Source organism: Helianthus annuus, chromosome 10, assembly GCF_002127325.2.
Source record: "Helianthus annuus cultivar XRQ/B chromosome 10, HanXRQr2.0-SUNRISE, whole genome shotgun sequence".
Taxonomy (NCBI): Eukaryota; Viridiplantae; Streptophyta; class Magnoliopsida; order Asterales; family Asteraceae; genus Helianthus; species Helianthus annuus.
The window spans coordinates 49,701,556-49,845,734 of record NC_035442.2 but is presented as its reverse complement, the minus strand read 5'-3'; positions in this window follow the sequence as shown (position 1 = coordinate 49,845,734).

Below are 144,179 nucleotides of genomic sequence, written 5' to 3'. Positions count from 1 at the left end.
CTTGTCGAGATCTCCCGGTTGCGAGTCGCAATCAACGCGTATCAAATCCGGTTGCGAGTCGTAACCACTGCTGCTAAGTCGGAACCGCCAGTTGCGAGTCGTAACCTCTGGTTGCGACTCGTAACCAAAACGTGATGAACCGAGACCTCGGTTGCGAGTCGCGATCTCGGTTGCGAGTCGCAACCACCCTTGTCTCGACTGGGCTAATTTGGTGTTATTGGACTCTGACTGATTGGGCTTCTGTTGACTGGGCTGCATGTTTGTCACTACTGATTATATGTTAGGGCTGGCCCAATAACCCAACTGTTTGTGTATTCGCATGTTATACGTGTTTGCTATATGTGTTTGCTATACGTGTTCGCTAAGTGTTACTTGTACCCGACTTGACCCATATTTGGTAACCATGTTAGGACGTGGTGACCAACATACTTGACCGGGTAAAATATCTACCGAGCAACCCAAGGTGAGTTCACAACTTAAAAGCATGCGTCCCGGTGGTTTGGGACACGAGACTAGAACAACCCTATCCCCTTGTAAAGGGGATACCATTTACATTCCTTCCCTAGTTACTGGGAACAAACTTACTTTCTCTTCCCTTGTATTGGGAAACCTTTTAGTTAATTACTGTTTATACGGAATGCAACCAAACGGCACTAAACGCAACTCTATCACTCAAGTCCCTACTACATAATACCGATTAGTCGCCGGGGCCAGGCGAACGGGTTATTAGTTGATAGCGCTATTTAGGTTTTACCAACCTCACACCGTGCCATGGTATGGGATCGGTCGTGAACTAATGTACTCAGGCATCCGTCAATGATGATAGAACATTGACATCGGGGCATCCTGCGGAAACGCAAACGGTTACCTAGTGTTCGGTATTGGAAAAACAGTTTAGTCGCTAACTTTTGGGGTAGCTCCCCATGGCATGTATAAACAGATAAATTAACTGGTGAAACAAGTTTTTGGTAATTAAAACTGGACAACTAGTGAACTCACTCAGCATTATTGTTGACCCCCTTACTGCATGCTTTGCAGGTGGCCAGTGACTGGAGCAGCTGCTTGGGATGTGTAGTGGTCGTCTGCCCGTGTGTTGGGCATTTATCATGCTTACCTTATGAACATTGTTTAAAACTGTTTACTTATGCTTCCGCTACGTATTACTGTTGAACTTGAAACCTTAACTCTGAACTTGATATTTGCTAATCTTATGGTTAGTAAGTATTACTTTTTGTTATCAACTTAATTAGTCAGTATAATTGGTGGCTGGATCCTGGTCAGTCACGCCCTCGAAGCGGGTGTTATCCGCAGGTGGATTTTGGGGGTGTGACAAGTATAGTGTTGGTAAGATACCGAGGTCGTCCAAGGACACAAGAGCTTTTAATACCGGTTTATCCTCAACGTCTAATCAAATCAAAAGGTTTAGAAAAAAAAGTTTTAAACTAGAAAAATAAAACTATCTAAAATGCTGAAAAATAAAATAAAATAAAAACAGATAGACAAGATGAATCACTTGGATCCGACTCGTGTGTAGTGTAACCTTTGATTATTTCCGCACTTTTGCACTTTTTAAGAGATTATCTTAGTTATTGTAGTAGGCCCCTCTTTTGAAGGTGACGTTACCCTCAACCCAGTAGTTTGTGTCAGCAAGGATACAATCCTAAAGGGTTGGATTATTGAAAGATAATTAATTAAGTTATTAATGCATAATGTGGTAGGCCCCTCTTTTGTAGATGACGTTACCCTCGGCTAAGTAGTCTGAGTCAACAGGGATACAGTCCTAAGTAGCCGGGTTAAAGTTTTAATAGTAGCTTACATATGAGGGGATCAAAGAGTTTGGACCCCCGCCATCCAATACCGGTGGGTATTGAAGGAGGTCCTACTAAATTTGACCCAGGTCCTTGCAGGATCTATACACTGAACAAGGCAAGACTCTTACCAAACCATTCCCTTAACCCCCGACCAGGTAGCCAACATATCTCCATATAGACCGTGGAGATATGAATGGTGAAGATCTTTTATTTTATATAGACAGTAAAATAATGCCAAGACACCACGGACAAATGATAAGGAAGAATCACCTTCAACATAAGTAACTAGTTATTAAAGTCATTAATACATAACCAAATAAAAAGTGCGAAAAGATTAAAAATAAAAAGTATTACACTAGACACTTGTCTTCACCAAGTGATGTAAGAGACTTAGGCAAACATGGCCTTTGATTTTCAAGAACTCTTACGATCAATCTTGGATCCCGAGACTACTCACACACTCTATGATGGATGATGGATGATGTTAGTGGATGATGGTGTTGTGGTGGTGGTGGAGTGTGGAGTGTGGGTGAAGTGTGAGAGAGGTGAGGTGCCAAGGGATGGTTTGCAAATGAGCCAAGCACCCCTATTTATAACCTGAACAGCAGCTCGGGCACGGCCCCGTGTCCATTGGGCACGGCCCCGTGTCCATCCTCCTTCTCTTTCTTCATTAATTGCAGTTTGTCTGCATTAGTTGACCACGCCCCCGTGTCCGCTGGGCACGACCCCGTGTGCAGAAGCCTATCTGTACTATCAAGATTTCCTCAGATTCTGCGAATCTTAGAGTTGACCACGGCCCCGTATCCGCTGGGCATGCCCCCGTGGTGGGTGATAGAAGCTTCTACAACTTTTTCTTTTCTGTAGACACTTGGGCACGCCCCCGTGCTCACTGAGCATGGGGCGTGTTCAGCCTTCTGTTCTCTTGTTTTTGCTTGGGAAGATGCTGTCGGGAGGTCGGGCATGCCACATTTGTTCCTTTTCTTTTATTTATGTTGGATTTAGCTGCCTTTTTGCTTCTTTTGTTCATTTGAGCTTATTTAATCCTAAAAATACAACAGGAAGACATTCCAACATTAGTACTAAAAAAGGGTTAGTTTTATGCCACATTTGATGTAATTTATATGTTGCATTTTGTGCACATCAAATACCCCCACATTTAAATCTTTGCTTGTCCTTAAGCAAAACTCTTAATAATGTGGCTTTACACTCCCAAATGGAATGGGTAGAAGAGAAGGTTTTTGGGCTTGTCATAGAGTGTCGGGATTTCCAATATTCTATATTAAGTTTTATTTTTATTTATTTACAATCCTATTTGTCATGATTTATTTAAAACATTACATAAGATAAATTACTTATTAGGGCATAACATGCCTTTTTAAAATTCCATTTATATACAAGTTCACATACCTCACGGGGGATCACTCAACACTCGGCCGAAGATATATTTTAGTGAATAACTCGAGAGCGGCATGGAACTTACTCCTACAATAAGCTTGCCAAGCAATCAATCCTCCTCCTTTTTAACTATACACCTTTGTAAATATCAAGAGGACTTTTAGGTGAAGGGTTAGGCTTGGGTGAAATGTAGGTGGTTGGGTTAGTGGTTAGTAAAAGGGCGAAAGGCGTAAAAAGCGTCAGTTTTCGTAAGACTTTTTATTTTTTTAAACTTTTTATTTTGATGAAGCACTTTTTCAAACAAAGTTCTTTTTGATAAACTTGTTTGTTTATTTCTTTTGGCTTCATCATCATCATTTTTTTTTTGATAAGGACGTCATAAGAAAAACCGAGATTTGTTACTAAAATAAAGGGTTTAAAACGAAAAAGGGTTTTGGTGGGTAAAAGGGTGTTTGTTTTGGGTTAAGAAATGAAAAGGTTTAGGCTCAAAGGGGTTAACTAGGGGGATTTTGGGTAGGTGGTAAAAAAAAGAAAAAATAATGGTGTAGAAATAAAAAGGGTTAGTCCTAATGCCTCCATCATTTATTTACTCGGGTTTAAGTTGGTAAGGACAGGGAATGTATCGTCGTGGCAAGTTCTAGAGTCGTAAGAACCAAGCGGCTATTCACACAAGAAACGAAAAATGAGCATTTAGTTTAAAGATATGAATTTGTATGCTCAATAAAGGCTCAAAACTCACTTTTTGTGGGAATGGGTTTTTATGTGATCAAGTATATATAATCAAATTTTAACTAAACTTGTCATGTCGTTTCATAATTTTCTTATGTTGGTTCTTTTTATCACGACGCTATCGGTTGTAAATTTGTAAAAATATAACCTTTTTAGAACTTGAAATTCCCAAATTAAACCTAGAGAAGTAAAAAAATGAAATTTTTTTGAAAAAATTTGGGGTGATTAGCGGTTCCAATAGAGTTTTGTGTAAGGCTTGTAATTAGGACTTGCAAGATTCAAGGTTTTAGCATCCCCCCACACTTAAATTACACATTGTCCTCAATGTGTCCCAAAAATAAGTTTTTAGGTTGATTGAATGTGTAAAAAGGTGTGAAAAAGCAAAAATTTATGTTACTGGGTGTCTGGACACGGCCCCGTGGTGTCCGGGCACGGCCCCGTGTTCAGATTGCCAGTAACAGAAATTAGTAAAAAGAAACAGAAGCCTGGGCACGGGGGCGTGTTCAGCGAGCACGCCCCGTGTCCAGTTACCTGAACTGGGCGTTTTCTGCAGATGGTTAGGCACGGGGCGTGTTGGGTGAGCACGGCCCCGTGCTGAACTTGCTGTAATGAAGAAAAATTTGTCGGGTGGCCCTGTTTTTGTGCATGAGGTGCTGGTTCAAGTTTCCCTTGGTATCCTTCACCATCACGAGTGTGTTTTACCCATTACAACATCATCCAAACACCAAATTAATTAAAACCATCGTTCCATTTAATAGAGAAAATTACATAATATTCCTAATAAGTTAAAATTCTAGATAATAGGTCAAAAGAAACACAAGAAGTCTAAACCAAGAAGTTCTAGCCTAAAGTTTATTTTATTAGCAAAATTTCCGAAAAGATAATTCTCTCGGTTGGATGCGGCTCGAAGAACTTCTCCCTTCGGACATGGGTCCCTCACACGTTGGCGAGCCATTCATCTATCTCCCTTGGGAGAAGAAAGGTGAGCTCATTGGCATCGGTTTGAGGGAGTGCAACCTCCACCGGAACTTCTTGTAGATCTTCAAGAGGAGGCTCCGCTGGAATGTCATCCCATCCGGTAGGATTGTTGACTCCAAGTGCTAGGTTCCAATTAAGGGAGGATTGGTTCCATGGGAGGTGTCACAAGAATGTTCATCCCCTGGTGCAAGAGGTTGATTTCTTGAAAACTGTTTTCCAACCCCACCATAAGATAATCTATACGGTCTATGAGGACCTCCTCTACCGATGTCATCTCATCAAGAGCCTCACGTAATGCCATCACGTAGCGTACGAGACTTGCTTCAATTGAAGACCTTCTTTCCCTTCGACTGTTTCTGGAGTGCGCAGAAGAGGTTCCACTATTTTGGCTTGACATTCTACGAAAATAAACGGAAAAGAGTTCATTTTAATGAAACAGTAACCTCGGACACGGCCGCGTGCTCAATGAGCACGGCCCCGTGTTCACCTTTCTACAAATTTTTGGAACAAGGAATCTTGGAGTTTTAAATTATTTTTCCAACTTTTAAAGCATTTTTGAGCAGAAATAACTTAAAACAATGTTGCAAAACTTATTTTTAACAAGATTCCTTGAACAAAAACCTAACAAACATCACAATAAAGCTTGGAATCATGGTGATCTCAAGCTCTAATGGAGGTGTTGATGTCACACCCCTTTCTAAGGCGGAAGCACGAGGTGTGATCTTGAAAGGTTCTCATTGCATATGAAAGGTAAACATACTACATGCTCGTAAAAATAACTCCAAATGCCAATAACATTACGTAATTAAAAACATAGATTAAGTGTTTTCATCACAAGACAACATATTGTCTGAAAAGTTTACAACTTTATTTAAAAGATGAGCATAAAGGTTTTGGTCCTTATATCACTACACGGAGTGGGACATAACAACCAAACCCAACAAAATGGCATAGGAGTCTTGACACACATAGCTAACAACATAAACAACATCCAAGAGCAAGAGTAAGACCGCGCTCACATCCACTTTAGTTACCTGAAATACGTGTGAGTTTTTGGAAAAACGTCAACATAATGTTGGTGTGAATTCATGCAGTTTTTGTATTGAACGTTTGTATACTTGAATGAAAACATGGTATGTAATTTGTATGAAACAAGTATTTCTTTAAATGTAAGGAAATCGAGATCGCTAATGGTTTGTAAGGCCAATAACATGTGACACGACATAGGAAGCATCCAAACCATAGGCATTTTTAACTGTCGAATCCATGACTGTCGATTCATGACTGAAGACACAAAAGCACTGCTTGGTACTAGTATCACCAAGAGTGTGGCTGCCTGAAACCCATTAGATCTAACCTTTTGTTCCGCGGTCTTGGTATGTAACTGATTAATGGTGCTTATGGCACCCTATTCGTGACATGATCTAAAGTATCATTCCTTAGTTGTTGTATCCAACATACCATAACACATGTATTTTCCCCAAGTTTAAAAAACATGTAAAAGTTTAAAAGTGGGGACATGAACTCACAACTTTGCGTTTCCTGTGCCGTTAACTTCACTGGGTTTGCTTATATAGCGTCGTGACCTATACGTGTTTTATTAACGTTAGTCACTAGACTTGTATCGCACAATTACAAGTCACCATCTTTTATGTATGTGTTCTTTGTTGTTAAAAATAATTTATATTTTTAACTATGTATCTTACTTATATTATTTTCTCAAAAATGAATATAAGTATCTGGTATTTTCACCCGAGTTATATATTTTCGTCTAAGAAGACATTTTAAGTTCGTAACTTGTCCAAGTTACATAATCTTCTAAGAAATACATTTTCAAAAATATATGTTCTTGAATTTGTCTAAGCATGTTTTATGCGTATTTTTGTATTTCTACTCTTTGGGAATATTTAGTATATTTTCAAGTCCTAATACACTATTACATACAATACATATTACATACACTTAGCACAAAATTTGGTGACCAATAAATATATATATATATTTCTCAAAAATATACATACTTAGTATCAATTTTTATTTTGTTCTTAACTTGGAATTTTACACAAAAATTAGGGAACCTTGGTAAGTATTTTTAGGTGAATTTTTAGGGAACAAGTTTCACCAAAAACTTATATTTTTCTAAGTGTCAAAATTTTATAGAAATTTTGACATGGTTTCCCCTAAAAATGGAGGTTTCTCATGTTTTCAAAACATGTGTTTATTTTCTTTTAAAATCATCACAAACAATCATCAACTCATTCAACACTTACCGAGTGTCAAAATCAAGTAAATTACACTACATCATGAACTTGAAGTTTTTGTAAAAACTTGTAGTAACTTACCATGTTGTTTAGTAGGTTTAGTTACCCTTAAAAACATATTTATTTGTTTCTAAATCACATTCTTGCAAGATTTAGTCATTTACAACTTGTAAGATGATTTTTCTAAAAATATTTCTTTTGTATTTTTCTTGTGACAAACATGTTTCTAGTCTTGTTTAAACATTAAAAATATGATTAGTTTACTTAGAAACAGTGACTTTGTAAGTCTTATAAATTAACTTGGTTTCTTGAGAAAATTATTTTTGTAATCATCTATTTACAAGATTTGTATTTTTTTTAAATCATCTTTACATATGAAAACCAATTTCATCATTCAAGTTCATGAAGACATAAAGCATGATGATCTTGGTCTTTCACAAGATCACCACCTTAACTTACTAGATCATGTGTTTAATCACAATCTAGTAGGTTTCTTATGATGTCTAACATCACTAATACAAACCATCAATCATCAAGAAGCAAATCAACACAATCAACATGTATTCTTATATTATTAAGCTTATGTTAAAGTATCATGATCATGTTCTTTAGTGTTCTTCAAGATTAACAATGTATATCATCTTTTAACCAACAATATATGAAGTAATAAGAGATCATGAGGGCCTCACCACTAGCACAAGGCTAGGGAAGAACACTAGAAGTTGTAAATGACAAAAGTGTTGGATAAAAGCAATCGGGAGAGGTCCTTCAAGATCCACATGCTCCACACTTTCTTAAACACCTTCTAGCACCTTGTGATAACTTGGGATTGGATGATCAAAGTTGAATGAAGGTGGTGGTGTGGATGGTAGTTTCGGCCGAGAATGGGGAGCAAGGGAAGGGAGAAAGTGGTGGGTGTTTAGTGTGTGAGAGAATGAGGATGATGAAGTGCTCTTATAACCATCTAACTTCTTTATCCAATGTATAATGTGTTACCAAAGTACAAGGCAAAATCTATAGTGAATCAAAATGTATCAATGGAAGATTATGCAAGATCAAGAAGGATCTTGGTGGGGGCCACCCCATGAACGTCCACTTTAAAGGGTGTTGGTACATCCGTCTGTCGACTTCGTCTTTTATCGAGTCTTGTATAGAACTAGATAGATTAGGGCTCGGAAATCAAGAAAATGGAAATTAGTGGTGATTTCGCTTGAAATGACACCAAGTCATGTTCAAGCGAAATCATAATCATTCTGATTCCGCTCGAATGGTCATGTGTTGATTTCGCTTGAGTTTGTCATGATAATTCCGCTTGAGACGTGTTCAAGCGGAATCTCATCATCTATAAATAGGTGTGTTCAAGCGGAATCACATAGAAGTTCTTCCGGTTTGCAACGAAGTGCTGCCGAAGTGTTGTCATCCTGTAAAACAACTTTATATCAACAAAATCGACAGTTTAAAGTGATTTGCATGCTGAATTGACCTCAGTTTGTCTAATTCCGCCGTTCAAACTGAGTAAAACTCTTCTGATCGACTCGTTCGGGTCTGAAAACCATCCTACAAGTGGTATCAGAGCTTAGGAAGAAGAGTTCTTACCAATTTAGCTGAAAAATCTGATTTCTACACCTTCTTTTTCAAAATTCAAAACTTTTCATGGTTAAAATTGGCTCATTTTCACACATAATACGCGTAATCATGTTTTAACAAAGCCTTGAAAGTTTCAGGCCTATAATCGATCTAAAACCGACATTTTTCTTGTTTCCGCTTGAAAATCAGCGAGAGAATGATGACATCAGCAGCATTTCAAGCAAAATCAGTTTGTTGATTCCGCTTGAAAATCATATTCCGCTTGAAATTTTGGTTTGATTTCGCTTGAAACAACATATTCCGCTTGAAATTGTGTTTCCGCTTGAGTGGTTCCGCTTGAATCAACCTGATTCCGCTTCAAAGCTGATTCCGCTTGGATAGTCATTGTGATTTCGCTTCAAAGTTCTTATTCCACTCCAAAGTGCTATTTCGCTCTAAAGTGATTCCGCTTCAAAACAGTATTTCGCTTGAAATTGTATTGTTAGTGGTTTCGCTTGAACTAGACTGTTTGAAAAAATTCTTGAAAACCGAAAATGGAGAACGAGTTTTATAATGCCTTTGCTGGTCCAATGAATATTACTTAAAGTACATTGCTTGAAAATGAGACGGGGACATCACAAAAACCGCCTAAGCTTTTGGATATTGATGATTATAATGGTTGGTCCGAACGTTTTGGTAACTGGGTTGAAGCTTATCATTTGGATGCTTGGGAACATACTGAAGTTCAATATCAAAGACCAATAAAGAACAATAATCAGATAATGCCAATTAGAGAAATGAGTGCTGAAGAGAAAAAGAAGTATAGAGATGAGAAATTGATGGTGAGTCTGTTACAGCAAATGATTAAAGAGGACATATTGGTTCTTCTTCAACATGATGGAAGTGCATATTCGATTTGGAATGAATTAGAAGCAAAATTTATGGGAAGTGATGATATGCTCAAGAACAAAATGTCACTTATGAAGAAAGAATTTGATCTTTTCCGTGGTTTGAAATCAGAAAACACCAAGCAGATTATTGAAAGATATTGTAACTTGGTGAAAAATATGACAAAATTAGGCATCAAAAAGGATACAGATGAGTTGATTGAGAAACTAGCTGATGCGTTACCACATGATATTTGGGGAACGTATCTGATGTTGTTGAGGAACAACAGAAAGGAATATAAAAAGTTAACACTGGGTGAGTTTATTAAACATCTTGAAGCTCAAGAGATGGAGCAAAGAAAGATTGCTAGGATGAAGAACTATGATGGAGAACAAGACATCAGCTTGTATTTCAAAAGTGGTGTTAGTGATAAGACAAATTTTTCTCCGAAGGTTGAAACTGCTTTTAATGCAAAAGGTTCTTCTGAAACTTCATCTCAGGGATCAAGCAACAATTCATGATTTTCTTCGTTTCCAACTTTTGATCCACATTTTTCTACAACAAAGAATGGCAAAGTTCTTCAATACAACATTGCATTAAAACTTGAAAATGATCAGAATTATACTGAGGAAGTTGCTAAAAGTCACATGTCTTTGTTGGTGACTGTGCTTGAATCCTATGGAGGTTTAGTTGCAGGGAGGATCGGGAATCCAATGCTCACGAAAGAGGATTACGATCAAATTGATGCCGAGGAAATGGAATTGATGGATATAAAATGGTGTATGGCTAGTGTGTTGAGACGTGCTGAAAAATTTAAACAAATAACAGGCAGAGATGATTTTCGTGATGCACATGTTTCAACTTTAGGTTTTGATAAGTCTAAAGTCACTTGTTTTCGTTGCAGGGAAAAGGGGCATTTCAAGAGAGAGTGCACAAATCGCGAAGCAAGTGGAGCTCAAAATCCTTTCGGAAACGACTACTATAAAAAGGCGATTTATCATCAAGTTACACAACAGCCTCATCAACAACAACAGGCACAAACAGCACATGGTAGAAAAGAAATTGAAGATTCAAAGAGAGCATGTCTGGTTAATCAGGGCAAGGAAAGTGAATTCAGTTGGGATAAATACATTCCAAAAGATAGTAAAGTATGTTTGGCAGATCAAGAAGATGGAAAATTGCCAGAAGGTTTCAGTTGGGACAATTATTGCCCAGACAAAGAATTCATGGCCAAAGAGATGATTAATGCTAAAGCTTTTGTTGCTAATGCTTCTGATGAATATTGGGCAGAAAAATACAGAAAAATTGCTAAAGCTGAAGAAGATAAATGGAAGAAATATGAAGAAGAAGAAGAAGAAGAAGAAGAACAGGAACAAGCTGAAGCTGAGAAAAAGAAAAATGCTAAAGAAGAAGTTCAAGGAAGAATAGTCAAAGAAGTTCCAGAATTTGAAATCAAAACAGATGCAGATACAGTCGAAGTTCCTGAAAAGTGTATGAATTGTGATTTTCTGATAAAGCAAAACAATGAATTGCTCCACAACATAAAAAGGTTGAAAGAATCATATGATACCTTGAATAGAGAAATGAATAAGTATAACGAGTCAAGTAGTGAATAAGCTGTAGCAATGAATACACTCAAAGGAGCATACATGAGGCCGCTTGACAATGTTAACTACTACACAGAGAAGTGTGCTGAGCTTGAATTGAAGTTGGCAACACAAAGAATTGAAACTGAAAGAGTTAACAATTTATTGAAAAGTTACTCATGTTCTACTTTTTTTGTTGACATGATTTACCCAATTGTGGAAAGATTAAAGACGTTTAAGGAAGAGAAGACTTCGGAAGAGAAGAAGTCCGAGACAAAAGAAGATGATGAAGTAAAAATTTCTGGTAAGAAATCAAGTGTTGTCTACAATAGATGTCCAACCCCGGTTGAAAATGGATATTCTCCTCAAAATCCAAATTCTGAAAGAGTCAAAAAGGCAACAAATTTACAGTGGGAGTTTGGGTCGTCAGATAATTTGCCAGAAAATATTGATGTTACGTTCACATCGTCCGACACTGATCATGAATCCAAGTTGATAAAAAGTGTGGTCGATCAGGTGTTGGATAAAGATGACATTGAGGAGTCGAAAACGGAGTCCAAATCCGAGTCAAAGTCTGAGTCCGAAATGTCAAAGTCAACAATCAAAAAGGACAAACTAGTTTATGATAAAGATTTTTTTGCTATCAAAATCTAATTTGAATGACGAACCGGTCAAAGTATCATATACTTTGAAAGATTCTGACAAATTATATTCTGATGAGATTTTTCCAATAAGAAGTGTTAAAATTGAAATGATTCAAAAGGTTTTCAAAATCACAGAAATTAATATTTCTAAAATAAAAGATTTAAATCTTTCTGGAAAACCTAAACAATACACTTCAAGAGTTCAACAAAGAATAAACATGAAAATGGGTTACAATTTTGGTTATAGTTTTCAAAAGAAACCAAACCATAATGGTAATTTCAAAAAGAAAGGTCTTGGATTTAATCAACCGAAAAATTATAAAAATGGAAAAATTTATAAACCAAAAACTGTGTTTGTTTCAGGAAAATCTTCAGAAGCTGGGAAAGAGCAAGCATTCAGTAAGCAGATAAATCAAGAATTCCTTGCCAAGAAGTAAGAGGAAATGAAAAAGAGTGTTGCTCAAAAGAAGATTGAAACAAGAACCTGTTTTCAGTGCAAAACTGCTGGTCATGTTGCTGGGAATTGTTCGAAAACATTCAAACTAAAACAAGAAATTTCTGAGAAACTTAAAGATAAAGATTGTTGAGAAAACTGAATCACCAACGAACAGACTTAAAGTTTTTGAAAATTCAACTTTTGAAGTTGGTGAATGTTTGAAAAATGTTTTCAAAAAGAAGGAAAAACTTAACAACCAACAATGGGTTGTTAAGAAATCAAGAGAAAATTCTGGTGATGAATCTGATTCCATAAAATCAGAGGAGCCGCATGTTGTTGTCAAAGAAGAGAAGAAAGTTCTGCCAGTGGATGATGTGAATTTTCAACCACTGAAAGCTGAAAATTTGAAATCTAAAATTGGGAAAATTGAAATTTCAAACCAATTCTTTTCTAAAAAGAAAGAATTGGATGTTGAAAAAGCCTTTAACACTGCAGTGAAAAGTATTTTTGGAAAAATGATTGACGGGAAGGCTAAAGGGGTAAAAGATTTTTATCAATCAAAAAGGAAAGACGGAACCCCAAATGAGACTGAACAAGTTACACCCAAGGCTGGTCAGGCTTGGGTGGATATATTCTTCGTTAAATAGAAACTTGACTTGCCGGAGCTCCCAAGTTGGTAATCGCGGAGCATGAATCGGCATCTTTCTAAAAATGTTTTTTAAAAAAATTAAAATTGAGAAGTGTGACTTGCCGGAACTCCCAGGTTGGTAAGTGTGGAGTAGGGATCGGCATCTTGAGAATTCAACCAACAAGTGGTAATTGGTTGAAAAGCATTTTTGCTAGTGGTTATTCAAGGTCATTAATTTGAACTTGATTTAACTATCATCATAAAAAGGAAAGAAACAATGTGATGATCTTACCCCATTTCCTACAAATGGTAAAATCAACAAAACTAATTTTCCGGAAAAACCATTTTGATTAAAACAAACTTAAGTGTTTTGAAATCATAATGGGAAAATAGTTTGTTGTAAGGGGAGTTCTGATTGTTTATGCTAAGTGGATGGAGAATTGAGGCGATTCGATATCAGTTGTCATGTTCTTGTACAGTTTGTTTTAAATTTTTCTTTAAATGTGTTTTGAATTTTAGGGGGAGTAAAATTTTAAAAATTTCCGAAAATCCAAAAACATTAAAAAATTTGAAAAAGCCAAAAACATGATAAAATGATAAATGAGTTTTTATTGCTTAAAAGAGGAAATGATAGTACATCAGTGGACTATCACAACACGCTAAAGAAATGTAAAGTAAAAAATGTGATAAACAATCTCACTGTAGATGTGCCAGTAGATTTTTGCACATTTAGTAGATTGTGACGAGATATATACATAAAATTCAAACTTGCTTATCTCGTGGGGAACATTTCTTGGATATATGGGTAACCCCCGAAATCTTGTTTGAAAGGTCCCTCTTTCTGAGATACTAGGTCTTTATACTTAGTGATATCTGGGGTATTATCCCGGGACTTCTGCTGAATGGAAATTCTAACCTAGTCCCCGTATAATACTTTCTGCAAATGCTTGAAACATAGTACAACCCTCAGCTTAAAAAATGATGAAACATTGAAAAATGCTAATCATGAGCTGTTGATGAAAAGATCCTCTAAAGGGGACACACCTAAAGTCGAGCCGTCATCTCTCTGCTGAACGGAAGTTCTGACCTGAGCTCTCACGGTTTCGCATCTAACCCCTTTACAGATATCATCTAGGTATACTCACCTGTAATACTGAGTATTGGGATCTGGATACGGGAGTATATTCAAGTGATGGAACACGCGAATAAGTTTAAATTCTTAAGACATTAATCTCGTATCTCGGATCAGTTGAAATTTGTGTGAAAATTTAAGTGGACCAGTATACTGACAATCTAGGTGAATTGTTTAGAACTTAAAATGAAATCAAGCTTAACGGTGTTAGTGATTTGTCTCAAAAACTGATATGATCCTCTTGCACAAACTCACAAAAAAATATTGTTTGTAAATATTTCATTACTGCATTTCTTAAAAATTAAAATTCAAAAAGATTTTCGACAACTGATGTTGAAAAGTTGATTTTCAAAATTCTAAGTGCTAAACTTGATGAACAGGTTTGGGAGAGAGTGTATGTAGAAGTTATTTTTACAAGTGGTTTTCAGAGAATAAATCATTTTGAATGTTTCTTGTAAATGGATTCTAAATTTCAATCTTTAAATTTTGAGAAACTTATGTGTTTGGTAGAGTCTGTGCAGGAAATGACAGGTTACAATACCTGAAGATGGTGAATTCCAGAATGCGATCCCAGCACATTGAGAGGGGGAGTCTGAAGGTATCAAGAGAGAATTTTGAAGATGCAGAAAGCCAGATCGAGATTCTGAAGAATAGAAGAAAGAAGATAGAGATTGAACGAGGATGCTTACAATGGAGAACACTTCAAAGAGAAGCCAGAAGACTGATAAAGACTGAAGGTTTTACAACTGAAGACTCGACATTGAAGACTCCGTCAACATCCGAGGGGGAGTTTGTTGGTACATCCGTCTGTCGACTTCGTCTTGTATCGAGTCTTGTATAGAACTAGAAAGATTAGGGCTCGGAAATCAAGAAAATGGAAATTAGTGGTGATTTCGCTTGAAATGACACCAAGTGATGTTCAAGCGAAATCATAATCATTCTGATTCCGCTCGAATGGTCATGTGTTGATTTCGCTTGAGTTTGTTATGATAATTCCGCTTGAGACGTGTTCAAGCGGAATCTCATCATCTATAAATAGGTGTGTTCAAGCGGAATCACATAGAAGTTCTTCCGGTTTGCAACGAAGTGTTGCCGAAGTGTTGTCATCCTGTAAAACAACTTTATATCAATAAAATCGATAGTTTAAAGTGATTTGCATGCTGAATTGACCTCAGTTTGTTTGTTTCCGCCATTCAAACTGAGTAAAACTCTTCTGATCGACTCGTTTGGGTCTAAAAACGATCCTACAAAGGGGAAGGGGGTAAAGTGTAAGTTTGATGGTAAGTTATGCATATTAGTTAGATTTCAAGTGTAATGTTTAGGTGTTATGCATATATGGTGTTATATAGTATGTTAGGGTGTTCGGGGATCATAACTAGCTCAGAAATAAATAAACAATGCTTCCAGTATAATTTTGGTGTTTCGGGTAGTGTCCGGTTGTTCGGTTAGATACCGGTTTGTTAAAATGCTAAATTGCAACGTTTAGTGTCCTTTATGTACCCTTTTATGACACTTTCAATTCCCGACACTTAGGAAAGCATTCAGGACTAATTAGTCATATTTTTACATGTTACTAACTTGTTACAATGCTGAATTTTGCTGAAATATATGAAATTCAGCATTTAAAGTGTGTTTCGGGTGCTTTTAAGTGCGTATTTTAGCTTCCGGAAAGTCTATATGTTAACCCTTGTATACATTCTTCGGTTTTAATGTATTTTAGACGTTGTACCTACTCCTAGGCCCCAATTCTATTATCTGACTGCTTTGTGCAGAATTGCTGACACAATGTGTCTTACCGGTGAGTTTACTAGTCTTTCTGACGCAACGCTAATAGTAATGCATAAGGCAATATTTGAGGTATAAAACGTGCATGAATTCACAAGTATAGCATGTAATCAGACAATGTTGACGTTTAAGCACATAATTGCAGATATTAAATAATAATTAAATTGTACGAAAATTACCGGTTCTGTGCCAGTTGTCACAGTCCCCCCCCCCCCCCCCCCCCCCCCCCCCCCGCCCCCCGTTAAAAGAATTTCGTCCCGAAATTCAGGACGAGCTAACTCTCGTAGGAGTTTTCTTGAACAGGTGGGGGTACTTCTCTTTAAACTGGTCTTCACGTTTGTCACACCCCCAAAATCCACTCGCGGAGTATCACCGCTTGGAGGTGTGACTGACCAAGATCAAGCCACCAATCATATTGAACATAGCATATTATTAAAAATAGTTTATGAAATCCAACACAATACAATTGGTGTCCAAACAAAACATAGTTTAAGTAGCAGAAGCATAATATGAAAACCCAACATAAGTATTAAGTTCAAAATGTCATAATGTTTTTAACATGGCATCCACTGTCCATGTCCCACAACGACTGCGCCTCCCAGTGCAAGCTCCATGAGTACCTAGCGTCTTGCAAGGCATGTAACAGAGAGTCAACAACAAAGTTGAGCGAGTTCACAGTTGATGGTTCAGTTAAAGAGTTCGTTTCAGAAATTGTAAGTTCGTTTCATAACCATGCGTTACCCAGTATCTTTGTTTCCAAACCTTTACAATAATAAGTGGGGGCTACCCATGTTGTATGTACTAGACTAGTTGTATCTATAGGTGTCCTTCCCAATCCGAGGACAACGGTAAATATGAGTTTACGTAGGTCTTACGTAAGTGCCCTTCCCTAACCGAGGATAGTACGTAGCGAGTACGTAGGTTTAGCGCTGGTGTCTTTCCCAAGCCGAGGACGGTGTTAAGTAGTCTAGTAGTGATGAAAGTACGGGTAGTCATACATTTCCATTCCCAACCCACCGAGAATCCCATGACTTGGAAGTGTGAACTTACCTTGGTTTGCTCGGCTTGATTAACTACTTGGTTCCAATTAATCAGTTCGGGCCTATGGTATGCAGGTGTACGTAATCAGTTTATATTCACGAAGTTCACATATAAGTACAATCACAGTGAGTATTGAACCAGTGAGCACCAATTAACACAAAGCACGTATTCAAGTTCATGCAAGTCATGCTTATCATTTAACAACAGTTAACTAACCCAGTTAACCTCTAACAGAAATAAACTTAGCTACTGTGTAGATTACTAACTCGACGAAACACCCTTGTTTCGTCGTGAATCCCCTTCGACGAAACACCTTTGTTTCGTCGTGATTACCCTCGACGAAACACCTTTGTTTCGTCGTGATTACCGTCGACGAAACACCCTATGTTTCGTCGTGAACACCCTCGGCGAAACACCCTATGTTTCGTCGTGAACACCCTCGGCGAAACACCCTATGTTTCGTCGTGCCAGTTTTGTTATGATAAGTGTTTCGTCCAACAAGTCAGTTACGTCATGTTATCAGTTACGCAGAAAACCCTAATCATCTACAGTCGTTTCACAATGATCATCAATCATCATCATACGGCAAATCATACAACAATCGTTCAACAATATACATATAACCTGTGACAACTCGAATTTCCAAGATTGCTATTTCGCATTTATTGCACGTTCATTTATTGTTTAGTTGTTTATTTGCACAATTGATTGCTATGGAATTGTATACGCTTGGATGCAATGAACTGTATTGAGTGATTGTGTAGGGTTGTTTGTTAAATATTGAAAGATTTAACAAATATGTGAACTTGGTGGTGAAACTGTGAAATTGTTGTGAGATGGTGTGCTTGTGTAAAATATAATAATTCAGGGTGCATAGAGTAATTAGTGAAAATTTAATTATACTTAACCCTAATCCTTCACTAAACCACACACAAAAATCCAAGCACGTAGTTCACATTCTCTAGCAATCATCACCAAATCATTGGCAAGACATTCATCACTTTTGTTTCCACATTCTCTCTAGAATCATCCAAGGTAAATTGTTAATTATTGATTGTTGTTTTTATTCTTGATTGTGTGTTTCATGAAAACCCTAGTTCATCATATGCTATTCTTTGTTAATTGATTCTGATTTACTGTGAAAGAATGTTAATGATTGTGTAATCATTGCTAGATGATTAAGATCCTTGATTTAGATGATTGTTTTGTCAAACTATTGAAGATTTAATTGATTCTGCATTGAGAAGTATGATTTAGGGTTTTGGATCGTAGAAACCAAGAAACTGTTGAATGTATGAAACGTAACTGATTTGATTCTTTTGATTCTGTGCAATGATTGGAATTCACGTATTGTTTATTGTCAGAGTTTCGTAACCCTAATGTAAGAGTCTGAGCTTTGTGAATGAATGATGTAGTCTGAGTTTTAAGCATGTTTTTCCTATCCTGTCCGACCTTTACATAAGAAATCAGGTCCGAACTTTATGAAGAACATAAAGAGAGTCCGACTTTTATTTACACATGTTATAGTCCGACTGTAATGTACATGTTGTCCGAATTTTTGAAAGTAAAGGGATCAAGTCCGAGTTTTATTGGAAAGACAAAGATTTCCGACTTTTGAATGGTAAATAAAGGGTTCGATCTTTATGATGGCTATGTATCCGAGTTTCTAGTGTTGTAGGTCCGAGTTTCATGCTTTAACTACATGTCCGACCTTTGTGGTACTCAAGGGGGTCCGACTTTTGTTAACATATATGCTGTCCGACTTTTATGAAGCCCATGTCCCCTAGTCCGAGTTTCATGATGGGAGGTTTGGTCCGAGCTTTTTATGTGGGGGAGGGGATGTCCGAATTACAAAGGGGCAAGCCCTTTGTCCGACCTCTAAGGGGGGTGCCCCACTGTCCGAGTTTTAGGGGTGTTTCCCCTTGTCCGACTTTGTGTAATGATCAAAAGGAAGCCCTGAGTTGTGTGTTACATATTATTGGATCTGATAAGAGGCGTATGTCCTTTGCTAGCCACTAACACCGTTAAACCTGTTAAGTTTAATAACGCTGCTAAATGTACTAAGTATCCTAACGGTGACAATTAGATTAACATCCCCGTTAGACTAAACTGTGAAATCAATGACGCGACTCATGAATTATGTGAATACGATTAACTGTTTACGTGATGTATGATTCTGTATATGATCGTATGATACTGAATGCAACTGTATGATCCTGCATGTATGAATCATTCTGTGTGATATCATCCGGTACACAATAAGCACACAAAACACAGTTACTTGATTATCAATGACTTGCAAACCCTAATTTGATGCAAACACTTACATCGTATCATGCGCAACATATCCTAGGTCGTGTGTAACGGACTTAGACATTTGATAAACCCTAGAGCATAGCATACCGAGCAAACCAAGGTGAGTTCACACTCTTACTAAGGCATGGGATTCACAGGGCTTGGGAATGGGATTGAAGGAATAAGGTTGAATAGAATCGTACATACACTGTTACTAGACTACCATACCATCGTCCTCGGTTGTGCAGGACACATATATAAAACCTACGTATATTTTTATTGCTCACTGTCCTCAGGTTGCGAAGGACACTCACGTAAATCCTACGTGAACTTATACTCACTACTGCCTCGGTTGTGTCAGGCACTTACGTAAAACCTACATAAACCCCCGCGTACCCCTATCCTCGGTTGTGAAGGATACTTACGTAAAACCTACGTAAACTTGTACGTATTACTGTTCTTGGGATATGAAGAACACTTATGGTTACGAATAGTCTAGTGGTTATACAACACGGGAAGCCCCCATCAATAGAACGTACTATCTGCCCAGTAGAGCCACATGTTACAAACGAACTTACTATTACGCACTTACTTTCTGTGAACTCGCTCAACTAGTTGTTGATCCTCTGTTACATGCCTTGCAGGTCGTTAGATACATGGAGCTTGCACTGGGAGGAGCTGGTCGTTGTGGGCTTGGATCGTGATTGTCTTGTTAAACACTTATGACATTTGATACTTTATTATGATGGGTTTTATTTATACGCTTCCGCTAAACAATGATAACTTACTTATGTTTTGGAACACCTTTCATATGGATTTGGTTTGGTTTAACAGCAATTACTTTTACTATATATATTGTTCTATATGATTGGTGGCTTGATCCTGGTCAGTCACGCTCCCAAGCGGTGATACTCCACAGGTGGATTTTGGGGGTGTGACAGATTGGTATCAGAGCCATTGGTTATAGAGAACTTGGTTTTAATATGGGAAAACGTTTTTATTAAAACCAGACTATAACCAGAACAGTGCTCTCAACGATCCACAACGACGCTTCGCTCCACGTGCAAGACTCAACATCCTAGGTAATAAGGTTTATGTTTATTGCCTACATGCTAGAATTGCATAGAACTTTGCTCGTAGTATGCTTAGATTTCATTGCTCACTACTTGTTATTGCTTGAGAACACCTGTGTGCTTACACTCTTCTGTAATCGCACTATTCGCGAACCTTTCTCACCTATGTTGCCTTTGATGTGAAGATCAATGGCCGGACGTATTAACATGACTCAAGCCCAGTTGACGGCTCTTATCAATGAACAAGTTACTGCGGTACTTGCAGCTGCAAACGCAGGAGGTATACCCTGCAGTCGTAACTCGTCCTAGGATCTTTAGATCCTACGTTCCTAATCAACTCTTATGTTTAACCTCATTCTGTTCTTACACATTAGGTCAACACGTTCAGCAACCTGTGTGTACCTTCAAGAACTTCATGGATTGTCGTCCTAGCACGTTCAGTGGCACGGAGGGAGCGGTTAGACTCCTCCACTGCTTTGAAAAGCTCGAGTCGGTGTTCGAGATGTGTGAATGCCCTGAGGCTCGCAGGGTGAAATATGCCACTGGTACTTTAGAGGGGATCGCTCTAACTTGGTGGAACGCACAAGTGTAGATCTTAGGGTTGGCAGCTGCTAACGCCACCCCTTGGAATGATTTCAAGGAATTGATCAAAAGGGAATACTGCACTCGGGAAGACATTCATAAGCTGGAAGATGAACTTTATCATTTGAAAATGACTGGGTCAGAAATTGAAGCTTATACCAAAAGGTCAAATGAGCTGGCCGTGCTATGTCCAACTATGGTGGACCCTCCAATCAAGCGCATCGAGTTCTATCTCAAAGGTTTGGCGCCAGAAATTCAGAGCCATGTAACATCGGCTAATCTTGACAACATTCAGGCTATTCAACGCCTTGCGCATCGCCTCACAGATCAGGCAGTGGATCAGAACCGGCTGCCTAAACGTGTCAGCACTACTGCTACCGCTACCACTGCTACTACACTTGCTACTCCCAGTGACAACAAGAGAAAATGGGATGGGGATTCCAGCAAGGGATCAGCTTCAGTTCAGTCACAGGTTCAGCAGCGAAAGACTGACAGTTATCAGAGTCCCAGTCAGCACTCCTCAGGCAGCCACAGGCAGGGTGGATATCGAGGGAACCTCCCAAAGTGTAACAACTGCAACAGACACCACAGTGGCCAGTGTAACAATGGTCGCTGTCAAAGATGCCTCAAGATGGGTCATGAGGCCAAGGATTGTAGAAGCCCTCGGCCTGCGAACCAGAATCAGCCGCAGCCACAAGCACAGCAGAATCAGCAACAGGGCAACAAGGGATGTTTTCATTGTGGTGCAGAAGGTCACTTCAAAAGGCACTGTCCTCAGCTAAACAGGAACCATAACAACAACAATAACAATAACAACAATCAGAGAATTGGCAACAACAACAACAACGGTGGGAACAACAACGGCAACGAAGCAAGGGGTCGTGCATTTGTGTTGGGGCAGGGTGATGCCAGAAATGATCCCAACGTAGTCATGGGTAAGTTTCTTCTTGATGACTTTTATGTTACAGTATTATTTGATTCGGGTGCGGATACAAGTTACGTGTCATTGAAAGTTAGCCAAATGTTAAAACGTGCACCAACTCCCTTAAACACCAAACATGTCGTAGAGTTAGCTAACGGAAAAAGTCTAGAAGCAACACAAATAATTCAGGGTTGTAATCTTATCCTCGCTGGTCAAGCTTTCTCCATCGACCTTATTCCTATAGTTCTGGGTAGTTTCGATATCGTCATCGGCATGGATTGGTTGTCCAAGCAGCAAGCAGAGATTTTATGTAAGGAGAAGATCATTCGTATTCCCCTCACTGGTAAAGAACCTCTCGAAGTTCAAGGCGACAAGAGTGGTGCTGTGGCTGGCATCATCTCTTTCTTGAAGGCTCAGAAATGTTTACGAAAGGGTCATACAGCTATCTTGGCACTAGTTACTGATGCAGCTTCGAAAGAGAAAAGGATAGAGGATATTCCAGTTGTACGCGAATTTCCTCAAGTGTTTCCTGAAGGTTTACCTGGTTTACCGCCTCATCGACAGGTCGAGTTTCAAGTCGAGCTAGCTCTAGGAGCAGGACCTATAGCTCGCGCACCGTATCGTTTAGCTCCAACTGAACTGGAAGAACTGTCTAAGCAACTACAAGAGCTCTTGGATAAGGGCTTCATTCGTCCAAGCTCTTCGCCTTGGGGAGTTCCAGTATTATTCGTGAAAAAGAAGGATGGCACTTTCAGGATGTGCATAGACTACCGCGAACTGAACAAGGTCACAGTGAAGAACCGTTATCCTCTTCCTCGTATTGACGACTTATTCGACCAGTTGCAAGGGTCGAGTTACTATTCCAAGATTGATCTAAGGTCAGGGTATCATCAGCTGAGAGTCCGGGATGAGGACGTCTCCAAGACAGCATTCAGAACTCGCTACGGTCACTACGAGTTTCTAGTCATGCCATTTGGGCTTACGAACGCGCCTGCAGTTTTCATGGATCTTATGAACAGGGTGTGCAAACCCTATCTAGACAAGTTCGTCATTGTTTTCATCGACGACATCCTGATCTACTCCAAGAGTCAGGAGGAACACGAGTAGCACTTACGACTTATTTTGGAACTTCTTCGAAAGGAACAACTGTACGCCAAGTTTTCAAAATTCGACTTCTGGCTTCGTGAAGTCAACTTCTTAGGCCATGTGGTGAACAGGGATGGGATTCATGTCGATCCATCCAAGGTAGATTCGATCAGGAACTGGCCTGCACCGCATACACCAACGGAAATACGCCAATTCTTGGGTTTGGCGGGGTACTACAGACGATTCATTAAAGACTTTTCGAAGATCGCACAGCCGCTTACGCTACTAACACAGAAAGGGGTCACCTACCGTTGGGGAGATTCCCAGGAAACCGCTTTCCAGTACCTAAAGGATAGGCTTTGCAGCGCACCTATTCTCTCATTGCCAGAGGGCACGGATGATTTTGTGGTCTATTGTGACGCGTCGATACAGGGACTTGGTTGTGTATTGATGCAGCAGGATAAGGTTATTGCTTACACTTCTCGTCAACTCAAGGTTCACGAACGGAACTACACGACGCACGATTTAGAGCTGGGAGTTGTTGTTTTTGCACTTAAGATATGGCGACACTACCTGTACGGTACCAAGTGCACAATTTACACCGATCACAGGAGTCTCGAGCATATCTTCAAGCAGAAGGAATTGAATATGCCTCAGCGAAGATGGGTTGAACTTTTAAACGATTACGAATGCGCTATTAAGTATCATCCAGGCAAAGCCAATGTTGTGGCTGACGCTCTCAGTCGAAAGGACACTCTACCTAGACGCGTACGAGCCTTGCAGCTCACTATTCAGTCCAGTCTTCCTGCACAAATACGAACTGCTCAGATGGAAGCATTAAAGCCTGAAAACGTTAAAGCTGAAGCTTTACGTGGCTCAAGGCGACGATTAGAACAAAAGGAAGACGGCGCCTACTATGTAACAGGACGTATTTGAGTTCCACTATATGGTGGTTTACGAGAACTTGTGATGGATGAAGCTCATAAGTCTCGCTACTCGGTACATCCAGGTTCGGATAAAATGTATCACGACATCAGAACTACATATTGGTGGCCTAGCATGAAGGCCCACATAGCAACTTACGTCGGCAAATGTTTGACGTGTGCAAAAGTCAAAGTGGAGTATCAGAAACCAGCGGGCCTACTTCAGCATCCCAAGATACCGCAATGGAAATGGGAAGAAATTTCCATGGATTTTGTTACAGGCCTACCCAGATCCCAGCGTGGGAATGATACTATATGGGTGATCGTGGATCGACTCACCAAGTCTGCACACTTCCTGGCTATTAAGGAAACGGATAAGTTCTCCACTCTCGTAGACGTTTATCTTAAAGAAGTTGTTTCGAGGCACGGGGTGCCCACCTCCATCATTTTGGATCGGGATGCACGATTCACGTCAGAGCTATGGCAAGCGATGCACAAATCTTTTGGCTCACGATTAGACATGAGCACAGCATATCATCCTCAGACGGATGGGCAGTCTGAGCGAACGATCCAGACTCTTGAAGACATGCTTCGGGCATGTGTTATTGATTTCGGCAACGGCTGGGAAAAGCATCTCCCTTTGGTGGAGTTTTCGTATAATAACAGTTATCACACCAGCATACAAGCCGCTCCATTCGAGGCATTGTACGGACGTAAATGCCGGTCACCTCTCTGTTGGGAAAAGGTGGGGGATAGTCGGATCACGGGTCCAGAGATTGTAGTGGACGCCACGGAAAAGATTGCACAGATACGACAACGCATGGCGGCAGCACGCGACCGTCAGAAAGCCTACGCGGACAAGCGTAGGAAGCCTTTGGAATTTCAGGTCGGGGACCGGGTTTTACTTAAAGTCTCACCCTGGAAGGGTGTGGTTCGCTTTGGCAAATGGGGCAAACTAAATCCGCGGTATGTCGGACCGTTCGAGATCATCGAGAAAATAGGCAAAGTGGCCTACAAGCTAAACCTACCAGCTGAACTCGGTGCAGTTCACAATGTATTTCACGTGTCGAATCTGATGAAGTGCCTGTCAGATGAGACCCTCATAGTTCCTTTTAAGGAACTCGCTATCGACGAGCGGTTGCAGTTCGTCGAGGAGCCAGTTTAAATCACGGACCGGGATGTTAAGGTCCTCAAAAACAAGAGAATCCCTCTTGTTCGAGTTCGTTGTAACTCCAAACGTGGCCCAGAGTACACCTGGGAACGCGAAGACCAGATGACAGAAAAGTACCCCCAATTATTCGGAACCAATGCAACCACTACTGAGACTGAAGCTACTACTGCGGAATTTCGGGACGAAATTCCAAATCAACGGGGGGATGATGTGACACCCCAGGAAAAACCAGTGAACAAAACAGCTTACCTAGCTTCCTCAGTGAGTGCGTACCAAATTTCGGGACGAAATTTCTTTTAAGTTGGGGATAATGTGACAACTCGAATTTCCAAGATTGCTATTTCGCATTTTTTGCACGTTCATTTATTGTTTAGTTGTTTATTTGCACAATTGATTGCTATGGAATTGTATACGCTTGGATGCAATGAACTGTATTGTGTGATTGTGCAGGGTTGTTTGTTAAATATTGAAAGATTTAACAAATATGTGAACTTGGTGGTGAAACTGTGAAATTGTTGTGAGATGGTGTGCTTGTGTAAAATATAATAATTCAGGGTGCATAGAGTAATTAGTGAAAATTTAATTATACTTAAACCTAATCCTTCACTAAACCACACACAAAAATCCAAGCACGTAGTTCACATTCTCTGGCAATCATCACCAAATCATTGGCAAGACATTCATCACTTTTGTTTCCACATTCTCTCTAGAATCATCCAAGGTAAATTGTTAATGATTGATTGTTGTTTTTATTCTTGATTGTGTGTTTCATGAAAACCCTAGTTCATCATATGCTATTCTTTGTTAATTGATTCTGATTTACTGTGAAAGAATGTTAATGATTGTGTAATCATTGCTAGATGATTAAGATCCTTGATTTAGATGATTGTTTTGTCAAACTATTGAAGATTTAATTGATTCTGCATTGAGAAGTATGAATTAGGGTTTTGGATCGTAGAAACCAAGAAACTGTTGAATGTATGAAACGTAACTGATTTGATTCTTTTGATTCTGTGCAATGATTTGAATTCACGTATTGTTTATTGTCAGAGTTTCGTAACCCTAATGTAAGAGTCTGAGCTTTGTGAATGAATGATGTAGTCTGAGTTTTAAGCATGTTTTTCCTGTCCTGTCCGACCTTTACATAAGAAATCAGATCCGAACTTTATGAAGAACATAAAGAGAGTCCGACTTTTATTTACACATGTTATAGTCCGACTGTAATGTACATGTTGTCTGATTTTTTGAAAGTAAAGGGATCAAGTCCGAGTTTTATTGGAAAAACAAAGATGTCCGACTTTTGAATGGTAAATAAAGGGTTCGATCTTTATGATGGCTATGTATCCGAGTTTCTAGTGTTGTAGGTCCGAGTTTCATGCTTTAACTACATGTCTGACCTTTGTGGTACTCAAGGGGGTCCGACTTTTGTTAACATATATGCTGTCCGACTTTTATGAAGCCCATGTCCCCTAGTCCGAGTTTCATGATGGGAGGTTTGGTCCGAGCTTTTTATGTGGGGGAGGGGATGTCCGAATTACAAAGGGGCAAGCCCTTTGTCCGACCTCTAAGGGGGGGAGCCCCACTGTCCGAGTTTTAGGGGTGTTTCCCCTTGTTCGACTTTGTGTAATGATCAAAAGGAAGCCCTGAGTTGTGTGTTACATATTATTGGATCTGATAAGAGGCGTATGTCCTTTGCTAGCCACTAACACCGTTAAACCTGTTAAGTTTAATAACGCTGCTAAATGTACTAAGTATCTTAACGGTGACAATTAGATTAACATCCCCGTTAGACTAAACTATGAAATCAATGACGTGACTCATGAATTATGTGAATACGGTTAACTGTTTACGTGATGTATGATTCTGTATATGATCGTATGATACTGAATGCAACTGTATGATCCTGCATGTATGAATCATTCTGTGTGATATCATCCGGTACACAATAAGCACACAAAACACAGTTACTTGATTATCAATGACTTGCAAACCCTAATTTGATGCAAACACTTACATCGTATCATGCGCAACATATCCTAGGTCGTGTGTAACGGACTTAGACATTTGATAAACCCTAGAGCATAGCATACCGAGCAAACCAAGGTGAGTTCACACTCTTACTAAGGCATGGGATTCCCAGGGCTTGGGAATGGGATTGAAGGAATAAGGTTGAATAGAATCGTACATACACTGTTACTAGACTACCATACCATCGTCCTCGGTTGTGCAGGACACATACGTAAAACCTACGTATATTTGTATTGCTCACTGTCCTCAGGTTGCGAAGGACACTCACGTAAAACCTACGTGAACTTATACTCACTACTGCCTCGGTTGTGTCAGGCACTTACGTAAAACCTACGTAAACCCCCGCGTACCCCTATCCTCGGTTGTGAAGGATACTTACGTAAAACCTACGTAAACTTGTACGTATTACTGTTCTCGGGAGTGGTTATACAACACGGGAAGCCCCCATCAATAGAACGTACTATCGGCCCAGTAGAGCCACATGTTACAAACGAACTTACTATTACGCACTTACTTTCTGTGAACTCGCTCAACTAGTTGTTGATCCTCTATTACATGCCTTGCAGGTCGTTAGATACATGGAGCTTGCACTGGGAGGAGCTGGTCGTTGTGGGCTTGGATCGTGATTGTCTTGTTAAACACTTATGACATTTGATACTTTATTATGATGGGTTTTATTTATACGCTTCCGCTAAACAATGATAACTTACTTATGTTTTGGAAGGAGCTGGTCGTTGGTGGCTTGATCCTGATCAGTCACGCTCCCAAGCGGTGATACTCCACAGGTGGATTTTGGGGGTGTGACATAACCCATACCCTATGCATAACAAATTGCTAAACCCTCATACGATCTACACGATTACTACATGCATACAATTGATAATCTTTTAAATATATAGGTTCCTTATTAGCAAGAATCACCATAAGGTTGAGATCCAAATATTATGAACAGATTCTATTTCTAACATTCGATAAACATCAGCAATCCATTGACCATACATAAGATTCATGAAACCTCGATCATTAATCAGACTCAACATCAAATCAAGAATTTAAACCTTATATAACAGCAGTTAACAATGATTCCAATTACGCAGTTAGTGATGACACAATCGGCAAATCACACAAGGGTTAAACACTAACCAAAATAGGAGAGTTAATGGATCGATCGGTCGGTTAGGAAAGGGCTTCGAAGACACACCGTCGCCGTTAACAGGGAGAGAGAGCTCAAGGGTTTCTTATTTGTTCAAAGTGTGATGAATGAAATGGTGATACCCAATAAAAACATATGCGTAACGTACTGGGCCCTTACTGGGCTTCGGAAAAACTATGGGCCGGCGAAACACCCGTTTCGTCGGGGTGCCTGTGACGAAACAACTCCAGTTTCGTTGATGGGGGGTTATGGCGAAACACTTGTGTTTCGTCGGACATGTTCAAGGTTTAACTAGTTTAAGTTTTCAAGCAGAATACATGATAAACACCTTAATCACATTAAATATATAAGCATATCAAACAACTTCTCAATACATAATCCAACGTGTAAAATTACAAAGCAAACAAGGCTACGGGCAATAAATGCGAATGTGAAATCTTGGAAACTCGACCTGTCACATTATCCCCAACTTGAAAGAAATTTCATCCCAAAATTTAGCATGCGGTTACTGAGGAAGCTAGTTGTGTTGTGTAGTTTACTGGTTTTCCTGGGGTGTCACAACGTTCCCACGTGTACTCGGGTACGTGCTTAGGGTTCCAACGTACTTTAACAAGTTTGACACTACTCCTCCGGTTCTTGTTGAATTTCCAGTCTGTAACCTCAACGGGTTGTTCTGTAAATCGGAGTGTGTGACAACTCGTATTTCAGAACCTATCCTTGTGTTTAATGTAACGTATGCGAACTTTGTGTGACTATGTGATATAATGGTTTTAATGAATAATTATAAATTGTATGTTACGTATTTTGTGTGATTGTATTATTAGTAAGAATATTGAATAATTCTTGGTCGCGCAACACTAGCCAGTCGCACATCTCTTGAGCTGTACACTATGTCTTTACCCACACGGCCCACTATGATTGAACTCGAGACAAGAGGCAGCCCATACAAGGGTTCGGCCCAACATCCCATCTTTTGTGTATACGTAAAAACATGGTCATATACCACAATTCTTGCCATATTGCAAACCCTAAAACTTATTTCCCCTCACTTGATGCGCGACGGCAGTGGACACCCCCCCCCCTCGAAGCAGCCTCTTTACGCATCAATGTGGTGGTTAGTGATTATCTTTATTTGTTAACTTTATTGATACATAATCGAGATAGTGTATATGTTTAAAAGTAAGGATTAATTGTGTATATACATGATCGAGTATTATAATCTGATGATACACTCGATTTTCCCTATGCTTGTCCATGTTTGATCTGATGATAGAATGATGAGGATTTAGAGTGATAGGGCTGTTATGCTCAAAGGTATTAGTATTAAATTGATGATTGACTTACAACCCACTACAAGGAAATAGGTCCTATAAGATCATATGATTTGATATAATTGTCTGCTACAAACTTTTATGTGCATGTGTTGTGAAGTTCAATGTTGACAACTCATCATTCATGATTTCGATTTCCATGTGTAGATGTCAGACTTTTATGTGAATGCATTTAGCATGTCGGTCACCAATATAAAATTCATGTATGTTGCCATGCGATGTGTTGTGGATGGTGTGATGATTTTGTATGCATGTTGATCACATTTGTAGGGTGTTGAAAGATTACATATCACTGTCATGATTGATCGAATTACTGTTGAAGTCATGGATAATTGTTTGTGATGTTGTTGTTGGATGATGAACCCCACGAAAACACTTGGGGATTTCGGCCCAGGTGTTTTCGCCAACAAGTGTTTTCGGCCCAATGATTATTTTCGGCTCAACTGTTAATCTCTTAAGTTGTTAGATCTGTTACAATGTTAACCTTGTTAAGCTACGTATATATATATATATATATATATATATATATATATATATATATATATATATATATATATATATATATATATATAACCCTGTTAAGTATGTAACTACGTTTAAACTATTAACTGGGTTAAGTCATTAACTCAGTTAACCTAATTAACTTGGTTAGCTGATAAACTTGGTTATGTTGTAAACTTAGTTTAGTATGTGACTCTGTTGGTTATTACTTCACTAGTGGTTAACCTAGTTAAATATAATTAACACTGTTAAGCCAGCTAACACTGTGAAGTCTGTTATTTCCTGTTATGGATGATTCGGTTATGCATAATTAACTCCGTTAAGTGTGTTAACTTTGTATAGTACATTAACTAAGTTATGTTAATTATGTTAACTCTGTTATGCATGTGAGCTATGCAAAGTGTAATGATCCAGTTAAATGCAATAACCTCGTTATACCCATTTAGCACCATTAGTCAAGTATGAATAAACTGTGAATGACAAGTATGCGAAACAAGAGTTGCATGAACTTGATTAACTGTTTACATGACACAAGATGCTAACTGCCAAGCACCCTCTGTGATGTTACTGTGATACTTGTTTCATGCGAAACATTACGAACATGAACTGATTTAGTATACGTGCACTATAGGGCGCGATTGATCTCTTGTGAGCACTTAACTCAGCATACCGAGCAAACCAAGGTGAGTTCACACAGCCAAGGCATGGGGTTCCCGGGTGGGAATGGGATTGGATGAATTATTGTGTATACTCAGATGGTAGAACCTAACGATAAGATACGACTAGACTAGTAACACTTACTGAACTGATCTTCGCACACCTACCAAGGGTTGGCCGCGATATTATGACTGACTTCGCACACCTGCCTTTGGAAGGCCGCGAACTAAACTTACTAACATCTTCGCACACCTGCCTGGGAGGCCGCGATACAATTAAACCTAGTCTAGAATACTCAGGATGAACATCCCCTAATATCTTCGCATACCTGCCTGGGAGGCCGCGATGGGATCTAATACGATACATGACATAACGAACGAACACACTACTACTCACTCTATACTATTACTGAACTGTTAACTGTGAACTCGCTCAACTAGTTGTTGACTCGTTGCTGCATGCCTTGCAGGACCTTAGGTACTTATGGAGCTTGCACAGGGAGGAGCAGGTCGTTGTGGAGCATGGATCGTGGATATTTTGTTAAACTTTATAACACTTAAACTTATTACATACTTTGGGTTTCATGATTATGCTTCCGCTACTTAAACTATGTTTGGTTGGAACATCAATTGTATTGAATTGGGTTTTACAAACTACTTTGATTATTATACATACTATGATCAATATGATTGGTGGCTTGATCCTGGTCAGTCACGCTCCCAAGCGGTGATACTCCGCGTGTGGATTTTGGGGGTGTGACAGATTGGTATCAGAGCCATTGGTTATAGAGAACTTGGTTTTAATATGGGAAAACGTTTTTATTAAAACCAGACTATAACCAGAACAGTGCTCTCAACGATCCACAACGACGCTTTGCTCCACGTGCAAGACTCAACACCCTAGGTAATAAGGTTTACGTTTATTACCTGCTTGCTAGAATTTCATAGAACTTTGCTCGTAGTATGCTTAGATACACATGAATACCTATGTGCTTACACTCTTCTGTCATCGCACTACTCGCGAACCATGCACACTTATGCTACCTTTACTATAAAGATCATGTCCGGACGTGTGAACATGACACAAGCCCAGTTGGCGGCTCTCATTAACGAACAAGTTGCTGCGGCGCTTGCAGCCGCACAAGCAGGAGGTATAACCTGCCATTCCAAACCTATCCCAGGATGTTAGATCCTACTCTCGTGACCCAACTCTCGCGCTTAACCTTGACCTATCTTTCTCGCGCAATGGGTCAGAACGCACAGCAACCTGTCTGCACACTCAAGAACTTCATGGACTGTCGTCCAAGCACATTCAGTGGCACAGAAGGAGCAGTGGGACTACTCCATTGGTTTGGGAAGCTCGAGTCGGTATTCGAGATGTGTGAATGCCCTGAGACTCGCAGGGTCAAGTACGCCACTGTTACGTTGGAAGGAATCGCGCTAACCTGGTGGAACACGCAAGTTCAGATATTAGGGCTGGCAGCTGCTAACGCCACCCCTTGGAACGAATTCAAAGAATGCATTAAAAGGGAGTACTGCACGCGTGATGACATCCACAAGTTGGAAGTGGAGCTTTACCATTTGAAAGTGACGGGGTCAGGAAATTGATGCTTATACGAAACGGTCGAACGAACTGGCCATCTTGTGTCCAACCATGGTGGACCCTCCAAGCAAGCGTATCGAATTGTACCTCAAGGGTCTAGCCTCAGAGATTCAGAGCCATGCTACATCGGCTAACCTCGACAATATCCAAGACATTCAGTGTCTTGCTCATCGCCTCACGGATCGGGCAGTGGAACGGAACAGGCTGCCTAGTTGTATCAGCGCTATTACTACCGCTACCACTTCTGCTACTCCCGCTACTCCTAATTACAACAAGCGGAAATGGGATGGGTATTTCAGCAAGGGTTCCACTACCATTCAGTCTCAAGCACAGCAGCAGCGCAAGAATAGTGATCACCAGAGCCCGAGTCAACCAACTTCTGGTGGTCAGGGGCAGGGTGGATATCGGGGAATTCACCCACTGTGTAACAAATGCAACAGACACCACAATGATTAGTGCAACGAGGGACGTTGCCGGAGGTGTCTCAAGATGGGCCATGAAGCTAAGGATTCAGGAGCCCACGGCCTGCAAATCAGAATCGCCAGCAGCAACAGGAAGCAGAAATCCTATGCAAAGAAAAGATTGTTCGCATTCCTCGTTCTGGCCAAGAACCTCTTGAAGTTCAAGGCGACAAGAGTGGTGCTGTGGTTGGCATCATCTCTTTCTTAAAGGTGCAGAAATGTATACGAAATGGATATACTGCAATTCTGGCACTTATCACTGACGCATCAGCAAAGGAAAAGAAGCTGGAGGATATTCCAGTTGTACGTGACTTTCCTCAGGTGTTTCCTGAAGATTTACCCGGTTTACCGCCTCACCACCAAGTCGAATTCCAGATTGAGTTAGCTCCTGGAGCAGTACCCATAGCTCGAGCACCGTATCGTTTAGCTCCAACTGAACTGGAAGAACTGTCAAAGCAGTTACAAGAGCTCTTGGAAAAGGGCTTTATTCTTCCAAGCTCATCGCCTTGGGGAGCTCCAGTACTTTTCGTGAAAAAGAAGGATGACACTTTCAGGATGTGCATTGATTACCGTGAACTGAACAAGGTAACGGTGAAGAACCGTTATCCTCTTCTGCGTATAGATGACTTATTCGACCAGTTGCAGGGGTCGAGTTACTACTCCAAGATAGACTTGAGGTCAGGGTATCATCAGCTGAGAGTCCGGGATGAGGACGTCTCCAAAACCGCTTTCAGAACTCGTTACGGTCACTACGAGTTTCTTGTCATGCCATTTGGGCTAACGAACGCGCTTGCCGTATTTATGGATCTGATGAACAGGGTGTGCAAGCCGTACTTAGACAAGTTTGTGATTGTTTTCATCGACGACATTTTGATTTACTCCAAGAGTCAAGAGGAGCCCGAGCAGCACCTGCGATTGATTTTGGAACTCCTTCGAAAGGAACAACTGTACGCAAAGTTTTCAAAATGCGACTTCTGGCTTCGTGAAGTCCACTTCTTAGGCCATGTGGTAAACAGGGATGGGATTCATGTTGATCCATCCAAAGTAGATTCGATCAGGAACTGGCCTGCACCGCGTACACCAACGGAAATACGCCAATTCTTGGGTTTGGCGGGTTACTACAGACGGTTTATCAAAGACTTCTCCAAGATCGCACAGCCGCTCACACTACTGACACAGAAAGGTGTCACCTACCGCTGGGGAGAGTCCCAGGAAACCGTTTTTCAGTACCTAAAGGATAGGCTTTGCAGCGCACCTATTCTCTCACTGCCAGAGGGCACGGAAGATTTTGTGGTTTATTGTGACGCATCAATACAGGGACTTGGGTGTGTGTTGATGCAACAAGAAAAAGTTATTGCCTACGCTTCTCGTCAACTCAAAGTTCATGAACGGAACTACACGACGCACGATTTAGAGCTGGGAGCTGTTGTTTTCGCGCTTAAGATATGGCGACACTACCTGTACGGTACCAAGTGCACTATCTACACTGATCACAGGAGTCTCGAGCATATATTCAAGCAGAAAGAACTGAATATGTGACAACGACGATGGGTCGAACTGCTGAATGACTACGAATGCTCGATCAGGTACCACCCAGGCAAAGCCAATGTTGTGGCTGACGCCCTCAGTCGAAAGGACACCGCACCTAAGCGTGTGCGAGCTCTACAACTCACTATACAGTCTAGTCTTCCTTCTCAGATACGAGATGCTTAGGTAGAAGCATTGAAACCAGAAAACGTCAGGGCTGAAGCTCTACGCGGCTCAAGGCAACGCTTAGAACAGAAGGAAGATGGTTCTTACTACGTCACAGGACGCATTTGGGTCCCACTTTATGGCAGCCTACGAGTGCTTGTGATGGATGAAGCACACAAGTCTCGCTACTCGGTACATCCTGGTTCGGATAAAATGTACCATGATTTCAAAACTACATATTGGTGGCCTAGCATGAAAGCTCACATAGCAACTTACGTTAGCAAGTGTTTGACTTGTGCGAGAGTCAAAGCGGAATACCAGAAACCTTCAGGTCCACTTCAACAACCAGAGATACCACAATGGAAATGGGAGCAAATTTCCATGGATTTTGTTACTGGCCTACCTAGATCTCAGCGTGGAAACGATACTATTTGGGTGATTGTGGATCGACTCACAAAGTCTGCTCACTTCTTGGCTATCAAGGAAACGGATAAGTTCTCCACACTAGCAGACATATATCCTAAGGAAGTTGTCTCGAGGCACGGAGTGCCAACCTCTATTATCTCCGATCGTGACGCACGTTTTACCTCAGAACTGTGGCAAGCAATGCACAAATCTTTTGGCTCTCGTTTAGACATGAGCACAGCTTATCACCCTCAGACGGATGGGCAGTCTGAGCGCACTATTCAAAACCCTGGAAGACATGCTTCGGGCGTGTGTTACTGATTTCGGTAACGGCTGGGAAAAGCACCTCCCTTTGGTGGAGTTCTCATACAATAACAGTTATCACACCAGCATACAAGCCGCTCCATTCGAGGCATTGTACGGGCGTAAATGCCGGTCACCTCTCTGTTGGGCAGAGGTGGGGGATAGTCAGATCACGGGTCCAGAGATTGTAGTGGACGCCACGGAAAAGATTGCACAGATACGACAACGCATGGCGGCAGCACGCGACCGTCAGAAAGCCTACGCGGACAAGCGTAGGAAGCCTTTGGAATTTCAGGTCGGGGACCGGGTTTTACTTAAAGTCTCACCCTGGAAGGGTGTGGTTCGTTTTGGCAAACGGGGCAAACTGAATCCGCGGTATGTCGGACCGTTCGAGATCATTGAGAAAATAGGCAAAGTGGCCTACAAGCTAAACTTACCAGCTGAACTCAGTACAGTTCACAACGTCTTTCACGTGTCGAATCTGAAGAAGTGTCTGTCAGATGAGACCCTCATAGTTCCTTTGAAGGAGCTCACTATCGACGAGCAGTTGCGATTCGTCGAGGAACCAGTTGAACTCACGGACCGGGATGTTAAGGTCCTCAAGCACACCAGAATACCTCTAGTTCGAGTTCGTTGGAACTCCCGTCGTGGCCCAGAGTTCACCTGGGAACGCGAAGATCAAATGAAACTCAAATATCCCCAGTTATTCGAAAACAGTGCAACCACTACTGAGGTCGAAGCTACTAAAGAATTTCGGGATGAAATTCCAAATCAACGGGGGGATGATGTGACACCCCAAGAAAACCAGTAAACTACATAACACAATTAGCTTCCTCAGTAACCTCACACTAAATTTCGAGACGAAATTTCTTTCAAGTTGGGGATAATGTGACAACTCGTATTTCAGAACCTATCCTTGTGTTTAATGTAACGTATGCGAACTTTGTGTGACTATGTGATATAATGGTTTTAATGAATAATTATAAATTGTATGTTACGTATTTTGTGTGATTGTATTACTAGTAAGAATATTGAATAATTCTTGGTCGCGCAACACTAGCCAGTCGCACATCTCTTGAGCTGTACACTATGTCTTTACCCACACGGCCCACTATGATTGAACTCGAGACAAGAGGCAGCCCATACAAGGGTTCGGCCCAACATCCCATCTTTTGTGTATACGTAAAAACATGGTCATATACCACAATTCTTGCCATATTGCAAACCCTAAAACTTATTTCCCCTCACTTGATGCGCGACGGCAGTGGACACCCCCCCCCTCGAAGCAGCCTCTTTACGCATCAATGTGGTGGTTAGTGATTATCTTTATTTGTTAACTTTATTGATACATAATCGAGATAGTGTATATGTTTAAAAGTAAGGATTAATTGTGTATATACATGATCGAGTATTATAATCTGATGATACACTCGATTTTCCCTATGCTTGTCCATGTTTGATCTGATGATAGAGTGATGAGGATTTAGAGTGATAGGGTTGTTATGCTCAAAGGTATTAGTATTAAATTGATGATTGACTTACAACCCACTACAAGGAAATAGGTCCTATAAGATCATATGATTTGATATAATTGTCTGCTACAAACTTTTATGTGCATGTGTTGTGAAGTTCAATGTTAACAACTCATCATTCATGATTTCGATTTCCATGTGTAGATGTCAGACTTTTATGTGAACGCATTTAGCATGTCGGTCACCAATATAAAATTCATGTATGTTGCCATGCGATGTGTTGTGGATGGTGTGATGATTTTGTATGCATGTTGATCACATTTGTAGGGTGTTGAAAGATTACATATCACTGTCATGATTGATCGAATTACTGTTGAAGTCATGGATAATTGTTTGTGATGTTGTTGTTGGATGATGAACCCCACGAAACAAGAGTTGCATGATTGATCGGCCCAGGTGTTTTCGCCAACAAGTGTTTTCGGCCCAATGATTATTTTCGGCTCAACTGTTAATCTCTTAAGTTGTTAGATCTGTTACAATGTTAACCTTGTTAAGCTACGTATATATATATATATATATATATATATATATATATATATATATATATATATATATAACCCTGTTAAGTATGTAACTACGTTTAAACTATTAACTGGGTTAAGTCATTAACTCAGTTAACCTAATTAACTTGGTTAGCTGATAAACTTGGTTATGTTGTAAACTTAGTTTAGTATGTGACTCTGTTGGTTATTACTTCACTAGTGGTTAACCTAGTTAAATATAATTAACACTGTTAAGCCAGCTAACACTGTGAAGTCTGTTATTTCCTGTTATGGATGATTCGGTTATGCATAATTAACTCCGTTAAGTGTGTTAACTTTGTATAGTACATTAACTAAGTTATGTTAATTATGTTAACTCTGTTATGCATGTGAGCTATGCAAAGTGTAATGATCCAGTTAAATGCAATAACCTCGTTAAACCCATTTAGCACCATTAGTCAAGTATGAATAAACTGTGAATGACAAGTATGCGAAACAAGAGTTGCATGAACTTGATTAACTGTTTACATGACACAAGATGCTAACTGCCAAGCACCCTCTGTGATGTTACTGTGATACTTGTTTCATGCGAAACATTACGAACATGAACTGATTTAGTATACGTGCACTATAGGGCGCGATTGATCTCTTGTGAGCACTTAACTCAGCATACCGAGCAAACCAAGGTGAGTTCACACAGCCAAGGCATGGGGTTCCCGGGTGGGAATGGGATTGGATGAATTATTGTGTATACTCAGATGGTAGAACCTAACGATAAGATACGACTAGACTAGTAACACTTACTGAACTGATCTTCGCACACCTACCAAGGGTTGGCCGCGATATTATGACTGACTTCGCACACCTGCCTTTGGAAGGCCGCGAACTAAACTTACTAACATCTTCACACACCTGCCTGGGAGGCCGCGATACAATTAAACCTAGTCTAGAATACTCGGGATGAACATCCCCTAATATCTTCGCATACCTGCCTGGGAGGCTGCGATGGGATCTAATACGATACATGACATAACGAACGAACACACTACTACTCACTCTATACTATTACTGAACTGTTAACTGTGAACTCGCTCAACTAGTTGTTGACTCGTTGCTGCATGCCTTGCAGGACCTTAGGTACTTATGGAGCTTGCACAGGGAGGAGCAGGTCGTTGTGGAGCATGGATCGTGGATATTTTGTTAAACTTTATAACACTTAAACTTATTACATACTTTGGGTTTCATGATTATGCTTCCGCTACTTAAACTATGTTTGGTTGGAACATCAATTGTATTGAATTGGGTTTTACAACTACTTTGATTATTATACATACTATGATCAATATGATTGGTGGCTTGATCCTGGTCAGTCACGCTCCCAAGCGGTGATACTCCGCGTGTGGATTTTGGGGGTGTGACAGAGTGTGTCGTCGATATGCACTTCATCCGCAGGGATGATCACTGTTTCTTGGGTTGGACTCTTCTTGAGGTTAGACATATGAAACGTATCATGTACTCTGTTAAGTTCTTCCGGTAATTCCAACTTGTACGCCACAGTACCAATTCTTTCCAAGATCTTGAATGGTCTGATGTATCGTGGATTCAGCTTTCCACGTTTTCCGAATCTTACTACGCCCTTCCAAGGTGAGACCTTCAACAAAACTTTGTCTCCCACCTCGAACTCTAAGGGTTTTCGTCTTCGATCAGTGTAGCTCGTTTGTCGATCTCGAGCCGCCTTAATGCGCTCTCGGATCTGCATGATTTTTTCGGTTGTCTCTTGAACAAGTTTGAGACCAACCATACGTTTGTCTCCTGCGTCTGCCCAACATAATGGCGAGCGGCATTTGTGGCCATACAGAGCTTCGAACGGTGCGACTTTTATACTTGTATGGTAGCTGTTATTATAGGAAAACTCAACTAAAGGTAGGTGAGTATCCCAGCTGCCGCCTAGATCCATAACACATGCACGAAGCATATCTTCTAGCGTTTGTATGGTCCATTCGCTCTGGCCGTCTGTTTGCGGATGGAAGGCCGTGCTTAGATCTAGCTGAGATCCAAAGGCCTCCTGGAAGGATTTCCAGACCCTTGAGACAAAACGTCCATCTCTGTCTGAAATAATTGAGATAGGCACTCCATGACGTGCCACGATTTCTTTCAAGTATAGCTCAGCAAGCTTTCCAGTGCTATCCTTCTCTCGGATCGGTAGGAAATGCGCAGACTTCATTAACCGATCGACTATCACCCATATCATATCATGCCCTCTAGGGGTCTGGTTAATTTTGTTATGAAGTCCAGTGAGATTTGTTCCCACTTCCACATGGGTATCTCGGGTTGTTGCAGCAGTCCGGACGGTTTCTGATATTCAGCCTTAACCTTAGCACACGTTAGGCACCTTCCAACGTAAATAACAACATCGCTTTTAAGCCTCGGCCACCAATAAAATTACTTCAAGTCTTGATACATCTTGTCCGACCCTGGGTGGATCGAGTATCTCGACTTGTGGGCTTCATCAAAGATGATCTCTCGAATACCGCCATAGAGCGGAACCCAAATACGTCCCTTAAAGTATAAGGTTCCCTCTTTGTTTGGCGCCAAATTCTTCAGCATACCCCGAAGGTATTCAGCTCTACGATTTTCTCCCTTAAGGGCTTCTTGTTGTGCGTCATGAATGCGTGCAGTGAGGTTCGTCCGAATAGTCATTTCCAATGCTCGAACCCTTAGGGTCTTAACCCTTTCTTTTCGACTTAGCGCGTCTGCTACAACGTTTGCCTTTCCAGGATGGTACTTAATCTCACAGTCATAATCGTTTAGCAGCTCGACCCATCGTCGCTGACGCATATTTAACTCCTTCTGATCAAATATGTGTTGTAGGCTTTTGTGATCTGTGAAGATTGTACATCGAGTACCATATAAATAGTGTCGCCAGATCTTCAAAGCGAATACCACTGCGCCTAGCTCTAGGTCGTGAGTGGTATAGTTCCTTTCATGCACTTTCAGCTGCCTTGAAGCGTAAGCGATGACCTTTTGGCGTTGCATGAGAACACAACCCAAACCTTGACGCTAAGCGTCGCAGTATACCAGGAAGTCTTCAGTGCCTTCGGGTAAGGATAGTATCGATGCATCGCATAGCTTATTTTTTAGCAGTTGGAAGGCTTCTTCCTGCTTATTACCCCAGTCGTACTTCTTGTCTTTCTGCGTAAGGGTAGTCAGCGGTTGAGCTATCTTGGAGAAATTCTCGATAAATTGTCAGTAATAGCCCGCTAAGCCCAAAAATTTTCGAACTTCAGTTGGAGTTTTGGGGGCTTCCCAATTCTTTATTGCTTCTATCTTGGTTGGGTCCACATGAATGCCCTTCTAGTTCACAACATGACCAAGGAACTATACATCGCTAATCCAGAATTCGCAGTTTGATAACTTTGCATAAAGTTTCTCTTTCTTCTATAGTTCCAAAATGGTCCTGAGGTGTTGCTCGTGCTCTTCTTTCGTTCGCGAGTAGATAGGATATCATCGATAAATACAATCATGAATTTATCGAGATATGGTTTACAAACGCGGTTCATCAGATCCATAAATACCGCTGGTGTGTTCGTCAATCCGAATGGCATCACAAGGAATTCGTAATGCCCATAACGTGTTCGGAATGCAGTCTTTGGTACGCTTTCCTCTTGAATCCTTAACTGATGGTATCCATGTCACACCCCCAAAATCCACCAGCGGAGTATCACCGCGGGAGGCGTGACGGACCAGGATCAAGCCACCAATAATATTGAACAATATAGTAAAGTAACAAAAATACAACCACACAATATAATTGGTGTTCAAAAACAAGTTAACCAAGTTCAAGTTATCAGCGGAAGCATAAAGTGTAAAACCAAATCATAAGTTATAAATTCATAATGTTTAACATGGCACACGACGGTACATGTCCCACAACGACCCCTCCTTCTCAAGCAAGCTCCATCTAACAACAAAGTTGAGCGAGTTCACAGTTGGTTGTCCATTTTAATGTTGTTCCAGAATCCATAAGTTCTTTCAAAAACCATGAGTTAACCGCGGTATGTCGGACCGTTCGAGATCATCGAGAAAATAGGCAAAGTGGCCTACAAGCTAAACCTACCAGCTGAACTCGGTGCAGTTCACAATGTATTTCACGTGTCGAATCTGATGAAGTGCCTGTCAGATGAGACCCTCATAGTTCCGTTTAAGGAACTCGCTATCGACGAGCGGTTGCAGTTCGTCGAGGAGCCAGTTGAAATCACGGACCGGGATGTTAAGGTCCTCAAAAACAAGAGAATCCCTCTTGTTCGAGTTTGTTGGAACTCCAAACGTGGCCCAGAGTACACCTGGGAACGCGAAGACCAGATGACAGAAAAGTACCCCCAATTATTCGGAACCAATGCAACCACTACTGAGACTGAAGCTACTACTGCGGAATTTCGGGACGAAATTCCAAATCAACGGGGGGATGATGTGACACCCCAGGAAAAACCAGTGAACAAAACAACTTACCTAGCTTCCTCAGTGAGTGCGTACCAAATTTCGGGACGAAATTTCTTTTAAGTTGGGGATAATGTGACAACTCGAATTTCCAAGATTGCTATTTCGCATTTATTGCACGTTCATTTATTGTTTAGTTGTTTATTTGCACAATTGATTGCGATGGAATTGTATACGCTTGGATGCAATGAACTGTATTGTGTGATTGTGCAGGGTTGTTTGTTAAATATTGAAAGATTTAACAAATATGTGAACTTGGTGGTGAAACTGTGAAATTGTTGTGAGATGGTGTGCTTGTGCAAAATATAATAATTCAGGGTGCATAGAGTAATTAGTGAAAATTTAATTATACTTAACCCTAATCCTTCACTAAACCACACACAAAAATCCAAGCACGTAGTTCACATTCTCTGGAAATCATCACCAAATCATTGGCAAGACATTCATCACTTTTGTTTCCACATTCTCTCTAGAATCATCCAAGGTAAATTGTTAATGATTGATTGTTGTTTTTATTCTTGATTGTGTGTTTCACGAAAACCCTAGTTCATCATATGCTATTCTTTGTTAATTGATTCTGATTTACTGTGAAAGAATGTTAATGATTGTGTAATCATTGCTAGATGATTAAGATCCTTGATTTAGATGATTGTTTTGTCAAACTATTGAAGATTTAATTGATTCTGCATTGAGAAGTATGATTTAGGGTTTTGGATCGTAGAAACCAAGAAACTGTTGAATGTATGAAACGTAACTTATTTGATTCTTTTGATTATGTGCAATGATTGGAATTCACGTATTGTTTATTGTTAGAGTTTCGTAACCCTAATGTAAGAGTCTGAGCTTTGTGAATGAATGATGTAGTCTGAGTTTTAAGCATGTTTTTCCTGTCCTGTCCGACCTTTACATAAGAAATCAGGTCCGAACTTTATGAAGAACATAAAGAGAGTCCGACTTTTATTTACACATGTTATAGTCCGACTGTAATGTACATGTTGTCCGATTTTTTGAAAGTAAAGGGATCAAGTCCGAGTTTTATTGGAAAAACAAAGATGTCCGACTTTTGAATGGTAAATAAAGGGTTCGATCTTTATGATGGCTATGTATCCGAGTTTCTAGTGTTGTAGGTCCGAGTTTCATGCTTTAACTACATGTCCGACCTTTGTGGTACTCAAGGGGGTCCGACTTTTGTTAACATATATGTTGTCCGACTTTTATGAAGCCCATGTCCCCTAGTCCGAGTTTCATGATGGGAGGTTTGGTCCGAGCTTTTTATGTGGGGGAGGGGATGTCCGAATTACAAAGGGGCAAGCCCTTTGTCCGACCTCTAAGGGGGGGAGCCCCACTGTCCGAGTTTTAGGGGTGTTTCCCCTTGTCCGACTTTGTGTAATGATCAAAAGGAAGCCCTGAGTTGTGTGTTACATATTATTGGATCTGATAAGAGGCGTATGTCCTTTGCTAGCCACTAACACCGTTAAACCTGTTAAGTTTAATAACCCTGCTAAATGTACAAAGTATCTTAACGGTGACAATTAGATTAACATCCCCGTTAGATTAAACTGTGAAATCAATGACGCGACTCATGAATTATGTGAATACGGTTAACTGTTTACGTGATGTATGATTCTGTATATGATCGTATGATACTGAATGCAACTGTATGATCCTGCATGTATGAATCATTCTGTGTGATATCATCCGGTACACAATAAGCACACAAAACACAGTTACATGATTATCAATGACTTGCAAACCCTAATTTGATGCAAACACTTACATCGTATTATGCGCAACATATCCTAGGTCGTGTGTAACGGACTTAGACATTTGATAAACCCTAGAGCATAGGATACCCAGCAAACCAAGGTGAGGTCACACTCTTACTAAGGCATGGGATTCCCAGGGCTTGGGAATGGGATTGAAGGAATAAGGTTGAATAGAATCGTACATACACTGTTACTAGACTACCATACCATCGTCCTCGGTTGTGCAGGACACATACGTAAAACCTACGTATATTTGTATTGCTCACTGTCCTCAGGTTGCGAAGGACACTCACGTAAAACCTACGTGAACTTATACTCACTACTGCCTCGGTTGTGTCAGGCACTTACGTAAAACCTACGTAAACCCCCGCGTACCCCTATCCTCGGTTGTGAAGGATACTTACGTAAAACCTACGTAAACTTGTACGTATTACTGTTCTCGGGAGTGGTTATACAACACGGGAAGCCCCCATTAATAGAACGTACTATCGGCCCAGTAGAGCCACATGTTACAAACGAACTTACTATTACGCACTTACTTTCTGTGAACTCGCTCAACTAGTTGTTGATCCTCTGTTACATGCCTTGCAGGTCGTTAGATACATGGAGCTTGCACTGGGAGGAGCTGGTCGTTGTGGGCTTGGATCGTGATTGTCTTGTTAAACACTTATGACATTTGATACTTTATTATGATGGGTTTTATTTATACGCTTTCGCTAAACAATGATAACTTACTTATGTTTTGGAACACGTTTCATATGGATTTGGTTTGGTTTAACGGCAATTACTTTTACTATATATATTGTTCTATATGATTGGTGGCTTGATCCTGGTCAGTCACGCTCCCAAGCGGTGATACTCCATAGGTGGATTTTGGGGGTGTGACATAACCCATACCCTATGCATAACAGTTTGCTTAACCCTCATACGATCTACACGATTACTACATGCATACAATTGATAATCTTTTAAATCTATAGGTTCCTTATTAGCAAGAATCACCATAAGGTTGAGAACCAAATATTATGAACAGATTCTATTTCTAACATTCGATAAACATCAGCAATCCATTGACCATACATAAGATTCATGAAACCTCGATCATTAATCAGACTCAACATCAAATCAAGAATTTAAACCTTATATAACAGCAGTTAACAATGATTCCAGTTAAGCAGTTAGTGATGACACAATCGGCAAATCACACAAGGGTTAAACACTAACCAAAATAGGAGAGTTAATGGATCGATCGGTCGGTTAGGAAAGGGCTTCAAAGACACACCGTCGCCGTTAACAGGGAGAGAGAGCTCTAGGGTTTCTTATTTGTTCAAAGTGTGATGAATGAAATGGTGATACCCAATAAAAACATATGCGTAATGTACTGGGCCCTTACTGGGCTTCGGAAAAACTATGGGCCGGCGAAACACCCGTTTCGTCGGGGTGCCTGTGACGAAACAACTCCAGTTTCGTCGATGGGGGGTTATGGCGAAACACTTGTGTTTCGTCGGACATGTTCAAGGTTTAACTAGTTTAAGTTTTCAAGCAGAATACATGATAAACACCTTAATCACATTAAATATATAAGCATATCAAACAACTTCTCAATACATAATCCAACGTGTAAAATTACAAAGCAAACAAGGCTACGGGCAATAAATGCGAATGTGAAATCTTGGAAACTCGAGCTGTCACATTATCCCCAACTTGAAAGAAATTTCGTCTCGAAATTTAGCATGCGGTTACTGAGGAAGCTAGTTGTGTTGTGTAGTTTACTGGTTTTCCTGGGGTGTCACAACGTTCCCACGTGTACTCGGGTCCGTGCTTAGAGTTCCAACGTACTTTAACAAGTTTGACACTACTCCTCCGGTTCTTGTTGACTTTCCAGTCTGTAACCTCAACGGGTTGTTCTGTAAATCGGAGTGTGTCGTCGATATGCACTTCATCCGCATGGATGATCACTGTTTCTTGGGTTGGACTCTTCTTGAGGTTGGACATATGAAACGTATCATGTACTCTGTTAAGTTCTTCCGGTAATTCCAACTTGTACGCCACAGTACCAATTCTTTCCAAGATCTTGAATGGTCTGATGTATCGTGGATTCAGCTTTCCACGTTTTCCGAATCTTACTACGTCCTTCCAAGGTGAGACCTTCAACAAAACTTTGTCTCCCACCTCGAACTCTAAGGGTTTTCGTCTTCGATCAGTGTAGCTCGTTTGTCGATCTCGAGCCGCCTTAATGCGCTCTCGGATCTGCATGATTTTGTCGGTTGTCTCTTGAACAAGTTTGAGACCAACCATACGTTTGTCTCCTGCGTCTGCCCAACATAATGGCGAGCGGCATTTGTGGCCATACAGAGCTTCGAACGGTGCGACTTTTATACTTGTATGGTAGCTGTTATTATAGGAAAACTCAACTAAAGGTAGGTGAGTATCCCAGCTGCCGCCTAGATCCATAACACATGCACGAAGCATATCTTCTAGCGTTTGTATGGTCCATTCGCTCTGGCCGTCTGTTTGCGGATGGAAGGCCGTGCTTAGATCTAGCTGAGATCCAAGGGCCTCCTGGAAGGATTGCCAGACCCTTGAGACAAAACGTCCATCTCTGTCTGAAATAATTGAGATAGGCACTCCATGACGTGCCACGATTTCTTTCAAGTATAGCTCAGCAAGCTTTCCAGTGCTATCCTTCTCTCGGATCGGTAGGAAATGCGCAGACTTCGTTAACCGATCAACTATCACCCATATCATATCTTGCCCTCTAGGGGTCTGGTTAATTTTTTTATGAAGTCCAGTGAGATTTGTTCCCACTTCCACATGGGTATCTCGGGTTGTTTCAGCAGTCCGGACAGTTTCTGATATTCAGCCTTAACCTTAGCACACGTTAGGCATCTTCCAACGTAAATAACAACATCGCTTTTAAGCCTCGACCACCAATATAATTCCTTCAAGTCTTGATACATCTTGTCCGATCCTGGGTGGATCGAGTATCTCGACTTGTGGGCTTCATCAAAGATGATCTCTCGAATACCGCCATAGAGCGGAACCCAAATACGTCCCTTAAAGTATAAGGTTCCCTCTTTGTTTGGCGCCAAATTCTTCAGCATACCCCGAAGGTATTCAGCTCTACGATTTTCTCCCTTAAGGGCTTCTTGTTGTGCGTCATGAATGCGTGCAGTGAGGTTCGTCCGAATAGTCATTTCCAATGCTCGAACCCTTAGGGTCTTAACCCTTTCTTTTCGACTTAGCGCGTCTGCTACAACGTTTGCCTTTCCAGGATGGTACTTAATCTCACAGTCATAATCGTTTAGCAGCTCGACCCATCGTCGCTGACGCATATTTAACTCCTTCTGATCAAATATGTGTTGTAGGCTTTTGTGATCTGTGAAGATTGTACATCGAGTACCATATAAATAGTGTCGCCAGATCTTCAAAGCGAATACCACTGCGCCTAGCTCTAGGTCGTGAGTGGTATAGTTCCTTTCATGCACTTTCAGCTGCCTTGAAGCGTAAGCGATGACCTTTTGGTGTTGCATGAGAACGCAACCCAAACCTTGACACTAAGCGTTGCAGTATACCAGGAAGTCTTCAGTGCCTTCGGGTAAGGATAGTATCGATGCACCGCATAGCTTATTTTTGAGCAGTTGGAAGGCTTCTTCCTACTTATTACCCCAGTCGTACTTCTTGTCTTTCTGCGTAATGGTAGTCAGCGGTTGAGCTATCTTGGAGAAATTCTCGATAAATTGTCAGTAATAGCCCGCTAAGCCCAAAAATTTTCGAACTTCAGTTGGAGTTTTGGGGGCTTCCCAATTCTTTATTGCTTCTATCTTGGTTGGGTCCACATGAATGCCCTTCTCGTTCACAACATGACCAAGGAACTATACATCGCGAATCCAGAATTCATAGTTTTTGAACTTTGCATAAAGTTTCTCTTTCTTCTATAGTTCCAAAATGGTCCTGAGGTGTTGCTCGTGCTCTTCTTTCGTTCGCGAGTAGATAGGATATCATCGATAAATACAATCATGAATTTATCGAGATATGGTTTACAAACGCGGTTCATCAGATCCATAAATACCGCTGGTGTGTTCGTCAATCCGAATGGCATCACAACGAATTCGTAATGCCCATAACGTGTTCGGAATGCAGTCTTTGGTACGCTTTCCTCTTGAATCCTTAACTGATGGTATCCATGTCACACCCCCAAAATCCACCAGCGGAGTATCACCGCGGGAGGCGTGACGGACCAGGATCAAGCCACCAATAATATTGAACAATATAGTAAAGTAACAAAAATCCAACCACACAATATAATTGGTGTTCAAAAACAAGTTAACCAAGTTCAAGTTATCAGCGGAAGCATAAAGTGTAAAACCAAATCATAAGTTATAAATTCATAAAGTTTAACATGGCACACGACGGTACATGTCCCACAACGACCCCTCCTTCTCAAGCAAGCTCCATCTAACAACAAAGTTGAGCGAGTTCACAGTTGGTTGTCCATTTTAATGTTGTTCCAGAATCCATAAGTTCTTTCAAAAACCATGAGTTAACCGCGGTATGTCGGACCGTTCGAGATCATCGAGAAAATAGGCAAAGTGGCCTACAAGCTAACCTACCAGCTGAACTCGGTGCAGTTCACAATGTATTTCACGTGTCGAATCTGATGAAATGCCTGTCAGATGAGACCCTCATAGTTCCTTTTAAGGAACTCGCTATCGACGAGCGGTTGCAGTTCGTCGAGGAGCCAGTTGAAATCACGGACCGGGATGTTAAGGTCCTCAAAAACAAGAGAATCCCTCTTGTTCGAGTTCGTTGGAACTCCAAACGTGGCCCAGAGTACACCTGGGAACGCGAAGACCAGATGACAGAAAAGTACCCCCAATTATTCGGAACCAATGCAACCACTACTGAGACTGAAGCTACTACTGCGGAATTTCGGGACGAAATTCCAAATCAACGGGGGGATGATGTGACACCCCAGGAAAAACCAGTGAACAAAACAGCTTACCTAGCTTCCTCAGTGAGTGCGTACCAAATTTCGGGACGAAATTTCTTTTAAGTTGGGGATAATGTGACAACTCGAATTTCCAAGATTGATATTTCGCATTTATTGCACGTTCATTTATTGTTTAGTTGTTTATTTGCACAATTGATTGCTATGGAATTGTATACGCTTGGATGCAATGAACTGTATTGTGTGATTGTGCAGGGTTGTTTGTTAAATATTGAAAGATTTAACAAATATGTGAACTTGGTGGTGAAACTGTGAAATTGTTGTGAGATGGTGTGCTTCTGCAAAATATAATAATTCAGGGTGCATAGAGTAATTAGTGAAAATTTAATTATACTTAACCCTAATCCTTCACTAAACCACACACAAAAATCCAAGCACGTAGTTCACATTCTCTGGCAATCATCACCAAATCATTGGCAAGACATTCATCACTTTTGTTTCCACATTCTCTCTAGAATCATCCAAGGTAAATTGTTAATGATTGATTGTTGTTTTTATTCTTGATTGTGTGTTTCATGAAAACCCTAGTTCATCATATGCTATTCTTTGTTAATTGATTCTGATTTACTGTGAAAGAATGTTAATGATTGTGTAATCATTGCTAGATGATTAAGATCCTTGATTTAGATGATTGTTTTGTCAAACTATTGAAGATTTAATTGATTCTGCATTGAGAAGTATGATTTAGGGTTTTGGATCGTAGAAACCAAGAAACTGTTGAATGTATGAAACGTAACTTATTTGATTCTTTTGATTCTGTGTAATGATTGGAATTCACATATTGTTTATTGTCAGAGTTTCGTAACCCTAATGTAAGAGTCTGAGCTTTGTGAATGAATGATGTAGTCTGAGTTTTAAGCATGTTTTTCCTGTCCTGTCCGACCTTTACATAAGAAATCAGGTCCGAACTTTATGAAGAACATAAAGAGAGTCCGACTTTTATTTACACATGTTATAGTCCGACTGTAATGTACATGTTGTCCGATTTTTTGAAAGTAAAGGGATCAAGTCCGAGTTTTATTGGAAAAACAAAGATGTCCGACTTTTGAATGGTAAATAAAGGGTTCGATCTTTATGATGACTATGTATCCGAGTTTCTAGTGTTGTAGGTCCGAGTTTCATGCTTTAACTACATGTCCGACCTTTGTGGTACTCAAGGGGGTCCGACTTTTGTTAACATATATGCTGTCCGACTTTTATGAAGCCCATGTCCCCTAGTCCGAGTTTCATGGTGGGAGGTTTGGTCCGAGCTTTTTATGTGGGGGAGGGGATGTCCGAATTACAAAGGGGCAAGCCCTTTGTCCGACCTCTAAGGGGGGGAGCCCCACTGTCCGAGTTTTAGGGGTGTTTCCCCTTGTCCGACTTTGTGTAATGATCAAAAGGAAGCCCTGAGTTGTGTGTTACATATTATTGGATCTGATAAGAGGCGTATGTCATTTGCTAGCCACTAACACCGTTAAACCTGTTAAGTTTAATAACGTTGCTAAATGTACTAAGTATCTTAACGGTGACAATTAGATTAACATCCCCGTTAGACTAAACTGTGAAATCAATGACGCGACTCATGAATTATGTGAATACGGTTAACTGTTTACGTGATGTATGATTCTGTATATGATCGTATGATACTGAATGCAACTGTATGATCCTGCATGTATGAATCATTCTGTGTGATATCATCCGGTACACAATAAGCACACAAAACACAGTTACTTGATTATCAATGACTTGCAAACCCTAATTTGATGCAAACACTTACATCGTATCATGCGCAACATATCCTAGGTCATGTGTAACGGACTTAGACATTTGATAAACCCTAGAGCATAGCATACCGAGCAAACCAAGGTGAGTTCACACTCTTACTAAGGCATGGGATTCCCAGGGCTTGGGAATGGGATTGAAGGAATAAGGTTGAATAGAATCGTACATACACTGTTACTAGACTACCATACCATCGTCCTCGGTTGTGCAGGACACATACGTAAAACCTACGTATATTTGTATTGCTCACTGTCCTCAGGTTGCGAAGGACACTCACGTAAAACCTACGGGAACTTATACTCACTACTGCCTCGGTTGTGTCAGGCACTTACGTAAAACCTACGTAAACCCCCGCGTACCCCTATCCTCGGTTGTGAAGGATACTTACGTAATACCTACGTAAACTTGTACGTATTACTGTTCTCGGGAGTGGTTATACAACACGGGAAGCCCCCATCAATAGAACGTACTATCGGCCCAGTAGAGCCACATGTTACAAACGAACTTACTATTACGCACTTACTTTCTGTGAACTCGCTCAACTAGTTGTTGATCCTCTGTTACATGCCTTGCAAGTCGTTAGATACATGGAGCTTGCACTGGGAGGAGCTGGTTGTTGTGGGCTTGGATCGTGATTGTCTTGTTAAGCACTTATGACATTTGATACTTTATTATGATGGGTTTTATTTATACGCTTCCGCTAAACAATGATAACTTACTTATGTTTTGGAACACCTTTCATATGGATTTGGTTTGGTTTAACGGCAATTACTTTTACTATATATATTGTTCTATATGATTGGTGGCTTGATCCTGGTCAGTCACGCTCCCAAGCGGTGATACTCCACAGGTGGATTTTGGGGGTGTGACATAACCCATACCCTATGCATAACAGTTTGCTAATCCCTCATACGATCTACACGATTACTACATGCATACAATTGATAATCTTTTAAATCTATAGGTTCCTTATTAGCAAGAATCACCATAAGGTTGAGATCCAAATATTATGGACAGATTCTATTTCTAACATTCGATAAACATCAGCAATCCATTGACCATACATAAGATTCATGAAACCTCGATCATTAATCAGACTCAACATCAAATCAAGAATTTAAACCTTATATAACAGCAGTTAACAATGACTCCAATTAAGCAGTTAGTGATGACACAATCGGCAAATCACACAAGGGTTAAACACTAACCAAAATAGGAGAGTTAATGGATCGATCGGTCGGTTAGGAAAGGGCTTCGAAGACACACCGTCGCCGTTAACAGGGAGAGAGAGCTCTAGGGTTTCTTATTTGTTCAAAGTGTGATGAATGAAATGGTGATACCCAATAAAAACATATGCGTAACGTACTGGGCCCTTACTGGGCTTCGGAAAAACTATGGGCCGGCGAAACACCCGTTTCGTCGGGGTGCCTGTGACGAAACAACTCCAGTTTCGTTGATGGGGGGTTATGGCGAAACACATGTGTTTCGTCGGACATGTTCAAGGTTTAACTAGTTTAAGTTTTCAAGCAGAATACATGATAAACACCTTAATCACATTAAATATATAAGCATATCAAACAACTTCTCAATACATAATCCAACATGTAAAATTACAAAGCAAACAAGGCTACGGGCAATAAATGCGAATGTGAAATCTTGGAAACTCGAGTTGTCACATTATCCCCAACTTGAAAGAAATTTCGTCCCGAAATTTAGCATGCGGTTACTAAGGAAGCTAGTTGTGTTGTGTAGTTTACTGGTTTTCCTGGGGTGTCACAACGTTCCCACGTGTACTTGGGTCCGTGCTTAGAGTTCCAACGTACTTTAACAAGTTTGACACTACTCCTCCGGTTCTTGTTGACTTTCCAGTCTGTAACCTCAACGGGTTGTTCTGTAAATCGGAGTGTGTCGTCGATATGCACTTCATCCGTAGGGATGATCACTGTTTCTTGGGTTGGACTCTTCTTGAGGTTGGACATATGAAACGTATCATGTACTCTGTTAAGTTCTTCCGGTAATTCCAACTTGTACGCTACAGTACCAATTCTTTCCAAGATCTTGAATGGTCTGATGTATCGTGGATTCAGCTTTCCACGTTTTCCGAATCTTACTATGCCCTTCCAAGGTGAGACCTTCAACAAAACTTTGTCTCCCACCTCGAACTCTAAGGGTTTTCGTCTTCGATCAGTGTAGCTCGTTTGTCGATCTCGAGCCGCCTTAATGCGCTCTCGGATCTGCATGATTTTGTCGGTTGTCTCTTGAACAAGTTTGAGACCAACCATACGTTTGTCTCCTGCGTGTGCCCAACATAATGGCGAGCGGCATTTGTGGCCATACAGAGCTTCGAACGGTGTGACTTTTATACTTGTATGGTAGCTGTTATTATAGGAAAACTCAACTAAAGGTAGGTGAGTATCCCAGCTGCCGCCTAGATCCATAACACATGCACGAAGTATATCTTCTAGCGTTTGTATGGTCCATTCGCTCTGGCCGTCTATTTGCGGATGGAAGGCCGTGCTTAGATCTAGCTGAGATCCAAAGGCCTCCTGGAAGGATTGCCAGACCCTTGAGACAAAACGTCCATCTCTGTCTGAAATAATTGAGATAGGCACTCCATGACGTGCCACGATTTCTTTCAAGTATAGCTCAGCAAGCTTTCCAGTGCTATCCTTCTCTCGGATCGGTAGGAAATGCGCAGATTTCATTAACCGATCGACTATCACCCATATCATATCATGCCCTCTAGGGGTCTGGTTAATTTTGTTATGAAGTCCAGTGAGATTTGTTCCCACTTCCACATGGGTATCTCGGGTTGTTGCAGCAGTCCAGACGGTTTCTGATATTCAGCCTTAACCTTAGCACACGTTAGGCACCTTCCAACGTAAATAACAACATCGCTTTTAAGCCTCGGCCACCAATAAAATTCCTTCAAGTCTTGATACATCTTGTCCGATCCTGGGTGGATCGAGTATCTTGACTTGTGAGCTTCATCAAAGATGATCTCTCGAATACCGCCATAGAGCGGAACCCAAATACGTCCCTTAAAGTATAAGGTTCCCTCTTTGTTTGGCGCCAAATTCTTCAGCATACCCCGAAGGTATTCAGCTCTACGATTTTCTCCCTTAAGGGCTTCTTGTTGTGCGTCATGAATGCGTGCAGTGAGGTTCGTCCGAATAGTCATTTCCAATGCTCGAACCCTTAGGGTCTTAACCCTTTCTTTTCGACTTAGCGCGTCTGCTACAACGTTTGCCTTTCCAGGATGGTACTTAATCTCACAGTCATAATCGTTTAGCAGCTCGACCCATCGTCGCTGACGCATATTTAACTCCTTCTGATCAAATATGTGTTGTAGGCTTTTGTGATCTGTGAAGATTGTACATCGAGTACCATATAAATAGTGTCGCCAGATCTTCAAAGCGAATACCACTGCGCCTAGCTCTAGGTCGTGAGTGGTATAGTTCCTTTCATGCACTTTCAGCTGCCTTGAAGCGTAAGCGATGACCTTTTGGCGTTGCATGAGAACGCAACCCAAACCTTGACGCTAAGCGTCGCAGTATACCAGGAAGTCTTCAGTGCCTTCGGGTAAGGATAGTATCGATGCATCGCATAGCTTATTTTTGAGCAGTTGGAAGGCTTCTTCCTGCTTATTACCCCAGTCGTACTTCTTGTCTTTCTGCGTAAGGGTAGTCAGCGCTTGAGCTATCTTGGAGAAATTCTCGATAAATTGTCAGTAATAGCCCGCTAAGCCCAAAAAATTTCGAACTTCAGTTGGAGTTTTGGGGGCTTCCCAATTCTTTATTGCTTCTATCTTGGCTGGGTCCACATGAATGCCCTTCTCGTTCACAACATGACCAAGGAACTATACATCGCGAATCCAGAATTCTCAGTTTGAGAACTTTGCATAAAGTTTCTCTTTCTTCTATAGTTCCAAAATGGTCCTGAGGTGTTGCTCGTGCTCTTCTTTCGTTCGCGAGTAGATAGGATATCATCGATAAATACAATCATGAATTTATCGAGATATGGTTTACAAACGCGGTTCATCAGATCCATAAATACCGCTGGTGTGTTCGTCAATCCGAATGGCATCACAAGGAATTCGTAATGCCCATAACGTGTTCGGAATGCAGTCTTTGGTATGCTTTCCTCTTGAATCCTTAACTGATGATATCCATGTCACACCCCCAAAATCCACCAGCGGAGTATCACCGCGGGAGGCGTGACTGACCAGGATCAAGCCACCAATAATATTGAACAATATAGTAAAGTAACAAAAATCCAACCACACAATATAATTGGTGTTCAAAAACAAGTTAACCAAGTTCAAGTTATCAGCAGAAGCATAAAGTGTAAAACCAAATCATAAGTTATAAATTCATAAAGTTTAACATGGCACACGACGGTACATGTCCCACAACGACCCCTCCTTCTCAAGCAAGCTCCATCTAACAACAAAGTTGAGCGAGTTCACAGTTGGTTGTCCATTTTAATGTTGTTCCAGAATCCATAAGTTCTTTCAAAAACCATGAGTTAACCAACTTCCTTGTTTCCCAAACCATAACCAGTGGGGGCTACCCCATGTTAACCACCAGACCAGTTATATACATTGGCGTCCTTCCCAACCGAGGACGGTGGTACGTATTCTACCCATCCGAGAATACGCAGGTTAAATGTAGTCGTCCTTCCCAATCCGAGGACGGAGGTACGTCTTCTTCCCAATCCGAGAATACGCAAGTTTAGTGTAGGCGTCCTTCCCAATCCAAGGACGGAGGTACGTATTCTTCCCAATCCGAGAATACGCAGGTTTAGTGTAGGCGTCCTTCCCAATCCGAGGACGGAGGTACGTATTCTTCCCAATCCGAGAATACACAGGTTTAATGTAGTTTATTAGTGGTGAATATACAAGTTTCATCTTAGCTCCTTAATCCCATTCCCAACCCACCGGGAATCCCATGCCTTAAGAGTGTGAACGCACCTTAGCTTAGCTCGGCAGATAAAAGCCACTTAAGCTAATGTGGCCAACCACGTCCTATCATGGTTACCAATACAAGTCAGGTTTGCATTCAAGTAATGCACGTATTGTTCTAAACGTATTCTATCAAGTTGCATACAAGCATGGTTGTCACATAACACGTATACCATAACAGTCACAACATACGTTCACATCAAATGCCCAAAGTATACGGTTTAAGTGTACGGCCCGTGACGAATGTGCGACCCTCGTACGAGTTTACGACTTCATGGGTGTGCAACCCATATTAAATGGGTGGCACAACAGTCCATGGCCCAAGTGCATGGTTCCGGGTTCGTGTGGGTGGCCCATTATCCTTAACAGTTGAGCGTGCGGCCCACTATGGTGTGCCACCCAGACAACGGTGTGTGGCCTCACCATAGTGTGCAGTCATGCATTCGAGTGTTGTCATAACTACGTTACCGAGTAGTTTTAGACCCACATCCGTATTATAGATTGTAACACGCAATACATCATTTATACAATCTAATTAATAACTAGCTGAAATCCACTTATTATATGAAATCTCATATATAACCTAGTATAATACGAATCATATACTAATAAACAATCATATGAACAGTGAGAATATAATTTAAACACTTCGTTGAAGCTACCCCCATACACTAGTAAACTTGCAAATTATTAGATATGAATAATCTAATTACACACACCAAAATTACAATATCATTATTATAATTTAACATTAATCATTATGATTAGTATAACATAATTATGTACGGATAAGAGTTAAAATAATTTTGTTATACACAGTGACATAATCAATAATTATGGTAATTACTTACTGTGTATGTGTTTAACACGTGGTTCAATTTAGTAGCATTGTTAACTAGGTCCTACGTTACCATATATAAATAATCTAAATAAATTACCCTCATCGTATATGAAGTAATAAGCATTACTATTTAAATAAGTTTATATTTAACAGCTTGTCATATTATGAATTCACACATAATATCATCATAATTCGACTCCAACATCCCCTATCATATGCATGTCTACATAGTCATGAATCCGATACACACATAATCCGCACGATAGATAATCAGTTTCATATTCAGATTGGTATGTATGAGATTGGATTTAAAAACAACTTTCAAACTTGTATATCTAAACAAACAACTCAATTATCAATTTAAGCAAGATCAGAAGACACAAAGACTCTCATAGCAATGTATCAAAGCAGATTGCACACATACTTTCATTCTATACTCAAAATCTCATAACAATGTATCAAAACAGATTGCCACTATTAGACTAAAACACAAGACATCAAATTGAAACACAATAACTGGACATTCCAATCGCACATTACACCAAAACAAACAGCTTACCTTTTTTATTTCGAACCTGACTCTGTCGCACCGTCACCTCACCAGAGCTGCTCAAGATGACCGTCGCTGCTGCATCTCTCTCTCTCTCTCTTTCGTTGTCGTCGTCATGCGCCGCTGTGAGCGGCGATTCTGATTTCGTCGTCGTGAATAGCCTGCCCGCAGTCACCTGGTCTGAATAGAGGGGTGTAGTCGGTGAAAACAGCACCATTGGCAGCTGAAGAACAGCCGACACCGGCTGATCTCGTCGCCGGTCCTTCGCGAGAGGGGAAACAGGGGGTGTCGGCCATAGGGGTGTAGGTGAGGTGCTATAAGAAGTATACAAGAAGAAGGGGGTGGAGGTGTAGTCTGCCGGAGTGTTTGGGCACCGGAGGAGTCGCCAGAAAAAGCTATGGTCGCCGGAATAGACAGATCGAGAGGGAAGAAGGGGGAAACAGTGTTGTGCGGCTGGTGTGTATTGCTTAGGGTTTTCTTTATTTGAATAAAATTGAGGGTGAGGGGGTATGAGATGTTCATGTAGGCTAGGTTTTAGTTAAGCTGGGCTGGGCTTGACCCGTGTGTTTGGATTCGCATAACCTTACGTGTTTCGCTAAGCCCACTCGTTCATTCCAAAATATTAACTCTTGACGCGGTTATTTTAAATAATAATAATAGTAACGGCCATAATAATAAAAATAACAAATTACCAAATTACCCCTCTCTCAACGATCGGGGTCACGAATACGAGTTGTCACATTCTCCCCATGTTACAGGAATTTCGTGCTCGAAATTTAGGCTTAGTCATACGTAAATATATGTAGTTTCACGAAAGTTTACAGAACGAATCATGCAAGTCATATAGCACGTGAGTCATGTAGCATAAAGATTCACAGAGTTTGTATGTATTTCACATAGTATATAATTTTACGAAATTAATTATAACATCCAAGAAACGTACAGGAAAACCCAAAGTGTCACATTATCCCCAAGTTTAAAGAAATTTCGCCCCGAAATTTAGCGCGCAACCACTGACAAGCTAGTGTGTTTAAGTGTTTTTATGGGGCGTCACATCATTCCCCCTGTTGGTTTGGAATTTCTTCTCGAAATTCAGTTGTGGCCTCAGTGCTGGAAGTATTGTTTGTAACAATTGGGGATACCTGCGCGTCATCTAGTCTTTCCGCTACCGAGTAACTCTCGGGCCACTATGTGAGTTCCAACGAGCTCGATCTATAGATAACTTACAACGCTTGGGGGGGGGGGGTTGGTCACACCCGGTTCCTCAATGAAGTGATAAAGTTGAGTTTATCAACTAACTATCGAAATTAAACCAATATGTTTAAAAAAATATTCCTCCAGGAATATTAGTTTGAAAAGTATTCCTTCCCAATCCAGGGAGAGTAGTATTCCAATCTAGAATTTTAAGGCAAACCCAATCCAGGGGTAGTAGTGGTTCCCAATACACGGGAATATGTACTTTTCTCAGGACGCTCGTGTAGCCTCAAGCTAGGGGTACCGTATGTATTTCCAAAACCGGGGAAATTGTGTGCTGTCCCAGACTATGGACATATGCCTTTAGTAAGAGTTGTTAACTCACTTTAGGGTGCGCGTAGTATCAAAAGTCTTGTGTCGACGACGCGAACTGTATAGTAGGCAAACAATCACCAAAACACTCTTAATAATGGTTGCACATCCTGAGTAACCAGGACTAGTGTACGGTTGTTTAACATAAGGTTGAGTTCCATCAACTGTAAACAAAGTAGGTGTTGTTTCCAGCCGTGGACAAAATCGGTAGCACATGCCTGCAGCATGTCTTTAGTAGTTTGTTTGGTTCGACCATTCATTCGTGGGTGTTAAGTAGTGCTCATGCATGATCGTGAGCCGAAGGATTTGTGCCTGCCTTGCCACAAATCAGAGTTGAGCCCTGCGCCTAGCAGCTACTTCCTTCAAGTAGTTGTTTGCAAGATATTGAAAACTTGTCGGTTTCCTTGACCATGAGAAAACGTTCGGTTTTAGTCAGGTGATTCCATCACTACCCAACCGGTGCCATCTTTGAGTTTGAGTTACTTACCCATGCGGGCATGGACTTGGCTAAAAGGTTTTTCTCTTTTTCGAGTATGGAGGCTACCATTCCCAATTCTAGACCATGAGTAGTGTAGTTTCCTCACAACCCTGCGTTGTCAAGTTACGCAGGCGATGATTATCATGGTGTCGCTTCAGCTAGTGATTCGAGTACTTGAATGGGTATATTGCAACAAGCAGTGATTTCATCAATGCCTTGGGCAGGATAGCGTAGGATAGGAGCACCTCATAGCTTACCCTTCAATTGCTGGAATTGCGCATTCCTGGGTATTTTTTTAATGGTAGGTGACACTCCTTCAAGGAAAGGCGGGCTTTGCAATGTTAAAAGTTGCGCATTCGAAACTTAGCGTAATGCAGTTTGTGACGTAGAAGTTTTTAGGGCAAGGCGTAGGAGTCGTTCGGATTACTACTGGTTCTCGATGTAGATTCAGATCTCATCGAAGAAAGCAAGTGACAAATCTGTCAAGTTAGGGTAAATTCGAATGTCGTGACTGGGGATCTATATCAGTGTATCGGGTTCTAGGGACAGTGCTTGTGATATCATCATGTTTATGATATTTATGGCCCAATACTCCTTGGGTAACATTCGTAGAGAATAACTCGTCCAAGCGAAAGTTCGGGTAGAATGTGGTTAGGATCATAGGATTCAAGAAGTAAATCGCGAATGGGTGTGGAAACATGCAAAAGGGTAGTCACAGTCGATGCGTAAGCATGTAAGGATCCTTAGCAGGGGTTTACCTGATGTCGACGGTATAAGATAGTCATACGCAAGTTGTATAGGGTTAAAACAAAGAATGTCGTTTGTCAAATAGGGATGTCACGTGGATATGGCAATCATAACAAGAATTAAATAGAGAAGAATGGTTGTCGCATGGGTTTGTAGTGTTAAGGTAAACTGAAACTTCTGTCAAAGTTTTCGAGCTCGCCTACATGCGAAGGAGGAATGATTCACCTTGATCCATGAACTTAGATGAGTTTGCGATTTATCGAGCCGACAAGCAACCAAATTCGAAGGAGTTTCCTTGGGTCGTGTGAATGAATCTGAAATACGCCTGTGTAGTCAAGAGGTTTCAAGGAAAGGACGCGAAAACATGTTCAAGAGGGTATGATCGTATCAACAATACATCACCATCCTGGGGGTTTCAAGAAGTGATCACCAATGATCGAAACTCGAGCCTTACAAATTCTCTAAACTAGAGTGAGTTCGTGTTAGTGTCTCTGCATGTAGAAGCGAGGATGTAGTGTTGCTGTGGTGAAGGGATGATGGTTTTGTCTAAGTCAGTAGTAGAAATTAGGCATTGCATTAATCGACAAGTATAGGTCGGTACAAAGGCTGGCGAAAAGATTTCACATCATTAAGATAAAATTTCATAGGATCAAAAAGCGACTTTGATAGTATGGGGGGGAAGGTGGGTAAATGTGTAGTTCATCGTGTCCGCCTGTAGGTTGAGTAATTCGTATCTCCGTCCTCGAATGTCCCGAAGACTATCCTATCATAAGGAGGCATCCACTTGCTGAGTTGGGAATACGAAGGTGTAAATCAAAGTAGAATAAGAATTAACCACCCAACAGGGTAATGGGGGTAACCTTGTAATCGGTGAAAATCATGGTATAGTTGTTAGTGTTTCGTTATATCGGTTGCGGATCAAAGAAACAGGAGGTTGGTGATGTTCATACGAAGAATTAAGCGAAAACAAAATTCAACAAATAACCCAAGAATTCCGCCGACTATTCTGTGCTCCAGAGGCAGTTCCAGTAATGGTTGATGGCGGCAACGACACGAAAGGAAGGTTCATTGCCTCATGGTCACGTGTGTATATCATTGGTCCAAAACAGAGTTTGGATTACAGGGTTTCAAGTTGTGCAACGACAAACGCGTGTGACTTTGACTGCTTTGTTTCTGGTGACGACGACTAGTGGAGATGACGGGGTTTGTTGACATGGACGTGTGGGTATACTATTCTCCTAAATCCGAGTTCATTTGGGCCAGCTCTGGTCTACGTGAATGTTGTCGTGCCAACCGAATGTACGGAGGGTCAGATTTGAATTTTGGCTGTAACGGCGACGACATGTCGAGACAAACGTATGGATAAATAGGACGTATAAAACAGTTGTCGTAGTGGGGTGAGGAGAAATCAGGAAAAAGAATTTGATCACAACGTGTCAAATCTCAAGTAAATAGTCGGGTGTCATAAAGAGCGCATTCGGGCTAATAGGTAACATGCCACTACTCTAACTGGGCATTCCATGTGCAACACATAATGTAAATGTAAATTAGCAAGTAGGCAATACAAACATAAATCATACCACCTAGAGTATTGTGTCTTGCACGTGGATCGAAGCGTCGTTGTGGATCGTTGAGCACTTAACAGGTTATAGTCTGGTTTTTGTCAAAAAGATTTTCCCTTTTTAAAACCAAGTTCACTATAAGCAATGGCTCTGATACCAATCTGTCACACCCCCAAAATCCACTAGCGGAGTATCATCGCGAGAGGCGTGACTGACCAGGATCAAGCCACCAATCATATTGAACAATATAGTAAAGTAACAAAAATCCAACCACACAATATAATTGGTGTTCAAAAACAAGTTAACCAAGTTCAAGTTATCAGCGGAAGCATAAAGTGTAAAACCAAATCATAAGTTATAAATTCATAAAGTTTAACATGGCACACGACAGTACATGTCCCACAACGACCCCTCCTTCTCGTGCAAGCTCCATCTAAGCACCTAACGACCTTCAAGGCATGTAACAACGAGCCAACAACAAAGTTGAGCGAGTTCACAGTTGGTTGTCCATTTTAATGTTGTTCCAAAATCCATAAGTTATTACGAGTTAACCAAATTCCTTGTTTCCCAAACCATAACCAGTGGGGGCTACCCCATGTTAACCACTAGACCAGTTATATACATTGGCGTCCTTCCCAACCGAGGACGGTGGTACGTATTCTACCCATCCGAGAATACGCAGGTTAAATGTAGTCGTCCTTCCCAATCTGAGGACGGAGGTACGTATTCTTCCCAATCCGAGAATACGTAGGTTTAGTGTTGGCGTCCTTCCCAATCTGAGGACGGAGGTACGTATTCTTCCCAATCCGAGAATACGCAGGTTTAGTGTAGGCGTCCTTCCCAATCCGAGGATGGAGGTACGTATTCTTCCCAATCCGAGAATACGCAGGTTTAATGTAGGCGTCCTTCCCAATTCGAGGACGGAGATATGAATTCTTCCCAATACAAGAATACGCAGGTTTAATGTAGTCTATTAGTGGTGAATATACAGGTTTCATCTTAGCTCCTTAATCCCATTCCCAACCCACCGGGAATCCCATGCCTTAAGAGTGTGAACTCACCTTAGCTTTGGTCGGCAGATAAAAGTCACTTAAGCTAATGTGGCCAACCACGTCCTATCATGGTTACCAATACAAGTCAGGTGTAACAACTCTCATTAAAATTAATAATTAGAATGATAATTAGTCGATAAGGAAACCCTAATTGAGACACCCAAGTAATTCCGCATTAACCCTAAAATTTTCGGAACAAACGGAATTAGGATCAGGGCCCCTAAAACTCAGGGGGGATAAACCCTAATTGATATTTATCTATTCAATTTGCTGTCTAAAATTCGTTTAAGAAAAATGTTGAGTCACCCAAGCTAGTCCCGAAACCAGCTAGGCTAGGTAAATAGACTGCACCCTTTACGGACCGTAAGGGTAAGTCCTTACGGACCGTAAGCCTACCGGTTTCCTTACGGACCGTAAGGGTTAAGTCATACGGTCCGTAAGCATGACTATTTTCTGGCTATAAATAGCCGACATTGGGACTTGAATTTTGGAATGAAAACGACGTTGATACGCTCTGTGCACGTCGAATTAGCTCAGTACATTATAATTAAACACACATTGTATTCGAATCGCTGCCGCGGAACAGGGTAATTACTCGATCGCTATTACAATTCATTTTCCGAGATCAATATATCCAAAGAATGTTTAAGTGCCGCCCACATTGGGTTATACTTTGTCGTTCGTCGTTAAATCGATGAATGTTTAAGTATTGCACTTTGTCGTTCATTGTGAGAATTTGATCTCGTGAGTTATCGTAACTGCTGTATTGATCACTAACCCTGTTTTGTGTGCATTATTGTTGAAATTAGGTTAACAGGGCTAAATCATATTCTATCCATACTAAATCTGCAATGTGAGTCATTATCTCTTTTTATCAAATATGTTTTACAATACTCCAAATCATTTTTCAGAGTTATAATTACAGTGATTAAGTTTATGTAATCACCAAATTACAGCCGGTATGTGGGGTATTGTGCACATTACTACAGTTTTAATCACATTAGGTGGGCGAGCCTAAAAATAAGTGATATACGTCACTCATTGGGACAGCCAATGGTGATATGACCACAGTCACAGAGCTGGTCGTGTGACAAATACCTATTCTTGAATGTTGGTTGATAATAAACATATGTAAAAACTCTTAATACTGTGAATTATAACAAAAGTGTCGTTTTAGTAAATAGAATGATTCACTCAGTATTTCCCCGCTGACAAAACCTTTTTCAAACATGTTTCAGGTGATCTACTGTAAATCAGGAAAAGTGTTGAGGAGCATTTCAAGGCTTAAAATAGTGGCTCATTATAAAATAAAGAGATATGTTTCGAAACAAGGATTTATCACTAAAACTTATGTATTGTAAATTATCGGGGTTTTATCCCGAATTGTAAAATAAAAATAATCGGGAAAAGTTTTTAGCTTTACAACGATCCTGATGTTAAAATTCCGCTGCTAAAATCACATAAATAAATATCACGGGATTTCTGTCCCGCGGCTCCTGAAACGGGTAAAACCGGGTCGGGGGCCGTGACATCAGGTTTGCATTAAAGTAATGCACGTATTGTTCTACACGTATTCTATCAAGTTGCATACTGTAACGCCCTGCTTCTACGTACTTTCCATAATTAGAAAGCTCGCCTTGTAATGTTATTTTTGGAAATCTTGTATTATTATAGTCGTCTTCTCGTTGTAAAATCCGAGACTTGGATCATAAATAAAATTCGTATTTCTTTAAATTCACCATCTACATATTCATACATGTTCATACGTTCGAATTCATTGTACATCGAATCCTTATTTGTAATTCATACTTATACTATACTTATTCACGATGCATGTCCATGCTTGTCCTTAAATTGTTGATACCTAAAAACCCCTAATAATATGCTTATTTATACAACGGTTAATCATCTAATATGTGACATATACTTGTCACTTACAAACATGTTACATACTTGTACATTAGACTTTTTACCTAGTTAAATCATGTTTTATTTCATATTTCACCTTGTTACAAGTTAGGGGAAACATTGTTGCATATTATTACACAACTTAACTAACAAAATTACTCATTATAATGTTTTAAAAAAATAAAAAAATAAAGAGATATGGCAGCCCCAATTAAGCAAAATTCAGCCCCATATAGTTGGGTTTTGTGTGCTAGTTTCAAGGTGTAACCCCTTCTAAACACTTCCAAAGCCCAACCCATTGAAACCCTAATCCTTCCCCCTATAAATACCACTTATAACCAGCCTCTCTACCACTTTTGCAACACTAAAAACTCTCAAAACATCCTCCAAACCGTAGCTGAAAGCAAAGGTTCGAGCAGATTGACACCCCTTCACGAAAATGAGCATAACTCACTCATTTCTTAACGAAATCACTTGATTCTTTTTCCTACTTACTTGGATAATCATGGGGTTCGATTCCTAGACTTCTCCTTGGAGAAATCAGACCTGGAAATGCCCTGAAATCATCCATAAACTTTCTGTTTATTTTTATGTTCATCAAAAACTTGTTTATACCTATGTAACTTGTGTTCAACACATCTCATACCTATGTCCTAATGCTTACAACTTATCCCATGGTTAGTTAAGCTTAAAAACAAGGTTGAGACATTTAAAATCAGAGGATTAAACCTCATAAACTTGGTGTTTTGTCTAGGGTTTCAACCCACAAATCATGTCAAACATAGCCTTTGATACATGAGTGATTAGGGAACAACTAGGGTTGTCCTACATACAATCCTCACGTGATTTGATGATTTCTCTATAGTTAGGTTGTTTATGTTATTGTGCAAATCCTAGTTCGTGACCCTCCTTGGTTGTTGTTACACCAAGTGAAGTGGTGAACATTCAAGGGGTTCCTAAATGGAAGCATGTCCTTCCTACCCCATACATGACATCTATGATAACACGAGGTGCCTAAATGAAGATTCTAATCTTCTACCTCCTACTTGAATTATTGGACTAAATAATATGTAGTACTTAACCTAGATATATATATACACTCATTCGAACATTTGATGTTGAACTCATGTTTATATGTTAAAGTAGTAGAACATCACCTAAGACCTAAACCTTGTTGTGATTCTTATGGGTGTTCAACTCATGAAAACATTATCATAACCCTTGTGGTTACCAAGTGTCATACAAGTGTTAAGTGTTGAAGATGATTATTTTCACATGCTATTCACATATCTTACTTTTTATGTTGTTTTGAATACTGAATCTCGACTCTAAGCATACTTGAACTTTAACCCTACACATTCAATCTTCCAACCTCATCAACTCGTCAATAATTGGATAATTGGAAAGCATATGCAAACTTTGTGAGTATACTCGTATTTTCCCCTTTTTACTTTTACCACTTTTGGGGTGTAACATGTTTATCTATCAACAAACTTACACATGAACATTTTGCTTAAACACATGAACATTCCTATAACATGCTTGTATACGTGATGGCTTGATGCTTTAAACTTGGATTTATCTTATGTGTCGAATTTATCATTAACTTCGTACGAGCCAAACCGTGACATATGTAGCGCTATAGGATTAACGACCCGCCCCTTTATCTCGGTTATGTCATGAGCATATTGCGTTTTCTTGGTTTGATATGTTAGACACATACCATATTTAAAGGCTTATCTTGAATCACATGCTTGCTATGAGGAATTGTTCAAAACTTATCTTTTGCTATGTACGTATCAAAACTTGTATACTCGCCTTTGCTTTTGCATTGAACTTTATTTTAACATGTTACAGGTGGATGTTGACGATGCATGGAATCTAGTAGGATGCTTAGATACCCACTTAGAAAGAATTGTATTCGTATTGTATCATTTTATTATTCATGTTGTTGTACTTTGTTTCAAAACCTTGTACTTGATTCTTTAGAAATGAAATGAAATGATTATTTAAATACTTGTCACAATTATTAGCGTTATGATGTCTCGAGCAATCTTCACACTTCGTCTCATCCCGATGTTTCCGCCATTGGTTGGGGTGTGACAGATTGGTATCAGAGCCATAACTATAGGGAATTAGGAAAAGTAGGAATGCTTTCACCTAGACTATAGTTTTAGAGCCTTATTCGTATGCTTTGTTTGAACCACTACATGATACCTTATTTGTTATTTATCTATGCTTTTTTTTAAACATGTATGTTACTCATGTGTAATATATGACATGTTATTCGTACGCATTAGTGCTTGTTTTATTATGTGTTAACACTTGTTTCATTGTTTGAATCTTTATGTGTTATTCTTGACATATTTCTCTATGTGTCAATACTTGTTTTATTATTTCATTCTTTATTCTTTATGTACCATTGTTGATATGCTTTCTTATGTGTTTATACTTGTTTGCGTATTCTTTTGACATACACTTTTCCTCATGCATTTTACTTGACTATTCTAAATCCGTAAACCCTCACATTATACAAATGGGACGAATTCACCAAAATAGGCGTGAAACCCACAATTTGGTGAACGACGCTCAATCTATATATTCTTCTTTTTACACAAGATATCGCCATTAAGCTAGGAGTGAAATCCACATCTTAATGGTAAATCTCAAATTTTAAATTCTAGTGGACCCTTGTCAACATGTCGAAACTAAATTTCGACCCGACAAGTACCAACCACACTTAGGATACGAAACCGTCAAGTTAGGGGTGAAACCCGCACCTTGGCGACTAGTTCCACTCCTTGATATTTTTTTTAATCCCGCCAAGTCTCGAAATTTCGATTGATTTGGGACATGTAGTAACCGGAAGGGTAAATACCGTTAACCGACTTGTCGGCGAGAGTATTTTACCTATTAGGCCAAAGCATGCTCCTCAAATTCAAAAGACTTTTCGACCACTTTGGTTAGTCAAAGTTCCGTTTTGGAACCACCCAAATTTTGATCAAACATGTGTTTCTATTATTCATTTATTACGATACGATCTTTCAAATTTGAATTTACTTTCGATATTCTCTTTTTACACACACAACATATTGAATCTTTTCGATACATTTATATATGCATGATTTTCATATAATTTAAATTCATATTCCTTGTAACAACGAGTGGAGAGGTATCATCGAGATTGGAGTGATTTCCTTACTTTGACGATTAACTCCACTCCTCTTTTCTTAAAAACGACCTCACCAACGAGTTATGGGTGATTCCCTTACCTAGGTGATCGTTACCAAAACGTCTCTTCAAAATATCTTATTATGCAAACTCGATCATATTTTATACCCAAATTGTTTATCATTATTCAAAATACCCACTCATACCGATTTCAAAATACATTGATTTGTCAAAACGTACTCAACTCATATACACGAGATTCTTAATCATGTCTTAAAACATTTTATTACGCAAACTTCAAAACCTTACGAAATGCTACCTATTAATTTAATCGGCCCAATGAAACTCTTGCCCATGAACTTCGTATTCGACTTAATCACTAAAACTTGCTCACATTATATCGTCATACTAGAGACTTCCATTCTTAATTGAAACCAAACCAACCTTTCTCAATTACCTATAGGATCTTATAGATATTATGAGATCGTTTTACCAAAGAATATTTCCAACATCAACGAACCATTTGTCAAAACCCTTTAAAATGAACACTAAGACCTTTGATAAATCCCTTTTCCAAGGATCAACGTATTCACAAAAACTCCAAAATTTCTTGTTTTGATGAAACGAACTTACCTTTTCCTACACCTATTTTTCAAGACACGTGGGCAAGAAGACTCCATGGGGACCGACCATCTTCGGATTTCGTAAACTCTTTTAAAACAAACGTAGCATTTCCATTCATTACAAAATACGATATGCATGACCAATAAGTACTTTTTATCCTCTTACATATGCAAACTATATTCTACCTTTTTAAACCAAGCCCAATCTAAATTTGATTCAATAAACTCAACGTTTCGTTTAAACAACTATACATGCATGTCATCATACACGTTTTGTCGCTTCATCGCAACAATTTCACTTATATCGTTCGTATCTACATACTCAACCTTTTGAGCACTCTTACATACGTAACTTTGTTATGTTTCAATTAATACTATATACGTAATCAATAGTATTTGTACTCACCCTCTCACTCATATTCATAACAACACATTTTATGCTTATACTTGTAATCGTATTCATACTTGTACTCATGCGTTTTATAATTTTAATTATATTTATACGTTTCATGCTTACACGTATACTCATACTACGCGTACGTTTGATACCCATACTTACGTGTATATTCATACTTAAACTTATACTTATGCTCATAATTTTGCTTATACTCATGATTCATACATTCGTACCTATACGCGAGCGTAACCTGAGGGATTCGCTTGCGTGGGTCCCACACATACTTAAACATGGACTTGCTTATATACCATATTCTTGTACGTACACATTCTAAACTTTTTATGTATACCCCGATTCATACACAACTAGTACAAGCTATGCGGATCATGCGACGATTAAGATAATCGCGGGTGCACACGGGATTATAGTGATTGGCTTATGAAAAACCATAGAGTGTACTACTGTGTATGGTAAGACACGGAACGTAACATGACACCGAACACGAAACGGACGTAATGTGGTCAAAACATGGTGGATACGCCGCTGATACTTCCTATACATAAGTGTTTTCATCATGTTACCAAACTTTCCGTAAGACGTGCCATGAGAAAATCAGTGTTTTGCAGACCTTTTAGACCTAATTCAAACTTTAAACAACTCACAAACGCGCTATATCCGATTATCCATGACGAGACTTCATTCTTAGCACGCTACTTTGTCTATCCAATACATATGCCATTCTTATACTTGCATTCGTTTATTAAGAGTCAATCGTTCAATTCCATATACGCAACTATACTTTTCCAATTATGTTTGGTACCTCAAATCATTTTAGACAGACGAACTCCTTTGCAAACCTATCTTGTCATCCTTCAAAATTTCATACTTTTTACGTTTCAAATTTTTCAAGTCTTAATTCTTAATAGTCACCTTTTGCCAAAACTCTTTTAAGTCTTCCTCTTAAATAAATTTCGGGACGAAATTTCCTAAAGGAGGGGAGACTGTAACGCCCTGCTTCTACGTACTTTCCATAATTAGAAAGCTCGCCTTGTAATGTTATTTTTGGAAATCTTGTATTATTATAGTCGTCTTCTCGTTGTAAAATCCGAGACTTTGATCATAAATAAAACTCGTATTTCTTTAAATTCACCATCTACATATTCATACATGTTCATACGTTCGAATTCATTGTACATCTAATCCTTATTTGTAATTCATACTTATATGATACTTATTCACGATGCATGTCCATGCTTGTCCTTAAATTGTTGATACCTAAAAACCCCTAATAATATGCTTATTTATACAACGGTTAATCATCTAATATGTGACATATACTTGTCACTTACAAACATGTTATGTGACAACTCGTAATTTGAACCTACTTTCTGTAACGCTACGTGCTTACGTGAGCTACTTTAATTGAATGAATGCATGTTACATGATATGTGTGGATATTGTATGTTACGAATTATATGCTTATACGTATGTTGCTTGAACTAAACCCACACGACATGGATCAACCACACAAGGCCATTTGGGCCGTAAACTTTGTAATCGGAACCAAGGGGCAACCCAAGTGGGGGTTCGGCCCATCCCTCTTTGATTGTTTAACAACTAGGGTGTTAGTAACCTCTGCACACTTTGGCAAGATCATTCTCACACAAGAAACCCTAGACCTCTCTCTCTCCCTCTCTATCTCGTTGCTTGAAACCCGACGGCACCAAGGAGCATTCTTGTTCGGATCACCCTCTTACCATCATCAACCGGTTAGTGTGCTTAACGATTGTTTCATGATTGACTGTGTATGTTGTTAAATGGATTATGTGCTAATAATCGGCCCACTTGTATGCATTGTGTGATGTTCTTGTGAATTGATAATCGACTGCCATATAATTGATTCGGAGGGTATTTGATGATGTTGATGTTAAGGATAATATTCTTGTTAAATCGGACGTGTTTATGTTAAACATAGGTTGCCATGTTTCGGGTTACATGTCATTGATTTAGAGCCGTATAATTGTTAATCAAATGATCCGAATTGCATAGTATGTTGATATTGAAATTACTGTTCTTGTTGATGATGATTTGAATATGTAAAATTGTTAAACAAGGTGTTTGATCCGATTTGTGAAACTGATAAGTTGTTAGCTAGATTTACGGAATGATTGTTGCTGTGTAATCATGGAAAGTTGTTACATGCACCGTTGCGACACCGATTGCGAGTCGAAACCACACATAGTTGCGGGTCTAGTTACGACTCGAGACCCCACACTGGTACACACAGAGCACAACTCGAAACCGTGGTTGCGAGTCCAGTTGCGACTCGTAACCAGACCATGACAAGCCGAGACCGGGGTTGTGAGTCCCGTTGCGACTCGTAACCGGATCTTGCCTAGCCGAAACCCCTCGTTGCGACTCGAGATCGCTAGTTGCGACTCGAAACCTTTCATTGTTACGACTCGAGACCATATAACCGTACATGCTGATATTGGGCCTGCACAATACGAGCCCAACTGATTGGGCTGAACACTTGGACACTGTCTGTTTACGTGATGCCTGTTTACGTGATTGTATATGCTGATACCTATACGTGGAATATGATGTCGAATACTTGTACAACTTGTATACGAATCTGACTAGCATAATAACTTTGGTAGGACGGGGTTGATCACTTTGTAACTTAATTGAACTGTGTGAATCATACCGAGCAATCCCAGGTGAGTTCATTGCATTTTCTCAAGCATGCGTCCCGGTGGTTTGGGACAACTAGTAAACATTTGGACGGGAAACATTGGGTAAACAACTTAATCGGTTTTGGTCATTGCCTGGAGGGCAATGGGGGTAATTAGTTGATAGCGCTATTAGGTACTAATTATCTGGGTTTCACTATGGTTGTTTAGAGGCACACTCCTCGGTTACGTAAGGGCGGTTCCCCTAGGGTAACTAACCGAACAACATAGTGGGTTGCTAAGAGGCACACTCCTCGGTTACGTAAGGGCGTAGTCCCTAGGGTAATCTAACTTGAGCAACATCGTAACATATCATTGAATCGTATTAACATATATCTGGTAACACAACGCGTAATAACACCTTGAACTCACCAGCGTAGTCTGACACACTTGTTGCATGCTTGTAGGTCATTAACACTTGGAACATGGACTTGCTATCTGGGAGTGCTGGAGTGGTCATGGATCGAGGCTCTTGGATATATTTACATTGGAAACTTTGGTTTTAAGTATTATGAAACACTTGCTAAACGATTTATTAAATGCTTCCGCTACACAATACTTTGGGATTCGATATTATATTTTATTTTATTTAAGTATTTACTATTGGTTCAATGTAATTGGTGGCTCGAACTCTGATGCGTAACACGCCTCGCGGGATTTCCGCTATTGGGATTTTGGGGGTGTTACAGTTTGGTATCAGAGCCACTGGTTATAGTGAACTAGGTTTTAAACGTTTTGTAAAACCAGACTATAACCGAACAACTTCGAAACTCGATCATGACACTCAGCTCCAGATTGCAAGGTTCGTCTCTTTCACTTTATACATTACTAGCTTAGCAGTCACACACTCACAACGTATATGGACCGAGACGAATAATACCATAGTGACTTGATAGTGTGACACTACCCTTCGACTCATGTAGATCATAGACCTGTAATACCGTCTGTTGTGTTATTTGAACGGGGGAAACTTCGAGCGCAAGCTAAGAGGCTCTGAGATGAACATGCAAATCGCCTTATTATTATGGGTGCACACTTAATAATAACGCTGGGTGCATGCAAGTCCCAGTGAGGCTTATCGAGCGTGAGAAGGGTTCTGCCTTACTATGTGCAAACTTGGTAGTATATAGATAACTGTATGACACCTGACTTCCATCTCGTTTCGATTTCTAAATCGGTTTATTCCCAACTATAGAAACATGAGTGGACGAGGACACGGACGTGGCAACATCAACATGACTCAGGCTGAGTTGAATAACCTAATCAATACCCGCGTGGCTGAGGCTTTGGCAGCCTATCAAGCTGGTCAACAAGCGCAACCTCAACCTAACCAGCCTGCGTGTACGTTCAAAATGTTTATGGACTGCAAGCCACAGACCTTCACCGGGACTGAAGGGGCTGTGGGACTTCTAAGATGGTTCGAGAAAGTAGAGTCTGTGTTCGCTATCTGTAACTGTCCCGCTGGGGACAGGGTGAAATATGCTGCGGGTACCTTGGCTGATGGTGCCCTAACGTGGTGGAACGCCCAAGTGCAGTTGCTGGGAATTGAGGCAGCGAATGCCACAACTTGGGAAGACTTTAAAGAACTGATCAGGGAGGAGTACTGTCCTTGGGACGAGGTCCAGAAGTTGGAAAACGAATACTACGACTTGAAGATGGTTGGATCTGAAGTCGAAGCGTATGTGAAGCGATCGTATGAACTGGCCGACATGTGCCCGAACTTGTCTCGGCCTATGTCTCGGAGGATTGAGTTATTCATCAAAGGGTTGCCTCCGCGTGTGAAGAGCTTGGTCACTGCAGCCCATCTCAATGATTTGACCCAGATCGTTCGTCTGACTCATAAGATTGTGGATCAAGAGGTGGAAAGCGATTCGTTACCTCCGCGCATTTCAGCCACTGCTGCTGCGACACCCACTGCTACTACACCTGCTAATGATAACAAACGAAAGTGGAGCGACTACGAAAAAGTATCCAGTGCTGGTCAGACTCAGAAAAGACCAGACAACAGCAACCGCAACGTCAGCCAGTCGTCTTCTGTCAATCAAGGCCAGGGGAGTGGCCACAGCCAGGGTTCATATGCAGGGAGGAAGCCACGGTGTAACAAATGTGGCTATCATCATTGGGGGCCGTGTGGTCGGATGTGTAACAAGTGTGGCAAGCCAGGCCATGAGGCCAGGGATTGTAGGACCTCACAACCCAAACACCAGCAGCAACAGAACCAGCAAAACCAGAGACAACTGGGGCAACCACCCCAGCAGAACCAGGGTTTCAGAAAGGGGTGCTATCAGTGCGGTGATGAGGGTCACTTTAAGCGGGATTGCCCTCAGTTAAACCAGAACGCTAACGACAACAACCGCCCGAATAACAACAATGCTGGGAACAACAACAATAACAACAACGGCAACAACGGGGGTAATGGTGCTCGGGGCAGAGTGTTTCAGCTTGGAGCAGGGGATGCCAGGAATGACGGCAATGTTGTAACTGGTACGTTTCCTGTTAATGATCGTATTGCTTCTGTATTATTTGATTCGGGTGCCGATTGGAGTTATGTGTCCCTAGAGTTTAGTCAGCGATTAGGGATAACCCCAACACCTCTAGAAGTTAAACAAATAGTAGAATTAGTTGATGGTAAAACGATAGAAGCCTCGAACGTTCTTTCCGGGTGCAAACTAGATCTTGTGGGTCAGGTGTTTGATATTGACCTCCTTCCCGTTACGCTCGGTAGTTTTGACATAGTGGTAGGCATGGATTGGTTGTCTAAGCACCAAGCAGAGATTCTATGTAAGGAGAAGATTGTGCGTATTCCTCTCCCTGATGGAGAGTCACTGTTAGTTCAAGGGCATCGTAGTGGGACGATGGCTGGGATTATCACGGCCATGCGTGCACAACAGTATCTACAAAAGGGGTATCCTGCACTGTTAGCGCTAGTTACCAACGCTCAGTCTGAAGAAAGTAAGATCGAGGATCTACCAGTGGTGCGAGAATTCGCGGATGTATTCCCAGAGGAGCTACCAGGGTTACCTCCTCACCGTCAAGTAGAATTTCAGATTGATCTTGCACCGGGAGCGGCTCCAATTGCTCGAGCTCCTTACCGGTTAGCACCAGGAGAGTTACAGGAATTGTCTAATCAACTGCAGGAGTTGTTGGACAGGGGCTTTATTCGACCCAGTTCTTCGCCTTGGGGAGCCCCAGTTTTGTTCGTAAAGAAGAAGGACGGGTCATTCCGTATGTGTATCGACTATCGAGAGCTCAACAAGGTGACCATTAAGAACCGCTATCCGTTACCACGTATCGACGACTTGTTCGACCAGTTGCAAGGGTCGAGTTTCTATTCAAAGATCGACTTAAGGTCGGGTTATCACCAGGTAAGGGTTAGGGAAGAGGATGTTCCCAAGAGGATGTTGGTAGTATATCAAACTATACTTTGGTAAACAGTAGCATATCAAACTATGCTTTGGTTTAAAAATAGCATATCAACTATGCTTTGGTAAATAACAAGGTAGTATGTTAAAACATATGTTGGATTTTGTACTTAGTATATCAAAATATACTTTGGTAGATCACATTTGAGAGTACATCAAACTGTACTTTTGTAGTATATCAACATATACAAAGAGAGTGTGATTTGGTATTCATTCAAGCCTTAGTGTATCAAACTACACTTTGGAGACTATAGAAATACCACGAAGGCAATTTCTATTTGGTTAAAATTTGGTTTCTGACATTCCATACAACAGGAATGAGGTGTCTAGTCCTATAGCGCTATATCATACTACCAATCGGCTGGGTGAATGTATAAAAATGGTACAATCCAACAATTTGTTTATTAAGTTTTGGAAAATCAGTGTTTAAACCATAGGTAATTGTTTAATTTGTCAAAAGAATATGTATTAAGCATGTGTAATCATATAGTTTAAAATCAGGAAAATAACAGATAGGCATATATGTTTCACCCCAAAACAATTGAAAACAGTAAAAGAGGGGACTATGTACTCACTTGAGATTGCAAGTATCCTTGATTAAGTGTCCTAACAAAGCTCGGGAAATCAAGGAATCAAGTGGCACCTAGTATGGATCACTATGTTAAACAATCGGATCCTAAATCGGAAGATAGGATAGAATGAAGTTCTATAAATCAAATGAGTATTGCAACTCATATGACATGATTTAATAGACCTAACATTCTGATTTGGAAGTTTACCTAAGTGCTTTTGACCCGTTTCGACCCATTATGGTAGTATAAGCCACTATAATGCGTCGTTTGCGTAAAACTTATGTTCGGATGGTTAACTATGTGCTATGTCAAGTCTTACATGCCCAATTATCCCTAAACATGTTACTAATTCAGATTATATGTCAAAAATATGTTAACATAATGAAAATATGGATTTTAGCTTCAAAAGGGCATTTTGGTCATTTCCTATGGGCATACAAGCTAACTAGCATACGACTAACCAATCCTATGTGATCATAAGGTATAACCTCAGTGGTTATTCCCTATGCAACTATGATCACTAACTAAGCTTGGTCGGATCTTAAAGATCGACCAAATGGGTCGGGTTCGAAAGGCTAAGCGGTTGTTTAGACCGCTTACCTTACTACCCTAAACAAGCACTAATCTAATAGTGTCGAGTTAAACATGTCAAAACATGTCTAACCTACTGATTTGGTATCAAAACAAAGCGTTTTGATACCCTAAAGTAGTTCCGTTGCAAAATGCGTGCTAAAACGCATTTTGACCGAAACTTTGACTCGACACTACAACTAGTTAACGTGGTAATCAGCGGCTATAATCACGAAGGATTATAACTATCGTGATTACAATCACGTTTCAAAGTTCAATTGAACTTTGACTTGACCAATTGATGGTCAAAACCGAAAGTCAAACTGTTGGCCAAACGTTTGACTTTCTGCACTACATAAGGAAAAAGCCATAAAAAGAATGAAAGAAGCTCACTAAGGGTCCTTGCTTTCTTTTCAACAAGAAGACAAAGTCCCAATTCAGCTTAGGAGAGCTCCCAAGCAGATGTAGAGAGGAGAGAATGAGAATGAGCAAGGAATGAAGGAGTTAGGATGGCTATTTATAGTTGTGGTGAGTTAATAGGATCATCACAAGTGTTTTGATTAGCCATTAAGCAAAGAAATCTGGCCATACAAGTGTAATTGACAGCTATACTTTGCTTGGAGAGGTGCTAACTTGGTCACCACACAAAGGAATTGCAAGAAAGGTCCCTGAATTATCAAACTGATGCTGAAAACAATGTTTCTGCCCAGATGTGATGGTCGCGTAGCGCGACGGCATAGGCAGAGGATGGTCGCGCTACGCTACCATGTGTCTGATTCAGCAAGTTTCAAATAATTACAGTTTTGGTCCCTGCACGTGTTTAAAGCCTTTTTCGATGCGTTTAAACCCCGTTAACCTCATTTCAAGGCTCTAAAATGAAGTTAAAGTATAGGGGACTCAAAACATGCTCAAAAATATCTCGGATGTCGGTTCGTTTGATCGTACAATCGCGTTGTTCGGTTAATTACGACGGAAGTCGTAACGAACGCAAAATCGATCCAAATTAAGCGACGAATGGAATTTTTGCATGCCGATCACTAAAATAAAAATATTTTAGTGTGTACAAAAATTTTGGATGTCCAGATGTGGTCAGAACGTAAGATATGCGCGAAAATGCAAACTTATGCCATTTTTGACACTTTTAGTCCCTGTAAGATCATATAAGCATGTTTTCGCACACCGAACCTATCAAAGCTTATTTCTAAGCTATGTTTAGGTTATATATGGTATGTTTAGCTTATGATCAAGTTCCGGACTATTCGTTACCTTACGAATCGGTATAGTTTCGCAGTTTGACGCAAATAGTCCCTGCGATCGAATAAACTTGTTTTTGCCATACCAAACCTTCCAACACTTATTTCTAAGTTATGTAAAGGTCATTTAAAGTATGTTAAGCCTATTTCACTATTCCGGAGTGTTTGTTGCGCTAAAACTGATTACGTTTACGCACCAGTGCGCATATAACTTTCCAGAAAGCGATTTAAAGCTCGGAATTGAACAAGAATTGATATGTGAAAAGGATACACATATTTATACAAATCCCAGGTATGAAACACAATGTTTCATAGGTTTGGCATTTGTTTGGTGTTCGTGGTGACACAGGTGTCACAGTCTCCCCTACTTTAGGAAATTTCGTCCCGAAATTTAATTCTAGAGGAAACTTGTGAAGACAACTGTGATCGTTTCTCTTTCAAATGAATCCTTCGTTTCCCAAGTAGAACTCCAGGTCACGTTTGGATTCTTAGCGAATCTGTTAACTGCCAAAATGTCGTTGTTGTAGTACCAAAAACATGGGGTTTTGAACAACGGATAGGAGAATGTTTCCTATGAAGACTATTATAGGAAACTTGTGTGTGCTCGAAATCAGAGTCGGAGAATGCAAAATAAGATTGACATTGGTCAAGGTCCAGGACTTCTAGCAATTTAAATAACGCTACTTTCGCAATGTAATAAGGAACACTTATGTATAGGAAGTACCAGCGGCGTATCCACCATGCCCTTTTTACATTGTTCCCGTCTCGTTATTCTTATCACTATAGGTCTTAACACATGACAAAACTTGCTGTGGTTTCTGTGCATTGAATTCCATAATTACGTATACATCCATAATTACGTAATTCCTTGCACAGTCCGCACAGTTCATCTCACAATGTGTAGGGTAAAATCAATCGAATAACCATGAAATGACTTTACTAGATCACCAAAGGACCTTTTTAACTAGATCAATGAACGATCTTTTTAACTAGATCAACAAATGATCTTCCTTAACTAGATCGTTGTATGATCTCTTTAAATGGACCACTTAAGGGATCTTTGTAATTCGGAACCAAATAAGTGTTTTGAATCAGCACTTTGGAATCCAAGGTTCTTACTATTTGCATAGAAGCCCCTTAAGGATTTAAGACAGTACTTTGGGTATCCTTTTGGGAATCTAACATATGAAAATACGGAAGATTCCACCAGGACTTAGATAACGAGCTTTGGAGTTACACACAAACACAAAATCACCAAATTATGTATTCGTTAATTTAATTATTAGCTCGTTTGTGAATTTGAAGTACACTAGAAATCCAATCACGGACTTCAATTAGTACTTTAAAATATCCTCAAGAATCTAACTATGAAGATAGGAAGATCTTATAAGGATTTGGAATTTGTTTCTGTCATGTTATAATATTCGTATTAGGATAAATAAAGAATCCAATTAAGGACTTAAGACAGTACCTTTATCAAATCAAAGATTTGAAATGGTACTTCAAGTATCTGATTAAGAATTGCACCTGTACTTTGTTTCTTAAAAAAAAAAAAACTAGTACTTAGGATTTTTGGGGAGATCACAAATGATCATAGAATAAAGGAATCACACGAGAAGTTTGTTCTGAAAAGAACATGGTTCTTTGGTGTCGATATTGTAGGGGTATGTCAACACACACACAATCGTATCAGTTTTGGAAATAAAATTGGAACAACCATTTTGTTTATAGTAACTGAATTGTCTCAAATGTCAAAAGATAACAAACGAAGGAAATACAAAAGTCTAATTGTTCACTACTGCATTGTCATTTGCATTTGCCTCGTTTATGTTAAATGCTCGTCCGCGCGCTGGATTTGCATTAACAAGTCTCGGGCAATTGTTCCGGTAGTGAGTAAGATCACCACAGTTATAGCACGATCCAGGTGGAAACTGTGCTCGAACAACAGCAGGATTTACAGCATTCTGGTTTTGGATAACATGACGGCAGGTTTCAACCAAATGTCCCAATCGCCCACAGTGGGTACACTTGAGACACGGTGTTTGATTCACATGATGACGGTTGCATTTGTTGCACAAGGGTGCAGTACCAATATAGTTCTTCCTAGCACGAGGCTGTGCTGGCTGATTTGGTGCAACCTGATCATTCTGAGCGACCACTGTGAAGTTTTGTGAAGCCTTACGCTTCTTCGACTTCGTAGAGGACTCGATCTTTTTATCCTTTGGTTTTTCTTGTGCCAACTTGTCAGAGGGTTTCAGATCGCCTTTTCGGAAAAGCTTACCCTTCCTGATTTGAGATTCAGTTAGGGTAGCAGATAGTTCAATGGCTTGTCTGACGGTAGTAGGGTTGCTACCAGTAACAATATCCTGAACTGGATCAGGAAGGCCATCGATGTATCTTTCAATTGCCTTATCCAAAGGCGTAACCATGGTAGGACAAAACAGACTCAATTCCTCGTAACGATCAGTGTATGCTCGATGTTCACCGCTGTCTTGTTTGAGATCATCAAATTCCCGTTCCAAAGCCCTAAGCTCATGACGAGGACAGAATTCCTTCATCATTAGAGCCCGAAGCTCTTCCCAGGTTTGTGCCATTGCCACATCGGCACCTCGATCCCTCATTATGCCATTCCACCATGTGAGTGCTCTTTTCTGGAATACACTCGACGCAAACTCAACTTTTCGCTCGTTTGGGCATTGTACATGACGAAACGTGCTTTCGAGACTCTCGAACCACTGTAGGAGCCCCGTGGCCCCTTCAGACCCAGTAAATGTAAGTGGCTTAGCTGAGTTGAATGTCTTAAAGGTGCACTGAACATTGTTATTGTTATGCCTGATTTATCTGGGTGATAAGGTTCGGGAGTACAACAGCGAATTGCTGAGCGATTAAGGCTGCCAAGGCGGCATCCTAAGCTTGATCACGTCGAGGAGGCATATAAAAGGGCAAAGAAACATGAGGGAAAAATGAGTGAGATGTCATTGGATATTCAAAACTGGATGTTTAAGAATATCGACAGAGCATAAGGATTGTGATCATTCGTTCGTTACTTAAAACAAACAAATGACACTGTGACAAATCAAAGTAAATAGGTCAATATAATGTATCACTGAAGACATGCTCACTTATAAGTGAACACTCACCCCAAGAGTTCGCAGGTAAGAGTGACTGGTCCGATACTGCGGATTTGTACGAACACTCTAGCCTTAGACAGAAAACTCAGGGTACAGGCATTCACCCTTCCAGTTTGCACGTGTTCACATTATTTAGACCCAAACTTTGACGAGATTTTGAAAACACCAAAGGCTTAAAAGCCTAAAAACAAATCATCTAAGGATAGATGACTTCTTGTGATGTTTTGAAAACTTTTGACTCGAGAGAATGAATTGTGTTTTGTTTTTGTTAATCACCTAAGGATAGGTGAAGTGTATTGTTTTAAGACTAAACACAAGATACTTGTGTTAGGGTCCTAGGAAGGTTATAGTCTAGGTCAAAGCATTACTAATAACCTAATTCCCTATAACCATTGGCTCTGATACCAACTTTTCTGTCACACCCCGACCACGTAAAACAACAAAACGTGGCGGAAACGTCGGGGAGTGTTGTAACAGAATCATTGTTTCACAACCATGTATTAAATAGTTTTGTTTTATTGAATTATTGAATTCAATGTTTTGGTACAATTTATAATAAAACAAATAATTGTTTCTCAGTTTTAAGTCGCTAAGGCACAAGTCCATCCTATATGTAGCGTGGATCAACAATCATCACATAGCAGTACCTGAAACATATATGAAAATATGGTACGTCAGCATAAAAATGCCTGTGAGTAACATAGGATTTTGTGTATTAGATTCATGGCTTTAGATAATATGAGAAAAGGTTTTATGATTTTCAAAATAGCCATGAATCTAATGTAAAAGTTTTGTTTCTGAAAATGTGTTGTTTTGGAAAACGGGTTTATAGTATAGACAAAAATATACTTTGGTTATGAAAAGTTTGTACAAATAGTATATCATAGTATACTTTAGTTTTGAAATAGTTAAATGGATAGTATATCAAAATATACTTTAGTAATTAAAATAATAGTTTCGGTAGTATATCTCAAGTATACTTTGGTTTAAGAATAAAAGTATTGGTAGTATATCAAATTATACTTTGGTTTGTAAATAGCATATCAACTATGCTTTGGTTAAAAGTAGCATATCAACTATGCTTTAGATAGTATATCAAAATATACTTTAGTTTAAAATAACAAAGTTGGTAGTATATCAAACTATACTTTGGTTTGTAAATAACAATGTTGGTAGTATATCAAACTATACTTTGGTAAACAGTAGCATATCAAACTATGCTTTGGTTTAAAAATAGCATATCAACTATGCTTTGGTAAATAACAAGGTAGTATGTTAAAACATATGTTGGATTTTGTACTTAGTATATCAAAATATACTTTGGTATATCACATTTGAGAGTACATCAAACTGTACTTTTGTAGTATATCAACATATACAAAGAGAGTGTGATTTGGTATTCATTCAAGCCTTAGTGTATCAAACTACACTTTGGAGACTATAGAAATACCACGAAGGCAATTTCTATTTGGTTAAAATTTGGTTTCTGACATTCCATACAACAGGAATGAGGTGTCTAGTCCTATAGCGCTATATCATACTACCAATCGGCTGGGTGAATGTATAAAAATGGTACAATCCAACAATTTGTTTATTAAGTTTTGGAAAATCAGTGTTTAAACCATAGGTAATTGTTTAATTTGTCAAAAGAATATGTATTAAGCATGTGTAATCATATAGTTTAAAATCAGGAAAATAACAGATAGGCATATATGTTTCACCCCAAAACAATTGAAAACAGTAAAAGAGGGGACTATGTACTCACTTGAGATTGCAAGTATCCTTGATTAAGTGTCCTAACAAAGCTCGGGAAATCAAGGAATCAAGTGGCACCTAGTATGGATCACTATGTTAAACAATCGGATCCTAAATCGGAAGATAGGATAGAATGAAGTTCTATAAATCAAATGAGTATTGCAACTCATATGACATGATTTAATAGACCTAACATTCTGATTTGGAAGTTTACCTAAGTGCTTTTGACCCGTTTCGACCCATTATGGTAGTATAAGCCACTATAATGCGTCGTTTGCGTAAAACTTATGTTCGGATGGTTAACTATGTGCTATGTCAAGTCTTACATGCCCAATTATCCCTAAACATGTTACTAATTCAGATTATATGTCAAAAATATGTTAACATAATGAAAATATGGATTTTAGCTTCAAAAGGGCATTTTGGTCATTTCCTATGGGCATACAAGCTAACTAGCATACGACTAACCAATCCTATGTGATCATAAGGTATAACCTCAGTGGTTATTCCCTATGCAACTATGATCACTAACTAAGCTTGGTCGGATCTTAAAGATCGACCAAATGGGTCGGGTTCGAAAGGCTAAGCGGTTGTTTAGACCGCTTACCTTACTACCCTAAACAAGCACTAATCTAATAGTGTCGAGTTAAACATGTCAAAACATGTCTAACCTACTGATTTGGTATCAAAACAAAGCGTTTTGATACCCTAAAGTAGTTCCGTTGCAAAATGCGTGCTAAAACGCATTTTGACCGAAACTTTGACTCGACACTACAACTAGTTAACGTGGTAATCAGCGGCTATAATCACGAAGGATTATAACTATCGTGATTACAATCACGTTTCAAAGTTCAATTGAACTTTGACTTGACCAATTGATGGTCAAAACCGAAAGTCAAACTGTTGGCCAAACGTTTGACTTTCTGCACTACATAAGGAAAAATCCATAAAAAGAATGAAAGAAGCTCACTAAGGGTCCTTGCTATCTTTTCAACAAGAAGACAAAGTCCCAATTCAGCTTAGGAGAGCTCCCAAGCAGATGTAGAGAGGAGAGAATGAGAATGAGCAAGGAATGAAGGAGTTAGGATGGCTATTTATAGTTGTGGTGAGTTAATAGGATCATCACAAGTGTTTTGATTAGCCATTAAGCAAAGAAATCTGGCCATACAAGTGTAATTGACAGCTATACTTTGCTTGGAGAGGTGCTAACTTGGTCACCACACAAAGGAATTGCAAGAAAGGTCCCTGAATTATCAAACTGATGCTGAAAACAATGTTTCTGCCCAGATGTGATGGTCGCGTAGCGCGACGGCATAGGCAGAGGATGGTCGCGCTACGCTACCATGTGTCTGATTCAGCAAGTTTCAAATAATTACAGTTTTGGTCCCTGCACGTGTTTAAAGCCTTTTTCGATGCGTTTAAACCCCGTTAACCTCATTTCAAGGCTCTAAAATGAAGTTAAAGTATAGGGGACTCAAAACATGCTCAAAAATATCTCGGATGTCGGTTCGTTTGATCGTACAATCGCGTTGTTCGGTTAATTACGACGGAAGTCGTAACGAACGCAAAATCGATCCAAATTAAGCGACGAATGGAATTTTTGCATGCCGATCACTAAAATAAAAATATTTTAGTGTGTACAAAAATTTTGGATGTCCAGATGTGGTCAGAACGTAAGATATGCGCGAAAATGCAAACTTATGCCATTTTTGACACTTTTAGTCCCTGTAAGATCATATAAGCATGTTTTCGCACACCGAACCTATCAAAGCTTATTTCTAAGCTATGTTTAGGTTATATATGGTATGTTTAGCTTATGATCAAGTTCCGGACTATTCGTTACCTTACGAATCGGTATAGTTTCGCAGTTTGACGCAAATAGTCCCTGCGATCGAATAAACTTGTTTTTGCCATACCAAACCATCCAACACTTATTTCTAAGTTATGTAAAGGTCATTTAAAGTATGTTAAGCCTATTTCACTATTCCGGAGTGTTTGTTGCGCTAAAACTGATTACGTTTACGCACCAGTGCGCATATAACTTTCCAGAAAGCGATTTAAAGCTCGGAATTGAACAAGAATTGATATGTGAAAAGGATACACATATTTATACAAATCCCAGGTATGAAACACAATGTTTCATAGGTTTGGCATTTGTTTGGTGTTCGTGGTGACACAGGTGTCACAGTCTCCCCTACTTTAGGAAATTTCGTCCCGAAATTTAATTCTAGAGGAAACTTGTGAAGACAACTGTGATCGTTTCTCTTTCAAATGAATCCTTCGTTTCCCAAGTAGAACTCCAGGTCACGTTTGGATTCTTAGCGAATCTGTTAACTGCCAAAATGTCGTTGTTGTAGTACCAAAAACATGGGGTTTTGAACAACGGATAGGAGAATGTTTCCTATGAAGACTATTATAGGAAACTTGTGTGTGCTCGAAATCAGAGTCGGAGAATGCAAAATAAGATTGACATTGGTCAAGGTCCAGGACTTCTAGCAATTTAAATAACGCTACTTTCGCAATGTAATAAGGAACACTTATATATAGGAAGTACCAGCGGCGTATCCACCATGCCCTTTTTACATTGTTCCCGTCTCGTTATTCTTATCACTATAGGTCTTAACACATGACAAAACTTGCTGTGGTTTCTGTGCATTGAATTCCATAATTACGTATACATCCATAATTACGTAATTCCTTGCACAGTCCGCACAGTTCATCTCACAATGTGTAGGGTAAAATCAATCGAATAACCATGAAATGACTTTACTAGATCACCAAAGGACCTTTTTAACTAGATCAATGAACGATCTTTTTAACTAGATCAACAAATGATCTTCCTTAACTAGACCGTTGTATGATCTCTTTAAATGGACCACTTAAGGGATCTTTGTAATTCGGAACCAAATAAGTGTTTTGAATCAGCACTTTGGAATCCAAGGTTCTTACTATTTGCATAGAAGCCCCTTAAGGATTTAAGACAGTACTTTGGGTATCCTTTTGGGAATCTAACATATGAAAATACGGAAGATTCCACCAGGACTAAGATAACGAGCTTTGGAGTTACACACAAACACAAAATCACCAAATTATGTATTCGTTAATTTAATTATTAGCTCGTTTGTGAATTTGAAGTACACTAGAAATCCAATCACGGACTTCAATTAGTACTTTAAAATATCCTCAAGAATCTAACTATGAAGATAGGAAGATCTTATAAGGATTTGGAATTTGTTTCTGTCATGTTATAATATTCGTATTAGGATAAATAAAGAATCCAATTAAGGACTTAAGACAGTACCTTTATCAAATCAAAGATTTGAAATGGTACTTCAAGTATCTGATTAAGAATTGCACCTGTACTTTGTTTCTTAAAAAAAAAAAAACTAGTACTTAGGATTTTTGGGGAGATCACAAATGATCATAGAATAAAGGAATCACACGAGAAGTTTGTTCTGAAAAGAACATGGTTCTTTGGTGTCGATATTGTAGGGGTATGTCAACACACACACAATCGTATCAGTTTTGGAAATAAAATTGGAACAACCATTTTGTTTATAGTAACTGAATTGTCTCAAATGTCAAAAGATAACAAACGAAGGAAATACAAAAGTCTAATTGTTCACTACTGCATTGTCATTTGCATTTGCCTCGTTTATGTTAAATGCTCGTCCGCGCGCTGGATTTGCATTAACAAGTCTCGGGCAATTGTTCCGGTAGTGAGTAAGATCACCACAGTTATAGCACGATCCAGGTGGAAACTGTGCTCGAACAACAGCAGGATTTACAGCATTCTGGTTTTGGATAACATGACGGCAGGTTTCAACCAAATGTCCCAATCGCCCACAGTGGGTACACTTGAGACACGGTGTTTGATTCACATGATGACGGTTGCATTTGTTGCACAAGGGTGCAGTACCAATATAGTTCTTCCTAGCATGAGGCTGTGCTGGCTGATTTGGTGCAACCTGATCATTCTGAGCGACCACTGCGAAGTTTTGTTAAGCCTTACGCTTCTTCGACTTCGTAGAGGACTCGATCTGTTTATCCTTTGGTTTTTCTTGTGCCAACTTGTCAGAGGGTTTCAGATCGCCTTTTCGGAAAAGCTTACCCTTCCTGATTTGAGATTCAGCTAGGGTAGCAGATAGTTCAATGGCTTGTCTGACGGTAGTAGGGTTGCTACCAGTAACAATATCCTGAACTGGATCAGGAAGGCCATCGATGTATCTTTCAATTGCCTTATCCAAAGGCGTAACCATGGTAGGACAAAACAGACTCAATTCCTCGTAACGATCAGTGTATGCTCGATGTTCACCGCTGTCTTGTTTGAGATCATCAAATTCCCGTTCCAAAGCCCTAAGCTCATGACGAGGACAGAATTCCTTCATCATTAGAGCCCGAAGCTCTTCCCAGGTTTGTGCCATTGCCACATCGGCACCTCGATCCCTCATTATGCCATTCCACCATGTGAGTGCTCTTTTCTGGAATACACTCGACGCAAACTCAACTTTTCGCTCGTTTGGGCATTGTACATGACGAAACGTGCTTTCGAGACTCTCGAACCACTGTAGGAGCCCCGTGGCCCCTTCAGACCCAGTAAATGTAAGTGGAGTGGCTTAGCTGAGTTGAATGTCTTAAAGGTGCACTGAACATTGTTATTGTTATGCCTGATTTATCTGGGTGATAAGGTTCGGGAGTACAACAGCGAATTGCTGAGCGATTAAGGCTGCCAAGGCGGCATCCTAAGCTTGATCACGTCGAGGAGGCATATAAAAGGGCAAAGAAACATGAGGGAAAAATGAGTGAGATGTCATTGGATATTCAAAACTGGATGTTTAAGAATATCGACAGAGCATAAGGATTGTGATCATTCGTTCGTTACTTAAAACAAACAAATGACACTGTGACAAATCAAAGTAAATAGGTCAATATAATGTATCACTGAAGACATGCTCACTTATAAGTGAACACTCACCCCAAGAGTTCGCAGGTAAGAGTGACTGGTCCGATACTGCGGATTTGTACGAACACTCTAGCCTTAGACAGAAAACTCAGGGTACAGGCATTCACCCTTCCAGTTTGCACGTGTTCACATTATTTAGACCCAAACTTTGACGAGATTTTGAAAACACCAAAGGCTTAAAAGCCTAAAAACAAATCATCTAAGGATAGATGACTTCTTGTGATGTTTTGAAAACTTTTGACTCGAGAGAATGAATTGTGTTTTGTTTTTGTTAATCACCTAAGGATAGGTGAAGTGTATTGTTTTAAGACTAAACACAAGATACTTGTGTTAGGGTCCTAGGAAGGTTATAGTCTAGGTCAAAGCATTACTAATAACCTAATTCCCTATAACCATTGGCTCTGATACCAACTTTTCTGTCACACCCCGACCACGTAAAACAACAAAACGTGGCGGAAACGTCGGGGAGTGTTGTAACAGAATCATTGTTTCACAACCATGGATTAAATAGTTTTGTTTTATTGAATTATTGAATTCAATGTTTTGGTACAATTTATAATAAAACAAATAATTGTTTCTCAGTTTTAAGTCGCTAAGGCACAAGTCCATCCTATATGTAGCGTGGATCAACAATCATCACATAGCAGTACCTAAAACATATATGAAAATATGGTACGTCAGCATAAAAATGCCTGTGAGTAACATAGGATTTTGTGTATTAGATTCATGGCTTTAGATAATATGAGAAAAGGTTTTATGTTTTTCAAAATAGCCATGAATCTAATGTAAAAGTTTTGTTTCTGAAAATGTGTTGTTTTGGAAAACGGGTTTATAGTATAGACAAAAATATACTTTGGTTATGAAAAGTTTGTACAAATAGTATATCATAGTATACTTTAGTTTTGAAATAGTTAAATGGATAGTATATCAAAATATACTTTAGTAATTAAAATAATAGTTTCGGTAGTATATCTCAAGTATACTTTGGTTTAAGAATAAAAGTATTGGTAGTATATCAAATTATACTTTGGTTTGTAAATAGCATATCAACTATGCTTTGGTTAAAAGTAGCATATCAACTATGCTTTAGATAGTATATCAAAATATACTTTAGTTTAAAATAACAAAGTTGGTAGTATATCAAACTATACTTTGGTTTGTAAATAACAATGTTGGTAGTATATCAAACTATACTTTGGTAAACAGTAGCATATCAAACTATGCTTTGGTTTAAAAATAGCATATCAACTATGCTTTGGTAAATAACAAGGTAGTATGTTAAAACATATGTTGGATTTTGTACTTAGTATATCAAAATATACTTTGGTAGATCACATTTGAGAGTACATCAAACTGTACTTTTGTAGTATATCAACATATACAAAGAGAGTGTGATTTGGTATTCATTCAAGCCTTAGTGTATCAAACTACACTTTGGAGACTATAGAAATACCACGAAGGCAATTTCTATTTGGTTAAAATTTGGTTTCTGACATTCCATACAACAGGAATGAGGTGTCTAGTCCTATAGCGCTATATCATACTACCAATCGGCTGGGTGAATGTATAAAAATGGTACAATCCAACAATTTGTTTATTAAGTTTTGGAAAATCAGTGTTTAAACCATAGGTAATTGTTTAATTTGTCAAAAGAATATGTATTAAGCATGTGTAATCATATAGTTTAAAATCAGGAAAATAACAGATAGGCATATATGTTTCACCCCAAAACAATTGAAAACAGTAAAAGAGGGGACTATGTACTCACTTGAGATTGCAAGTATCCTTGATTAAGTGTCCTAACAAAGCTCGGGAAATCAAGGAATCAAGTGGCACCTAGTATGGATCACTATGTTAAACAATCGGATCCTAAATCGGAAGATAGGATAGAATGAAGTTCTATAAATCAAATGAGTATTGCAACTCATATGACATGATTTAATAGACCTAACATTCTGATTTGGAAGTTTACCTAAGTGCTTTTGACCCGTTTCGACCCATTATGGTAGTATAAGCCACTATAATGCGTCGTTTGCGTAAAACTTATGTTCGGATGGTTAACTATGTGCTATGTCAAGTCTTACATGCCCAATTATCCCTAAACATGTTACTAATTCAGATTATATGTCAAAAATATGTTCACATAATCAAAATATGGATTTTAGCTTCAAAAGGGCGTTTTGGTCATTTCCTATGGGCATACAAGCTAACTAGCATACGACTAACCAATCCTATGTGATCATAAGGTATAACCTCAGTGGTCATTCCCTATGCAACTATGATCACTAACTAAGCTTGGTCGGATCTTAAAGATCGACCAAATGGGTCGGGTTCGAAAGGCTAAGCGGTTGTTTAGACCGCTTACCTTACTACCCTAAACAAGCACTAATCTAATAGTGTCGAGTTAAACATGTCAAAACATGTCTAACCTACTGATTTGGTATCAAAACAAAGCGTTTTGATACCCTAAAGTAGTTCCGTTGCAAAATGCGTGCTAAAACGCATTCTGACCGAAACTTTGACTCGACACTACAACTAGTTAACGTGGTAATCAGCGGCTATAATCACGAAGGATTATAACTATCGTGATTACAATCACGTTTCAAAGTTCAATTGAACTTTGACTTGACCAATTGATGGTCAAAACCGAAAGTCAAACTGTTGGCCAAACGTTTGACTTTCTACACTACATAAGGAAAAAGCCATAAAAAGAATGAAAGAAGCTCACTAAGGGTTCTTGCTATCTTTTCAACAAGAAGACAAAGTCCCAATTCAGCTTAGGAGAGCTCCCAAGCAGATGTAGAGAGGAGAGAATGAGAATGAGCAAGGAATGAAGGAGTTAGGATGGCTATTTATAGTTGTGGTGAGTTAATAGGATCATCACAAGTGTTTTGATTAGCCATTAAGCAAAGAAATCTGGCCATACAAGTGTAATTGACAGCTATACTTTGCTTGGAGAGGTGCTAACTTGGTCACCACACAAAGGAATTGCAAGAAAGGTCCCTGAATTATCAAACTGATGCTGAAAACAATGTTTCTGCCCAGATGTGATGGTCGCGTAGCGCGACGGCATAGGCAGAGGATGGTCGCGCTACGCTACCATGTGTCTGATTCAGCAAGTTTCAAATAATTACAGTTTTGGTCCCTGCACGTGTTTAAAGCCTTTTTCGATGCGTTTAAACCCCGTTAACCTCATTTCAAGGCTCTAAAATGAAGTTAAAGTATAGGGGACTCAAAACATGCTCAAAAATATCTCGGATGTCGGTTCGTTTGATCGTACAATCGCGTTGTTCGGTTAATTACGACGGAAGTCGTAACGAACGCAAAATCGATCCAAATTAAGCGACGAATGGAATTTTTGCATGCCAATCACTAAAATAAAAATATTTTAGTGTGTACAAAAATTTTGGATGTCCAGATGTGGTCAGAACGTAAGATATGCGCGAAAATGCAAACTTATGCCATTTTTGACACTTTTAGTCCCTGTAAGATCATATAAGCATGTTTTCGCACACCGAACCTATCAAAGCTTATTTCTAAGCTATGTTTAGGTTATATATGGTATGTTTAGCTTATGATCAAGTTCCGGACTATTCGTTACCTTACGAATCGGTATAGTTTCGCAGTTTGACGCAAATAGTCCCTGCGATCGAATAAACTTGTTTTTGCCATACCAAACCTTCCAAAACTTATTTCTAAGTTATGTAAAGGTCATTTAAAGTATGTTAAGCCTATTTCACTATTCCGGAGTGTTTGTTGCGCTAAAACTGATTACGTTTACGCACCAGTGCGCATATAACTTTCTAGAAAGCGATTTAAAGCTCGGAATTGAACAAGAATTGATATGTGAAAAGGATACACATATTTATACAAATCCCAGGTATGAAACACAATGTTTCATAGGTTTGGCATTTGTTTGGTGTTCGTGGTGACACAGGTGTCACAGTAAGGGTAGTCAGCGGTTGGGCTATCTTGGAGAAATTCTCGATAAATTGTCAGTAATAGCCCGCTAAGCCCAAAAATTTTCGAACTTCAGTTGGAGTTTTGGGGGCTTCCCAATTCTTTATTGCTTCTATCTTGGCTGGGTCCACATGAATGCCCTTCTCGTTCACAACATGACCAAGGAACTATACATCGCGAATCCAGAATTCGCAGTTTGAGAACTTTTCATAAAGTTTCTCTTTCTTCTATAGTTCCAAAATGGTCCTGAGGTGTTGCTCGTGCTCTTCTTTCGTTCGCGAGTAGATAGGATATCATCGATAAATACAATCATGAATTTATCGAGATATGGTTTACAAACGCGGTTCATCAGATCCATAAATACCGCTGGTGTGTTCGTCAATCCGAATGGCATCACAAGGAATTCGTAATGCCCATAACGTGTTCGGAATGCAGTCTTTGGTACGCTTTCCTCTTGAATCCTTAACTGATGGTATCCATGTCACACCCCCAAAATCCACCAGCGGAGTATCACCGCGGGAGGCGTGACGGACCAGGATCAAGCCACCAATAATATTGAACAATATAGTAAAGTAACAAAAATCCAACCACACAATATAATTGGTGTTCAAAAACAAGTTAACCAAGTTCAAGTTATCAGCGGAAGCATAAAGTGTAAAACCAAATCATAAGTTATAAATTCATAAAGTTTAACATGGCACACGACGGTACATGTCCCACAACGACCCCTCCTTCTCAAGCAAGCTCCATCTAACAACAAAGTTGAGCGAGTTCACAGTTGGTTGTCCATTTTAATGTTGTTCCAGAATCCATAAGTTCTTTCAAAAACCATGAGTTAACCGCGGTATGTCGGACCGTTCGAGATCATCGAGAAAATAGGCAAAGTGGCCTACAAGCTAAACCTACCAGCTGAACTCGGTGTAGTTCACAATGTATTTCACGTGTCGAATCTGATGAAGTGCCTGTCAGATGAGACCCTCATAGTTCCTTTTAAGGAACTCGCTATCGACGAGCGGTTGCAGTTCGTCGAGGAGCCAGTTGAAATCACGGACCGGGATGTTAAGGTCCTCAAAACAAGAGAATCCCTCTTGTTCGAGTTCGTTGGAACTCCAAACGTGGCCCAGAGTACACCTGGGAACGCGAAGACCAGATGACAGAAAAGTACCCCCAATTATTCGGAACCAATGCAACCACTACTGAGACTGAAGCTACTACTGCAGAATTTCAGGACGAAATTCCAAATCAACGGGGGGATGATGTGACACCCCAGGAAAAACCAGTGAACAAAACAGCTTACCTAGCTTCGTCAGTGAGTGCGTACCAGATTTCGGGACGAAATTTCTTTTAAGTTGGGGATAATGTGACAACTCGAATTTCCAAGATTGCTATTTCGCATTTATTGCACGTTCATTTATTGTTTAGTTGTTTATTTGCACAATTGATTGCTATGGAATTGTATACGCTTGGATGCAATGAACTGTATTGTGTGATTGTGCAGGGTTGTTTGTTAAATATTGAAAGATTTAACAAATATGTGAACTTGGTGGTGAAACTGTGAAATTGTTGTGAGATGGTGTGCTTGTGCAAAATATAATAATTCAGGGTGCATAGAGTAATTAGTGAAAATTTAATTATACTTAACCCTAATCCTTCACTAAACCACACACAAAAATCCAAGCACGTAGTTCACATTCTCTGGCAATCATCACCAAATCGTTTCCACATTCTCTCTAGAATCATCCAAGGTAAATTGTTAATGATTGATTGTTGTTTTTATTCTTGATTGTGTGTTTCATGAAAACCCTAGTTCATCATATGCTATTCTTTGTTAATTGATTATGATTTACTGTGAAAGAATGTTAATGATTGTGTAATCATTGCTAGATGATTAAGATCCTTGATTTAGATGATTGTTTTGTCAAACTATTGAAGATTTAATTGATTCTGCGTTGAGAAGTATGATTTAGGGTTTTGGATCGTAGAAACCAAGAAACTGTTGAATGTATGAAACGTAACTGATTTGATTCTTTTGATTCTGTGCAATGATTGGAATTCACGTATTGTTTATTGTCAGAGTTTCGTAACCCTAATGTAAGAGTCTGAGCTTTGTGAATGAACGATGTAGTCTGAGTTTTAAGCATGTTTTTCCTGTCCTGTCCGACCTTTACATAAGAAATCAGGTCCGAACTTTATGAAGAACATAAAGAGAGTCCGACTTTTATTTACACATGTTATAGTCCGACTGTAATGTACATGTTGTCCAATTTTTTGAAAGTAAAGGGATCAAGTCCGAGTTTTATTGGAAAAACAAAGATGTCCGACTTTTGAATGGTAAATAAAGGGTTCGATCTTTATGATGGCTATGTATCCGAGTTTCTAGTGTTGTAGGTCCGAGTTTAATGCTTTAACTACATGTCCGACCTTTGTGGTACTCAAGGGGGTCCGACTTTTGTTAACATATATGTTGTCCGACTTTTATGAAGCCCATGTCCCCTAGTCCGAGTTTCATGATGGGAGGTTTGGTCCGAGCTTTTTATGTGGGGGAGGGGATGTCCGAATTACAAAGGGGCAAGCCCTTTGTCCGACCTCTAAGGGGGGGAGCCCCACTGTCCGAGTTTTAGGGGTGTTTCCCCTTGTCCGACTTTGTGTAATGATCAAAAGGAAGCCCTGAGTTGTGTGTTACATATTATTGGATCTGATAAGAGGCGTATGTCCTTTGCTAGCCACTAACACCGTTAAACCTGTTAAGTTTAATACCGCTGCTAAATGTACTAAGTATCTTAACGGTGACAATTAGATTAACATCCCCGTTAGACTAAACTGTGAAATCAATGACGCGACTCATGAATTATGTGAATACGGTTAACTGTTTACGTGATGTATGATTCTGTATATGATCGTATGATACTGAATGCAACTGTATGATCCTGCATGTATGAATCATTCTGTGTGATATCATCCGGTACACAATAAGCACACAAAACACAGTTACTTGATTATCAATGACTTGCAAACCCTAATTTGATGCAAACACTTACATCGTATCATGCGCAACATATCCTAGGTCGTGTGTAACGGACTTAGACATTTGATAAACCCTAGAGCATAGCATACCGAGCAAACCAAGGTGAGTTCACACTCTTACTAAGGCATGGGATTCCCAGGGCTTGGGAATGGGATTGAAGGAATAAGGTTGAATAGAATCGTACATACACTGTTACTAGACTACCATACCATCGTCCTCGGTTGTGCAGGACACATACGTAAAACCTACGTATATTTGTATTGCTCACTGTCCTCAGGTTGCGAAGGACACTCACGTAAAACCTACGTGAACTTATACTCACTACTGCCTCGGTTGTGTCATGCACTTACGTAAAACCTACGTAAACCCCAGCGTACCCCTATCCTCGGTTGTGAAGGATACTTACGTAAAACCTACGTAAACTTGTACGTATTACTGTTCTCGGGAGTGGTTATACAACACGGGAAGCCCCCATCAATAGAACGTACTATTGGCCCAGTAGAGCCACATGTTACAAACGAACTTACTATTACGCACTTACTTTCTGTGAACTCGCTCAACTAGTTGTTGATCCTCTGTTACATGCCTTGCAGGTCGTTAGATACATGGAGCTTGCACTGGGAGGAGCTGGTCGTTGTGGGCTTGGATCGTGATTGTCTTGTTAAACACTTATGACATTTGATACTTTATTATGATGGGTTTTGTTTATACGCTTCCGCTAAACAATGATAACTTACTTATGTTTTGGAACACCTTTCATATGGATTTGGTTTGGTTTAACGGCAATTACTTTTACTATATATATTGTTCTATATGATTGGTGGCTTGATCCTGGTCAGTCACGCTCCCAAGCGGTGATACTCCACAGGTGGATTTTTGGGGTGTGACATAACCCATACCCAATGCATAACAGTTTGCTAAACCCTCATACGATCTACACGATTACTACATGCATACAATTGATAATCTTTTAAATCTATAGGTTCCTTATTAGCAAGAATCACCATAAGGTTGAGATCCAAATATTATGAACAGATTCTATTTCTAACATTCGATAAACATCAGCAATCCATTGACCATACATAAGATTCATGAAACCTCGATCATTAATCAGACTCAACATCAAATCAAGAATTTAAACCTTATATAACAGCAGTTAACAATGACTCCAATTAAGCAGTTAGTGATGACACAATCGGCAAATCACACAAGGGTTAAACACTAACCAAAATAGGAGAGTTAATGGATCGATCGGTCGGTTAGGAAAGGGCTTCGAAGACACACCGTCGCCGTTAACAGGGAGAGAGAGCTCTAGGGTTTCTTATTTGTTCAAAGTGTGATGAATGAAATGGTGATACCCAATAAAAACATATGCGTAACGTACTGGGCCCTTACTGGGCTTCGGAAAAACTATGGGCCGGCGAAACACCCGTTTCGTCGGGGTGCCTGTGACGAAACAACTCCAGTTTCGTCGATGGGGGGTTATGGCGAAACACTTGTGTTTCGTCGGACATGTTCAAGGTTTAACTAGTTTAAGTTTTCAAGCAGAATACATGATAAACACCTTAATCACATTAAATATATAAGCATATCAAACAACTTCTCAATACATAATCCAACATGTAAAATTACAAAGCAAACAAGGCTACGGGCAATAAATGCGAATGTGAAATCTTGGAAACTCGAGTTGTCACATTATCCCCAACTTGAAAGAAATTTCGTCCCGAAATTTAGCATGCGGTTACTAAGGAAGCTAGTTGTGTTGTGTAGTTTACTGGTTTTCCTGGGGTGTCACAACGTTCCCACGTGTACTTGGGTCCGTGCTTAGAGTTCCAACGTACTTTAACAAGTTTGACACTACTCCTCCGGTTCTTGTTGACTTTCCAGTCTGTAACCTCAACGGGTTGTTCTGTAAATCGGAGTGTGTCGTCGATATGCACTTCATCCGTAGGGATGATCACTGTTTCTTGGGTTGGACTCTTCTTGAGGTTGGACATATGAAACGTATCATGTACTCTGTTAAGTTCTTCCGGTAATTCCAACTTGTACGCTACAGTACCAATTCTTTCCAAGATCTTGAATGGTCTGATGTATCGTGGATTCAGCTTTCCACGTTTTCCGAATCTTACTATGCCCTTCCAAGGTGAGACCTTCAACAAAACTTTGTCTCCCACCTCGAACTCTAAGGGTTTTCGTCTTCGATCAGTGTAGCTCGTTTGTCGATCTCGAGCCGCCTTAATGCGCTCTCGGATCTGCATGATTTTGTCGGTTGTCTCTTGAACAAGTTTGAGACCAACCATACGTTTGTCTCCTGCGTGTGCCCAACATAATGGCGAGCGGCATTTGTGGCCATACAGAGCTTCGAACGGTGTGACTTTTATACTTGTATGGTAGCTGTTATTATAGGAAAACTCAACTAAAGGTAGGTGAGTATCCAGCTGCCGCCTAGATCCATAACACATGCACGAAGTATATCTTCTAGCGTTTGTATGGTCCATTCGCTCTGGCCGTCTGTTTGCGGATGGAAGGCCGTGCTTAGATCTAGCTGAGATCCAAAGGCCTCCTGGAAGGATTGCCAGACCCTTGAGACAAAACGTCCATCTCTGTCTGAAATAATTGAGATAGGCACTCCATGACGTGCCACGATTTCTTTCAAGTATAGCTCAGCAAGCTTTCCAGTGCTATCCTTCTCTCGGATCGGTAGGAAATGCGCAGATTTCATTAACCGATCGACTATCACCCATATCATATCATGCCCTCTAGGGGTCTGGTTAATTTTGTTATGAAGTCCAGTGAGATTTGTTCCCACTTCCACATGGGTATCTCGGGTTGTTGCAGCAGTCCAGACGGTTTCTGATATTCAGCCTTAACCTTAGCACACGTTAGGCACCTTCCAACGTAAATAACAACATCGCTTTTAAGCCTCGGCCACCAATAAAATTCCTTCAAGTCTTGATACATCTTGTCCGATCCTGGGTGGATCGAGTATCTTGACTTGTGGGCTTCATCAAAGATGATCTCTCGAATACCGCCATAGAGCGGAACCCAAATACGTCCCTTAAAGTATAAGGTTCCCTCTTTGTTTGGCGCCAAATTCTTCAGCATACCCCGAAGGTATTCAGCTCTACGATTTTCTCCCTTAAGGGCTTCTTGTTGTGCGTCATGAATGCGTGCAGTGAGGTTCGTCCGAATAGTCATTTCCAATGCTCGAACCCTTAGGGTCTTAACCCTTTCTTTTCGACTTAGCGCGTCTGCTACAACGTTTGCCTTTCCAGGATGGTACTTAATCTCACAGTCATAATCGTTTAGCAGCTCGACCCATCGTCGCTGACGCATATTTAACTCCTTCTGATCAAATATGTGTTGTAGGCTTTTGTGATCTGTGAAGATTGTACATCGAGTACCATATAAATAGTGTCGCCAGATCTTCAAAGCGAATACCACTGCGCCTAGCTCTAGGTCGTGAGTGGTATAGTTCCTTTCATGCACTTTCAGCTGCCTTGAAGCGTAAGCGATGACCTTTTGGCGTTGCATGAGAACGCAACCCAAACCTTGACGCTAAGCGTCGCAGTATACCAGGAAGTCTTCAGTGCCTTCGGGTAAGGATAGTATCGATGCATCGCATAGCTTATTTTTGAGCAGTTGGAAGGCTTCTTCCTGCTTATTACCCCAGTCGTACTTCTTGTCTTTCTGCGTAAGGGTAGTCAGCGCTTGAGCTATCTTGGAGAAATTCTCGATAAATTGTCAGTAATAGCCCGCTAAGCCCAAAAAATTTCGAACTTCAGTTGGAGTTTTGGGGGCTTCCCAATTCTTTATTGCTTCTATCTTGGCTGGGTCCACATGAATGCCCTTCTCGTTCACAACATGACCAAGGAACTATACATCGCGAATCCAGAATTCTCAGTTTGAGAACTTTGCATAAAGTTTCTCTTTCTTCTATAGTTCCAAAATGGTCCTGAGGTGTTGCTCGTGCTCTTCTTTCGTTCGCGAGTAGATAGGATATCATCGATAAATACAATCATGAATTTATCGAGATATGGTTTACAAACGCGGTTCATCAGATCCATAAATACCGCTGGTGTGTTCGTCAATCCGAATGGCATCACAAGGAATTCGTAATGCCCATAACGTGTTCGGAATGCAGTCTTTGGTATGCTTTCCTCTTGAATCCTTAACTGATGATATCCATGTCACACCCCCAAAATCCACCAGCGGAGTATCACCGCGGGAGGCGTGACTGACCAGGATCAAGCCACCAATAATATTGAACAATATAGTAAAGTAACAAAAATCCAACCACACAATATAATTGGTGTTCAAAAACAAGTTAACCAAGTTCAAGTTATCAGCGGAAGCATAAAGTGTAAAACCAAATCATAAGTTATAAATTCATAAAGTTTAACATGGCACACGACGGTACATGTCCCACAACGACCCCTCCTTCTCAAGCAAGCTCCATCTAACAACAAAGTTGAGCGAGTTCACAGTTGGTTGTCCATTTTAATGTTGTTCCAGAATCCATAAGTTCTTTCAAAAACCATGAGTTAACCAACTTCCTTGTTTCCCAAACCATAACCAGTGGGGGCTACCCCATGTTAACCACCAGACAAGTTATATACATTGGCGTCCTTCCCAACCGAGGACGGTGGTACGTATTCTACCCATCCGAGAATACGCAGGTTAAATGTAGTCGTCCTTCCCAATCCGAGGACGGAGGTACGTCTTCTTCCCAATCCGAGAATACGCAAGTTTAGTGTAGGCGTCCTTCCCAATCCAAGGACGGAGGTACGTATTCTTCCCAATCCGAGAATACGCAGGTTTAGTGTAGGCGTCCTTCCCAATCCGAGGACGGAGGTACGTATTCTTCCCAATCCGAGAATACACAGGTTTAATGTAGTTTATTAGTGGTGAATATACAAGTTTCATCTTAGCTCCTTAATCCCATTCCCAACCCACCGGGAATCCCATGCCTTAAGAGTGTGAACGCACCTTAGCTTAGCTCGGCAGATAAAAGCCACTTAAGCTAATGTGGCCAACCACGTCCTATCATGGTTACCAATACAAGTCAGGTTTGCATTCAAGTAATGCACGTATTGTTCTAAACGTATTCTATCAAGTTGCATACAAGCATGGTTGTCACATAACACGTATACCATAACAGTCACAACATACGTTCACATCAAATGCCCAAAGTATACGGTTTAAGTGTACGGCCCGTGACGAATGTGCGACCCTCGTACGAGTTTACGACTTCATGGGTGTGCAACCCATATTAAATGGGTGGCACAACAGTCCATGGCCCAAGTGCATGGTTCCGGGTTCGTGTGGGTGGCCCATTATCCTTAACAGTTGAGCGTGCGGCCCACTATGGTGTGCCACCCAGACAACGGTGTGTGGCCTCACCATAGTGTGCAGTCATGCATTCGAGTGTTGTCATAACTACGTTACCGAGTAGTTTTAGACCCACATCCGTATTATAGATTGTAACACGCAATACATCATTTATACAATCTAATTAATAACTAGCTGAAATCCACTTATTATATGAAATCTCATATATAACCTAGTATAATACGAATCATATACTAATAAACAATCATATGAACAGTGAGAATATAATTTAAACACTTCGTTGAAGCTACCCCCATACACTAGTAAACTTGCAAATTATTAGATATGAATAATCTAATTACACACACCAAAATTACAATATCATTATTATAATTTAACATTAATCATTATGATTAGTATAACATAATTATGTACGGATAAGAGTTAAAATAATTTTGTTATACACAGTGACATAATCAATAATTATGGTAATTACTTACTGTGTATGTGTTTAACACGTGGTTCAATTTAGTAGCATTGTTAACTAGGTCCTACGTTACCATATATAAATAATCTAAATAAATTACCCTCATCGTATATGAAGTAATAAGCATTACTATTTAAATAAGTTTATATTTAACAGCTTGTCATATTATGAATTCACACATAATATCATCATAATTCGACTCCAACATCCCCTATCATATGCATGTCTACATAGTCATGAATCCGATACACACATAATCCGCACGATAGATAATCAGTTTCATATTCAGATTGGTATGTATGAGATTGGATTTAAAAACAACTTTCAAACTTGTATATCTAAACAAACAACTCAATTATCAATTTAAGCAAGATCAGAAGACACAAAGACTCTCATAGCAATGTATCAAAGCAGATTGCACACATACTTTCATTCTATACTCAAAATCTCATAACAATGTATCAAAACAGATTGCCACTATTAGACTAAAACACAAGACATCAAATTGAAACACAATAACTGGACATTCCAATCGCACATTACACCAAAACAAACAGCTTACCTTTTTTATTTCGAACCTGACTCTGTCGCACCGTCACCTCACCAGAGCTGCTCAAGATGACCGTCGCTGCTGCATCTCTCTCTCTCTCTTTCGTTGTCGTCGTCATGCGCCGCCGTGAGCGGCGATTCTGATTTCGTCGTCGTGAATAGCCTGCCCGCAGTCACCTGGTCTGAATAGAGGGGTGTAGTCGGTGAAAACAGCACCATTGGCAGCTGAAGAACAGCCGACACCGGCTGATCTCGTCGCCGGTCCTTCGCGAGAGGGGAAACAGGGGGTGTCGGCCATAGGGGTGTAGGTGAGGTGCTATAAGAAGTATACAAGAAGAAGGGGGTGGAGGTGTAGTCTGCCGGAGTGTTTGGGCACCGGAGGAGTCGCCAGAAAAAGCTATGGTCGCCGGAATAGACAGATCGAGAGGGAAGAAGGGGGAAACAGTGTTGTGCGGCTGGTGTGTATTGCTTAGGGTTTTCTTTATTTGAATAAAATTGAGGGTGAGGGGGTATGAGATGTTCATGTAGGCTAGGTTTTAGTTAAGCTGGGCTGGGCTTGACCCGTGTGTTTGGATTCGCATAACCTTACGTGTTTCGCTAAGCCCACTCGTTCATTCCAAAATATTAACTCTTGACGCGGTTATTTTAAATAATAATAATAGTAACGGCCATAATAATAAAAATAACAAATTACCAAATTACCCCTCTCTCAACGATCGGGGTCACGAATACGAGTTGTCACATTCTCCCCATGTTACAGGAATTTCGTGCTCGAAATTTAGGCTTAGTCATACGTAAATATATGTAGTTTCACGAAAGTTTACAGAACGAATCATGCAAGTCATATAGCACGTGAGTCATGTAGCATAAAGATTCACAGAGTTTGTATGTATTTCACATAGTATATAATTTTACGAAATTAATTATAACATCCAAGAAACGTACAGGAAAACCCAAAGTGTCACATTATCCCCAAGTTTAAAGAAATTTTGCCCCGAAATTTAGCGCGCAACCACTGACAAGCTAGTGTGTTTAAGTGTTCTTATGGGGCGTCACATCATTCCCCCTGTTGGTTTGGAATTTCTTCTCGAAATTCAGTTGTGGCCTCAGTGCTGGAAGTATTGTTTGTAACAATTGGGGATACCTGCGCGTCATCTAGTCTTTCCGCTACCGAGTAACTCTCGGGCCACTATGTGAGTTCCAACGAGCTCGATCTATAGATAACTTACAACGCTTGGGGGGGGGGGGGGTTGGTCACACCCGGTTCCTCAATGAAGTGATAAAGTTGAGTTTATCAACTAACTATCGAAATTAAACCAATATGTTTAAAAAAATATTCCTCCAGGAATATTAGTTTGAAAAGTATTCCTTCCCAATCCAGGGAGAGTAGTATTCCAATCTAGAATTTTAAGGCAAACCCAATCCAGGGGTAGTAGTGGTTCCCAATACACGGGAATATGTACTTTTCTCAGGACGCTCGTGTAGCCTCAAGCTAGGGGTACCGTATGTATTTCCAAAACCGGGGAAATTGTGTGCTGTCCCAGACTATGGACATATGCCTTTAGTAAGAGTTGTTAACTCACTTTAGGGTGCGCGTAGTATCAAAAGTCTTGTGTCGACGACGCGAACTGTATAGTAGGCAAACAATCACCAAAACACTCTTAATAATGGTTGCACATCCTGAGTAACCAGGACTAGTGTACGGTTGTTTAACATAAGGTTGAGTTCCATCAACTGTAAACAAAGTAGGTGTTGTTTCCAGCCGTGGACAAAATCGGTAGCACATGCCTGCAGCATGTCTTTAGTAGTTTGTTTGGTTCGACCATTCATTCGTGGGTGTTAAGTAGTGCTCATGCATGATCGTGAGCCGAAGGATTTGTGCCTGCCTTGCCACAAATCAGAGTTGAGCCCTGCGCCTAGCAGCTACTTCCTTCAAGTAGTTGTTTGCAAGATATTGAAAACTTGTCGGTTTCCTTGACCATGAGAAAACGTTCGGTTTTAGTCAGGTGATTCCATCACTACCCAACCGGTGCCATCTTTGAGTTTGAGTTACTTACCCATGCGGGCATGGACTTGGCTAAAAGGTTTTTCTCTTTTTCGAGTATGGAGGCTACCATTCCCAATTCTAGACCATGAGTAGTGTAGTTTCCTCACAACCCTGCGTTGTCAAGTTACGCAGGCGATGATTATCATGGTGTCGCTTCAGCTAGTGATTCGAGTACTTGAATGGGTATATTGCAACAAGCAGTGATTTCATCAATGCCTTGGGCAGGATAGCGTAGGATAGGAGCACCTCATAGCTTACCCTTCAATTGCTGGAATTGCGCATTCCTGGGTATTTTTTTAATGGTAGGTGACACTCCTTCAAGGAAAGGCGGGCTTTGCAATGTTAAAAGTTGCGCATTCGAAACTTAGCGTAATGCAGTTTGTGATGTAGAAGTTTTTAGGGCAAGGCGTAGGAGTCGTTCGGATTACTACTGGTTCTCGATGTAGATTCAGATCTCATCGAAGAAAGCAAGTGACAAATCTGTCAAGTTAGGGTAAATTCGAATGTCGTGACTGGGGATCTATATCAGTCGTATCGGGTTCTAGGGACAGTGCTTGTGATATCATCATGTTTATGATATTTGTGGCCCAATACTCCTTGGGTGACATTCGTAGAGAATAACTCGTCCAAGCGAAAGTTCGGGTAGAATGTGGTTAGGATCATAGGATTCAAGAAGTAAATCGCGAATGGGTGTGGAAACATGCAAAAGGGTAGTCACCGTCGATGCGTAAGCATGTAAGGATCCGTAGCAGGGGTTTACCTGATGTCGACGGTATAAGATAGTCATACGCAAGTTGTATAGGGTTAAAACAAAGAATGTCGTTTGTCAAATAGGGATGTCACGTGGATATGGCAATCATAACAAGAATTAAATAGAGAAGAATGGTTGTCGCATGGGTTTGTAGTGTTAAGGTAAACTGAAACTTCTGTCAAAGTTTTCGAGCTCGCCTACATGCGAAGGAGGAATGATTCACCTTGATCCATGAACTTAGATGAGTTTGCGATTTATCGAGCCGACAAGCAACCAAATTCGAAGGAGTTTCCTTGGGCCGTGTGAATGAATCTGAAATACGCCTGTGTAGTCAAGAGGTTTCAAGGAAAGGACGCGAAAACATGTTCAAGAGGGTATGATCGTATCAACAATACATCACCATCCTGGGGGTTTCAAGAAGTGATCACCAATGATCGAAACTCGAGCCTTACAAATTCTCTAAACTAGAGTGAGTTCGTGTTAGTGTCTCTGCATGTAGAAGCGAGGATGTAGTGTTGCTGTGGTGAAGGGATGATGGTTTTGTCTAAGTCAGTAGTAGAAATTAGGCATTGCATTAATCGACAAGTATAGGTCGGTACAAAGGCTGGCGAAAAGATTTCACATCATTAAGATAAAATTTCATAGGATCAAAAAGCGACTTTGATAGTATGGGGGGGAAGGTGGGTAAATGTGTAGTTCATCGTATCCGCCTGTAGGTTGAGTAATTCGTATCTCCGTCCTCGAATGTCCCGAAGACTATCCTATCATAAGGAGGCATCCACTTGCTGAGTTGGGAATACGAAGGTGTAAATCAAAGTAGAATAAGAATTAACCACCCAACAGGGTAATGGGGGTAACCTTGTAATCGGTGAAAATCATGGTATAGTTGTTAGTGTTTCGTTATATCGGTTGCGGATCAAAGAAACAGGAGGTTGGTGATGTTCATACGAAGAATTAAGCGAAAACAAAATTCAACAAATAACCCAAGAATTCCGCCGACTATTCTGTGCTCCAGAGGCAGTTCCAGTAATGGTAGATGGCGGCAACGACACGAAAGGAAGGTTCATTGCCTCATGGTCACGTGTGTATATCATTGGTCCAAAACAGAGTTTGGATTACAGGGTTTCAAGTTGTGCAACGACAAACGCGTGTGACTTTGACTGCTTTGTTTCTGGTGACGACGACTAGTGGAGATGACGGGGTTTGTTGACATGGACGTGTGGGTATACTATTCTCCTAAATCCGAGTTCATTTGGGCCAGCTCTGGTCTACGTGAATGTTGTCGTGCCAACCGAATGTACGGAGGGTCAGATTTGAATTTTGGCTGTAACGGCGACGACATGTCGAGACAAACGTATGGATAAATAGGACGTATAAAACAGTTGTCGTAGTGGGGTGAGGAGAAATCAGGAAAAAGAATTTGATCACAACGTGTCAAATCTCAAGTAAATAGTCGGGTGTCATAAAGAGCGCATTCGGGCTAATAGGTAACATGCCACTACTCTAACTGGGCATTCCATGTGCAACACATAATGTAAATGTAAATTAGCAAGTAGGCAATACAAACATAAATCATACCACCTAGAGTATTGAGTCTTGCACGTGGATCGAAGCGTCGTTGTGGATCGTTGAGCACTTAACAGGTTATAGTCTGGTTTTTGTCAAAAAGATTTTCCCTTTTTAAAACCAAGTTCACTATAAGCAATGGCTCTGATACCAATCTGTCACACCCCCAAAATCCACTAGCGGAGTATCATCGCGAGAGGCGTGACTGACCAGGATCAAGCCACCAATCATATTGAACAATATAGTAAAGTAACAAAAATCCAACCACACAATATAATTGGTGTTCAAAAACAAGTTAACCAAGTTCAAGTTATCAGCGGAAGCATAAAGTGTAAAACCAAATCATAAGTTATAAATTCATAAAGTTTAACATGGCACACGACAGTACATGTCCCACAACGACCCCTCCTTCTCGTGCAAGCTCCATCTAAGCACCTAACGACCTTCAAGGCATGTAACAACGAGCCAACAACAAAGTTGAGCGAGTTCACAGTTGGTTGTCCATTTTAATGTTGTTCCAAAATCCATAAGTTATTACGAGTTAACCAAATTCCTTGTTTCCCAAACCATAACCAGTGGGGGCTACCCCATGTTAACCACTAGACCAGTTATATACATTGGCGTCCTTCCCAACCGAGGACGGTGGTACGTATTCTACCCATCCGAGAATACGCAGGTTAAATGTAGTCGTCCTTCCCAATCTGAGGACGGAGGTACGTATTCTTCCCAATCCGAGAATACGTAGGTTTAGTGTTGGCGTCCTTCCCAATCTGAGGACGGAGGTACGTATTCTTCCCAATCCGAGAATACGCAGGTTTAGTGTAGGCGTCCTTCCCAATCCGAGGATGGAGGTACGTATTCTTCCCAATCCGAGAATACGCAGATTTAATGTAGGCGTCCTTCCCAATTCGAGGACGGAGATATGAATTCTTCCCAATACAAGAATACGCAGGTTTAATGTAGTCTATTAGTGGTGAATATACAGGTTTCATCTTAGCTCCTTAATCCCATTCCCAACCCACCGGGAATCCCATGCCTTAAGAGTGTGAACTCACCTTAGCTTTGGTCGGCAGATAAAAGTCACTTAAGCTAATGTGGCCAACCACGTCCTATCATGGTTACCAATACAAGTCAGGTGTAACAACTCTCATTAAAATTAATAATTAGAATGATAATTAGTCGATAAGGAAACCCTAATTGAGACACCCAAGTAATTCCGCATTAACCCTAAAATTTTCGGAACAAACGGAATTAGGATCAGGGCCCCTAAAACTCAGGGGGGATAAACCCTAATTGATATTTATCTATTCAATTTGCTGTCTAAAATTCGTTTAAGAAAAATGTTGAGTCACCCAAGCTAGTCCCGAAACCAGCTAGGCTAGGTAAATAGACTGCACCCTTTACGGACCGTAAGGGTAAGTCCTTACGGACCGTAAGCCTACCGGTTTCCTTACGGACCGTAAGGGTTAAGTCATACGGTCCGTAAGCATGACTATTTTCTGGCTATAAATAGCCGACATTGGGACTTGAATTTTGGAATGAAAACGACGTTGATACGCTCTGTGCACGTCGAATTAGCTCAGTACATTATAATTAAACACACATTGTATTCGAATCGCTGCCGCGGAACAGGGTAATTACTCGATCGCTATTACGATTCATTTTCCGAGATCAATATATCCAAAGAATGTTTAAGTGCCGCCCACATTGGGTTATACTTTGTCGTTCGTCGTTAAATCGATGAATGTTTAAGTATTGCACTTTGTCGTTCATTGTGAGAATTTGATCTCGTGAGTTATCGTAACTGCTGTATTGATCACTAACCCTGTTTTGTGTGCATTATTGTTGAAATTAGGTTAACAGGGCTAAATCATATTCTATCCATACTAAATCTGCAATGTGAGTCATTATCTCTTTTTATCAAATATGTTTTACAATACTCCAAATCATTTTTCAGAGTTATAATTACAGTGATTAAGTTTATGTAATCACCAAATTACAGCCGGTATGTGGGGTATTGTGCACATTACTACAGTTTTAATCACATTAGGTGGGCGAGCCTAAAAATAAGTGATATACGTCACTCATTGGGACAGCCAATGGTGATATGACCACAGTCACAGAGCTGGTCGTGTGACAAATACCTATTCTTGAATGTTGGTTGATAATAAACATATGTAAAAACTCTTAATACTGTGAATTATAACAAAAGTGTCGTTTTAGTAAATAGAATGATTCACTCAGTATTTCCCCGCTGACAAAACCTTTTTCAAACATGTTTCAGGTGATCTACTGTAAATCAGGAAAAGTGTTGAGGAGCATTTCAAGGCTTAAAATAGTGGCTCATTATAAAATAAAGAGATATGTTTCGAAACAAGGATTTATCACTAAAACTTATGTATTGTAAATTATCGGGGTTTTATCCCGAATTGTAAAATAAAAATAATCGGGAAAAGTTTTTAGCTTTACAACGATCCTGATGTTAAAATTCCGCTGCTAAAATCACATAAATAAATATCACGGGATTTCTGTCCCGCGGCTCCTGAAACGGGTAAAACCGGGTCGGGGGCCGTGACATCAGGTTTGCATTAAAGTAATGCACGTATTGTTCTACACGTATTCTATCAAGTTGCATACTGTAACGCCCTGCTTCTACGTACTTTCCATAATTAGAAAGCTCGCCTTGTAATGTTATTTTTGGAAATCTTGTATTATTATAGTCGTCTTCTCGTTGTAAAATCCGAGACTTGGATCATAAATAAAATTCGTATTTCTTTAAATTCACCATCTACATATTCATACATGTTCATACGTTCGAATTCATTGTACATCGAATCCTTATTTGTAATTCATACTTATACTATACTTATTCACGATGCATGTCCATGCTTGTCCTTAAATTGTTGATACCTAAAAACCCCTAATAATATGCTTATTTATACAACGGTTAATCATCTAATATGTGACATATACTTGTCACTTACAAACATGTTACATACTTGTACATTAGACTTTTTACCTAGTTAAATCATGTTTTATTTCATATTTTACCTTGTTACAAGTTAGGGGAAACATTGTTGCATATTATTACACAACTTAACTAACAAAATTACTCATTATAATGTTTTAAAAAAATAAAAAAATAAAGAGATATGGCAGCCCCAATTAAGCAAAATTCAGCCCCAGATAGTTGGGTTTTGTGTGCTAGTTTCAAGGTGTAATCCCTTCTAAACACTTCCAAAGCCCAACCCATTGAAACCCTAATCCTCCCCCCTATAAATACCACTTATAACCAGCCTCTCTACCACTTTTGCAACACTAAAAACTCTCAAAACATCCTCCAAACCGTAGCTGAAAGCAAAGGTTCGAGCAGATTGACACCCCTTCACGAAAATGAGCATAACTCACTCATTTCTTAACGAAATCACTTGATTCTTTTTCCTACTTACTTGGATAATCATGGGGTTCGATTCCTAGACTTCTCCTTGGAGAAATCAGACCTGGAAATGCCCTGAAATCATCCATAAACTTTCTGTTTATTTTTATGTTCATCAAAAACTTGTTTATACCTATGTAACTTGTGTTCAACACATCTCATACCTATGTCCTAATGCTTACAACTTATCCCATGGTTAGTTAAGCTTAAAAAAAGGTTGAGACATTTAAAATCAGAGGATTAAACCTCATAAACTTGGTGTTTTGTCTAGGGTTTCAACCCACAAATCATGTCAAACATAGCCTTTGATACATGAGTGATTAGGGAACAACTAGGGTTGTCCTACATACAATCCTCACGTGATTTGATGATTTCTCTATAGTTAGGTTGTTTATGTTATTGTGCAAATCCTAGTTCGTGACCCTCCTTGGTTGTTGTTACACCAAGTGAAGTGGTGAACATTCAAGGGGTTCCTAAATGGAAGCATGTCCTTCCTACCCCATACATGACATCTATGATAACACGAGGTGCCTAAATGAAGATTCTAATCTTCTACCTCCTACTTGAATTATTGGACTAAATAATATGTAGTACTTAACCTAGATATATATATACACTCATTCGAACATTTGATGTTGAACTCATGTTTATATGTTAAAGTAGTAGAACATCACCTAAGACCTAAACCTTGTTGTGATTCTTATGGGTGTTCAACTCATGAAAACATTATCATAACCCTTGTGGTTACCAAGTGTCATACAAGTGTTAAGTGTTGAAGATGATTATTTTCACATGCTATTCACATATCTTACTTTTTATGTTGTTTTGAATACTGAATCTCGACTCTAAGCATACTTGAACTTTAACCCTACACATTCAATCTTCCAACCTCATCAACTCGTCAATAATTGGATAATTGGAAAGCATATGCAAACTTTGTGAGTATACTCGTATTTTCCCCTTTTTACTTTTACCACTTTTGGGGTGTAACATGTTTATCTATCAACAAACTTACACATGAACATTTTGCTTAAACACATGAACATTCCTATAACATGCTTGTATACGTGATGGCTTGATGCTTTAAACTTGGATTTATCTTACGTGTCGAATTTATCATTAACTTCGTACGAGCCAAACCGTGACATATGTAGCGCTATAGGATTAACGACCCGCCCCTTTATCTCGGTTATGTCATGAGCATATTGCGTTTTCTTGGTTTGATATGTTAGACACATACCATATTTAAAGGCTTATCTTGAATCACATGCTTGCTATGAGGAATTGTTCAAAACTTATCTTTTGCTATGTACGTATCAAAACTTGTATACTCGCCTTTGCTTTTGCATTGAACTTTATTTTAACATGTTACAGGTGGATGTTGACGATGCATGGAATCTAGTAGGATGCTTAGATACCCACTTAGAAAGAATTGTATTCGTATTGTATCATTTTATTATTCATGTTGTTGTACTTTGTTTCAAAACCTTGTACTTGATTCTTTAGAAATGAAATGAAATGATTATTTAAATACTTGTCACAATTATTAGCGTTATGATGTCTCGAGCAATCTTCACACTTCGTCTCATCCCGATGTTTCCGCCATTGGTTGGGGTGTGACAGATTGGTATCAGAGCCATAACTATAGGGAATTAGGAAAAGTAGGAATGCTTTCACCTAGACTATAGTTTTAGAGCCTTATTCGTATGCTTTTTTTTAAACATGTATGTTACTCATGTGTAATATATGACATGTTATTCGTACGCATTAGTGCTTGTTTTATTATGTGTTAACACTTGTTTCATTGTTTGAATCTTTATGTGTTATTCTTGACATATTTCTCTATGTGTCAATACTTGTTTTATTATTTCATTCTTTATTCTTTATGTACCATTGTTGATATGCTTTCTTATGTGTTTATACTTGTTTGCGTATTCTTTTGACATACACTTTTCCTCATGCATTTTACTTGACTATTCTAAATCCGTAAACCCTCACATTATACAAATGGGACGAATTCACCAAAATAGGCGTGAAACCCACAATTTGGTGAACGACGCTCAATCTATATATTCTTCTTTTTACACGAGATATCGCCATTAAGCTAGGAGTGAAATCCACATCTTAATGGTAAATCTCAAATTTTAAATTCTAGTGGACCCTTGTCAACATGTCGAAACTAAATTTCGACCCGACAAGTACCAACCACACTTAGGATACGAAACCGTCAAGTTAGGGGTGAAACCCGCACCTTGGCGACTAGTTCCACTCCTTGATATTTTTTTTAATCCCGCCAAGTCTCGAAATTTCGATTGATTTGGGACATGTAGTAACCGGAAGGGTAAATACCGTTAACCGACTTGTCGGCGAGAGTATTTTACCTATTAGGCCAAAGCATGCTCCTCAAATTCAAAAGACTTTTCGACCACTTTGGTTAGTCAAAGTTCCGTTTTGGAACCACCCAAATTTTGATCAAACATGTGTTTCTATTATTCATTTATTACGATACGATCTTTCAAATTTGAATTTACTTTCGATATTCTCTTTTTACACACACACCATATTGAATCTTTTCGATACATTTATATATGCATGATTTTCATATAATTTAAATTCATATTCCTTGTAACAACGAGTGGAGAGGTATCATCGAGATTGGAGTGATTTCCTTACTTTGACGATTAACTCCACTCCTCTTTTCTTAAAAACGACCTCACCAACGAGTTATGGGTGATTCCCTTACCTAGGTGATCGTTACCAAAACGTCTCTTCAAAATATCTTATTATGCAAACTCGATCATATTTTATACCCAAATTGTTTATCATTATTCAAAATACCCACTCATACCGATTTCAAAATACATTGATTTGTCAAAACGTACTCAACTCATATACACGAGATTCTTAATCATGTCTTAGAACATTTTATTACGCAAACTTCAAAACCTTACGAAATGCTACCTATTAATTTAATCGGCCCAATGAAACTCTTGCCCATGAACTTCGTATTCGACTTAATCACTAAAACTTGCTCACATTATATCGTCATACTAGAGACTTCCATTCTTAATTGAAACCAAACCAACCTTTCTCAATTACCTATAGGATCTTATAGATATTATGAGATCGTTTTACCAAAGAATATTTCCAACATCAACGAACCATTTGTCAAAACCCTTTAAAATGAACACTAAGACCTTTGATAAATCCCTTTTCCAAGGATCAACGTATTCACAAAAACTCCAAAATTTCTTGTTTTGATGAAACGAACTTACCTTTTCCTACACCTATTTTTCAAGACACGTGGGCAAGAAGACTCCATGGGGACCGACCATCTTCGGATTTCGTAAACTCTTTTAAAACAAACGTAGCATTTCCATTCATTACAAAATACGATATGCATGACCAATAAGTACTTTTTATCCTCTTACATATGCAAACTATATTCTACCTTTTTAAACCAAGCCCAATCTAAATTTGATTCAATAAACTCAACGTTTCGTTTAAACAACTATACATGCATGTCATCATACACGTTTTGTCGCTTCATCGCAACAATTTCACTTATATCGTTCGTATCTACATACTCAACCTTTTGAGCACTCTTACATACGTAACTTTGTTATGTTTCAATTAATACTATATACGTAATCAATAGTATTTGTACTCACCCTCTCACTCATATTCATAACAACACATTTTATGCTTATACTTGTAATCGTATTCATACTTGTACTCATGCGTTTTATAATTTTAATTATATTTATACGTTTCATGCTTACACGTATACTCATACTACGCGTACGTTTGATACCCATACTTACGTGTATATTCATACTTAAACTTATACTTATGCTCATAATTTTGCTTATACTCATGATTCATACATTCGTACCTATACGCGAGCGTAACCTGAGGGATTCGCTTGCGTGGGTCCCACACATACTTAAACATGGACTTGCTTATATACCATATTCTTGTACGTACACATTCTAAACTTTTTATGTATACCCCGATTCATACACAACTAGTACAAGCTATGCGGATCATGCGACGATTAAGATAATCGCGGGTGCACACGGGATTATAGTGATTGGCTCATGAAAAACCATAGAGTGTACTACTGTGTATGGTAAGACACGGAACGTAACATGACACCGAACACGAAACGGACGTAATGTGGTCAAAACATGGTGGATACGCCGCTGATACTTCCTATACATAAGTGTTTTCATCATGTTACCAAACTTTCCGTAAGACGTGCCATGAGAAAATCAGTGTTTTGCAGACCTTTTAGACCTAATTCAAACTTTAAACAACTCACAAACGCGCTATATCCGATTATCCATGACGAGACTTCATTCTTAGCACGCTACTTTGTCTATCCAATACATATGCCATTCTTATACTTGCATTCGTTTATTAAGAGTCAATCGTTCAATTCCATATACGCAACTATACTTTTCCAATTATGTTTCGTACCTCAAATCATTTTAGACAGACGAACTCCTTTGCAAACCTATCTTGTCATCCTTCAAAATTTCATACTTTTTACGTTTCAAATTTTTCAAGTCTTAATTCTTAATAGTCACCTTTTGCCAAAACTCTTTTAAGTCTTCCTCTTAAATAAATTTCGGGACGAAATTTCCTAAAGGAGGGGAGACTGTAACGCCCTGCTTCTACGTACTTTCCATAATTAGAAAGCTCGCCTTGTAATGTTATTTTTGGAAATCTTGTATTATTATAGTCGTCTTCTCGTTGTAAAATCCGAGACTTTGATCATAAATAAAACTCGTATTTCTTTAAATTCACCATCTACATATTCATACATGTTCATACGTTCGAATTCATTGTACATCTAATCCTTATTTGTAATTCATACTTATACGATACTTATTCACGATGCATGTCCATGCTTGTCCTTAAATTGTTGATACCTAAAAACCCCTAATAATATGCTTATTTATACAACGGTTAATCATCTAATATGTGACATATACTTGTCACTTACAAACATGTTATGTGACAACTCGTAATTTGAACCTACTTTCTGTAACGCTACGTGCTTACGTGAGCTACTTTAGTTGAATGAATGCATGTTACATGATATGTGTGGATATTGTATGTTACGAATTATATGCTTATACGTATGTTGCTTGAACTAAACCCACACGACATGGATCAACCACACAAGGCCATTTGGGCCGTAAACTTTGTAATCGGAACCAAGGGGCAACCCAAGTGGGGGTTCGGCCCATCCCTCTTTGATTGTTTAACAACTAGGGTGTTAGTAACCTTTGCACACTTTGGCAAGATCATTCTCACACAAGAAACCCTAGACCTCTCTCTCTCCCTCTCTATCTCGTTGCTTGAAACCCGACGGCACCAAGGAGCATTCTTGTTCGGATCACCCTCTTACCATCATCAACCGGTTAGTGTGCTTAACGATTGTTTCACGATTGACTGTGTATGTAGTTAAATGGATTATGTGCTAATAATCGGCCCACTTGTATGCATTGTGTGATGTTCTTGTGAATTGATAATCGACTGCCATATAATTGATTCGGAGGGTATTTGATGATGTTGATGTTAAGGATAATATTCTTGTTAAATCGGACGTGTTTATGTTAAACATAGGTTGCCATGTTTCGGGTTACATGTCATTGATTTAGAGCCGTATAATTGTTAATCAAATGATCCGAATTGCATAGTATGTTGATATTGAAATTACTGTTCTTGTTGATGATGATTTGAATATGTAAAATTGTTAAACAAGGTGTTTGATCCGATTTGTGAAACTGATAAGTTGTTAGCTAGATTTACGGAATGATTGTTGCTGTGTAATCATGGAAAGTTGTTACATGCACCGTTGCGACACCGATTGCGAGTCGAAACCACACATAGTTGCGGGTCTAGTTACGACTCGAGACCCCACACTGGTACACACAGAGCACAACTCGAAACCGTGGTTGCGAGTCCAGTTGCGACTCGTAACCAGACCATGACAAGCCGAGACCGGGGTTGCGAGTCCCGTTGCGACTCGTAACCGGATCTTGCCTAGCCGAAACCCCTCGTTGCGACTCGAGATCGCTGGTTGCGACTCGAAACCTTTCATTGTTGCGACTCGAGACCATATAACCGTACATGCTGATATTGGGCCTGCACAATACGAGCCCAACTGATTGGGCTGAACACTTGGACACTGTCTGTTTACGTGATGCCTGTTTACGTGATTGTATATGCTGATACCTATACGTGGAATATGATGTCGAATACTTGTACAACTTGTATACGAATCTGACTAGCATAATAACTTTGGTAGGACGGGGTTGATCACTTTGTAACTTAATTGAACTGTGTGAATCATACCGAGCTATCCCAGGTGAGTTCATTGCATTTTCTCAAGCATGCGTCCCGGTGGTTTGGGACAACTAGTAAACATTTGGACGGGAAACATTGGGTAAACAACTTAATCGGTTTTGGTCATTGCCTGGAGGGCAATGGGGGTAATTAGTTGATAGCGCTATTAGGTACTAATTATCTGGGTTTCACTATGGTTGTTTAGAGGCACACTCCTCGGTTACGTAAGGGCGGTTCCCCTAGGGTAACTAACCGAACAACATAGTGGGTTGCTAAGAGGCACACTCCTCGGTTACGTAAGGGCGTAGTCCCTAGGGTAATCTAACTTGAGCAACATCGTAACATATCATTGAATCGTATTAACATATATCTGGTAACACAACGCGTAATAACACCTTGAACTCACCAGCGTAGTCTGACACACTTGTTGCATGCTTGTAGGTCATTAACACTTGGAACATGGACTTGCTATCTGGGAGTGCTGGAGTGGTCATGGATCGAGGCTCTTGGATATATTTACATTGGAAACTTTGGTTTTAAGTATTATGAAACACTTGCTAAACGATTTATTAAATGCTTCCGCTACACAATACTTTGGGATTCGATATTATATTTTATTTTATTTAAGTATTTACTATTGGTTCAATGTGATTGGTGGCTCGAACTCTGATGCGTAACACGCCTCGCGGGATTTCCGCTATTGGGATTTTGGGGGTGTTACAGTTTGGTATCAGAGCCACTGGTTATAGTGAACTAGGTTTTAAACGTTTTGTAAAACCAGACTATAACCGAACAACTTCGAAACTCGATCATGACACTCAGCTCCAGATTGCAAGGTTCGTCTCTTTCACTTTATACATTACTAGCTTAGCAGTCACACACTCACAACGTATATGGACCGAGACGAATAATACCATAGTGACTTGATAGTGTGACACTACCCTTCGACTCATGTAGATCATAGACCTGTAATACCGTCTGTTGTGTTATTTGAACGGGGGAAACTTCGAGCGCAAGCTAAGAGGCTCTGAGATGAACATGCAAATCGCCTTATTATTATGGGTGCACACTTAATAATAACGCTGGGTGCATGCAAGTCCCAGTGAGGCTTATCGAGCGTGAGAAGGGTTCTGCCTTACTATGTGCAAACTTGGTAGTATATAGATAACTGTATGACACCTGACTTCCATCTCGTTTCGATTTCTAAATCGGTTTATTCCCAACTATAGAAACATGAGTGGACGAGGACACGGACGTGGCAACATCAACATGACTCAGGCTGAGTTGAATAACCTAATCAATACCCGCGTGGCTGAGGCTTTGGCAGCCTATCAAGCTGGTCAACAAGCGCAACCTCAACCTAACCAGCCTGCGTGTACGTTCAAAATGTTTATGGACTGCAAGCCACAGACCTTCACCGGGACTGAAGGGGCTGTGGGACTTCTAAGATGGTTCGAGAAAGCAGAGTCTGTGTTCGCTATCTGTAACTGTCCCGCTGGGGACAGGGTGAAATATGCTGCGGGTACCTTGGCTGATGGTGCCCTAACGTGGTGGAACGCCCAAGTGCAGTTGCTGGGAATTGAGGCAGCGAATGCCACAACTTGGGAAGACTTTAAAGAACTGATCAGGGAGGAGTACTGTCCTCGGGACGAGGTCCAGAAGTTGGAAAACGAATACTACGACTTGAAGATGGTTGGATCTGAAGTCGAAGCGTATGTGAAGCGATCGTATGAACTGGCCGACATGTGCCCGAACTTGTCTCGGCCTATGTCTCGGAGGATTGAGTTATTCATCAAAGGGTTGCCTCCGCGTGTGAAGAGCTTGGTCACTGCAGCCCATCTCAATGATTTGACCCAGATCGTTCGTCTGACTCACAAGATTGTGGATCAAGAGGTGGAAAGCGATTCGTTACCTCCGCGCATTTCAGCCACTGCTGCTGCGACACCCACTGCTACTACACCTGCTAATGATAACAAACGAAAGTGGAGCGACTACGACAAAGTATCCAGTGCTGGTCAGACTCAGAAAAGACCAGACAACAGCAACCGCAACGTCAGCCAGTCGTCTTCTGTCAATCAAGGCCAGGGGAGTGGCCACAGCCAGGGTTCATATGCAGGGAGGAAGCCACGGTGTAACAAATGTGGCTATCATCATTGGGGGCCGTGTGGTCGGACGTGTAACAAGTGTGGCAAGCCAGGCCATGAGGCCAGGGATTGTAGGACCTCACAACCCAAACACCAGCAACAACAGAACCAGCAAAACCAGAGACAATTGGGGCAACCACCCCAGCAGAACCAGGGTTTCAGAAAGGGGTGCTATCAGTGCGGTGATGAGGGTCACTTTAAGCGGGATTACCCTCAGTTAAACCAGAACGCTAACGACAACAACCGCCCGAATAACAACAATGTTGGGAACAACAACAATAACAACAACGGCAACAACGGGGGTAATGGTGCTCGGGGCAGAGTGTTTCAGCTTGGAGCAGGGGATGCCAGGAATGACGGCAATGTTGTAACTGGTACGTTTCCTGTTAATGATCGTATTGCTTCTGTATTATTTGATTCGGGTGCCGATTGGAGTTATGTGTCCCTAGAGTTTAGTCAGCGATTAGGGATAACCCCAACACCTCTAGAAGTTAAACAAATAGTAGAATTAGCTGATGGTAAAACGATAGAAGCCTCGAACGTTCTTTCCGGGTGCAAACTAGATCTTGTGGGTCAGGTGTTTGATATTGACCTCCTTCCCGTTACGCTCGGTAGTTTTGACATAGTGGTAGGCATGGATTGGTTGTCTAAGCACCAAGCAGAGATTCTATGTAAGGAGAAGATTGTGCGTATTCCTCTCCCTGATGGAGAGTCACTGTTAGTTCAAGGGCATCGTAGTGGGACGATGGCTGGGATTATCACGGCCATGCGTGCACAACAGTATCTACAAAAGGGGTATCCTGCACTGTTAGCGCTAGTTACCAACGCTCAGTCTGAAGAAAGTAAGATCGAGGATCTACCAGTGGTGCGAGAATTCGCGGATGTATTCCCAGAGGAGCTACCAGGGTTACCTCCTCACCGTCAAGTAGAATTTCAGATTGATCTTGCACCGGGAGCGGCTCCAATTGCTCGAGCTCCTTACCGGTTAGCACCAGGAGAGTTACAGGAATTGTCTAATCAACTGCAGGAGTTGTTGGACAGGGGCTTTATTCGACCCAGTTCTTCGCCTTGGGGAGCCCCAGTTTTGTTCGTAAAGAAGAAGGACGGGTCATTCCGTATGTGTATCGACTATCGAGAGCTCAACAAGGTGACCATTAAGAACCGCTATCCGTTACCACGTATCGACGACTTGTTCGACCAGTTGCAAGGGTTGAGTTTCTATTCAAAGATCGACTTAAGGTCGGGTTATCACCAGGTAAGGGTTAGGGAAGAGGATGTTCCCAAGACAGCCTTTCGAACGCGCTACGGACACTATGAGTTTTTGGTCATGCCGTTTGGATTGACCAATGCACCAGAAGTTTTCATGGATCTCATGAACCGCGTATGCAAGCCATATCTCGACGAGTTTGTTATAGTATTTATTGACGACATCTTAGTCTATTCCAAGAACAAGGAAGATCACGAGCGCCATCTACGTCTCATTTTGGAACTTTTGAGAAGGGAACAATTGTATGCGAAATTTTCTAAGTGTGACTTTTGGATTCGAGAAGTACACTTCCTTGGGCATGTTGTTAACGAGAAAGGGATACATGTGGATCCTGCGAAGGTGGATGCAGTCAAGAATTGGGCGGCACCAAAGACTCCGTCTGAGGTGCGTCAATTTCTTGGTCTTGCTGGATACTATCGAAGGTTTATTAAGGACTTCTCGAAAATCGCGCAACCACTCACCTCACTGACGCAGAAGAACACGACGTACTCTTGGGGAACGAAGCAGGAAGAGGCCTTCCAGTTGTTAAAACAGAAACTTTGTAGTGCACCGATTTTGTCTTTACCAGAGGGCACCGAAGATTTTGTGGTATATTGTGACGCGTCAATTCAGGGTCTCGTTTGCGTGTTGATGCAATGCGAGAAGGTAATAGCTTATGCTTCTCGTCAGCTGAAGGTGCACGAGAAGAACTACACGACGCACGACTTGGAGTTAGGAGCAGTGGTATTTGCGTTGAAGATATGGAGGCACTATCTGTACGGTACCAAATGCACCATCTACACCGACCATAGAAGTCTCCAGCACATCTTCGACCAGAAAGAGTTGAATATGCGACAACGACGATGGGTGGAATTATTGAACGATTATGAATGTGCCATCAAGTATCATCCGGGCAAGGCGAACGTTGTAGCTGACGCCCTCAGCAGAAAGGATAATGCACCTAGACGTGTGCGAGCATTGCAACTCACGATCCAGTCCAACCTTCCTTCCCAGATACGAGACGCTCAGTTAGAAGCGTTGAAACCAGAAAATGTTAGAGCTGAAGCTTTACGTGGCTCGAGGCAACGACTAGAACAAAAGGGAGACGGCGCTTACTACGTAACCGGGCGCATTTGGGTCCCATTCTTTGGCAACTTACGGGAACTTGTAATGGAAGAGGCACATAATTCACGTTACTCTGTACATCCTGGATCAGATAAGATGTACCATGACTTGAAAACTACCTACTGGTGGCCCAGCATGAAGGCTCATATAGCAACCTACGTCAGCAAATGTTTGACTTGTGCTAAAGTCAAAGCAGAACATCAAAAGCCCTCAGGTCTACTGCAGCAACCAGAAATACCCACATGGAAGTGGGAGCAGATCGCTATGGATTTCGTGACAGGACTACCAAGAACTCAGGCCGGGAACGACACTATTTGGGTGATTGTTGATCGCCTCACGAAATCAGCACACTTCCTAGCAATCAAGGAAACAGACAAGTTTTCTCAGCTGGCAGCAGTGTATCTTAAGGAGGTGGTCTCTAGGCATGGGGTGCCAACTTCTATCATCTCAGACCGTGATCCGCGTTTCACTTCAGAGTTATGGCAGTCTATGCATAAATCGTTTGGTTCCCAACTCGACATGAGTACCGCTTATCACCCGCAGACGGATGGTCAAAGCGAGCGCACCATCCAAACACTCGAAGATATGCTTCGGGCATGCGTACTCGACTTTGGAAAAGGATGGGAGAAGCACCTACCGTTGATAGAATTCTCCTACAACAACAGCTACCGTTTAAGTATTAAGGCAGCTCCGTTCGAAGCACTGTACGGACGGAAATGTCGTTCACCTCTCTGTTGGCATGAGGTGGGTGATAGCCAGATCACAGGACCTGAGTTTGTTCTTGAAGCATCGGAAAGCATTGTGCAGATCAGAAACCGTATGGCCGCAGCTCGTGACCGACAGAAGAGCTACGCTGACAAGCGTAGTAAACCGTTGGAATTTGAAGTTAATGACCGCGTTATGTTAAAGGTTTCACCCTGGAAGGGTGTGGTGCGTTTTGGGAAACGCGGCAAACTAAACCCTCGTTATGTAGGACCATTCAAAATTTTAGAACGGATTGGAAAGGTGGCCTACAGGTTGGAATTACCTGCTGAGTTGGGTAATGTCCATGATGTATTTCACGTATCGCAGCTAAAGAAGTGTTTGGTTGACGAAACACTAATAGTACCATTCCAAGAACTAAAGATAGATGACAAATTGCAGTTTGTCGAAGAACCAATTGAGATTATGGATCGGGAAGTTAAAGTTCGTAAACACAGCCGTATACCGATTGTGAGAGTTCGTTGGAACTCAAGACGTGGTCCAGAGTTCACGTGGGAACGCGAGGACCAGATGAAACTTAAGTATCCACATTTGTTCCCCGAAGACCAGTCAAAACCTAGTGAACCTGGCGTTGACGCAACTAGTGAATTTCGGGACGAAATTCCCATTCAAGTTGGGGAGGATGTGACACCCCAGGAAAACCAGCAAACGACATAACTTACCTAGCTTTAACTTATCTAGCTGCTTTAACTTATCTAGCTTTCTCAGTGAGTGCGTACCAAATTTCGGGACGAAATTTCTTTTTAGTTGGGGATACTGTGACAACTCGTAATTTGAACCTACTTTCTGTAACGCTACGTGCTTACGTGAGCTACTTTAATTGAATGAATGCATGTTACGTGATATGTGTGGATATTGTATGTTACGAATTATATGCTTATACGTATGTTGCTTGAACTAAACCCACACGACATGGATCAACCACACAAGGCCATTTGGGCCGTAAACTTTGTAATCGGAACCAAGGGGCAACCCAAGTGGGGGTTCGGCCCATCCCTCTTTGATTGTTTAACAACTAGGGTGTTAGTAACCTTTGCACACTTTGGCAAGATCATTCTCACACAAGAAACCCTAGACCTCTCTCTCTCCCTCTCTCTCTCGTTGCTTGAAACCCGACGACACCAAGGAGCATTCTTGTTCGGATCACCCTCTTACCATCATCAACCGGTTAGTGTGCTTAACGATTGTTTCATGATTGACTGTGTATGTTGTTAAATGGATTATGTGCTAATAATCGGCCCACTTGTATGCATTGTGTGATGTTCTTGTGAATTGATAATCGACTGCCATATAATTGATTCGGAGGGTATTTGATGATGTTGATGTTAAGGATAATATTCTTGTTAAATCGGACGTGTTTATGTTAAACATAGGTTGCCATGTTTCGGGTTACATGTCATTGATTTAGAGCCGTATAATTGTTAATCAAATGATCCGAATTGCATAGTATGTTGATATTGAAATTACTGTTCTTGTTGATGATGATTTGAATATGTAAAATTGTTAAACAAGGTGTTTGATCCGATTTGTGAAACTGATAAGTTGTTAGCTAGATTTACGGAATGATTGTTGCTGTGTAATCATGGAAAGTTGTTACATGCACCGTTGCGACACCGATTGCGAGTCGAAACCACACATAGTTGCGGGTCTAGTTACGACTCGAGACCCCACACTGGTACACACAGAGCACAACTCGAAACCGTGGTTGCGAGTCCAGTTGCGACTCGTAACCAGACCATGACAAGCCGAGACCGGGGTTGCGAGTCCCGTTGCGACTCGTAACCGGATCTTGCCTAGCCGAAACCCCTCGTTGCGACTCGAGATCGCTGGTTGCGACTCGAAACCTTTCATTGTTGCGACTCGAGACCATATAACCGTACATGCTGATATTGGGCCTGCACAATACGAGCCCAACTGATTGCGCTGAACACTTGGACACTGTCTGTTTACGTGATGCCTGTTTACGTGATTGTATATGCTGATACCTATACGTGGAATATGATGTCGAATACTTGTACAACTTGTATACGAATCTGACTAGCATAATAACTTTGGTAGGACGGGGTTGATCACTTTGTAACTTAATTGAACTGTGTGAATCATACCGAGCAATCCCAGGTGAGTTCATTGCATTTTCTCAAGCATGCGTCCCGGTGGTTTGGGACAACTAGTAAACATTTGGACGGGAAACATTGGGTAAACAACTTAATCGGTTTTGGTCATTGCCTGGAGGGCAATGGGTGTAACATTTGTGCTTGTAATCATTGTGAACAGTTCAATTATCAATAAAATAATGTTATTTGATCCCAATGTTTGTTTCATTGTGTTTTACATTTTTCGTGTTTTGACTTTCGTTCAATTTCAAACTCTACGTCGCTTTCTGGAGCATTATACGCAAACTGGTGCGTAAACGTACTCAGTTTAATGCGACAAATACCCCGGAACATCAACATATACTCAACATACCTTAAATAACCTTTACATAACTTAGAAATAAGTTTTGAAGGCTTTGGTATAGCAAAAACAAGTTAATTCGCTTACAGGGACTAAACTTGACAAACTGCGAAAGTATGCCAATTTGAACTGTAACGAACATTCCGGAACATGTCCATAAGTTAAACATACCATAAATATCCTTTACATAGCTTAGAAATAGGCTTTGAGGGGTTTGGTATGCTAAAACAAACTTTTGGATCATTCAGGGACTAAAAGTGTCAAAAAGTGCACAAGTTTGCACTTTTGCGCATAACTTACGTTCTGAATACATCCGGACCTCCAAAAATTTATGTAAGCATCCTTATATTATGCCTTAGTGTTTGGCATGAGAAAAATCCATTCGTCGCGTCATTTGGATCGTCTTTCACGCTTATGCGCATTCCGTCGTAATTAAGCGAACATCGCGATCGTACGGCCAAACGAACCGACATCCGACACATTTTTGAGCATGTTTCATGTCCACAATGTTTAGGCATCATTTTAGGGCCTTAAAGGTGACTTTACAGGTCTTAAAGGGGCTGGAAATAGCTTAAAAACGCAACAGGGGCTGAATACGTAAATTCTGCAAGTGGTGCAGATCAGACGGGGCTAGGCGACCCGCGTAAGACCTGCACCCACTTTCACGCGGGCCGCGTGAACATGTCTGACAGCAGATTCTGCATTTAATGCAGAATCTGGCCTTTCGTTCGATCAAAGGGCGATGCCTTTTCACCCAAATGAAGGGCCAAGGGTCAAATACACTGAATCTAACCCCTGGACACGTGTACGCACGAGATCAAATCACGTTATTCGATAAAACGATCCTAACGGTTCCACCTTTCCTATAAATACCCCCCCCTTTTTGTGTAAAAACCCACAAATCAGATCTAAATGCTCTAAGTTGATGCTTATGCTTCATACCTGAGCTATTGGATCTTGATTAGCACTCGGGGACCCTCCGTAAGTCTTCTTTCGCTCTTTTATTCGCTTTTCGAGTCCGAAAGTCAACGTTTTGTTGACTTTCTGCATTGACCAGCCTATGGTCGATGCGAAGTTCATGGAACTTCATAACGTGAGCGTGATCACGATGGTTATGGTCCATAGTGACCATCCCTACTGATCACCACGTTATCTAGGCTCAGTGACGAGTCGTGGTTTCGGCCAAAATGTGCATTCTTGCATGTTTTGTAACCAAACTACTCGTGGGCATCAAAGCCGTTTGTTTTGATGTCAAACCTGTTTTCAAACTTAGTTAAGCATGTTCTAACATGCTTAGCTCGTCACTTTTAGTTTAGTGCTTATATAGGGTCGTAAGGTAAGCGATCTAAACCATCGCTTATACTTTCGAACCCGACCCATTTGGTCGGTCATTAGGACCCGACCAAACACATTAGGTGACCATAGCTATAACCTTCCGAGGTTATACCGTGTGGTCGCAATGTTAGGCGTTCCGAACGCGTTCTACGCGAACGACGCGTTAGGGTAGCGTAAGCTACCTAAACGGGTCGTGATGGACCGTAAGCACCTAGGTTAAGCTTCATTTTAGTATGTAGGCTTTGTTAAACCATATTACACGAGTCTCCATACTCGTTTGGTTTTCGAACCCGCGTACTGTCCGATCCTTCCGATTTGGTCCGGTATATTAACATAGCTACCTATTAGGTGCCGTTGATATTCAGTGACCTCTCGCATTACCTGGTCATTATACAAGAACTCAAAGCAACCTCAGGTGAGTACATAGAACCCCTCTTTTACTGTTTTCCAACTGTTTTGGGGTGAAACACATGTGCCTACCTGTTACATTCATGCTTTCCATGTTTTCACATCATATGCCTGCTATGTTGTTAGTACATTATAGTACATGATTTCATTACATTTTATGCTATGTATGCCCATTGTGTGCGTACTTAGTACATTGATTTACATTACATTTTCTGTTGCATATGTTTACTCAGCATATGGACACATTGATTTACATAAACATTTCTGTTGCATATGTTTACTCAGCATATGGACACATTGATTTACATAAACATTTCTGTTGCATATGTTTACTCAGCATATGGACACATTGATTTACATAAACATTTCTGTTGCATATGTTTACTCAGCATATGGACACATTGATTTACATGAACATTTCTGCTGCATATGTTTACTCAGCATATGGGCACATGCCTTCATTTTGTTATGACATTTGGTTTGTTTAACATGGGACAATACATTCATTAACACTAGCTACGCCGTTCGTTAGTAGGTAGTGGTACCATAGGAATTGACAACTCCCATTCCTGAAGTCCTGGGTTTGATAGGACTGGAAGGAATGACCGAATTCGATATACATAACTTAGATAAACCTTTAATTTGTTTAAGGGTTTATCGCCGCAGTCTCAAGGCTTGGATGTATGCATAGTTTACAATACCGCATAAATGTTAATATCAATTGAGCATGCATTCTCCGCAGAACATATCATTGATTTAAACTACGTTTTACTTCAATGTGTTGTTTTGTGCATATGGTTTAAGCTGATACATTTCGCTTACCATACATGATACATTTTGGGATTTCACATTACATGATTTACATTGAACATAAACACGTTGACATTGACATACACATTTGTTGGTTTACATTTGAACATAAACATTTGACATGGTTTACAATAACAATTGACATTTGGTTTACACATGAACAATTTACATGGTGGATTGGTTTGGGTAAATGATTTAAGTAACGTGGCATATGTAATATGATACAAACATGGTGGATACGCCGCTGGTACTTCCTATATATAAATGTTTGTATAGTATTACATATCGTGGCGTTATCTAAGTCATTTCAGTTTAGACACATTACATTTTACATAAATAACATATTCTTCACAAGACATTATTTTCACAAACAACTTATCTTATTCAACTCATTTTACTTGGTTATTCGTTTAACCTTGCACTTATCTATACATATCGTTTGATGTTATCGTTTTTCAAATGGTTTACAAAGCAAAACAAATTACAAGGTTCATGACTGACTATTATTAAACATTTCTTTAAGCTCAAGTCATGAATCCCATTTTCACAAAAACTATGTATCTCACAGGCATTTTTATGCTGACGTACCTACTTTCACATGTGTTTTCAGGAGCTGTTCCATAGGACGATGAACACAACACTAGGGCGGACCTGTGCCTTAGAGACTAAAAATGAAGCTAGACTAGTTTAATCATGTTATAAACTTTGTATTTTCCTGTTTTGAAACAATGGAACACTCTTGTCAATAAATAAAATGTAACTTTAATTTCCATGGTTGTATAACAATTAATTCTGTCCACAACACTCCCCGGCGTTTCCGCCGCGGTTGCATGTTATACGCGGCCGGGGTGTGACAGAAGAGTTGGTATCAGAGCCATTGGTTATAGGGAATTAGGTTATTAGTAATGCTTTGACTTAGACTATAACTTTCTAGGACCCTAACACAAGTCATCTTGTGTTTAGAGTTTAAAACATGCACATCACCTATCCTTAGGTGATAACCACAACGGGAACTTCGGTTCCGAATCCGCTTTGAAAATTAATCATCTGTTCTAGGATGATTGATTACTAGGTTTTGAACCCTCTATTATAAGGTTTCGAACCCTCTGTTATAAGGTTTAGAACCCTCTGTTATATGGTTTTGAACCTCTTTGGATTTCAAAAATCCTATCAAAGTTTTGGGTTAATAGTGTGAACACGTGCGAACTGGAAGAGTGAATGCCTGTACCCTGGGTTTTCTGTCTAAGGCTAGAGTGTTCGTACAAATCCACATAATCGGACCAGTCACTCTTACCTGGGAACTCTTGGGGTGAGTGTTCACTTATAGGCGAGCATGTCTTCGCGATACACTAATTCTGACCCATTTACTTTGACTAAACATTTCACGTCGCTTATTTGCTTTGCGATGCATAACCGCCATCTTTGCTTTTGATTGCTTTTGCTTCATCTCATTCTCTTCATCCAATCATCTCACTCGTTTCGTTTCATGTTTTTCTCTTCTAGAATGCCTCCTCGACGCGACAACCAGATAGCTACTGCCGAGCTGGCGGAAATTATTGCGCAGCAGATGGCTGCTCAATTTCCGAATCTCTTTACTCAATGGAACCAGGCCAACAACAACAATGGTACATGCAAATACAAGGATTTTAACCAGGCTAAGCCACTCAAGTTTAGTGGTTCTGAAGGAGCAACTGGGCTTCTTCAGTGGTTCGAGAGCATCGAGAACACTTTTCGCCATGTGCAGTGTCCGGATAATCGCAAGGTCGAGTTTTCATCAAGCGTGTTTCAGAAGAGGGCTCTAACATGGTGGAATGGGGTTATGAGAGATCAAGGTGCAGAAGTTGCTCTAGCACAGACGTGGGCTGAACTGAGAGCTCTTATGATGAGGGAGTTTTGTCCTCGTCATGAGCAACGAGCGTTGGAGAAGGAATTTGATGTTTTGAGACAAGATAGTGGTGAGCACAGGGCATACACTGATAGGTTTGAAGAGCTGAGTCTGCTTTGCCCAACCATGGTTACCCCACTCGATAAGGCCATCGAAAGGTACATCGACGGCCTACCTGACTCAGTACAAGACATCCTTACTGGTAGCAACCCTACCACACTTCGTCAGGCAATCGAGTTATCAGCGACACTGACTGAGTCGCAGATCCGAAAGAATAAACTACACAGGAAGGGTGACAAGGGCAAGAAGCAGTGGGCTGACAAGGAGGATAGTAAGAAAGATCAGAACAAGAAGGGAAAGGACTCTGGTTCCTCAAAGAGGTCAAAGAAGCGTAAGGCTTCCCAAAATTTTGCTGTCACTGCCCAAGCAAACCAGGCAGCTCCCAACCAGCCTCCAGCAAAGAAACCCTACTCAGGAAGTGCACCTTTGTGCAATCGATGCAACAGTCACCACCAGCCACAATATCAGTGTCGTTTCTGTACTAACTGTGGGAAGTCGGGTCATCTTGCCGATGTTTGTCGGTTTGCTCAGAATAACGCAGTCCAGAACCCTGCTCAACAGGTTGCTCAACAACAGGGTCAGGCTGCACGACCAAACTACCCACCAGGTGCATGTTATAATTGTGGGGATCTGACCCACTACAGAAATCGGTGTCCAAGACTAGTCAACCAGAACCAGAATGCAAACCAGAATCCGGCACCGGCTCGAGGTCGAGTCTTTAACATGAATGCACAAGAAGCACAAGCAGACAACGAGGTGGTGAACGGTACGTTCTTTATTAATAATCAGCCAGCATCTGTTCTTTTTGATTCGGGTGCCGACAAGAGTTTCGTGTCATTGTCTTTCGAGACAATGCTTCGCGTGTCTAGAACGAAACTAGGTAAACCTTTGACAGTAGAGGTTGCCGGTGGTGAACCCATTGTTCTAAATTCTGTTCTACGCAACTGCCAGTTGAATCTTAACGACCATATTTTTCCTATTGACCTCACGCCAATGCAACTTGGAAGCTTCGACGTTATTGTGGGAATGGATTGGTTATCTAAGCATCGCGCAGAGATAGTATGTTCTGAGAAGATTGTTCGTATACCGCTGTCGACAGGCGAGATCCTACAAGTTCGTGGCGAGAAGCCTGCCGGTGGTCTCAAGCTCATGTCCTGTTTTAAAGCACGGAAGTATCTGCGAAAGCGCTATGTGGCTTTCTTAGCACATGTTACAGCAGATAAAGGCAAGGGTAAGTCTATTTCAGATATTCCCGTCGTTCGGGATTATTCCGAAATATTCCCTGAAGACTTACCTGGTCTACCTCCAGCACGCCAAGTCGAGTTCCGTATTGATCTCGTACCTGGTGCAAATCCCGTTGCCAGAGCTCCATATCGTCTTGCACCGTCCGAGATGCAAGAGTTGTCTAAACAGCTGCAGGAACTCTCCGACAAAGGTTTTATCCGTCCTAGCTTTTCACCTTGGGGTGCTCCCGTTCTTTTTGTAAAGAAGAAGGATGGATCTTTTAGGATGTGTATCGATTATCGTGAGCTTAACAAGCTCACCATCAAAAATCGATATCCCCTACCTCGCATTGATGATCTCTTCGATCAATTACAAGGCGCATCTTACTTTTCAAAGATTGATCTACGATCTGGATATCATCAGCTTCGTGTACATGAAGAAGACATTCCCAAGACAGCGTTCCGTACTCGTTATGGACATTACGAGTTCACAGTCATGCCATTCGGTTTGACTAATGCTCCTGCTGTTTTCATGGACTTAATGAATAGGGTCTGCAAGCCTTATTTAGATAAGTTCATCATAGTTTTCATTGATGACATTTTGATATATTCTAAGACGCGAGCTGATCATGAGCAACATCTCCGTCTTACTTTGGAACTCCTAAAGAAAGAACAACTTTTCGCCAAATTCTCCAAGTGTGAATTCTGGCTTAAAGAGGTTCAATTCTTAGGACATATTGTCAACGAACAAGGTATTCATGTAGATCCCTCCAAGATCAGTGCGATTAAGGATTGGGATACACCTACTACCCCTACTGAAGTTCGTTCTTTTCTTGGTCTAGCGGGTTATTACCGCCGCTTCATAGAAAATTTCTCAAAGATTGCAGTTCCTCTAACTGCTCTAACTCAGAAGAACAAGCCATTTGATTGGGAAGTCGAACAAGAGGAAGCGTTTCAGACTTTGAAACAAAAGCTTTGCGACGCGCCCGTCCTAACATTGCCTGAGGGCAACGATGATTTCGTCGTTTATTGCGACGCATCTAAATTAGGCCTTGGCTGCGTCCTGATGCAAAGAAACAAAGTCATAGCCTACGCATCAAGGCAGTTGAAGATACATGAGAAGAACTACACCACTCATGATCTTGAGTTGGGTGCAGTTGTCTTCGCTCTCAAAATCTGGAGACACTACTTGTATGGTACAAAATGCGTGGTTTTCACAGACCACAAAAGTCTTCAGCATATCTTCAATCAAAAAGAGCTCAACATGAGACAACGACGTTGGGTTGAACTTCTAAACGACTACGACTGCGAGATTCGCTACCATCCTGGTAAGGCGAATGTCGTAGCCGATGCATTGAGTCGCAAGGAACGTACTAAGCTTCATTGTGTACGTGTCCAATCTGTTATTCAAACCGATATACAAGCCCGTATTTCTCAGGCTCAACAAGCTTGTGTTTCACAAGGTTTAATGGATAAGGAATTTCCTTATCACCTAACACCTGCTCTTGAATTGAAAGACAATGGATCGTACTATTTCATGGACCGTTTGTGGGTCCCAAGCCAAGATAACCTTCGTACCTTGCTTATGGATGAAGCCCATAAGTCTCGTTATTCTATTCATCCTGGCTCAGATAAGATGTATAAGGATCTTCGTATTCAGTATTGGTGGCCTGGTATGAAGAAAGACATTGCCTTATACGTATCCAAATGCCTTACTTGTCTTAAGGTTAAGGCTGAACATCAGCGTCCTTCTGGTTTATTAGAGCAACCAGAGATCCCAGTTTGGAAATGGGAAAACATTACTATGGATCTCATTACTAAACTCCCGCGCACGAAGAAAGGTCATGATGCCATCTGGGTAATCGTTGATCGTCTTACCAAGTCAGCACATTTCTTGCCAATCCGTGAGGATTTTTCAGCTGACAGACTTGCTCAAATCTACGTAGATGAAATTGTAGCTAGACATGGTGTTCCTTTGAGCATCATTTCTGACAGAGATGCTCGTTTCACTTCTCATTTTTGGAGAACCATGCAATCCGCTATGGGGTCCCAACTTAATTTGAGCACAGCTTATCATCCGCAAACGGATGGTCAATCTGAAAGAACAATCCAGACACTGGAGGATATGCTTAGAGCTTGTGTGATAGACTTTGGTGGTAGTTGGGATTCACATCTTCCGTTGATTGAATTCTCCTACAACAACAGTTATCACTCCAGCATCAACATGGCTCCTTTCGAGGCTCTCTATGGTCGAAAATGTCGTTCACCAGTCTGCTGGAATGAGATTGGCGAGGCTCAACTTACTGGACCTGCCATCATTCTAGAGACAACAGAAAAGGTAAAGAAAGTACGTGATAACCTTCAGACAGCTAGAAGCCGTCAGAAGAGTTACGCGGACCTAAAACGCAAACCCTTGGATTTTCAAGTCGGTGATCGTGTATTACTTAAGGTCTCACCTTGGAAAGGTGTGATCAGATTTGGAAAGAAAGGAAAACTTGCACCTAGATATGTTGGACCATTCAAGATCGTCGAAAGAATCGGTAAGGTAGCCTACAGACTTGAGTTACCTCCTGAACTTGGAAATGTTCATCCAACCTTTCACGTGTCCAATCTCAAGAGGTGTTTAGCTGATGAAAACCTCCACATACCGCTTGACGAAATTCGTGTTGATAAAACACTGAAGTTTGTTGAGAAACCGGTAGAAATCATGGAACGTGAAGTCAAGTGGCTTAAACGCAAGCGCATTCCTTTGGTCAAAGTTCGTTGGGAATCTAAGCGTGGACCCGAGTTTACTTGGGAAAATGAAGATCAAATGAAGGCAAAATATCCGCATCTTTTTCAATCAGTTTCCTCTAAATAAATTTCGGGACGAAATTTCCACAAGTAGGGGAGACTGTAACATTTGTGCTTGTAATCATTGTGAACAGTTCAATTATCAATAAAATAATGTTATTTGATCCCAATGTTTGTTTCATTGTGTTTTACATTTTTCGTGTTTTGACTTTCGTTCAATTTCAAACTCTACGTCGCTTTCTGGAGCATTATACGCAAACTGGTGCGTAAACGTACTCAGTTTAATGCGACAAATACCCCGGAACATCAACATATACTCAACATACCTTAAATAACCTTTACATAACTTAGAAATAAGTTTTGAAGGCTTTGGTATAGCAAAAACAAGTTAATTCGCTTACAGGGACTAAACTTGACAAACTGCGAAAGTATGCCAATTTGAACTGTAACGAACATTCCGGAACATGTCCATAAGTTAAACATACCATAAATATCCTTTACATAGCTTAGAAATAGGCTTTGAGGGGTTTGGTATGCTAAAACAAACTTTTGGATCATTCAGGGACTAAAAGTGTCAAAAAGTGCACAAGTTTGCACTTTTGCGCATAACTTACGTTCTGAATACATCCGGACCTCCAAAAATTTATGTAAGCATCCTTATATTATGCCTTAGTGTTTGGCATGAGAAAAATCCATTCGTCGCGTCATTTGGATCGTCTTTCACGCTTATGCGCATTCCGTCGTAATTAAGCGAACATCGCGATCGTACGGCCAAACGAACCGACATCCGACACATTTTTGAGCATGTTTCATGTCCACAATGTTTAGGCATCATTTTAGGGCCTTAAAGGTGACTTTACAGGTCTTAAAGGGGCTGGAAATAGCTTAAAAACGCAACAGGGGCTGAATACGTAAATTCTGCAAGTGGTGCAGATCAGACGGGGCTAGGCGACCCGCGTAAGACCTGCACCCACTTTCACGCGGGCCGCGTGAACATGTCTGACAGCAGATTCTGCATTTAATGCAGAATCTGGCCTTTCGTTCGATCAAAGGGCGATGCCTTTTCACCCAAATGAAGGGCCAAGGGTCAAATACACTGAATCTAACCCCTGGACACGTGTACGCACGAGATCAAATCACGTTATTCGATAAAACGATCCTAACGGTTCCACCTTTCCTATAAATACCCCCCCCCCCCCTTTTTGTGTAAAAACCCACAAATCAGATCTAAATGCTCTAAGTTGATGCTTATGCTTCATACCTGAGCTATTGGATCTTGATTAGCACTCGGGGACCCTCCGTAAGTCTTCTTTCGCTCTTTTATTCGCTTTTCGAGTCCGAAAGTCAACGTTTTGTTGACTTTCTGCATTGACCAGCCTATGGTCGATGCGAAGTTCATGGAACTTCATAACGTGAGCGTGATCACGATGGTTATGGTCCATAGTGACCATCCCTACTGATCACCACGTTATCTAGGCTCAGTGACGAGTCGTGGTTTCGGCCAAAATGTGCATTCTTGCATGTTTTGTAACCAAACTACTCGTGGGCATCAAAGCCGTTTGTTTTGATGTCAAACCTGTTTTCAAACTTAGGTAAGCATGTTCTAACATGCTTAGCTCGTCACTTTTAGTTTAGTGCTTATATAGGGTCGTAAGGTAAGCGATCTAAACCATCGCTTATACTTTCGAACCCGACCCATTTGGTCGGTCATTAGGACCCGACCAAACACATTAGGTGACCATAGCTATAACCTTCCGAGGTTATACCGTGTGGTCGCAATGTTAGGCGTTCCGAACGCGTTCTACGCGAACGACGCGTTAGGGTAGCGTAAGCTACCTAAACGGGTCGTGATGGACCGTAAGCACCTAGGTTAAGCTTCATTTTAGTATGTAGGCTTTGTTAAACCATATTACACGAGTCTCCATACTCGTTTGGTTTTCGAACCCGCGTACTGTCCGATCCTTCCGATTTGGTCCGGTATATTAACAAAGCTACCTATTAGGTGCCGTTGATATTCCGTGACCTCTCGCATTACCTGGTCATTATACAAGAACTCAAAGCAACCTCAGGTGAGTACATAGAACCCCTCTTTTACTGTTTTCCAACTGTTTTGGGGTGAAACACATGTGCCTACCTGTTACATTCATGCTTTCCATGTTTTCACATCATATGCCTGCTATGTTGTTAGTACATTATAGTACATGATTTCATTACATTTTATGCTATGTATGCCCATTGTGTGCGTACTTAGTACATTGATTTACATTACATTTTCTGTTGCATATGTTTACTCAGCATATGGACACATTGATTTACATAAACATTTCTGTTGCATATGTTTACTCAGCATATGGACACATTGATTTACATAAACATTTCTGTTGCATATGTTTACTCAGCATATGGACACATTGATTTACATAAACATTTCTGTTGCATATGTTTACTCAGCATATGGACACATTGATTTACATGAACATTTCTGCTGCATATGTTTACTCAGCATATGGGCACATGCCTTCATTTTGTTATGACATTTGGTTTGTTTAACATGGGACAATACATTCATTAACACTAGCTACGCCGTTCGTTAGTAGGTAGTGGTACCATAGGAATTGACAACTCCCATTCCTGAAGTCCTGGGTTTGATAGGACTGGAAGGAATGACCGAATTCGATATACATAACTTAGATAAACCTTTAATTTGTTTAAGGGTTTATCGCCGCAGTCTCAAGGCTTGGATGTATGCATAGTTTACAATACCGCATAAATGTTAATATCAATTGAGCATGCATTCTCCGCAGAACATATCATTGATTTAAACTACGTTTTACTTCAATGTGTTGTTTTGTGCATATGGTTTAAGCTGATACATTTCGCTTACCATACATGATACATTTTGGGATTTCACATTACATGATTTACATTGAACATAAACACGTTGACATTGACATACACATTTGTTGGTTTACATTTGAACATAAACATTTGACATGGTTTACAATAACAATTGACATTTGGTTTACACATGAACAATTTACATGGTGGATTGGTTTGGGTAAATGATTTAAGTAACGTGGCATATGTAATATGATACAAACATGGTGGATACGCCGCTGGTACTTCCTATATATAAATGTTTGTATAGTATTACATATCGTGGCGTTATCTAAGTCATTTCAGTTTAGACACATTACATTTTACATAAATAACATATTCTTCACAAGACATTATTTTCACAAACAACTTATCTTATTCAACTCATTTTACTTGGTTATTCGTTTAACCTTGCACTTATCTATACATATCGTTTGATGTTATCGTTTTTCAAATGGTTTACAAAGCAAAACAAATTACAAGGTTCATGACTGACTATTATTAAACATTTCTTTAAGCTCAAGTCATGAATCCCATTTTCACAAAAACTATGTATCTCACAGGCATTTTTATGCTGACGTACCTACTTTCACATGTGTTTTCAGGAGCTGTTCCATAGGACGATGAACACAACACTAGGGCGGACCTGTGCCTTAGAGACTAAAAATGAAGCTAGACTAGTTTAATCATGTTATAAACTTTGTATTTTCCTGTTTTGAAACAATGGAACACTCTTGTCAATAAATAAAATGTAACTTTAATTTCCATGGTTGTATAACAATTAATTCTGTCCACAACACTCCCCGGCGTTTCCGCCGCGGTTGCATGTTATACGCGGCCGGGGTGTGACAATGGGGGTAATTAGTTGATAGCGCTATTAGGTACTAATTATCTGGGTTTCACTATGGTTGTTTAGAGGCACACTCCTCGGTTACGTAAGGGCGGTTCCCCTAGGGTAACTAACCGAACAACATAGTGGGTTGCTAAGAGGCACACTCCTCGGTTACGTAAGGGCGTAGTCCCTAGGGTAATCTAACTTGAGCAACATCGTAACATATCATTGAATCGTATTAACATATATCTGGTAACACAACGCGTAATAACACCTTGAACTCACCAACGTAGTCTGACACACTTGTTGCATGCTTGTAGGTCATTAACACTTGGAACATGGACTTGCTATCTGGGAGTGCTGGAGTGGTCATGGATCGAGGCTCTTGGATATATTTACATTGGAAACTTTGGTTTTAAGTATTATGAAACACTTGCTAAACGATTTATTAAATGCTTCCGCTACACAATACTTTGGGATTCGATATTATATTTTATTTTATTTAAGTATTTACTATTGGTTCAATGTGATTGGTGGCTCGAACTCTGATGCGTAACACGCCTCGCGGGATTTCCGCTAGTGGGATTTTGGGGGTGTTACATGTTACATATACTTGTACATTACACTTTTTACCTAGTTAAATCATGTTTTATTTCATATTTCACCTTGTTACAAGTTAGGGGAAACATTGTTGCATATTATTACACAACTTAACTAACAAAATTACTCATTATAATGTTTTAAAAAAATAAAAAAATAAAGAGATATGGTAGCCCCAATTCAGCAAAATTCAGCCCCATATAGTTGGGTTTTGTGTGCTAGTTTCAAGGTGTAACCCCTTCTAAACACTTCCAAAGCCCAACCCATTGAAACCCTAATCCTTCCCCCTATAAATACCACTTATAACCAGCCTCTCTACCACTTTTGCAACACTAAAAACTCTCAAAACATCCTCCAAACCGTAGCTGAAAGCAAAAGGTTCGAGCAGATTGACACCCCTTCACGAAAATGAGCATAACTCACTCATTTCTTAACGAAATCACTTGATTCTTTTTCCTACTTACTTGGATAATCATGGGGTTCAATTCCTAGACTTCTCCTTGGAGAAATCAGACCTGTAAATGCCCCGAAATCATCCATAAACTTTCTGTTTGTTTTTATGTTCATCAAAAACTTGTTTATACCTATGTAACTGAAAGCAAAAGGTTCGAGCAGATTGACACCCCTTCACGAAAATGAGCATAACTCACTCATTTCTTAACGAAATCACTTGATTCTTTTTCCTACTTACTTGGATAATCATGGGGTTCAATTCCTAGACTTCTCCTTGGAGAAATCAGACCTGGAAATGCCCCGAAATCATCCATAAACTTTCTGTTTGTTTTTATGTTCATCAAAAACTTGTTTATACCTATGTAACTTGTGTTCAACACATCTCATACCTATGTCCTAATGCTTACAACTTATCCCATGGTTGGTTAAGCTTAAAAACAAGGTTGAGACATTTAAAATCAGAGGATTAAACCTCATAAACTTGGTGTTTTGTCTAGGGTTTCAACCCACAAATCATGTCAAACATAGCCTTTGATACATGAGTGATTAGGGAACAACTTGGGTTGTCCTACATACAATCCTCACGTGATTTGATGATTTCTCTATAGTTAGGTTGTTTATGTTATTGTGCAAATCCTAGTTCGTGACCCTCCTTGGTTGTTGTTACACCAAGTGAAGTGGTGAACATTCAAGGGGTTCCTAAATGGAAGCATGTCCTTCCTACCCCATACATGACATCTATGATAACACGAGGTGCCTAAATGAAGATTCTAATCTTCTACCTCCTACTTGAATTATTGGACTAAATAATATGTAGTACTTAACCTAGATATATATATACACTCATTCGAACATTTGATGTTGAACTCATGTTTATATGTTAAAGTAGTAGAACATCACCTAAGACCTAAACCTTGTTGTGATTCTTATGGGTGTTCAACTCATGAAAACATTATCATAACCCTTGTGGTTACCAAGTGTCAGACAAGTGTTAAGTGTTGAAGATGATTATTTTCACATGCTATTCACATATCTTACTTTTTATGTTGTTTTGAATACTGAATCTCGACTCTAAGCATACTTGAACTTTAACCCTACACATTCAATCTTCCAACCTCATCAACTCGTCAATAATTGGATAATTGGAAAGCATATGCAAACTTTGTGAGTATACTCGTATTTTCGCCTTTTTACTTTTACCACTTTTGGGGTGTAACATGTTTATCTATCAACAAACTTACACATGAACATTTTGCTTAAACACATGAACATTCCTATAACATGCTTGTATACGTGATGGCTTGATGCTTTAAACTTGGATTTATCTTATGTGTCGAATTTATCATTAACTTCGTACGAGCCAAACCGTGACATATGTAGCGCTATAGGATTAACGACCCGCCCCTTTATCTCGGTTATGTCATGAGCATATTGCGTTTTCTTGGTTTGATATGTTAGACACATACCATATTTAAAGGCTTATCTTGAATCACATGCTTGCTATGAGGAATTGTTCAAAACTTATCTTTTGCTATGTACGTATCAAAACTTGTATACTCGCCTTTGCTTTTGCATTGAACTTTACTTTAACATGTTACAGGTGGATGTTGACGATGCATGGAATCTAGTAGGATGCTTAGATACCCACTTAGAAAGAATTGTATTCGTATTGTATCATTTTATTATTCATGTTGTTGTACTTTGTTTCAAAACCTTGTACTTGATTCTTTAGAAATGAAATGAAATGATTATTTAAATACTTGTCACAATTATTAGCGTTATGATGTCTCGAGCAATCTTCACACTTCGTCTCATCCCGATGTTTCCGCCATTGGTTGGGGTGTGACAGATTGGTATTAGAGCCATAACTATAGGGAATTAGGAAAAGTAGGAATGCTTTCACCTAGACTATAGTTTTAGAGCCTTATTCGTATGCTTTGTTTGAACCACTACATGATACCTTATTTGTTACTTATCTATGCTTTTTTTTAAACATGTATGTTACTCATGTGTAATATATGACATGTTATTCGTACGCATTAGTGCTTGTTTTATTATGTGTTAACACTTGTTTCATTGTTTGAATCTTTATGTGTTATTCTTGACATATTTCTCTATGTGTCAATACTTGTTTTATTATTTCATTCTTTATTCTTTATGTACCATTGTTGATATGCTTTCTTATGTGTTTATACTTGTTTGCGTATTCTTTTGACATACACTTTTCCTCATGCATTTTACTTGACTATTCTAAATCCGTAAACCCTCACATTATATAAATGGGACGAATTCACCAAAATAGGCGTGAAACCCACAATTTGGTGAACGACGCTCAATCTATATATTCTTCTTTTTACACGAGATATCGCCATTAAGCTAGGAGTGAAATCCACATCTTAATGGTAAATCTCAAATTTTAAATTCTAGTGGACCCTTGTCAACATGTCGAAACTAAATTTCGACCCGACAAGTACCAACCACACTTAGGAAACGAAACCGTCAAGTTAGGGGTGAAACCCGCACCTTGGCGACTAGTTCCACTCCTTGATATTTTTTTTAATCCCGCCAAGTCTCGAAATTTCGATTGATTTGGGACATGTAGTAACCGGAAGGGTAAATACCGTTAACCGACTTGTCGGCGAGAGTATTTTACCTATTAGGCCAAAGCATGCTCCTCAAATTCAAAAGACTTTTCGACCACTTTGGTTAGTCAAAGTTCCGTTTTGGAACCACCCAAATTTTGATCAAACATGTGTTTCTATTATTCATTTATTACGATACGATCTTTCAAATTTGAATTTACTTTCGATATTCTCTTTTTACACACACAACATATTGAATCTTTCCGATACATTTATATATGCATGATTTTCATATAATTTAAATTCATATTCCTTGTAACAACGAGTGGAGTGGTATCATCGAGATTGGAGTGATTTCCTTACTTTGACGATTAACTCCACTCCCCTTTTCTTAAAAACGACCTCACCAACGAGTTATGGGTGATTCCCTTACCTAGGTGATCGTTACCAAAACGTCTCTTCAAAATATCTTATTATGCAAACTCGATCATATTTTATACCCAAATTGTTTATCATTATTCAAAATACCCACTCATACCGATTTCAAAATACATTGATTTGTCAAAACGTACTCAACTCATATACACGAGATTCTTAATCATGTCTTAAAACATTTTATTACGCAAACTTCAAAACCTTACGAAATGCTACCTATCAATTTAATCGGCCCAATGAAACTCTTGCCCATGAACTTCGTATTCGACTTAATCACTAAAACTTGCTCACATTATATCGTCATACTAGAGACTTCCATTCTTAATTGAAACCAAACCAACCTTTCTCAATTACCTATAGGATCTTATAGATATTATGAGATCGTTTTACCAAAGAATATTTCCAACATCAACGAACCATTTGTCAAAACCCTTTAAAATGAACACTAAGACCTTTGATAAATCCCTTTTCCCAGGATCAACGTATTCACAAAAACTCCAAAATTTCTTGTTTTGATGAAACGAACTTACCTTTTCCTACACCTATTTTTCAAGACACGTGGGCAAGAAGACTCCATGGGGACCGACCATCTTCGGATTTCGTAAACTCTTTTAAAACAAAGGTAGCATTTCCATTCATTACAAAATACGATATACATGACCAATAAGTACTTTATATCCTCTTACATATGCAAACTATATTCTACCTTTTTAAACCAAGCCCAATCTAAATTTGATTCAATAAACTCAACGTTTCGTTTAAACAACTATACATGCATGTCATCATACACGTTTTGTCGCTTCATCGCAACAATTTCACTTATATCGTTCGTATCTACATACTCAACCTTTTGAGCACTCTTACATACGTAACTTTGTTATGTTTCAATTAATACTATATACGTAATCAATACTATTTGTACTCACCCTCTCACTCATATTCATAACAACACATTTTATGCTTATACTTGTAATCGTATTCATACTTGTACTCATGCGTTTTATGATTTTAATTATATTTATACGTTTCATGCTTACACGTATACTCATACTACGCGTACGTTTGATACCCATACTTACGTGTATATTCATACTTAAACTTATACTTATGCTCATAATTTTGCTTATACTCATGATTCATACATTCGTACCAATACGCGAGCGTAACCTGAGGGATTCGCTTGCGTGGGTCCCACACATACTTAAACATGGACTTGCTTATATACCATATTCTTGTACGTACACATTCTAAACTTTTTATGTATACCCCGATTCATACACAACTAGTACAAGCTATGCGGATCATGCGACGATTAAGATAATCATGGGTGCACACGTGATTATAGAGATTGGCTCATGAAAAACCATAGAGTGTACTACTGTGTATGGTAAGACACGGAACGTAACATGACACCGAACACGAAACGGACGTAATGTGGTCAAAACATGGTGGATACGCCGCTGATACTTCCTATACATAAGTGTTTTCATCATGTTACCAAACTTTCGTAAGACGTGCCATGAGAAAATCAGTGTTTTGCAGACCTTTTAGACCTAATTCAAACTTTAAACAACTCACAAACGCGCTATATCCGATTATCCATGACGAGACTTCATTCTTAGCACGCTACTTTGTCTATCCAATACATATGCCATTCTTATACTTGCATTCGTTTATTAAGAGTCAATCGTTCAATTCCATATACGCAACTATACTTTTCCAATTATGTTTGGTACCTCAAATCATTTTAGACAGACGAACTCCTTTGCAAACCTATCTTGTCATCCTTCAAAATTTCATACTTTTTACGTTTCAAATTTTTCAAGTCTCAATTCTTAATAGTCACCTTTTGCCAAAACTCTTTCAAGTCTTCCTCTTAAATAAATTTCGGGACGAAATTTCCTAAAGGAGGGGAGACTGTAACGCCCTGCTTCTACGTACTTTCCATAATTAGAAAGCTCGCCTGTAATGTTATTTTTGGAAATCTTGTATTATTATAGTCGTCTTCTCGATGTAAAATCCGAGACTTGGATCATAAATAAAATTCGTATTTCTTTAAATTCACCATCTACATATTCATACATGTTCATACGTTCGAATTCATTGTACACCGAATCCTTATTTGTAATTCATACTTATACGATACTTATTCACGATGCATGTCCATGCTTGTCCTTAAATTGTTGATACCTAAAAACCCCTAATAATATGCTTATTTATACAACGGTTAATCATCTAATATGTGACATATACTTGTCACTTACAAACATGTTACATACTTGTACATTACACTTTTTACCTAGTTAAATCATGTTTTATTTCATATTTCACCTTGTTACAAGTTAGGGGAAACATTGTTGCATATTATTACACAACTTAACTAACAAAATTACTCATTATAATGTTTTAAAAAAATAAAAAAATAAAGAGATATGGCAGCCCCAATTCAGCAAAATTCAGCCCCATATAGTTGGGTTTTGTGTGCTAGTTTCAAGGTGTAACCCCTTCTAAACACTTCCAAAGCCCAACCCATTGAAACCCTAATCCTTCCCCCCTATAAATACCACTTATAACCAGCCTCTCTACCACTTTTGCAACACTAAAAACTCTCAAAACATCCTCCAAACCGTAGCTGAAAGCAAAAGGTTCGAGCAGATTGACACCCCTTCACGAAAATGAGCATAACTCACTCATTTCTTGACGAAATCACTTGATTCTTTTTCCTACTTACTTGGATAATCATGGGGTTCGATTCCTAGACTTCTCCTTGGAGAAATCAGACCTGGAAATGCCCCGAAATCATCCATAAACTTTCTGTTTGTTTTTATGTTCATCAAAAACTTGTTTATACCTATGTAACTTGTGTTCAACACATCTCATACCTATGTCCTAATGCTTACAACTTATCCCATGGTTGGTTAAGCTTAAAAACAAGGTTGAGACATTTAAAATCAGAGGATTAAACCTCATAAACTTGGTGTTTTGTCTAGGGTTTCAACCCACAAATCATGTCAAACATAGCCTTTGATACATGAGTGATTAGGGAACAACTTGGGTTGTCCAACATACAATCCTCACGTGATTTGATGATTTCTCTATAGTTAGGTTGTTTATGTTATTGTGCAAATCCTAGTTCGTGACCCTCCTTGGTTGTTGTTACACCAAGTGAAGCGGTGAACATTCAAGGGGTTCCTAAATGGAAGCATGTCCTTCCTACCCCATACATGACATCTATGAGAACACGAGGTGCCTAAATGAAGATTCTAATCTTCTACCTCCTACTTGAATTATTGGACTAAATAATATGTAGTACTTAACCTAGATATATATATACACTCATTCGAACCTTTGATGTTGAACTCATGTTTATATGTTAAAGTAGTAGAACATCACCTAAGACCTAAACCTTGTTGTGATTCTTATGGGTGTTCAACTCATGAAAACATTATCATAACCCTTGTGGTTACCAAGTGTCATACAAGTGTTAAGTGTTGAAGATGATTATTTTCACATGGTATTCACATATCTTACTTTTTATGTTGTTTTGAATACTGAATCTCGACTCTAAGCATACTTGAACTTTAACCCTACACATTCAATCTTCCAACCTCATCAACTCGTCAATAATTGGATAATTGGAAAGCATATGCAAACTTTGTGAGTATACTCGTATTTTCCCCTTTTTACTTTTACCACTTTTGGGGTGTAACATGTTTATCTATCAACAAACTTACACATGAACATTTTGCTTAAACACATGAACATTCCTATAACATGCTTGTATACGTGATGGCTTGATGCTTTAAACTTGGATTTATCTTATGTGTCGAATTTATCATTAACTTCGTACGAGCCAAACCGTGACATATGTAGCGCTATAGGATTAACGACCCGCCCCTTTATCTCGGTTATGTCATGAGCATATTGCGTTTTCTTGGTTTGATATGTTAGACACATACCATATTTAAAGGCTTATCTTGAATCACATGCTTGCTATGAGGAATTGTTCAAAACTTATCTTTTGCTATGTACGTATCAAAACTTGTATACTCGCCTTTGCTTTTGCATTGAACTTTATTTTAACATGTTACAGGTGGATGTTGACGATGCATGGAATCTAGTAGGATGCTTAGATACCCACTTAGAAAGAATTGTATTCGTATTGTATCATTTTATTATTCATGTTGTTGTACTTTGTTTCAAAACCTTGTACTTGATTCTTTAGAAATGAAATGAAATGATTATTTAAATACTTGTCACAATTATTAGCGTTATGATGTCTCGAGCAATCTTCACACTTCGTCTCATCCCGATGTTTCCGCCATTGGTTGGGGTGTGACACATACAAGCATGGTTGTCACATAACACGTATACCATAACAGTCACAACATACATTCACATCAAATGCCCAAAGTATACGGTTTAAGTGTACGGCCCGTGATGAATGTGCGACCTTCGTACGAGTTTATGACTTCGTGGGTGTGCGGCCCACATTAAATGGGTGGCCCAATAGTCCATGGCCCAAGTGTACGGTTCCTGGTTCGTGTGGGTGGCCCATTATCCTTAACAGTTGAGCGTGCGGCCCACTATGGTGTGCGACCCACACAACGGTGTGTGGCCTCACCATAGTGTGCGGTCATGCATTCTAGTGTTGTCATAACTACGTTACCGAGTAGTTTTAGACCCACATCCGTAATATAGATTGTAACACGCGATACATCATTTATACAATCTAACTAATAACTAGCTGAAATCCACTTATTATATGAAATCTCATATATAACCTAGTATAATACGAATCATATACTAATAAACAATCATATGAACAGTGAGAATATAATATAAACACTTCGTGGAAGCTACCCCCATACACTAGTAAACTTGCAAATTATTAGATATGAATAATCTAATTACACACACCAAAATTACAATATCATTATAATCATTTAATATAAATCATTATGATTAGTATAACATAATTATGTACGGATAAGAGTTATAATAATTATGTTATACACAGTGACATAATCAATCTTTATACTAGCTATGTTAAAGGATTATATGGTAATTACTTACTGTGTATGTGTTTAACACCTGGTTCAATTTAGTAGCATTGTTAACTAGGTCCTATGTTACCATATATAAATAATCTAAATAAATTACCCTCATCGCATATGAAGTAATAAGCATTATTATTTAAATAAGTTTATATTTAACAGCTTGTCATATTATGAATTCACACATAATATCATCATAATCGACTCCAACATCCCCTATCATATGTATGTCTACATAGTCATGAATCCGATACACACACAATCCGCATGATAGATAATCAGTTTCATATTCAGATTGGTATGTATGAGATTGGATTTAAAAACAACTTTAAAACTTGTATATCTAAACAAACAACTCAATTATCAATTTAAGTAAGATCACAAGACATAAAGACTCTCATAGCAATGTATCAAAGCAGATTGCACACATACTTTCATTCTATAATCAAAATCTCATAACAATTTATCAAAACAGATTGTCACTATTAGACTAAAACACAAGACATCAAATTGAAACACAATACTGGACATTCCAATCGCACATTACACCAAAACAAACAACTTACCTTTTTCGTTGCGAACCCGACTCTGTCGCACCGTCACCTCGCCGGAGCTGCTTAAGATGACCGTCGCCGCTGCATCTCTCTCTCACTCTCTGGTTGTCGTCGTCATGCGCCGCCGTGAGCGGCGGTTCCGATTTCGTCGTCGTGAATAGCCTGCCCGCAGTCACCTGGTCTGAGTAGAGGGGTGTAGTCGGTGAAAACAGCACCGTCGGCAGCTGAAGAACAGCCGAAACCGGCTGAGCTCGTCGCCGGTCCTTCACGAGAGGGGAAATAGGGGGTGTCGGCCATAGGGGTGTGGGTGAGGTGCTATAAGAAGGATACAAGAAAAAGGGGGTGGAGGTGTAGTCTGCCAGAGTGTTTGGGCACCGGAGGAGTCGCCGGAAAAAGCTCCGGTCGCCGGAATAGACAGATCGAGAAGGAAGAAGGGGGAAACAGTGTTGTGTGGCTGGTGTGTATTGCTTAGGGTTTTCTTTATTTGAATAAAATTAAGGGTGAGGGGGTATGGGATGTTCATATAGGCTAGGTTTTAGGTGAGTTGGGCTGGGCTTGACCCGTGTGTTTGGATTCGCATAACCTTACGTGTTTCGCGAAGCCCACTCGTTTATTTCAAAATATTAACTCTTGATGCGGTTATTTTAAATCATAATAAT